Source organism: Perissodus microlepis, chromosome 6 (genome assembly GCF_051167445.1).
Source record: "Perissodus microlepis isolate ML-2025 ecotype Zambia chromosome 6, ASM5116744v1, whole genome shotgun sequence".
In the NCBI taxonomy this organism is placed as follows: Eukaryota; Metazoa; Chordata; class Actinopteri; order Cichliformes; family Cichlidae; genus Perissodus; species Perissodus microlepis.
This window is the reverse complement of record NC_140466.1, coordinates 38,121,773-38,263,461: the sequence shown is the minus strand read 5'-3', so window position 1 is coordinate 38,263,461 and position 141,689 is coordinate 38,121,773. Positions and strand designations below refer to the sequence as shown.

Below are 141,689 nucleotides of genomic sequence, written 5' to 3'. Positions count from 1 at the left end.
ATTTTGGTTGCTTCTTAACAAGCAACAGGAACAAAAACAGAATTTTGACATGAATTGCTTCGAGGATTTATGTCATTTCAAAAATCTGTTACTGTTCATCAGAGGTGTGGTATATGTGGTATAAGACTGTCAGCTCCAAAAACGGTTACTGTTTAAACATTTCATCGTAGAAAGCTTTCTGATCCTGGCTATACTTTCAGTCTGAGTGAATCTCCTTTTATTGGTCTTCACACATGACACAGATGCAATGGAGACAAATGAGTCAAATAATGTTCATGAAGCTGGCAACAATGCATTATTTTACTACAAGTTCAGTCATATTGAGTTCAATTCAGTTTTATTCATATAGCGCCAAATCACAACGACACGCTTACTGTAAGGTAAAGACCCTTAATTGGTGTATTTGTCCGACCCTACTATCCCTGTCTCTATGTCTATATCTATCTCTATATATGTATCATAAATTAGCTGTGTGGAGCAGGCAGGATCAGACCCAAATGCAGACTCGTTAGGCAGGACTTAACACAAGAACACAGCTTTATTGCTGGAATGTCAAAGAAATACAAAACTAACCTAAACTGGGAATACTGGGAATAATCTAAGCACACACAGAAACACAAAGCCAGGAATGAGGAAGATCGCAAAAACGGACAGAGGGAAACAGAGGGCTTAAACACACAAGGAATCACGAGGGAACGAGAAACAGGAGGGAAACACAGCGGAGCTAATCAGACAGGATGAGACAGAGGAAGCAAAACTGAACATAAAACACATGAGACGAGGTACCTGTAAAGTAAGACAGGAAATTACCCAGAACCATGACAAATATGTGTGTAACAAACCTGCATGTATGCATATTGCCCTGGATAAAAGAGAGGCATTAAAAATGCAACAATGTAGCATTTTCATTCTGCAACTTAGCACGCCGGAAGCCTGATCCATGCTTGGTTGTTACCATGGTATTAGTGGTAGTATTAGGGGGTTAGGGGTGGGGTGTAGGGTGCTGTATTGAACAACTGATCACGGAAATGTGGCCAAACTTGGTCTTGTAAAATCGTTTGTACAAATTGTTTCGGTAAAAAAAAAAGGGGGGGGGGGTTGTTTCTTTGGGTTTGTTTTTTTTACAGAACTCACATTCTATTTTTTATTGCAATGTGGGACTTTACAGTACTGCTTCTTTTTTTTCTTTGTTTTTTGTATTTCAAATCGGCCATGCTAAGAGATTTAATTAGTGCATTGGTCCAAACTTTTTGGCTTTTAACCTTAAATGTTTTAGGACAGCGGTCTCCAACCTTTTTTGCGCCACGGACCGGTTTATGCCCGACAATATTTTCACGGACCGGCCTTTAAGGTGTCGCGGATAAATACAACAAAATAAAACTATTACCGGTACCGAAAAAAGGAAGATTTATTCATAACACACATGAAAAAACCAAGGAAAACCGAGTTAACGATAAAAACGATAACAAAATAACGCTGAAAACCGATAAAAACCCTGAAAACCATACATTTCACACCTGAGCCTCAACTCTCGCGGCCCGGTACCAAACTACTCACGGACCGGTACCGGTCCAAGGCCCGGGGGTTGGGGACCGCTGTTTTAGGATATTCATGTTAAAACATTGTCTCCCAAAAATTGTCTCCCAAAAAGTAGGTGAATGGGCCTTTTTAAAAATAAAAAATATCAAGAGAAGTATTTTAATATGTGAAGCTAAAATTTCACAGAAATCAAAATGTTCCACCTCTGACTTCTTTGAACAGAAAATGTTCTAAAGATTTGAGGTGATTTGATTTGAGATGAAATGACACAGAAAGAAAGAGCATTGTCATCTTTACAGCCTTTTAGTCATCAGAGTTTGTAGTCAAATTAAAGTTACTGCAAACTATCAAAAGAAAAGCCCTGTGTAACTATAGTGAAATATCTCAAAACCACTGTACTTTGCTGTTGGTTTCCTCTAATTCCTTTGTGCACCAGTGCTCTATACAATCAATTAAATATTATTTATATAGCACCAAATCAGAACAACAGTTTCCTCAAGGTTCTTTACATTATAATGTCAAGACCCTACCCACAGAGTCCTGACCTTAACACAACAGAACACCTTTTGGACGAATTGGAGGAGAGACTACAAGCCAGGCTTGTCAATTAACAGTGTCTTACCTCACAAATGTGCATCTGGAAAAATGGTCAAAAATTCCCATAAACACACTTCTAAACCTTATGGAAAACTTTCCAGACGAAGTAAAGGGTGTGCCGACATGGCATGTCACTCAGGTTCACATGCGTGTGAAGGCAGATGAGCAAAAACTTTTGGCAACATAGCATACAACTGCTGACCTGCTCCAAGGTAAACATACTGAATGGATGAGCTGTAGCTTGGTTTGTTACCACCAAACATCCTATCCAACTATCAGACTGGGGCATCTCTAGCTTTAAGGATGTGGTCTGTATTTGTCTCAGTGTTATGCAGGTTTCAGAGGCATTCCCTTTCGTCAGTGGTATCCTCAATGAGGATGTTCTGGTTCGTTCTTCCTGTCAGAATGACAGCAGTCTTGAGAAGTTCAGATATTTTGTGGTGGAAAGCTCCACGATCCTAGCCTTTTTGGAGCAAACACTGGGACGTGAACAGGGTAAGTCCTGATACAACTAATTCTGAAACTGATAAAAAGGAATCTGGGATGTGTACACAAAAGAATAGAAGCTAATGTTTTTCTATTTACATTATTAAGGAAAACTGTACAGGATATTAGGAAATAAATATATTGCACAGCAACAATAGCAGCAGAAAACCAGTGTACATTCATCATTCCAGACATGAAACTGAACTGCCCTAAAGATACAGTCATGGAACAGAAAGATGGAGATCCTGTTACCTACTCCCACTGACTGCAGTCTGTTGATGGGGGTGTAAGTGGCTGTGGGAGATGGTCATTTTGAATGCTGAGCTGACAAACAACATTCTGGGAGTACCTGTCTCAAAATGTTGTTGCAGCCTGCTGCCTTCTTTATTTTCACTCTCCTCAGGTTTTTACAGCCATCAGCCACGGTGAGATTTACTACTTTCTCATCAAAGTGAAGGATGGCTTTTATTACAGGGGTGCTCATTAAGAATGTTCATTAAGAAGGTGTTGTTGTCACACAGCCTTATAATCTGTTACTGCCTGAATTCCCTGCCACATGTGTCTGGTATTACTAGAGTCACAGTAGAAACCTTTAATCTTTCCAGCATTCACAGGCTTATCACATCACATACTCACACTGATCCTGGCACAACAGGAACGCAGGTAGTACTCGACACATACTGTAATATTTAATAGATATTTTAGATTTCAGCTTCTACTGTTCCACATAAAACTAATCTTTGGGAGGTTCAAAGCTGCCCGTTGATAGTTTTGATTGTGTTTTTGCTTTTCAATGGTGAATGTAGCACAGTATCCATCACTCATCATGGTGATCAGGGGACCGTCAGGACGCCACACCTGGAGTCTAGAGCTTTGTCCAAAGCCTCACGAGGGACAAGCTGACACACAGGTGGCCACTTCCAAGCTGATGCAGTATGATTCAGTATATGTTGTGCATTCCTTCAGAGGACTTTATCATAGCTTACAATAGATTATACAAAAGATGTACGCAGCCACTTAGATGTCTTCCATTAGTTTGTGAAGTCATATTTTGTAGTACTTTTTTCAGGTTAGGTCAGTCATTTCTTCTCTCTCTTACCTGATGATTGTTTTCAGGAACCCCTGATACCAGAACAGCACAGCATGGCCCAGGAAGATGCCAGAATACAAACTGTTATCAAACAGCAGCTGCTTTCTGAAAGTTTTGATACAGTTCCATCAGTTAAAGCAGATCATAGTATTCCAGCTCTGCATGAGACCATTACTGAGGAGGTAAGACCCAAGTTGGATGAAACCCAGTATATTAGTATATGCTCCTTCTTCAAACCGAATTATCAGTTATAGATGATGACAGTCTTTTTTTTCCCGCTGTTTATGACCCGGGAAGCTCCTCAGTAATTAATTTTTTCTCTCCTTAAAACTTGGTATGTTCTTCTAAACACGTTGATTGAATGGTTACTTGATATGGTGATGCAGTCATATAGAGACTGAGAAAATCTGGACTGATGATTGTGGTTGTTAGGTATAGTTAAGCCAATTACTGAAACTATTTCCTGAGTACATTGAACTGGTTAGGTGTGACAGGTGTGTGACAGTTGTAATTACAGTGTAATTCCAGGTGTAACCTTTTACTGGCCAGGTGCAGCAGCAACTAGAACATCTGCGAACAGCTTTAAAGAGACAGCAGCAAGTCGAGGCTCGACCACAAGCGAGCAGTTGTTCGGCTGTCCCGATGACCTGTAAACCTCCTCCACCTGTCACCCATTTCCAGGCGGCAAGACTGTTCCTGTCCCACTTGGGCCTGCTGACACCTGAGAGTGTAAAGGTAAAGAGGTGCTCATAGGCGGTCGCCTGGTTGTTGGGGTCTTCACTGCCTTACTGTGGGCCTTTACCTTACAATATAAAGCGTCTTGAGGCAACTGTTGTTGCAATTTGGCACTATATAAATAAAATGTACCTTAAGTAAAATTACCTTTGAGCCTCTTGTAACACTGGTGGTGCAATACTAGTAATGGGCATGTAAGACCTGTTAGTGCTACTTCTTGCCTTCTTTGCCTGTAGTACGGGCAGTATAGTTACTTTTAACCACAGTACGAGGACAGAAGGGAAATATGGACCAGATCAGACAGGTTCTACATTCGTAGGAGCCAAGGGTGTATGACAACAGAGGACTTGTACACAGTAGGTGTAGAAAACACAATTGCATTTATTAGCAATTATTAAAGTTGTGCACATTTAACAAAAGTAGAGCGCGCTTCTTGAAAACAAAATAAAATAAAATAAACCCCACAAATGGTCGACCCAAGGATATATTGTCTTTTGTGTCTTTTTTAAAGTCAATTTCAGTCTTTCAATGTTCACTAGTCACTCAGTGTGTTTGTAACCAGTCGGGTTACAATCTACCAGTTCATCCGGCTCTTTGGGCTGGGCTCGCCATCCAGTACTGGAAAAGGGATCCTCGATTCTTCTCAGGTCCTCAAAACCAATCCAATCCAAATAAGCAAAGGGAAAAAACCTGACCATGTGAAGCAACAAATGCTACACGGGGCTTCACAGTGCTCACGTTGGCTCACGGCCTCTGGAATACAGTATCACTCTTATTATTCTCGCCGAGAAAAGGACTTTCACTCTCCAGCTAGCTTCTTCGCCGCACGGGTAAACTGATCTTTCACCGTCTGTGTCTCTGGCGTATCTGACTGGCACACGAAGGCACACACAGGTGTCTGAGCAGCGCACAGACTGGGGGAGGGTCAGACCGGCCAATGATTGGTCGCTCAGTGGATCTGACAAACACACTCTACAGGACTAAGTCCTGCCCCCACACCATTTATATATTACATATACATATGTACATATTAATAAAACTTATGTTTACATGCTTTTTATCAGTATTTATTATAATTAACTTTGTTTTTATCAATATTTATTCCCATTGTGAGAGCATGAATATTTATACTTTTAATCCTGTTTTTAACACTGGGTTACACTCTAATGATATGATGTATAAAAATGGCTGTAATTGCTAAACAGTTGATGTAATACTTTTGACTTAAAGCTGAATGTCTGCACTTCAATACCATGTTAATTGTTTGATTTAAAATCAAAATCAGGTGGTGGTATACAGAGGCATAATTGGCAAAATGTCGTCACTGTCCAAAAACTTATGTACCCGATTGTATTTACAAGTGTAAGTGTGCTTATCTGTGTGTCTCTCTCTGTAGGATCCAGGTATCAGTGGTGTTCCAGCTCCGCTTGTGGTGCTCGACTCATCTCTTCCAGGTTTCTTTGACAGCCTGAGAAATTTGGACCAGCAGCCATCAAGAATCTACGATTCCACCTTTATCTTCTACATGGGAGCAGGACAGAGGACAGAGGCTGAGGCAACCTAAATAGAGTTTTAAATGAGCAGCTGACTGTGTTCAACATTTGTTTCAATTAAATATATTTTGTATATAGTTTTAGATTGGTTAAGGTTGTTTTCTTCTCTTTCAGTGTCATTTTGTGTGGAAAATGACACACTGTCAGATCTAGATACAATTATTTGCAAATTGTTGTAATGTTTTTTGAAAATGTTGCTCTTGTTGTGTTAATTTTATTATCTGTTTGTGTATAGATCCTGAAGAATGTGGAGTCGGCCTGCAATGTCCATTCACACTTCCTTGACTTCCTGTCATCTCTTGGTTGGCCGGTGGAGGTGGGACAGGTGGGCAGGGTCAGCACTAGCAGATCCGGTATGTGTTGCTGATTGGGCCATTCACAGAACACTCTTAAGGCTTTTCTTGCTGATGCAGATTGGTTATTTTCTTTCTACCAGAATTTTCTTCTGTGCTGGGTGACAGCGGAGGGAGTGTGTTTGACGGGAAGCGGTTCATCCTGATGTTCACAGACAGTCTGACAGAGCTCACCTTCATTGTCCCATCACTGTTACACAGTCATGGTAACACATAATGTACACTAGTGAAACACTTAATCCAAGCTTCTGACCCAGAGGGTTTGTGTGGTATGTGACTTGAGGAATGTTAGTGTTTGAGATGTTTTATGTCTTCATTTTGGTTTTTGGTTTTTTGTATTCAAATCAACACTCCTGTAATTACTCATGTAATAATGAAACCACATTAAGCAAAGTGGTTAAAAATAAGATGATTCAAAGAACATGAAACACTGAAACATGGCTAAACCTGATGTGATCTAGTTGGGAACAAGAAAGAGCTTCACCTATGACTCGCCCAATCTTCAAATCTGAGTGTCAATAAAACAGAAAATCATTCATAAGTGAAACTTTTGAATTAATATTTACATTAAATATTGAATATTTCTGCTAAAACATAATAGTGTGAAATCTAACATTTACTATGATTTTAAGAATACATGTCGCCATATGAGGTTGTGAGTAATTGATAAATTTTGTATGAATACATTTTATTTGACCCATTTTGTTTTCTTTGAACTAGATGGCTCGTCAAAGAGTTCACAGGTGTTGTTCCCACCTGCTGAGTCACCACTCAACCTACCATGTCACTCTAAATCCAATGTATGGACTTTCAAAATAAAATACTTTTTTCCTTGTTCCTCTAATTTGTATCTTACGTACTCGTTTCTTACTTGTCTCTCGATCTTTCATGTCTGTGCAGAGTTATCCAGCAATGATGCCATGTAACAGCTCTGAATGCAACTTGATGATAGTCTGGGTGGAACGGTTCGAGGACATTGGTAACTATGATTCATTTTTCTGAAAACAGAAGTTCATGCTTGCTCTGTGCAAATTTAAAGTCCATGGTCACATTACAGATCACATAGACAAAGAGACTACCAGTGAGAGATGTCTTAAATTCAGAAGAGTTTCCTGAAGAGACTGAGACACATAGAGTGATCAACACACTTAGGCCAGCTCAAAGACAAAGTGTTATACTACTCACACAGTTCACTACATGTTTAAACACAGGAACACAGGCTCTGGAATCTTAATGGCCTGGCCTGTGGCAGATTAACTATTAATGTAGGTGATCTTGATCTAATCTGTCTATGCCGTGAATGGAGGATAAATGTGCTTTTGTGTTTCAGAGAATTTCCCTGTGTCTGGTCTCCTGTCAAATACCAGGTCACAAACAGAGATGAGGTAAAACTCTCATTCATTCTCACGCTTTAAGACTATGAAAAATCTTAAAATGTGCAAACACACTTTTGTCCATCAATCTGTTAGTATATCCACAATCCAGCTGATTTTTATACATCCTCTGAAAACTGGACTCTACCGAATCCATGTCAGTGAAAACACCACCAGCAAGTTTGGTTTGGTAGTCCCATTGGTCAGCGGGAGTGTGGTCAGCAAGAGGTCACTGGGTACGTGTCTCCTTGTCTTCATGTCTGCATCTGTGACTGCCTTTTTTCCTGTCTGACCGTCTCGCTGTCTCCAGGTTTTTTGGTTAGGGAGATGGTGATAAACTGGTGCCACCGAAGATTGTTAGAAAGTGACTCTACTCCACCACCTCACATTAGAAGAAAGCACATGATCAATGACATCACCCTTCGCTACCGCAGCCGCCACTCTGAACCTGCCTTTTACTCTTCCCTTTTCTATGAACCGTAATCTGCTAGCCCTGCAATTGCGTGTGTGTGTGTGTGTGTGTGTGTGTGTGTGCATTGTGCACCTTTGCAATGGGAGTCAAAGGTTTGATTCCCGATTCCAGTAAGGGTCCTAGGATAGACCCCCATGCTAACCAAGCCTACCTCAGACATGAGCAACAGACTCATGTCTGAGCCGGCATGGCTTCATATTTATATATGAAGCCATGCCGGCTCAGACGTTGCCTGAATTAACAAGGTCTTTGATAGGTGTTGAGGAACCAGGACACCCTGATGAGAAGTGGGCTACTGAAACAAGACATCATCAGTGGGCAACAGATGAAAATAGGGCGTTGTTGGCATGGTACTACGCAAGTAAACTCGGCGGAAGGGGTTACATGAATAGTAAACGGAGCACTAGGTGCAGTTACCCCCAAGCTAGGCAAGTGGCTCCAGCAGATCCCAAGAACAACACCAGAGATCTCTGTCCAGATGAGCGCAGTCCTAGGAACAGCTAAGATACTGCACAGGACCCTCAAGCTCCCAGGCCTCTGGTAGAGGACCCGAGCTTGAAGGATAGACCGCCCGCAGGGGCGAGGGGGAAATTATATCTGTGTGTGTGTGTGTGTGTGTGTGTGTGTGTGTGTGTGTGTGTGTGTGTGTGTGTGTGTGTGTGTGTGTGTGTGTGTGTGAGAGAGAGAGAGAGAGAGAGAGAGAGAGAGTATGAAAGGGTTGTTAAGTTAGCCAATCAGACAAAAAAGGTTCTGTTTCAACCTAAAGACTAGACTAAAAATTGAAATTAAAGATAATATATACAGATATTGTATGTTTTTTTGTTTTAAAAAGGAAAGCAAAAACCTGTGTACTTTAAGAGTCTTATGTTCATCCCATCAGCCAACTAATTGGTCCTCTGTTGAATTACATTGACCATTTTACTAACAGCAAAATACCTTTACAATGCAAACTACAGAGCATATGCAATGACACATCTATGTTTATTTTTGTTTTTTGTTTTTTTGTTTTTTTGGGGGGGGGGGGTTAATATAACTGATTAAACTCATTGACTGATGCAATCATTTTTGGTCAATTGCTGATCCATGACCAGTCGGTAAGCAGTAAGCCAGTGTGTCCTGGGTCTACACCAGGCCCTCCTCCAAGCAGGACATGCTTTGTTTGTTTATGAGAAGCAAACTAGTTTTCCAGGTCATGTGAAGGTTGGTAAGACTCAATTTACATTCCAGCTTTCAAGTTATCTGGTCTGAGGCATGTGTTTTTGTGATACACCAGAGTGTCAAAGTAATCTGATTTCTTGCTTGTGAAAGTCACTGAACAATCAGAATCAAACTGCATGAGGGTGGTCTGAGAGCCCAAGTCCTCTAGTGGGCCCTGTGCCCACTGCCCACCACCATGATGTCTAATTGACATTTGCCATAGAATACCAGAATTGGCAGGTCAGCCACTGGCGCCCTGTGCTTTTCATTGTTCGCCATGTCACAGAAGATCAAAGGGTCTGGAGAAGTCATGGACAATGTTATGCAATTTAGGGGGACATATTTATAGAGGCATGCATACACCTATAAATGCTGAACAATGGCACCCTGACTGCTATAAGGTGTCTGGATTAAATCCTTGGACCCATTGTCAGACACATCACTGCTGCAGAGGGTCCTGGGTTCCTCCTGTTACACATCAATGCCTGCGGCAAGAGTATGCAGGGAGCTTCTGGATAATGAAGGAATTAATACCTGACCTACAGCCAACAAAACACCTCTGGGATATTATGTTTCAGTTCACCCAGCACTGTGAACTTGCCCCTCAGACTGTCCAGGTTTTCAACCCAGCAGTAGGACCATTATTTGCTGCTTTGTGCAAGGAAGAATAGGAGTACCACTAGACCCCGACAAAATGACCTCCAACAGTCATGCATGTTTCTGACCAAACATGCTCCATGAGGGTTGCCTGAGATTAACTAGTGGAGCCTGTGCTTACAGCCAAGCGGCTTTAGCATTTCACTGATAACGTCAGAACTGGGAGATCTGCCACTGGTGGTTCTCTTCACAGATGATGGTGCCACAAAGTTTCCAGACTCAATCATTCTAGGTCTAAGGGATGAGAGGGTAATGTATACTTTGCAAATAAATAAATAAATAAATAACAGGATTCGAAGAAGGAGTCAGAATTCAGAGTTAACATAAACAGATAACGGTGGTTATTATAACAGTATCAACTAATTATAACTAGAACACAACAATCTTCAACCTGAAGATAAAATCCTTTCTGAGAGGAAGGAAAAAGTATAAAGGAGATTAACAGTAACAAGAAAAAGCTAATCCTACTGGTACCAAATTCAGTGCCAGTAGCCAAATTCTGTCGCTACACAACACACACAAGTCACCCTTCCCAGTAAGAGTCATAACGCCCTCTCTCTCAGTCACACACAGTGCAAACAATGGCTGAAATGGCCCAACAACCCTGTTTGCCCCCATCTTCTTCCTGTTTATACACCGTGACCCTGATTATGAGTGGAAACACCTGCTGTCAGAGGGAGAAGGACAGACAGACAAGTAGACACAGACACACACACACATACAACCACTCCATTTTGTTTTCTTCTTCTGCCCTCTTCCCTGTTTTGAGCGCCATGTCGGCTCCATTTTGTTTAGAGGATTTTTTAAAAGCTCCATCTGTTGTGCTCCTAGAGAGCTGCCGCAAATGCGAATTGCTGCAAATTGCAGAACACCTTAAGCTACAGGTCTCTAAAACACTCCATAAGAGTGACCTGAAAAAGCGGGTAGTAGACGAGTTGGTGGAGGCTGGTCTAATGCAAGTCCCTGATCTGCCTGAAGTGCCTGTGGTCTCTGGTGAGCCTAGTCAAACTTCCTCATTTGAGGGGGACCATAAAGATGGTACGGGTCATGACAGTGTGGGAGATGAGCGGGGGAAGACGCCGCGCACGCTCCCTCGCTATGATCCCCTTTCCTCTGGAAGTTCAGAAGCACGGGGCAGGGCCCGGCTGAAGGTGCAGCTGGCACGTCTCCAATTGGAGGCTGAGGAGAAGGCCCAGAACAGGCGGGTTCAGCTCGAAATAAGAAGGCTGGAGATAGAGGCAGATAAAGCCGTTAGGCTGCGAAAGCTTGAGCTGGAGGCTCAGTCTCAAGCCTCATCTGTCTCTGCTGACAATTCCGGTTCCACCTCCTCGTCCGCTTCTCCTTTTGACATTAGTAAGTGCATTTCTTTAGTGCCTGCTTTTAAAGAGGCTGAGGTGGATTCTTATTTTGCAGCATTTGAGCGCATTGCTGGTGCTTTGCAGTGGCCTAGTGAGATCTGGCCCCTTTTATTACAGTGTAAACTAACTGGAAAAGCCCAAGAGGTGGTAGCTGCGCTTCCCTTAAAAGACAGTTTGGAGTATTCTTGTGTTAAATCAGCTGTGTTGCAAGCATATGAATTGGTTCCAGAAGCATACAGGCAGAAATTTCGGCTACAGAGGAAACGTCCCTCCCAAACGTATGTGGAGTTTGCCAGGGAAAAAGGTATCCTCTTTGACAACAAAAGCCAGTGATTATGATTCATTGCGTGAATTGATGTTGCTGGAAGACTTTAAAAAGTGTCTTCCAGAGAGTATAGTGTTATACCTTAATGAGCAGAAAGTAACCACTTTAGCGACTGCAGGAGTTCTCGCAGACGAGTATGTGCTCACCCATAAGTCCTCTTTTCTGGTTAAAGAGAAGTCACAGTTTAGTGTTGCGCAGCAGGCTCGCACTGTTAAACCCTTAGGCTCTAAAGAGAGTCGAGAGTGTTTCTACTGTCATAAACCGGGACATGTCATTGCGGACTGTTTGGCCCTGAAACGCAAAACAGTGAATTCTCAGCAACCCAAAGGTGTTGCCTTTGTGAAAGCAGCGTTCCATCCTGAGGTGCTTGATTGTGGTGGTAAGGTGCCAGACCCTTGTTTTGATCCATTTATCTTTGATGGTTTTGTATCGCTAACTGATAAATTCTAAAATCGGTGCGCATACTGAGAGACACCGGAGGGTCTCAGACCTTAATCCTTTCTAGTGCTTTACCTTTCTCAGCAGACAGTGCATGTGGATTTAATGTTGTGCTGCGTGGAATAGAGATGGGTTATGCTCCCAGACCCGTTCACCAGGATCTATATCAAGTCAGAACTCGTTACGGGATTTTTCCCCGTCACAGTATGCCCAACCTTACCCATAGAGGGGGTGGCCATGTTGCTAGGAAATTATATTGCGGGCGGATTAGTGCGTCCTAGTCTGGAGGTGCTGGATAAGCCCCTCAGTTGTGATGCCCCAGATGTTTCTGTGACCCTAAAGCTGTACCCAGCCTGTGTGGTTACTCGTGCCCAAGCCTGTAAAGATGGTGACGTTACCCGCGCTGATTCTGTGTTGATGACCTCATTTTCTGAGGAGGGTGCCGCGTTACCTGACGACAACAATGTTTTGTCTTCCCCAGACTTGGTGAACCCTGAGGAGCCTGGTCCATCTGTAAAAGATATTCCACTGCTTTTGACCAGAGAAAACCTGTCGACAGCTCAGATAGCTGGCGAATCATTAAAGCCATGTTTTAAGCGTGTGGTAAGTGCTGAGCAAGCCAACCATGAGCAACAAGCCTATTCCATAGAGCAAAATGTGCTAATGTGTCAATAGTACCCACCTGGTGCAGGAAGTGTGGACTGGGGTCAGGCCAATGCTCTGGCTAAGCAGCTCATTGCCGTTTCACAAAGAAAAATGAAACACACTTATGATAAGGCTTCTCTAAAAAGACACCTCAGAGTAAGTGATAAAGTATTTGTCTTACTTATTTTACTCACTTACTTATTTTTACTTGGTTACCTTAAAAGTACAAAATCCCTCCTATGCCACACTTCTGTGTTGACTGCACCCGACTTGATGCAACCATGCAAGTTAGAAATTGACGCCAATGCTGTTGGGGCTGGAACAGTACTGTTGCAAAAAGACTTGCAGGGATTGGACTACACCATTTGTTATTTCCACTGCACATTTAATCAGCATCTGTTAAGTTACTCCACCATTGAAAAGGAGACATTGGCCCTGTTGCTAGCTCTTCAGCACTTCCATGTGTACTTGGGGTCTGGCACATTACCCATTGTAGTGTACACTGATCATAATCCACTTGTATTTCTTGCCCGAATGTTTAACCACAATCAAAGACTCATGCGATGGGCCTTGCTGCCACAAGAGTACAATTTGGAGATTCGGCATATATAAGGATCAGAAACTGTACTAGCTGATGGCCTCTCCCGGTTGTGAGTATCACTTGTTTTGTTGTCTGTCACGAATATTGAAATTTGTGTATACAAAACGTAGTCTTGTATTTAAGGGGAGGGGTGTTACGGCCCTGGGCCTTGGAGAGAGTGAGACTACCCTTTTGTGCTTATGCAAATCTAAATGTGCCAGGACTCATGGATGACTGGCTGGTGGGAGTCCTGTGCCAGCCTTCTTTTATGCAGATCACAGTGTGCCAGACCTCATGGACGATTGGCTGCCTGGAGATCCCATGAACACTCCATGACCAATTGACTGGCTGATTGTCTGCACCTGGGAGTATAAAAGGCTGAAGATCCTTCACACTAGGGGGGAAACGGCTGCTCTGAAGTGGACATGCAGTGTCCTCCTCGTCTGCGTTGCATGTGAAGCTTGTTTGTTAAACCTGTTTGCTGTGTTGCTCTTTGTTTAAACCTGATATACAGCTGAACTTAGTTTCATTAGAGTTTTGTGATGCTGGCTTGCCTTAGTTACCCTTAGCTTTTATTTTGTGTGCTGCCAGCCTGCTTTAGTTAACCCTTAGCTTTTATGCCTGACTGTTTCGTTTGTTCTTTATGTAATAATTATATGCCCAGTGGTCTGTTGAACAGCCCTGTCAGTTTTCTGTTTAAAGTTTGACATTAAAACCTTTTACTTTACTCATTTTTGTGTGGGGGGGCTTGTGTATGTTACTCCTCCCCTGACGCCTAGCAGAGGGGGTCGTAGCACAGTACTCTTGCTGCATTAGAAAAAAGAGGCTTTCTCTTTGCATGACGTACTTGTTGCATGGGGCTTGTTCAGTATTTTTCCAACTGTGCTGTCATGATAACTGATGCCTGCAGAGTCTGAGATCTAGCTCTTCTTCATTGCCTCTGATTCTCTGTGATTATCAACCTTTGGGCATTCCATCTTGGGTCTTCCTCCTTCTCCTGCTGAGGTGGAGACAGTTTTTGTCAAGATGTGTGGCCTCAGGTCTTTGGTACTCTTGGGGGATGCGGATGGCCCAGATCTCATACATACACATCATCTCTCTCACTCACTCACACACAAAACACAAGGAGATTGTTGATTTGTATATTTGTATTTCTATTTGTACTCTATCCATTATTATATTTTCTTCTTTTTTCCTATTTGTCTTCAATTTCTTTGTGCTTGTTACTTGTGCGTGTTAAGAGAGGGTGTGAATAAAGTAAGGCAGTAAGACAAAGCAATGATTGTTATGCCTGAGCAGTATATTTAGCTATGCTCAGCAGAGGACCAGAGCCAGGAGGCACACCACAGTGCTCCAGACCTCTCAGCTCATTTTGTTCAGAGCACAGAGAGAGGGGATGAAATTGAAAGTTTGGATGACCTGGAGTTTAAACGCTTTAATCAGACACCAGCAACAGATCACAGGATAAAGGGAAGTACAGGAAAAACTATGAACGCTCAAGAAAAGGCGAGTGATAAGGAAAGAACCCCACTAAATGGCATGGACACTGTTTTTGTTCATCACCACAATGAATCCACTGCTAGAGGTGGAGGGACGCAGTGCAGAGGTGACATCAGATGACAGCACAAGACATCCTGCCTACTGAGAATTCATGGACGATGTAATCATGATGAGTTCATCAATCCAATTGATGAATCTGACAAAAAAACACCTTCAGCATCCAAAGGTCAGAGATTCTAACCCAAGAACAAGGGATCCGATGTTTTGGGAAGAATTATGAGAGCTCTCTGAAGGACACTGCTAATCTCGGGGACACCAAAGCTCAGCTAAGCACCTGGCTCATGGCAACAGCTTGGATGGTTCAGCTTCAATGTTTGTCTCACCGTGTACAATGAAGTCCAGAACTCCCCATCTTTAAAACCCCATCCAGCACCTTATTGGGTTTATCCTGAACAGTAACAAAGATGGTGCTTGTATACAAACACCCAGAGAGACAAGTAACTCAAAACTCAAAAGATTTATTGTATTAATTGTAAAATCAGTAAAAGAATCACAGTGAAAACAAGACGTGAAAATCCAAATCAGAAGTGAAAATTTAAATACAATTTTTCAGCTTACTAGAGTAAAAATATCAGTGCTTGAAAACAAAAAACAAACAGCAGAAATAGTTAAATGTATCACTCAGTTCAGGTCATTCAATAATTCTGACCAATATCCATACAGTTTGTACTGTGATGAACAATTTAGGAAAGAGAAGCATTAAAGAGAAAATCATTTAAATCTCACACAATGTTAACTCAAATTAAATATTTATGACAGTGAACAGTTACATCAATATTGATGATTTAGAAATGAAATACATCCAATGTATATATGAGAAAGCCAAATAACCCAAATAAAAACCGAAGCAGTCAGCTCTGATAACTTCTCTTGTACAGCCACAGCTAAAGTGAACATCTATCTTCTTTTAAACAAAATATTAATGATAATTTTTCCAAATCAATGATTTGATTTTAATGATTTTCTTTTATTTAAAACTGATATTTGTCATATTTTAATTTATGTTCTAAATGTGTGTGGTGTGTATTAATTTTTAAAGTGTTCTTTATAGGTAAAGAAAAAAATCAGACCAGTAATCATAGATAATGGCATTTACTCAAACCAGCCACAAATAAAATATAACGCTTGTAGATAAATCCGGTTTGTCACTTAGCCCTTTACCAAATAAATTATGTCCTGTCAACACAAAATAATATAAATAAGACATTTTGTGCTTTCTAATATTTCAGTCCTTAATGAATTGCTAACATTCACTCAAATTTAGAAAAACAAAAAATGAAGATTAAAATAAGGCAAATTTGTGATGTATGTGATGTGTACATTTGGCGAATTTCTAATTTTCCCGTTTCTGGCCAAGATTCACTTTGATTCTCTAACGAGCTTGCAGCCAGTCAGTAAAACAGAATTTCAGTGTTTTAAGGAATAGCAGGCGGTTTTTGTTTCAGAATCAGCAGAAAGGAGTGTTTGCTCAACCAGCTCGGCATTGGATTACAAAACAGAAGGCGTTTCTGTCTACTGAATGAACTCATGGGCAGTGTGTCAACAAGTACTGTGCACTTCAGTGATAAATGTGCTCTTATCAGTGTAAGCTTTATAGGAGTCACATGCAAAAGGTTAATAGCGTTAACTAAGAAATCCGATGCTGACGGGGATCAAGGAGACCAGCGAACGCAGGCCCAGATGTACTAATTCGGCTGTCTCTCACCCTTTACCCACCCCTGTTGCTTGTCATGTGTTTCTTTGGTGTATTAAGAGTTTTTTCATGTGCTATGTGCAGAGGTGTTTTTTTTCTGTTCTCAAACTGATCTCCCTGTTGGAGCTCAGTCTGGGGGGAGTTATTTTTTTCTCCTTATCTTTCCTCATGTGGTGCATTTTCCATTGTTATACCTCTCTGACCTGTCTTCCCCATGTGATGTTTGTGTAATGTATGTATGGTCGGAGGGTAAGATGGCGCCGCCATTGCGTGCAATAGGTCGGCAGCCTTATGAAATTTCCCCTTGTGGGACTAATAAAGGTATATCAAATCAAATCAAATCAAAGAGCAGGCCTGAGCTGAAACCAAAATTTTAGACTGTTCATTGTGAGTGAACAGCCACTGGTGTACATTCTGTTACATCACTAAACCTGTTAAATTAAAACAAAGAAATCCACACCCAAACCAGGAATGGTGTCCTCAGACATTAGTCTTTCATGAGCCAGGGCTCATGTTTCATCACCACATGCAAATACACACACAGGCATAACTAGAGAAAGAAAGCAAGTGTGAGACAACTGAAAAGAAAATCTGCAGCAAACAGCAATTAGAGTTGACTTCTGAATGCTCGTACCATTTTGGAGGAAAATCCCAGGTGGCAGAATACGTGGATATGTTAAGCTTTTATACAATATTAAAACCTATTTCAATCTAAGAGTACAACAGCCAATGGCTCTACCCACTTTCATATTTGCAAAAGGTTAATGTAAATATGTAAACACGACAGGCGACTAAATCAGCTGTCGCTCTCACACACCAGTTCCACTGTAACTTAATTTTAGAAACTTTAGGCATAGTCTGGTGAATTGGTCTCTCCTTACTCTAAGGAGTTACATTTTATTTTACTGTGATTATTCTATATAAAAAAAGAATAAATCCTTTAACAGTCAAAGGACAGACAAAGGACAAACAATGAGGCATTCTGGCAGCATTTGGCTTCTTTTTTAAAAGGTAAACAAAGAAGAGAACCGTTTACATTTTTTTTCCCAGAAGGGTCCCACACAGCTCAGTGAGAGTGGGTTAGATGATTTGGCAATAAAGAAGTGGCAGAGGCTTTCAAGGTATGGGTCAAAAGTAACATTTTCTGCCATCTAACATTTCTATATAAAATAATTTAGGACATGCTATTTTCCTGCATTGGTTTGTGTGGTTTTCAACCTCTTCTGAAGAAAACCATCACCACCTTTTACACAATTTGTGCAGGGTGGATTAAAATAAATGTATATCAGAGAGATGGAGAACTAAAAACACATGTGCGTCTACAAGCTGGAACGTAGACATCTACTAATATATCGATCTAATCCCTTGATAGTTTTCAATGCAAATCACCAAACCAACATTCACTGAGTAATTTGTTAAGATTTCTAAAGAGTCTAGAAGATGGTAAAAAAGCAAAACCCAGGAAGGAGAAACCAGATTAAAGTGAACCTTGCAGTCAGAAGTTCTTCTTCTTCTTCTGTTAGAGGAGCTTGGGCCTGGATGGGTTCGCTCTGACTGAGGAATAAGCCCCAATGTGACTGATGAGGTTGGGTTCTACACTATGGGACCTCTGCCCAGGGACTGTCCTGGCCATTTGATACAGAACAATGTCTTTAGCATGCCCTTTGTAGCAGAATGAACTGTCTAGATACTCAGCCACCCTTAATGAGGCATTGCCAGGGAACATCATGGCTGGGGTGCAGCACTCGGTAGCTGGCGAGACGGCATACAGCTGTGGGGAAATTCTTCGGACTTCTAGAAGGTAATGCCGCCCCAACAACTCTGCAACGGTCATAAAGTATAGAGTGAAAAAGAGGAGATGGGTAGCGGACAGGGTGAACGAGAAAGAACAAGGGTTCCAGTAAGGAAAGCTGAGGAGGAGAGCCGTTGCGCCAACCAATCCGAGCCCCACCCACTCGAGAATGCGGTATGGCTCAGGGTTCCAGTAGCGTTGTAGCCTTTCAGGATGATATAGCTTGATGTAAAGAGTGTGAAGAGCAAACCTACGTGACAACAAATCCTTTATAACAATGAAAAAGTCATTTCTTGGCAAAGCATCATCTTCTAGAACGACAATATTTTTAGGCTTCACCAGCTCCCAGCCTCTGCGGAGACAAAAGACATAATCCCTCTTCTCCTTTTCAAAGGTATTAATTCGCTCCTGTATGCTCTGCTGCTCCTGAGGTGAGCGCCGGACCACCCTGAAGTGGCTCTCCAGCACCTTGGCATCTTGGTTTTCCTGCGGGCCACTCTCCACATCACAGACCAGCACCTCCGCGCACTTCTGCTCCCCACAGCTTCCCACAATGTTACTCAGCTGCAGCATTACCTGGAGCAGGTAGTGGTAGTCCCGTGCCTCCTTCCGCCTGGCTGTTACCACAGTGACCAGCAGTTCAGGATGTTGAGTGAAGTTGTTGAATCTGGACGTTGCTGTAGTTGAAGAGCTCTGCCAGAAGTGCAGAGCCTCCTGACCTCGATCTAGGCTTTCCCGCAGCACCACTTCACTCATAGAATCGAGGTACATGGACTTAATGAAGTAGTAAGAGTACAGCAGACGATGGCAGCACAGAGGAAATATGACACAAAATGTGATGATGGACAGGGCGAAGGCTTGAGTGACTGTGCTGGACCATCGCAGGTACTGGCTCAAGAACACTTTCCATCGAGGCATTGGGGAATTTGTCATGTGATGACAAAAAAAAGTCAAAAAGAATCTGCCCTGGAGGATTTAGGTCAACATTTACAGTGTCCCAATATGATATAGCAGTCCACTAGCACTTACCACAGCAGTGAAACGTAATGACTGTGGCTGAATAAAAGGCTGTGATCTGATAGCCTTGTGGAAAATGAGTCAGCTATTGGCTCTTCTTCTTGTCAACAGAGTGGTAAGAGTTTCAGCTCAGTCCTTGTGGTCTGTTTCTCCACTGATGTCTGTAGAGAGAGACAAGGTATTTCTCAGTTATAGTTTTCAGCTATCCTTTAGATCCTACATTAGAAAACTACTTGCTAGTGGTAGTTCATGTGGAAAGTTTGACACAAACTGGAAATGGAGCACAATAACATTCAAAGTACAAATTTGAAACCTTTTCAAATGTATTGCAGTGGTAAGCACAACATTTTATTTTGAAGGCAAACATTCTCTTTTTGTAGTTTGTACCAGATTTTTGTTAAATCTTTTCTTTGCATATTTAATGATATAATACAAATAATGAACATGAATTTTCAAGGATAAAATTACGTTATCGGATTATTCCATGATAAATCAGTGAGTGCATGCCATGTGAACTGCTTGGAATCAGCAATTTGTTTTTTTATGTTCGCTTATACAGTGAAGGCAAATGGTAAATAGCCTGTATTTGTATAGCGCTTTACTAGTCCCTAAGGACCCCAAAGCGCTTTACACATCCGGTCATCCACCCATTCACACACACATTCACACACTGGTGATGGCAAGCTACAATGTAGCCACAGCCACCCTGGGGCGCACTTGCAGAGGCGAGGCTGCTGGACACTGGCGCCACCGGGCCCTCTGACCACCACCAGTAGACCACCACCAGTCTTGTCCAAGGACCGAGACTGTCCGAGCCAGGGCTTGAACCGGCAACCTTCCGATTACAAGGCGAACTCCCAACTCTTGAGCCACGATCGCCCACAAGGCATGCAAAATTTTACCATCATATCATTACTGTATGATGTATAACTATAGACAGTATAACTGAGTTACAGGCCCTAAAACTTACATGGGGCTGGTTGAAATATAGCATGCTTAACCCTTGTGTTTTCCTCGGATCAAAAATGACCCCAGGTTTATGGCAAAGAAGTGACTGAAGTGATTGTTTGTGAAACCTTCAAATTTTTGTTTTGTCAGTTTGTAATGCTGGCCCATTTTTACTCCCTCCTTGCACTTTCTTAATCAAGCATTAGCAAACATGAATTTGAAAAAGATTTTATCCTTAAGGAATCACACCTAGATGTTGAGCCTGGTATAAAATATAGATAGAAAGGACATCTTTTAGACTGTTCTGACCACTTGGTGATATGACCCATTAAGTCTACCCCAAAAGCGCTTTCGAAGATTTCTGAGCTGTCAGAAAACAAAGAAAACATCCACGAAATCAATGCTTATTTCTGTTACTTCACACATACCTGGTATTACGTTCTTATACAAATAAATAAACAAATAACAGTCTTCTCAGATTTAGCTTATGTTATATGGAATGACCCTTAAAAATAACCCTAAATGCCAGAATGTTGACATTGCTCACACACACCTAAGTAAAGTGAGAGAGGTATTGATTATACTGAACTCCTCCTTCACTGTGGTGGTGGATACAAAACCATTAGTTAATTTAAACATGTTAAAAATGTGAGTACCAAAATCACAGGTGGGAAGTAACAAAGTACAAATACTTACATAGAATTTTCAGGTATCTGTACATTACTTAAGTATTTATTTTTCTGACTTTTAAAACTTGTAAAACTTTTTACTTTTACTCCCAATATTTTTAAACAAATATCTGTACTTTTTACTCTGTACATTTTCAAAACAGGCTCATTACTTTTGGTTTGATGTATTTGAGAGGAGTTATTATTTCACGTCAATACGGGCCTTCAAACATCAAACCGATTTGAGTCTAGACAGTGACAAATGAGTTCAAGTATTAATGGCCTGAGGATGTTGCATAAAAAGAAATGACGTGTGCCATAGTCTGGGGCTAAAGTGGGCCGTTTTTTGTTATTTTTCTTGTTGTTGTTGTTTTGTTTTTTTCAGCACAACTCCGGAAAGACTGCCGGTACCCACAAGTTGCTGTTGTGCTACTTCAGCATCTAGCTAGCCATACAGAAGAGGAGCAACAATAAAGGTGTAACATGTTGTGGCAGGTTATTTCAAAAGCAACTATAAGCTCAACAAACATTAGCAAATGCACAAACTGTTTGTAGCACAGTGTGTTGCTAGCTAAAGGTCCAACTGTTGTATTTCACAGAGAAAGAAAAGAGCTAACTTCACTCAGAGATGGGGAAAGATAAGAAAGGCAGGAGAAGAAGAAGAGAGGTTAGATTTAAAGATAAGGACTGCTCAGTTCAGCTGGATAAACTGGAAATTTGAAACTAACATGCAAGTCCTCATGTTTTTAAATCAGATAGGGTCTGTACATGTGGCATTGCTTTTTTTTTTAAATTGTGAAACATGCTGCACAACAAACTGAGGCAGACTAACTTGCATTTACATGATTTTTAATAAGTTGCGTTTCTCTGAGTGTCATGGGTCCCTGTGTAGCTTCAGCATTGTCTTTGACGTCTTTGAAGTGTCTTTGGGTGTTTCCCTACCCCAAAGCCCGCTTTTTCCTACAGTCATGTGTTCGGGTGATTTTCACCCGGCAATAGTGATAAAGGGTTAAGTAGGTTTGGGGTGGATTTCACCCAGTGATAGTGTTAGTGTATAAAATCAGGCGATCTTGATTTTTAGCGATAATATTCTTGTTTACTCTAATAAGGTCGCTCTGCAGGTTAGTGCTGGATAAACAGGTTAGCTTGCTGTACTGTGATGGATTTAAAGTAAAGAACAGTGTGTGACTGGTGCACAGTGGCTGCCTAGTAAAAAGTGAGTACAAGCAGTGTCCTGTCAGTGTTGAGGATGGAAATCAGACAAGACAACTTATGAAACGTCTGCTGACATCTGGCTGAATTCAAGTGTGTACATCCACAAAGAGCAGCTGGTAGCTGATAACAGCCTGTACATTAAGAACATCTGCTGGAGCTCTCAACAGAAATTATTGTGAGTTGTGATTCTTGTCCCCACACTGAGCGATTACATCTGACTTTAGGAAATTATGATTCTAGAAATACTCCACGCATCTACGTGTTGCGATAACCCCCGTGACAAGACGGTAGCCCGAGTAAACGTTTGCTAACAGTAAGGAGCCAGCAATCAGGGAAACACTGAAATCTTCCGTAAAGGAAGTGTGGCTCACATAATATGCGCGTTAATGTCGTTATGTCGCTATTTTTAGATAATAAACTATATCGCGGTTTAGTATTTACAAACTCCGCGCGTGTGCCAACAAAGCGGTGGACGCCAGCCGTATAATAGTAAAGTAAAAATAAACTCAAGAAATGTTACTGTGCTTTTTTTCGCTGTGGTAGCTTTATTTTTTAAAAGTGAATAACAGATGACACCATACGGCAAGAAACACGGTCTGTGTTTAAACAACACTCTCTCTAAGCTCTGGGTAACACCATGGATCAGTCAAAGTTAGTAAAAACACCCAACACATGATTGTTTGCGCTTAACGTGCCAGATTAAATTCTGTTGCTCGCGCCGTCCCAGCGCTGTGAAATACGGATCAAAGATCACCGTTACGCCGCGTGAACCATCCGAGAATGAGGAGGGCCACAATTCAGACATTCTGAGAGAAAACACGGCAGACAAATAAATAAATAAATAACACTTACACTTACGATTTCCGTTCCTCGCTAACATGACCGAACATCACAGCAACCTCCCCTAAGATACGGCAAGTGACCCGCAGTAAAATACCGTATTCCTGAGAACACAGTCGCAGAGGTGCATGCTGCTCCTGATCAGCAGGTGGCGCCACCTGACACAAGAAATGCATACAGGAGGGGTCTTTTTTTCTGTGTTCTCACTAATGAAAGCTACCTTCCGCTTCTCCCTTGTTCACAACAGCAGAAAACTCTCAAAAACATTTTAAACACTTATCAGGGACACAGAGTTGAGTGTCATAATCATAATACTGCACACAATAAACACTGCAAAAGGAACAGCTTAGCCACAAGTGACACACACACACATACAAACAAACAAACAAAAATATTTCATCCACTATTCAATGATTTAACAACATAAACTGAATCAGATTAAAACATACATGAACATCTTCACTTTTCTGCACTCCGTCCTGTTAAAGAGTAAACAAATTTCTTCTATACTACCAAAAGTTATTTATCATCTATTATCAAAGATTCCTTTATTGTCACCGTACAGGGAAACTGGCACAAGGTTTACATTTCAGAAGACTATTAGCTGAGTCTTCTGAAATGACAAGTGGTGGAAGAACTTTTAAAAACCCTTACTTTAAGAAAAGTTGCAATGAAACAGTAATAAAACACCCTGCTATGCAAAAAGTATAAAAAGTAAGAATATTTTTTCTGCAGAGAAATGTTTGCCATCAGTGTTAAATTGATTAATAGTATTGATGCATGTGTTTAAGGTTGAGCTCATTTAAAAACTTTATATTCTGTTTAATAAATATATATATATTTATATATATATAAAGTATCATATTCTATAAATGGTGTATTTTTAGTGGTTGCCCTGTGAGAACCACAAGTCTAAAGAAAAATAATTTTTTGAAAACCCCTAAAAACAGTTATTCATGAGCTCAGAAACACGAGCCTTGAGTGTGTGACATGGTTAACTGTCAATCTGCAGGGGATTAAAAATATTAATGAATAATAAAGATCGACTGTTGGCAAACAACTGTTACATCTGCACTTGGTCAACTTAGTAAATGGACTGTTTCTTATATCGCAGTTTTTTTACTCCACCTGAGTACTCTAAGCATTGCCTCAATCATGCCTCAACCACATGCCTCACTCATCCATTCATGCAAGCACATTTTTCTATGCTTAAGTGTTTTCTATCTAACATTCACACATTTATACTCTGATGGATGCGTTAGAGACAACTTTGGTCCAGCATCTTGCCGATGGATATTTGGCATCTACACTGGAGCAGCGTGGGACTGAACCACCAAGTTTCCAATTAGTTCTTACCTACCTAATGAGCTACAGGTAGCCACTTACAAGTTTTGTTAGCCTGGGCATGAGAAGAGCTGCCATCTCATCAAGACTTGCTAGTGTAGTGTTAGTAGCAATTTTCTTCACACTTCCATCCTCTTTACACTACACATGTTGCCCAAGGTGGTTAGTAAGAAATTATTTTAATTTATGTCTACCTACAGATTTGGCAAGTGCTGCTAGGTTATTTGTCAAGAAGCAGTTAAGGTAAACAGTAGGTAAATGATTTGTTAACAGTTTGTTAACCTTTAATGTTTATTCCTATGTGTTCAGTGACAGATTCTGTATGTAAGTCTCAGCTGACAGAGATCCACCAGCTTACAGGAAGAAGAGTGGGGTAACACCAGCATAGTGACGCTTTGCTCATCATGCCATGGCATGCTAGACACTGCCAAGCCTAGCCTAGGAAAGAAAAAGACTATTAGTTTTCATTCCCTTAATGACTCCACACCTGTAAGACACATGCTGGGCTGCTTTACTGGTTTTTAACAGCCTGGAAATGAAAACCTACTGTTTAAACGCAATATTGCAAAAGAGCTTTCAAGGAAGGAGGAGGTCCAAGTCACTGACTCACAAAACAATGAGGTTTACAGACTAAAAACTGTGATCTCATTTCTTTTGGGAAGGGCCAATCCCTGATTGTGATCAAATGTGCCACTCCTTAAATCCAGTTAAACTACATAAAGATGAAGGGATCAAGGAACGCAAAAAACTATTTTTTCAAACGGTGTTGCAGTTAATCTCAGCAAGGAATGAAATCCTGCTAACTACTATGACCTCCACAAATAGTGACTGAATTTTCATTTAAAATCAGCAAGAAAAAGAATCATTGAGAGATGCAAGAATCTTAGAAAGAGAACGGTCTTTCACTGCAGAAGGATGGACTCCAGTTTAAAGGCAGTTTCATGTTCATTCTGTTCAAACACTGCCAATTCTACCAAACTTAATGTAGACATAGGGATTGCCTATTGTTTAAGTATTTACTGGATTTTATTATTTATCTCCTGCATCGTGACAGACAAACAAACTATCCTCAGTGGATTCTGCATCTCGATGACTGGACTATGCAAGAATTTTAGTTTAATTACAAATTTTCTAACTACATGTTGAATATGAATAGAGAAAGACAGTCAGCTGTCAGGCCACAGGTCTACCTGGGGGTAGACTGGGTGTTTTGGTTGCTGGCCTGCTTCTGTGGGGGTTGTGGTCTGGGGTGGCTCGGGCCTCTCAGTTGCATGGTGGGTACTCCGCTGGCTGTGAGGCAGTTCTTGGGGCTGGGGGTCTGGGGCCCCATCCTTGGCTTGTGCTGGGGTTGCCAGCCTGTCTGCTGCCTCTGGTTCCCTGGCACTCCTGCCCTTGGCTGTGGGAGCTCTGTCCAGCTTCCCTCTCCCCCTGCTGGGGTGGACGCACATGTGTCATTGGGATGTGTGGCCTCGGGTTTTCAATGCTTTTATGGGGTGGTGGATGCTGGGGCCTCCAAGGGATGCTGCTATGACTTAGAAAGTAGCTGCTTATTTTTATTATTTCTTTCTAACTAGCATAAAAAACATTAGCTAATGTAGATTAGATCACAAAAATTTCAGAGATTTTCAGAACTTTCAGAGATACAAGTCTGGTGTTATATTGGTAATTGCCAGCCAAGAAGCTGATGCACTTTATTATGTTTATTGGGTAAAGATTTTTATTGATATTCTGGTCTTCATTGTTAGTTTACAGTCCAGCTTCAGTAAAAGCAAGTCAAATTAACATTTACTGTCAATGGCCAACATTGACAGGTAAGAGTAGACCATATTCACCTTTAATATTGCTATGGATCAGTTTATGCTTTTTATTAGGTTGCAAATTCTATTTCTTTGTTACATTTAACTTTTGAGTGACAGCACAAACACAGAGAGAGGAGGATGGGGTGGGGGGGGAGAAAGGGAGAGAGTAGTATGAAGAAAGCAAAGAGAGAGAAAGTTAAAAGAAACAGGTAAGATAGGACATGTAGCCAAAGTCAACAAAACGTTATAAAGCTTCTGTCTTCCCTGCATTCATTGATGATGATTTCACAAAACGAATGTAGATCCCCAACCTGCTGTTAAAGTAATTACTGTAAGATTATATTTTTCTTCATTTCTAGCTGAGTATGTTTATGTGTGATTGTCAGTACAAAGGTTTGAGGAGAATGAATAAGAGTGGACAAAGAAATTGTATGATAGCAGGAAGAGCCAGGTGAGCAAATTTCCAGATAGTTAAATGGAAAAACAATTATTTTTCACATAATTCACATAGATTTTATGGATGCTTTGTGTGATTTCCAATAGCATATGATAGAAATGGTAGCACTTAACATTTAAAAGTTTGGACTTAGAATCTCCCCTGGTTTCTGTGTTCACCAGCTTTGAATATCCAAAATGGTACTCTGGTAATTTGGGGGATTTTATATTTTTGGAAGCAGAATTCAATCTTGTACACAAGCTTCAACTGACAGAGGTCCATTAATTTACAGGAGGAAGAGTCAGGTAACACCCCTGTGGTGACACTTATTATGTTATGACATGCCATGACAAACCCAGCCAACCCTAGCCTCCACAACTGTAAGACACCCGCTGGGCTGGGGGCTGGTTTACTGGTTATTACAAAAACTCGGTTCTCATATTGTGGCTCAGACTACTGTACAGTGTATCAACTGTGCTGACAAAGAAAACTTTGAAAAATCTCTTTGGATTGGTCACCCTTGATTATTGTAAAATCAGCTACATTCATCACCGCCCCATTATCCTCCACCCCAGATCATTTTGGAGGCTAAAACAGTTATCCTGGATCTTTCTTTAGTACCTGGTGGAATTGCAACTAGGTTTTCAAAAGGTTGTTGGTCCCCAGGGAAGTTTCTTTGCTGAACTCTAAATACTAGAAATAATAGCTAATTATTGGTCATTTGTACTTCTGGAGAGAAAACTGATAAATTTGCCAGCAGCTCAGATGTTTGTGGAAATGGAATCCTACTTAGCACTCAGTATTTAAAAAAACAAAACGGAAGGTTGTTGTGTATTAATTTGAGTATAAATCAGAAGAAATATTGGACATTAATTAAGCTCACTTCTGTGGGGTGATGAATTTGTTTTGGGTTGTTAGACATAACTACTGATGTTATTCATTTCACTGCTTGCCACGTTACATTCTTTTAAACTGGGAGGTTAAATGGAAAATCCATTGTGTTTTGATGGCTGTTATGGTAACCCAACACTAAAGCTAAAAAAACAGATTTTAACATTTATAATGATTGCTATGAAATTTTACCTTCAAATATCAAATATCTTTGTGGGGGGCATTTGTGGAATGGTACATCTGGCAACTTTCAAACAGGCAAGGAAACCACACCAAAACATGTCCAGAAGTAGTAGTATTATCCACATGCAATGTCCAATGGGAAGTGGTAGGAAGGGGCAATCCACCCTCCATGAACATGTCCCACTGAGCCAAGGGTCAGCAAACCCCAGACCCAAGCCCAGGCATACATACCACCTAACTCCTTATTACAATCCCGGGCATTAGGTACAGCTTTTTTGTGTGACTAATATACTTTATTTAAATTTTTTGTATTAGTATATATTCTTTACCTTCTTAAATATCCTTTTATAGATTCTCTCTTCCTTTCCTTTTCATATTTATCTTTGTTCTTCTCAGTACCACAGGGACAGCACCTAATTTCATTGTACTCATTACAGGGACAATAAAGCTATTCTGATTCTGACATACCTTCAGAAACTAGTCACTAGCCACTTTTCAAATTTGAAGTGTTTTATTAGTGCTCAAATATGGGACTTTTTTACATATATTCTTATTCATATATTTCAAAAATATATATATATTGAAAAATTGAAAAACTTGATATATAAATGTTCATGTTTTTAACATTTTTTATGCATATCAGTGTTAAGTGTTAAGTTGATTTAAGATGGAATGATATATATGGGTTAGTGAAAGCATTTCACTGCAACAGAATGCTTGGTATTACACTATGAACTATATAGAAGGTTGTGTTTCCTGGCTTAATTTTAATTGTTCTCTTTCTGCCAACAAATTATTTCAAAATGCTTTGACCTGTATTGCAATTTTATAGAATCAGGAACAGCTGCAAGGTTCTGTCACGGTGACTACAAGTTCAAAGGAACTTCATTTGGAGAATCATTAAAGAATTTCGGTTTCTGCTTGACCAATTATTTTCTGTTTGTTTTGTTGTTGTTGTTGTTTCTTTTCTTGGGTTTCTTGGCTTTACTTACGAAGAGTGTTGTCTCCACCAGGAGTAGGTTAGATAGTGTGACAGGTGCAGGAAACCAGATCCAGCACGTCAATTATCAGAGGTGTTTGCACAACAGCTCACTTACCCAAATGACCAAGCTTGCCACCTTTATGTTTCCATGGAACTGTTGTTTACAGTGGGTAGTGTGAAAAGCTGCAAGCTCACAAACAGAACTGAGTTCAGCTGGCAGCACATAAAAAATGTCTTCATATGTCTTTATTTCCATTCATGCAAACTGCTGCTGGAGACCTCTGCATTACTCTGCCAAATCGAGCCCTGCACTCACAAATTTTAATGTGGCCCACTTATCAGTTTAGGTTCCATAAATTTTGTCCCACCTAGTTGTTGCTGAGGTCTGCACGCGTGGTGCACATGCTAAAATCAACAATCTGAAGCAAACGTATTCTGAGAATGAAGGGGAAGTGAAGTACTCCTTTATTATGTTAAGAGACGTTCATGCATCCTTCTGCCAAGTTTATGACGTTCTGTAACTAGGAACTGAATTTGCGTTAAAAAAAAAAAATTAATAATAATAATAATAATAATAATAAAAATTGAACAGGAAAATGTAAATAAATAAAAAGTCCAGCAGAGCTATTGCTATTGTCGCTCTTGAGTTTTTTGTTGTTTCATGTTCTTGAAAGCGGAGCTGCTGCCCGTTGTCATGGTGATAAATGAGCCAGTGTCCAAACACTGACGTCTGTCCCACACTGATGCTCCATCAAAGGCATCTCCATATTCGTTAAATTCGCTCTGACTACGCCCCAATTGTCTGCACTGTGCTGATGGAGATTCCGGTTTTTTTGCAGCCTGCTCCACCTGCTTTTCAACCGTAGCGGGTTTGAATCCGATTTAGTCTAACAGCAGCAGCAGCAACAGCAGGATGGCCTCCAACACTAGGACTATGGCAAACCTTCCCAGCGGGGTCGGAATATGTACCACCCTCCCCGACATCCTGTACCTCCCAGAACTGGTAAGAAACGGCGATTGTAGGAACTTTTCTCTGTCACACAGTTTTTACTCACAAAACATGCAGAAACTTTCTTATCCAGAGATGTTCAGATTGAAAGCCCTTAAAAAATAATTAAAAAAAAAAAAGAAAAGAAAGAAAATAACTTTTAACCATTTTCTACTTTTTATTTCAGTGACGGTTTTTGTTTTCTGAAACAGAAGGACAAAATTGTTTCATTTCTGGTTAACCTGTGGTTCAAAATATATTTATATAGTAGGTATAGTATAAAAGTAAGTTACAAATAAGGTTAACCTTCTCACTTTCTGTTCACAGCAGTAGTAAGAGGAGCTGATTTACAGCCACTTTGCAGAGAATGTGGTTCCAAACGTTTTTGTGCTCTCCTGTGCCTAATTTTAAGTTGGCTTCACCCTACTGATAACTGAAATTTATAGGATGCTGACTGAGGGTTAATGATGTGGGTGTGTTAGGAGTAGGATAATCTTCCTACATGAGCAATATTACAATTAATTATATTCCAGTGAATATGTCATGAGCCAAACATCACAATAGGCGGAGGACAGACCGAGCAGGTTGGATTCCTATGATGACTCTGTGCAGTGGAGGAAAACAGATATGAAAAGAAAAAATGTTTTCATAAGCCACATTTAACTTAAGGAAATGTCAGCAGTGGAGGAATGTCACAGGTGTTTTCACATGAATGTGTGCGAACAGGTGGAGTTCAGACAGTGATGACATACGGTGGAGGAGGGTCAGGCTCCCTGAATAATGCAGTCTGTCAATCATTAAAGGTGTAGAGTAAACGAAGGCAGTCACGCCTGTGCTGCATGCCCAAGTAGAAGTACAGGTTCTACAAATAACTGCAACACACGTTGTGGAAACATATAATTTCCTTAAACTAAAGCATTATGATAGTCCCAGATCTAACTAAGGCTGTCATTTAGGGGCTTCTAAGCCCTTGTGGAGATTTTTCACATGTTCCAGCTCTTCTCATGTATACATGATGTATACATCATGTATACATGATGTATACATCATGTATACATCATGTATACATGATGTATACATCATGTATACATGATGTATACATGTTGTTGCAGGTTTTTGGTGGTCTGGTGTGGATCTTGGTGGCATGCACACTGGTAGTGCCAGAAAATCCTCAGGGCTGGGTCATGTTTGTCTCTGTCTTCTGCTTTGTGATGACTTTTATCTGGATGGTGGTGTTCGCCTGTGGGAGACATCATAATAAAGCCAGCTGGGCAGCAGCAGTAAGTCCTCCACAAATCATATCGCACACACTTTCACTTGTCCTTGCTGCTTGGCAGCTGTCTGATTGTTGAACTTTTATCTCTATTTTTGTTATAAAAGTAGTTATAAAGCATCTTGAGGCTATTGTTCTTGATTTGGTGCTATATAAATAAAACTGACTTGAAGTGTGTTTGCTGACATTATAATGATACATTCATTCCTGTTTATGTAGCTCTATCATACCTTTCTTGACTCCAGTAGCAGGAAGTACCCCTGGCAGATAGAGGATCCAACTTATACGCAATAGAAATTGACCAGCCTGAAGTCCTACCTCGTTGTTTTGTCTGTTATAAACTGTAGTATAATACAGCGAACAATATTAATATGGTTGCTTCAGAGAAACACGGATAGTTCTAATTGCAAATAAATGCAGTTAAATGATGGTAGATATACAGCATCTACCTTCATCATCAACCCTGACACATGCCTCACTTTAGAGGTAAAAAAGAGACGGGAAACAGAGATTTTGGCAGAGTTTTAAGGAAAACGCAACCTTCCTTATAATTCTATATAATATACATATAGTACATATAATTATATATAAACCACAATTAAATGTTACAATTTAATCCAATTTACTTTTCCTTCTTGAGCTTGTGTCCATTATATGTCATTGTTCTGAACTTTTCTTCTGCAGTGGTTAAATGACAAGCATCAGTGCAAGATTGCTTTGACAATCTTCTTCGGTTGCTTTCCGTGGTGCTCTGACACCTGATATTTAAGAATTTGCAGCTACAAAACAAGCTTTTCGATGCAAACACACACAACACAATAGCTTTACATGCCAGTGTTTGACAGGATTTTGCAACTATATGTGTGTTTTGACTCTATGCCAATGCAGGCAGTCACCATTTTGAAGACATCACCACATAACAATGAATGTCTTGTCTCGCTCTTTTTCTTCCTACTCTGTCAGGACTTTTTGTATCATGGCATTGCTGCATTCTTCTACCTCAGTGCTTCAGTGGCGTTGGCCAAAGTGACGCTGGATCTGAGCGGAAAACAGGGCAACAACACAACTACAGAACTACGCAACTACAAGTTGGACGTCTCTGCAGTGGTGAGTCAGGCTGTTCACCGAGTTGTTACTTGCTGTTACTTGGGTGACACAAAGAAATGAATGATTATAAAGCTAATTAAATAAAGCCCACAGAGAATTACACACTGGTTGCAGTTTTCTTTCAGAGTTGGCTCTCAGTGAGTTGAAATAGTGATACAAGAGGTAGTCGTATATCAGTGAGGCAAACATAAAAATACCAAATAGTTTATATTGCATTACCTCTTTCAGGCATCATTTTTAATTTTACTTTAAATGTACTGATTTTTTTTTTACTTTACTTTCCGTTTTTGTTTTGAGGTATTTAACCTATTTTAGATCATGTTCTGATTAGTTGTTTTCTTTGAATCTTTTAATAAGAAAAAATAGGAAGAATCAGAAGAAATCAAGTCAGTAGAATATTTGCACAGATCTTCATGAATTTCTGTCTGTCATGGATGTAATATTTGATCAACTCCATAGCCCTAACTTAAAAAAAAAAAACATAGGAGGCTATCATTACCTAGTAAAATGATCCCCAAATACTAAAAATAACTTTGAAATCTCACCTGCTTTACTTCTGCAGTCTTCTGCTGTGTAAGTATCGACTCGCTTAGTAGACATTTTTGTCGCTAGTGGTTTTCTATCCATTTGTAATTGTTTTGTGTCTATTTGCATTAATGTTCTATGTCTTTGTAGTCATTATATTCTATTATTTCTTGTTAATTAACGTGTTTTTTGTCTTTATACTAAGCTAGGCTAAAGTGGTTTTAATCTAGATGTTAAGTCTCAACAAAAAAGAGAATGTTTGGCACATTGTCAAACAACGGCTTTGAAACTGAAGCCAGCCTATTTTTTAAAATATGAAACTACTTAAGAATAAACTTTTAGTGCACTCAAGGTGGTGAAGTGGAGACTATTCTAAAAACCTCTTTCTCCAGGGCAAAAATTTCATTGCATTGCAGCAGCACCAGCAGATCTGCTTTAACATTTAGCTCTATCATACAAGATTTACTCTCAACAAATGACTTCTAATCAAAGATGGATATTATGAACAATTTAGCTTCAGTAATACCTGGAGGAAATGTTATATGTTGCTGTTAACAATGCTTAAAATCTGATACTGTGTTGGTTTGGATTTTTTTAAGGCTTTAAGTTTCAGTGGTTCAAAGATCGTTTAAGCTGTTGATGACCTTCTGACCTCCTGATGTTCTCTGTCTTTGCAGGTTTTCTCATATGTAGCCACTCTTCTCTACTTCGTCCACACAATCCTGTCTGCCATCCGATGGAAATCTTTCTAGAAGCTTTCTCCCTATAAACCTCATGAGCAGCACCATAACTGAACTGAATTTCTTTTTGTACATACAGAACACACTGCCTCATGTCTACTGTTAACTTCCAGAATACCATACCACAGTATCACTACTTACAGCCACAAGATTAAAACCAGGGGCCACACAGTGTGTAGGAACTGGATATTTGTGAATGTGCTGGGATGCCAAGCACTGGAATGCAAAAGGTGGATCCTTTGCACTCCTTATCCCAGGAATAATGGGGTCTGAGATTAACACCTTAGATTAGTTTGAGATTTCATTTGCCATTTTAAATAGTTCTCATTTTGCAAACATTTTTAAGTTGACAAAGTGTTCCAATAAAACCCTGCTTTGTAGTAAAATAATCAATGCTACGTATATGTCAGTAGTTTTAATGTTGTGGCTGTTTTGGTAAATGGTAAATGGCCTGTATTTGTATAGCGCTTTACTTAGTCCCTAAGGACCCCAAAGCGTTCACAATCACTACTCAAGCTCTCATTATATAGAAATGTCAGAGCGCCAAAATAAAGAATAACCAGGATAGGAACAGAATGATTGTATAGCCAGACATAAAAAGATTTATCACTGCCCTGCAAAACTGAGCAAGCCAGCTTACTTAGAAAGACTGAGGGACTAGAGAGACAAGCTACATTTTAACTTAGCGTCACTTTTATTTGCTGATATCAGAACACTTGATATCATTTGGCGAGGAGTGAACTTATCACTTGAATGATCATTCTGCTACACTCCATGAAAATAATATTTGACGTATTTAGTTTAAATTAATGTGATAATTAATTTATCAGTGATTAATTTCAGGTTCCCATGGGTCCTTTACTCCTTTTCTTCTCATCATTATTATTTGGATAACTTGGATAACCTTTAATGAAAACCTTTCGATTAATATTATTGTTCTGTTCTCAGCTGACTAGAGAAAGGATCGGGTGGGGAAACATTTATATTTTTGTAGGTTTATTCACATTGTCAATAAGAAAAAAAGAAATTCAATTGCTGAACACTACAGGAAAACAGATTATATTTTTTCTTTTTTATTATAAGCCTTTTTAACTTTCAGCTTAACTTTTGTAATTTCTGAACAACAAACTAATTTCTTTGAAATTAAATACATTTGGGGATTTTTCATGAAATATGTGAAGTGTTTCTGTATGCTGTATTACCAGATTTTGTAAGGTGAATACAGTACATTCAGACAGAGATTGTGGTTTGTTGAATAGTTATGCTGCGTGTTGAGTGCTTACAAATTTTATGCCAAGGAGTCCAGACCAAGTCTGCTGTGACACACACAAAAGGTGATTTTGAGCACTTGTTTTTGTAACAGATTTTTTTCAACATAATGCAGTTCATGAAGTGTGAATATGTGGTATATAGAAACAGTATCCATTACATCACCAACTTTGAGCTTTGAAACTTTGAACTAGGACTGTAGTCGCGATTTTAATGTAAACATGGGGAACCAACCTTAAGAAGGGTCAAAAATTAGTTCCAGAGAAGAAGTTTAGCTAAATACAAAATAATTTGTCAATAATTTATTAATGAATAAAGAAAATCTGTTCCGTTCAATCAAATTTCATTTATATAGTGCAAAATGATAACAACAGTTGTCTCAAGGTGATTTATATTTTAGGGTAAAAACTCTACAATAATATAGAGAAAACAGAAACCCCCAAAATCAGATGACCCCCTACGACAGGGGTGGGGAACCTTTTTTTATATGAAGGGCCATTTAAATGTTTATATATTTCTCAGAGGGACATACTATTATGAACACCTAGGGATCCGAAAAGAAAGACCAAAAAAGCTACATGAGGTTTCAGCTCGCCAACACACCTCACAGCAGCCGGAGGTGAGTGCGACAACACAAGCTTGACACAGGGGTCGAGGGGACACGGGAGAGAGGGAGACAAAGACATGACTAAGACACACAAAGGACAAGGGAGACTTAAACACAAGTTAGAACATAATACAAAAAAGGCACAAAACTCAAAATGCTGGTTCAAGATGAACCAGAACTATGACATAACCAACTGCAAAAAAATAATGATGAGATTAATTTAAGATAAGATAAGATAAGATAACCTTTATTAGTCCCACGTGTGGGAAATTTTGTTACAGCAGTGGACAATCCAAAGTTACATGGAAAAAAGAAAAACACTGGAATAAGATATCAATAGATACTGTACACAACTGTACACAATAGAATAGAATAGAATAAAATAATATATACAATCGAATAAAATAGAATAAAATAGAATACAAATGCTATATACAATTGAGTATAATACAACGATGCTAGAAAAGAGTATTGCACTTCATTTGCACTTCATTTGAGATTACAGAGCACAAAAACTGCTACTGTTCTGAAGTGCATTACTATTTAACTATTGATTACTGAATTGGCCAAATGGTTACATTCTTGGGGGCCCTTGGGATTTACATGTAAACAGAACAGCTAGAAAGAGACACAACACAAGATAGAAATGGATAGCAGCCATGAATATTTCACGTAGCAGAAGCTTGTGGCTTTTCTTTTCTGTTTTTAACCACAATAGCATTTTACTGCTAGAGCAGCAGAACAGCATGAAGCAGAAGCATTAATGATTTATATCAGTTAAATATCAACAACAGCATTTGTCCTGAAAAGCAGCTGATAACTATATTTTAATCACTCGAGCAATTTCTTCTGACATAAACACATAAACAACAAGATCCTTATAGCGTTATTTCCCGCCGTTATAAAGCGTTGAATTCATTTGAGAGCTGTACAAACTTAATCAAATTTTTTTGATAGTGTGGATGAGTCATGTCCAGATATAATGTCCAGGTTTGATCTTTTTATTCTGACCAGCAGTTAAGAGTTTAAATCAAAGAGAACATGAAAGCAGGTTTTATCGAAGTACAGCAGAGAGCAAATACAGAGCACGGTGCCTCATACACAAACAAGATGTGTTTCCATCACTTCAGAGATGCACGTTTACATTGGCATATTAATTTCATGGAAAACTCCCATGATCATAACCAGTACTTATTTAAAACTTACCATAATCCTAAACGTCACAAGTTCATCCTCGTGGGGACTTGCTTCATGTCAAGAAAATATAAGTACACATGGAGCCATACTGGCAGTGTGGCAGGTCAGTGAACTGTAGCTGTGATGGATAATTGATGAGAGAAGGCAGGAGGTGATAATAGCAGAGTATTTCCATGAAACTGAAGACGAGAGAAGCCCTGGGATGATGCAGTCTGTCTAAATGACTATGACATCCTAATCTCAGACAACAAACAGTTGATAAGCATTATGGACAAAGATACTTCATGTCTGTGCCTCTTTTGTGGATAGTCTTGATGTTTTAGACAGCAGTGATCTTCCAAGGATTTTGATTGACATAGATAACAAGAACATATAATAAAAATTTGACATTTGACTTTATAAATGGAACACAACAACCCCTCATGCTCAAAGCTCTATAAAGATAGAGGGAACCTCTTCTGTTGTGTTTTGTGTGCTTTTGCAGTGTTTTTCTTATTGCTGGTGTTTTCTTAAGTTGCAGTCCATTTGGCCTCTCAGGGCCACCGTAGCTCTCTTTATCCAACACCATATTATAACAGCGCACCGTTCACAAACTGTTTGCTCCTCCTGAACATCAACACCTGGCATTAATTACTTGTGCCTACCTTAAATAGATTCACCGTACCAGGAAACAACACACACACAAAAGGTGACCCCTGGCGGCAGCTATAACAACCCCCAAAATGGTCCCTACAGTGGTTAAAATGCACATTAGTTTAGGCACAAAGAAAACTTCTTGTCCTTCTGTGCTTGATACTGTTGACCATAATATTCTATTAGAGCGATTAGCACATGCTGTAGGTATTACAGGTACTGTGCTGCAGTGGTTCTATCATATCTATCTAACAGACTCCAATTTGTTCATGAAAATTTAGAGTCCTCCTCACACACAAAGGTTAATTATGAAGTTCCTCAGGGTTCAGTGCTAGGACCAATTCTGTTAACATTATACATGCTTCCCTTAGGCAGTATCATCAGAAGGCATAGCATACATTTTCTTTGCACGTCAGATGATATCTAACTTAATCTATCCATGAAGCCAGATAATACACACCAACTAGTTATGAAGCAGGAATGTCTTAAAGACATAAAGACCTGGATGACCTCTATCTTTCTGTTTCTAAATTCAGATAAAACAGAGGTTATTTTCCTCGGCCCTAAAAACCTTAGAAATACGGTCGTAACCAGATACGCGCTCTGGATGGCATTTCTTTGGCCTCCAGTAACACTGTGAGGACTCTTGGAGTCATTTTTGACCAGGACTGCTTTCTTCCATTTTACAATATCTCTAAAATTAGAAATATCCTGTCTTAGAGTGATGCTGAAAAATTTGTTCATGCTTTCATTACTTCCAGTCTGGACTACTGTAATTCATTTTTTTAGGATGTCCTAAAAACTCCCTGAAAAGCCTTTCAGTTGATCCAAAATGCTGCAGCAAAAATACCAACAGGTACATTGTAATGTTTTTTCTTTCTGTTTATCCAACTTTTTATTGCTTTGTTTTGTTATATCCTCCTGAGAACCAAGGAAAAAGATTCTTCCGATTTAACTTTTTTTTTTGTAATTTCCTGTGTCTTTGGGGTCACCCAAACACATGAGATATCATTGGAAAGCCCAGGGTGTCCTTTATTTACTACATTGGGCTGGTTCTCAGGAGGATTTATCATTTCATGTTAACCTGTACCGTTGCCTCATGTATACCAATATCCTCTGCAGCCACCTTATGGTGAAACTGCTGTACTACAGGTAAGGCATACACTTATTCACATTGGCGTCAATAAAAGCAAAACTGATAACAGCCCTAAAATGCGAATACACACAATGCACCTGATTCTATTGTTAGCTTAAAAAATAAAAGATAAAGATAAAAAATAAAAGAACAATAAAAGTCAGTCATTAATTGTTACTATCTTACAGTTAACTTTAAGATTTAATAAAAGGCAATAACGTATACATTTTAAATATTTATTAACCAGTTTAAGAAATATATATTGTAATCTAATAATCTACAAACAGAAGATTTTCAAAAGTGCTCAAGTTATAAGTATTGATAAATGCATTAATTACCAAAAAATACAAAAATTTAACAAAAGCAAAAGTATTTTTGTAGCAAGTAAAATTCCAGCTAGGACAAACAGGTATTTATATAATAAAGCCTCCACTTACAGACTGTTAATACATACACTGATACACTGAACTAGAAACTGATGTTGTGATATATGTTGATGAAAAGAGACCCATAACTCTACAGTCCATTCATGTGGAATCTGAATTTATTAAAGTTTTAACTTTCATTTAAACTAATATTTGTTTGTAGAACGCACAATGCATTTCTGAACATCAGAAACTATTAATCACACACTAATATGGACATTTGTAAATCTTGTTTTGTTGTACCAGCATCATCTGGTACCAGAACGCCTGGAGTGAATACACACAGTGCAAATAAAACTGAAATCCGAGACCTCCAAAAGGGCTGGTGAGCACTGCTGAGCAGGGACACTGCTTAACCCAGTTTGGAGATAATGATGCTACCTTTGATCCATAAGGTATCAATGTCTTTGAGTGATGTCACTCTGTGGTGAAAATAAAACAGCTGCTGGCCATCCACAAACACACGAAATCTGCTTTGTTCACACCGAATCTCAATCTGTGAGGACAGAGGGAATGTTTAGTTAATTTTACATTCTTTTTCTTTCAGGAGAGGTGTGCATTGAGTAGTTGCCATTCATTCATGTACTCCTTGTTATTGCCGATCATTTCATGACACCCAAAATCACTCGGTAACAATAACATATCCATGGAATGTACTCTATTTTGCGCTAACATATTCTACACATGTAATTTATATGTATAGCATAAACTCATAAATGCCATTACAGTATCAACAAGTTTATGGTACCTTGAAGGGCTGGTCTCTGATGAAGGGGAAAAAAGGAACAGCTCTGTCAACATCTCCCCAGGATCCAGACATGCAGGCTCTTCGTAGCACTTGTCTGTCCTTGAATCGAACACACATCTCCAGAGCCACATCAGGTGGAGGCTCCCTGGATGTGCCACAGCCACATGTCAGGGCAATGTAGAACCTAACAGGGGGATGGATATACAGTATGAATCTGGCCACACCTTTCCTTAGATTATCACATAATAAATGAATTTTATATGCAGTGGTTTCTCAAAAGGGAATCCTACAATCAGGCATCGTTTTGGACTTGAATAATGGAGAAATCTCTGTAGGAGAGGCGATTACCATACTGATGTCACTGACTTTAAGCCCATCTTACTGGAGGTCCCTCTTTACCCCTCAAAGTCACAGAGACCTGTTTTAAATTCTGTCTAGATAACATTTCTTCAGCATTCACTTCAAAAGTCTTTAAGGCAGCTGTCTCAAACTCAGAGCTGCTAGGGGCCACTGCTGGCACTGTCATCTCATTGGAGGGCCACTTAAGTATTCAATCAGAACAAAAAAGAAAACATTCACAAATATTTCCAAAAATGTAGTTTTTTTATTTTAAATATTGTATAATAAGACAAAACTGCAAATGTAAGCACAATTGTTTTTCTCATGCTTAACTAACTCATCGGGCACTCTGCACTGGCTGCAGTGGTTATTATTATATTTACATGCTTTCATTTTCCGTTTCTCATCAGTAGCAACTCGTAATTTTTGACCCTCCTTTTTCTCCCTCCCTCGCCCTCACACGCACACAACGGGAGGGGCTGTCCCACACGTTCCCCCTGCAGCACAGACTACACTGTCCATGATGCAACATTCTTAAAGGGCCTGTAACACTCTGCTCATGCTGCCTTCATATTAAATAATTTTAAAGGAATAGGTATGGAGGGAAGAAGGATCTCGTATATAGTGTGGTAATACTGTGGGAAGGATGGAAAGTCAGTAATTACACAAAACATTTCTACCTATCAGGATGGGGATTCACAGTACCAATCACTATGATCCTTTTTCCCAGCTGCATTCCTCCTGGGATATGACCTCTGAAAGGAACTGCCTGCACACACAAGCATTTGCATAGAGCAACAAAATGCTGAAAAACCACAGTTGATTAAATTTGATTTAAATAATAAAGTTAAAAACTAAAAAATCAAAAGGCAAGCAAGTGGTGAGCCTAAATAATTTTGGATGAATCTAATGGAAATATATGGTACAATAAAATTACAAAAATTACTGAGAATTCAAGAATAAAGCTGAAAATTTTTAAGACAAAACGGAAAGAATACAAATGTGCTTTTTTGTTGAAAAAATTAAATTCACTTCTGTAGCACCAAATCACAACAACAGTCACCTCCAGGCACTATATATTGTAGGGCAGTCACTGTATAAATGGTAGCATAATCTGACCAGAAAAGGCTAAAGTGTTACTTTATTTCCAAAATGTTTTCTAAGTAAAGTGTAAATTGGATAAAAATAAAAATTTTACAAGATCCACTGCAAAATAAATATTGTGACACTAAAATAGCACCAGTTATTATTATTATGGATGGAAAATATATGTAATCATATTTTGTTTGTTCTTTTTTGCTTGTGTATTAACAGCAACACAAAAGTCAGGCAGTACTTAAAGTATTTATGCTTTGTATTGTCATAATAATACTTTTTTTTTATCTTTATGCACTCAAAGAGCGACTAGCACATGCTGTAGGTATTACAGGTACTGTGCTGCAGTGGTTTGTATCATATCAAGATAACAAGATAACAACCCCAAAAATGGCCCCTAAGATGGTTAAAATGCACATTAGTTTAGGCACAAAGAAAACTTGTGTCCTTCTGTGCTTGATACTGTTGACCATAATATTCTTTTAGAGTGATTAGAACACGCTGTAGGTATTACAGGTACTGTGCTGCAGTGGTTTGTAACATATCTATCTAATAGTCTCCAATTTGTTCATGTAAATTTATAGTCCTCTTCACACACAAAGGTTAATTATGAAGTTCCTTAGGGTTCAGTGCTAGGACCAATTCTGTTAACATCATACATGCTTCCCTTAGGCAGTATCATCAGAAGGCATAGCATACATTTTCACTGCTGTGCGGATGACACCCAACTCTATCTATCCATGAAGTCAGAAAACACACACCAATTAGTTAAACTGCAGGAATGTCTTAAAGACATAAAGACCTCTAACTTTCTGCTTCTAAATTCAGATTAAATTGGGGTTATTTGTACTCGGCCCTGACAATCTTAGAAATATGGTATCTAACCAGATTCAGTGCACATATTGAACATTTTCCATTTGCGCAACATCTCTAAAGTTAGAAATATCCTGTCTCGGAGTGATGCTGAAAAACTAGTTCATGCATTTATTACTTCCAGGCTGGACTACTGTAATTCATTATTATCAGGATGTCCTGAAAACTCAGTGAAAAGCCTTCAGCTAATCCAAAATGCTGCAGCAAGAGTCCTGACAGGGACTAGAAAGAGAGAGCAGATTTCTCCTGTTTTGGCTTCCCTTCATTGGCTTCCTGTTAAATCCAGAATTGAATTCAAAATCCTGCTCCTCACATACAAGGTCTTAAATAATCAGGCCCCATCTTATCTTAATGACCTTGTAGTACCATATCACCCCATTAGAGCACTTCACTATTGTATTGTAGGCTTACTTGTTGTTCCTAGAGTATTTAAAAGTAGAATGGGAGGGAGAGCCTTCAGTTTTCAGGCCCCTCTTCTGTGGAACCAGCTTCCAGTTTGGATTTGGAAGACAGACACTATCTCTACTTTTAAGATTTGGCTTAAGATTTTCCTTTTTGCTAAAGCATATAGTTAGGGCTGGATCAGGTGACCCTGAATCCTGCCTTAGTTATGCTGCAATAGGTGTAGGCTGCCGGGGGATTCCCATGATGCACTGAGTATTTCTTCTTCAGTCACCTTTGTCACTCACTATGTGTTAATAGACCTCTCTGCATTGAATCGTACTTGTTATTAACCTCTGTCTCTCTTCCACAGCATGTCTTTTATCCTGTCTTCCTTCTCTCACCCCAACCGGTCGCAGCAGATGGCCCCGCCCCTCCCTGAGCTTGGTTCTGCCGGAGGTTTCTTCCTGTTAAAAGGGAGTTTTTCCTTCCCACTGTCGCCAAAGTGCTTGCTCATAGGGGGTCATATGATTGTTGGGTTTTTCACTGTATGTATTATTGTAGGGTCTACCTTACAATATGAAGCACTTTGAGGCGACTGTTGTTGTGATGTGGCGCTGTATAAATAGAATTGATTTGAACTGACATGAAATGACATGAAATTCAAATATATTGTGTTTATTTATTACACTGAAACTGATTAATAAGCTATTAATAATGTAACTGTTTTTGACATGATGCACAGCCTATTTGTGATTAAAATAACAAACTTTAAATTTTAAATTTCCATCAAAGATGAAATAGTGTTTTGTTTTATTTTGTTACTTGCAGCCTTCACATCAAAGTGTGTTTGCTTGATATTCATGTGACATTACCAGTTTTCTCTCAGTGTCTCTGTCAGGAGGGTCAGTATTTGCTTTTCTAGGCTCAGTCCCACCTCTCTGTGGTAAATTCCATTTCTGAAGGGAAACAAAAAAATGATTGCAACTTCACCGGAAGTGTAGATAGATAGATAGATAGATAGATAGATAGATAGATAGATAGATAGCGTGACAATAAATACATCACAATTACATAGACAATTATTTAGGTTTACAATAGAAAGCTTGGTATTTACTTCACTCCTGCTGGCCGAATAAAGTCAAAGCATGGGTCACAGTTTGATCACGTGCCCTCAAAGCGTGAACAAGGCAGGAAGCTATTTGAGTTGAAGCTGACCTTCAAAATATAAGCTTCAGATTTGAACTCGTGCTACAAACTTTGTAATAACAAATCAGAAGCTCACTTACGAGCAATTTACATGTTCAGTTGATTTAGGTGAAATTCACAGACTTGAAAGGCAGCGGATGAATTTATTTTTCATGTTATAAGCCAGCGCGGTTTATCATTTACCAGAAAAGAATGAAGTCAGTATTTTTACAGACCGGAGCTGAATAATAGTTTGATTCTTCTATCACGACCATCAACCCTTCTACGCGTATTGTTAAACCAATTATTAATTTGCTCAAGAACTGATATTGGAAAAGTAAAGTTGGAATATGGGATAACCATAATATAATTTAGATATAAGACTTAAGTTGATTGTATTAGTTTTATTTTTCTTTCTTTGTGCGCGTGTGTTTATTTTTATTTAAAAAACAAACAAACATTGGGCCTTTATTTTGGTGGCTCTAAGCGGAAGAGTCGCTTTACTTACTTCTGCCATTTTAAAACTACCTGTACTAGAACAGGTTGATAGTTTTCAAAACCAAGAAAGCTTAGGTTGTGTCTAAACAGCCACCTGAGAAATAGATCGAAATCAGAAACGGAAAGTAATGAAGTAGTTTGTCAGCCTGCTTCGTCTCTGTGTCCCCTCTCTGCTTCATCGTTGTGGTCACTTACCTTCCTGCCCTGCGCTGCTGTCAAACTGTGTGTTTCAGCCATGTTAACCTGAAGGGAACAAAAAGCAAAGAAATAAGCTGCAGATCCAGTTTGTCTGCCTCTCCTGTCAGCTGAATGAACGGTGACGCAAAGCTTAATCTCAGCACACACACACACATATTTTTGATAATCAGCTGCCCTGCATGCCTTCCTGTTTCTAGTCAATAACAAGTGCGCTCATTGTGAGACTACAACTTAAGGCAAAATAAAATAAATCCGCTTCAAGCACAGCAAATTAAATACAATATGTCTTATTTACTTCAAAAGCTTCAAGTTTACAAGTCTCACATTTTTCATACTGCCAAGACTTCTCGAAAAAAGTGCCTGAAAGAATGCAGTCAATTTATTTACCTTCATGTCTGAGGATAAAGTGCAGAGTTCACGCAAAAGCTCAGCGGGAGAAGATACATTTGTTCGATGGTGTGCCGTGTCAGCTGTCCACTGAATATTTATATTACCAGAAATGTTTCTTAAACCAGGTAATCAAACTTGGTCTGCATTTATTAATACAATGCAGAATATAGATATGCAGAGTAAAACAACTCAAGTGCACAGAAGAAATCACGATTTAAAAAAAACAATAAAACTGATTTGACTTGAGCTAGCTATAAATCTATTCGTTCATCACTCAGTAATTCTCAAATTGAGAGCACCAATCATTAAAAATAAAGACAAACAACAAATATTTTTACTGTTTTTCAAGGGGAATATATTTTTGAAGCTCTACAGTAGGACAGTGCACGAGGCCAAATACAAACAGAACCACTAGACTTATCTTAATTGTTACTGCCTTTAGATACACAATAGTTTTTAATCGGATACAATCAGTGTTCCTATCCCATTTGAGATATCAGGATATAAAGAATAGACTCAATCCATAAATACTCACAGTGTCTGCAGCTGAGCTGTGGAGCTTATTTTTACCTGTCTGTGGGCCTGAAATTGCATTTCTAATGTGGTTTAGAGAATACTGAAACACTTCTTGTTGTGACTTTTCTGAAGTCACAAATGAAGAATCAAAGAATGGGAGGAAGCAGAGGACATGGAGTCACAGGAATGGGCTGAGCTGCAGGAAACGGGAAATGCAAGCAGCCTTAGAACAAGAGGCTACAGTGCACTCGCTGCATACCGTTACCGTGTTCTACATGCTGTGCACCACATGAAAGCATCTGTTGGTAGCTACAGTTTCTTCTGATTACACTAAACAGATACTTATCAGTGATTTCCTGTAATAACAGAAACAAAGCTGGCAGGGATAGTCACATGTGAAGAAGCTCCACCCCTTCTAACCAGAATGAAAATGTGATACTGTGCATATGTTAGTGTGAGGATACCTGTATGAATTGAAGGAATGACATACAACCAGAACAGTACAAAGCAACAGCAGGAAAAGCTACAACCTAAATAAAATGTGCGTTTATGAGATTTTCAAATCAGTACATGCTGTTTTGACTGACATATTTTATGCAGCATCCAAACTGTTTTGGAAAATGACAAAAGGGCTACAGTGACGTTTAAAACTACAGATAATGAATGCAACAACATTTCAGACATCTTCAAAGAAACAAAATGACTAAAGAGATGAAAAATGCGTACAAGTTATTAAAACGCAGAGAGAAAATCGGTACAAAGAGAAACAAAATAATATCCAGCACTGGAGGACACAGTCTATAAGGTAATTTGGTAAAGTGAATGCTATCAAGTGGATTTTCCTTCAGCACATATCAGTGTTTGTTGTTGCAGTATTCTAGAACCTTAGCATCCACCAGGTCTCTAGAAATCCATCTAGTGTTAGGGTTCAGTTAACACAGTAAATGGGCCTTTCTACTACAAGGCTCATTCCCCAGTCACACACACTTTCATACAGTGCTTTCATCTATGCATAAGCACTTTTTCCCCACACACACACTCAAACCCTGATGGATGCATGAGGCGCAGAGAAGGTTATGTATCTTGCATACACATGGACTGTAGGAGCTGGGGATTGATTGGTTGTGGCTCTAGAATTTGAGAGTTAACATACATCCCATCATCCATCTTGTTCCACTTAATGAATTCAGGGTAGTCAGGGTATTCACAGGGAGAACATCCAAACTTCAGAGGGTGCAGTTTTCTGTGAAGCAACAGTGCTAACCACCTCACCACCGTGGTTCCCTACGCCAGTACGTTTTTAATAGAATTTCCCTATTTAAAAAATTCCACCCATCCATCCATTTAGACAGGTTGGATAACATAAGTTGGATGAGGCCTGTAATCAGAGTAATTGACAGAGTAATGCCCCAATTATGACTAATACCACTAAGGCAGGATGGGATGTACTGAACTGCCAGGTCATGCAAATATACAAAAACTGGACTCACTGATACTTTGACATTTTGATACAAAGGCAAATATATCAATTTGTAAAAACTGTGACATAAAGCAAGAATGGGATGCCATTTTGAACAAGCCTTTATTAAAAGTTTGAATATACATAAAAAAAAAACATTTATTGCAACGTATAAAAATTACAAAAACAGAAATAAGCAGTGAAAAAGTTTATAGTTAATTTAATTTAAGTATTTTTTTTAAACTGTCTTCAGGTAAAAAACATTAATATTTTTAAAAAACACTCAAAAACAGCAAAAATCCAGATAACTGAGAGATAAATACCGTCGTGTAAAGCAAAGATATAAAAGGTCCTATTAATTTATATTTAAAAAAAACAACAAGAGAGAAATGATTTATTTTAGCTGCATTGATCAATGTCTCTCAAATGAATTGCCCTTTCCAATGAAGTATTCAACGTGACACAAATCACGTAAAATAATGCTCGCACCTACCTGAGACTGAAATACTTACTCTGTCTTACAAAGAGTAAAACATTCATTTAGAAATCCTGCATGACTTACTTTAAAATGCCAGTGCAACAAATGGACAGCTCAGTACTTTATATAGAGTTGTCGTTGTGTCTCATATAAGATATAACATATAACTAAGAACAGGATAAGCTTCAAGTGCTTTTACACTTTTCATAACAATATGTCATCAAATGTCAGATATACAGTTTTCCTACTACCTTCTAAACCAGTTTTCCTAGTAGGAATGAGAGCGATGCTCCCACAGCCAAACCCAGGACCAAGAAGAAGGTCATCAAAGAGCCAGCTGTCTCACAATCCTTACACCGCACCAACCTGAAGGAGACGAAAACATACAGTTACAACACTATCCAGTACAGTGAACACAACACACAGAGAGGTCGATTCATCTTTTTCCTTTATTCTTCAACAAATACACATGAAAGTTTTTCACAAACCATCAGTACAAGTGAAGTGCTTGCGTCTTCATGTTGCCTGTATTACTTTGGTTTACTTCCTGTTTTATTTTGAAGGTTTAAAACCTCGTGTGGCTTTCTGTTTCCCCCCTGTTGCCTTTCTCTTCCCTCTCTTGTTAATGCCTGATCAAGTTCAGTGTTAGTCTCCTTTTTTTGCCTGTGTTTAGTCTGTTTTTGTTGTCTTCATTGTCGAAAATTTTTTGTCATTTGGGATGTGTTTTCTCTCAATTATTGTGCAGCAGTTTGTTATTTTTTAGTTATTAGTTAAAGTACCTTATTTACTTCCTATAAATGCATCCTAGTTTGCTTTTTGTTCTGCAGTAGGGCTGGTGGAGGGTTTCAGGGACCCCTGACCAATGTTCCCTCTAATTTTTCATGTGTCTGAGCGAACACACAAACTCCCTGAGCGGACACTTGGACCACTGTGAGCAACAGCAGACGTGTGCACTGTGGTCACGCCAGCATCGAATCCATCCAAGTTACATGGTTTATTAAAATAATCAAATTACAGCATTTACATTCATGTTAGACTACTTTTAATTAACTGCTTTAGCCCCACTTACAATGAAAATTAAAAAAAAATCTTGTTCATGACCTGTGTAGTATGTTGACACAATTGGAAGTAAAAATAACTTGAACTCCAACTTTGAAAACACAACTTTATATTAAAAAAAAAAAGAAAAAAAAAAAAGCTTTGACTTGTATTATGAGTATGAGTCTGTGGTCTGGGAGAGAGTCCTGTAACTCTGTCTGCAAAATACAGCATATAATGACCAATGTTGGGCAATTAATTATATAGTAAATTATATAAGTAAAAGTAACTGAGTTTTGCAAACAAAGTTTTTTGCAGCTGTTTATCTAAAAATGCAGCCAAGGCGGTTTTTTAAATAAACATTTCAAACTTTCTACAGAACAATCAGCTGTTCTGCATCAAATTTGATGCCACACAAATTATTTGTGCCACTCCAAAAAATAATTTCTGTCCACTGTGAGATAAAGGAGAACAACAGCCTGATACCTGCAGGCCTGACAACAGGAGATGTATCACTGCTGTAACACCTGTAACATTCAGCAGTCGCCTCATTGTTCTGACACACACAACAAAACTATTGACTACACTACACACTAACTACACAAGATTTGCGCTAAATGTCTCAATACACCGCCGTCACCCCTAAAACTTCCCCCTTCCTAAACAACTAAATGCCATGTTGCCATATAATTTTTTGATTGGTTGACATGGTACATTTTTCGACCAATAGGAAAGGGCGGGGTTTTTTGGTTTTGTTTTTGCTCACAGGCGGAGAGCGTTTTCCTTATAAAACGCCGTTTTTACTGTTTCTTCCTGCAGTAAATATAAACAACGATAGTATTCAGGAAGAAAACCAAACATTGCAGATATTTTTATCATAACTCTGGTTTTACGTGGCCGATCAACACAATTTAAAAACTGGTATAAAGTCCACACTTTTTCCATCAATTGTTCCGTCTGTCCTGCTCACATCTCCAATGGTTGTACACGTTGTCATTAACGTGGCTTCACTCCACATCAGCCATGCCGCTTTGCTAGCCGGTGTCAGCACATAAGGACGCTGTCATAGCCTGTCAACCACGTTGATTAAGCTGCGTATATACCAATGTGAATCACATTATTGGCTGGACTATGGGATAAGGTGGCATCGTTCTAATCCCATACTCTGTCAGTGTGCTGCAGGGCAGCTGTGGCTACAATGTAGCTTGACATCACCAGTGTGTGAATGTGTGTGTGAATAGGTGGATGACTGAATGTAGTGTAAAGCGCTTTGGGGGTACTTAGGGACTAAGTAAAGCGTTATACAAATACAGGCCATTTACCATTTACCATATGGGAGCAGCCAGTCACTTACTAACACTGCAAAACAGAATCGTTAAAGTTTTAATTTTAATTTCAATTCAGGTTAGATTATTTTCTTTTTTTGTGCACAATGCAGATTTTCTGTGCGCAGAGACCGTGTCAGCAGTGCACAATTGCGCACGTGCGCAGCTTAGAGGGAACTTTGCCCCTGACCCTGTTCAAAATTCACGCCAAAAGATTTTTCAGTTGCACCATCCAGCCACTAGGTGCCACAAGACATTCTTCTTCTTCTTGGGTTTTGTTCATCCAGAAAATTGTGCTGAATGTCTTTGTTTTGTTCCACTGAAGTTTGTGACTTGAATGACGTGTTTCACAAGAAACACAGGAATGGTGTGCATGTGTCACTGGGTGTAGTGTTCTCAGTCAGTGGTAACATACATATAAGGTGCCATATAAAATAGGCGGTCTTCACCTTTGGCAGATTTATTTCTTTATTTCGGCTGAAATAAATCCTATGTTACATTTTATGTGTAGCTCATGTGCCCAACATGTGGGGACTCAGAGCTGTGACTGGCTTCTTGTGTCTGTAATTCTTGAGTTTGTTAAAGTGAAGCAAGGATTCAGTTTTCACCTACTTTCAGGTACAAACAGTTAATTTAATTTAAATATTCAAAGAAATCAAATAAAACTCCAATGGAAATTTTCTCATTCTTATTTTTTATTTTAGATTACTGTTTTATAGAGAGATTTTCTTCTCACTCTCACACAGTAAAAGTCCCTCACTATGCACCTGTGGCACTTTGACCTTATCCTGCTGCTGTAACACAATCATGTTCCTCGTGGGATCAGTAAAGTATTGATTTATCTTGTGCTTCAGGCTCCATCACATCTGCCTCATTGTAATCAAGTTGTGGAAGTTTTCACGTGTTAGCACACAAACTAAGTCACATCATTAAAGAGCAGTTTATATCCTATAGAGGGATTTTTTTTTAAATTGGGGTCTGTTGAGGACTCACTGTGGAGCGTAGGCCATGCAGAGGCTTGCCAGGTATCCATTTGAGAAGGCGAACAGAGCCATGATGACGACAAAGGCGCAGTCGTGGCGGAAGACGGCGGTGAGTTTAGAGTCCTGGACATTACATAACATGACCAGAGGGATGAAGACCAGGCGAGAAAACACAACGGCAGGAAACCAACGACTCTCCTTCGACGGCTGCACAAAAACATACAGCAATCAGTCACTGAAGTTATCTGTAACATCGCAACTTCAAAGTCAGATTAAGTATAACATAATGACTCAATGAGTGCTGTGTGGATTTCAGCTATCAGTCCTCTGGAGTCAGTAGACACGCCTGCATTTCCAAATCACATGACTGATTTAAGATGATCTAGCAGCAAGACACAGCCTCACTGAGTCTCAGTTTCAACTTGTGTCAAAAGTCTGGACTTTAAACTATAAAGTTTGTGGATTTTATCTGTTATTGTTTCACATCACAATAACAGATAACCATGCAACAAAATAACCATGCTTATATTGTCTATAATGTGGACACATGTAACTGTAAATAACTAGAAGCTTTTTAGATATTTTATGATGTAATAACGATGCTATCAAACTATTTAAATAATATATTTAGACTTGGAGACTGTAAAAATTCCAATACTAAAACAACTTTTTTTTTTTATTGTTTTCATAATCAAAATGGTATTTATTGAAATCCTTCAGTAAAGGCCGTTTTCCACAGGAATCCTTTGAAGTGGAAAAAAACACCTCCAGTCCTCACGAAACAATATTCAATTGGTTTGTTGATTTCTATCTTAGAAACAAAAATGTTTGAAGAAGGCAGGCTGCAGACTTACCCACTGGACGATATATGGGGTTGTGCGACCGGCCAAGTCCATGACATTGAAAACAATGAAACAGCAGACACAGGTGAACACATTGCCTGTTAGGAAGAGAAAGCAGAGGGTGGACTATAAGGAAGAATTCATTGGTGAGCGAGGAATTTTTGCAGAAAGTTTTCAATGGCCTGAGGGTTTCTCTTTCTCTTTAACTTGGTTAGACCATTACACAAACTTGTGCTGAACACATAACCTGCTCTGGAGTCATATGGCCAACCAGATGCTTCTGTAGTCTGCTGTAATGATGTCTTACCCCATTCAGCATTGTCGTAGACAGTCCTTACTCGCACTGTGATGACAGGAAACACCGACAGGGTAACAGCAAAGACACACGTCACGCACAGAGCCATCAGCCAGATCTGAGAAACACAGGAAGGTGTTAGTCAGTGATTCCAGTAAGGAGGCATTTGGGGAAAGACCAAGAGCCTAGTGCGTGAAGATAAGCTCCAGGAATACACGAGGAACATTTTTCATCTGAGGTTAGCAAAAGTTTATCAGCTCTTTGATAGAAGACTTTGTACAGCCTCTCAGAGCCAGTTTCCACTATTACATTAGAATGCGCCATCATAACAATTTTGGGTTGTTAGATTTGGAGCCACGGACCAGTATGTCTCTATGTAGGCAAAAGTCTAAACAGTTTAAAACATGTTATTGTGATCAACAGAGGAGGTTTGAGGGATTTAGTCAATGCTAGCAGAAGAAGTTTAAAAAATGGACACCAAAGCTAACGTTCACCTTCTTAAAGACAGCCAGGACTGAGGAATGTTCCTGATTCTCCTCTTGCTTACTGAGCTTCCCGTTTGCCTCCAGGTCCTTTTTATTTTTTTCTTTGAAAGGAAAAATCAAAAGAATCAGTTGTAAGCCTCATTAACACTGAACGTAGCTCGGCTAACATGTCAGCTATCTAACATAACGCTGAAGAAAATCATATTTTTAGTCATTATACTTAATAAGAACCAACCTGTGCTCTCAAGGAAGACCTCCTCCACTTTATCAGGCTGATGTCTGTTCAGATAGAAATCAGCAAACTTCTGCAGAGGAGTCAACATTTTCAGAAGACTGGAATGTGGCTTTTCTTCCACTGACATGATTCAATAAATTTTTTTAGTTAATATATGACACAGATTTTTCAGTTCAGTTCAAAACAGTCATTTTCATGTCCTTTTGTGATAGTGATTTTATGTGGTGTCTCCATACCAGGCGTGGCAGCAGCAGGTAGCATACCAGAGTCCCCAGAGTAGCCACACAGGGTGTTATGAAGTATCCCAGTGCAGCTGAGCTTTGATCTGATTTACCTGCAGGCAAAAAGCTTCATTTACACCTCCAAACTCCAATAATTTTACATTTTTTACAGTGTGATACTGGTATATTTAGATAACTAACGATGAAATACAAAAATAAATACATTTTGCCTGTGAGGAGGATCAATGCTTACCTAAAATAGAGAAGAGCATGGCTAAGGCGGCAAAGATCCCAGCGAGGCCCTGACCACTCATGAACAGAGTGCTGTAACGAGAAGGAAAGAGGCCCACCATGCCGAAGAGACTGCCCTGCAGCACTGCTCCGCACACTGCACTCACACAAGTTACATGATTAGTTAGACTATAATTATAATTATAGTCTATATATATGTGTATATATATATATATATATATATATATATATATATATATATATATATATATATATATATATATAATTAGACTAGAATTCTTGTCATATTTTTGGTAAAGACAATAAGCCTGAAAAGTATTTACAATTTAATGTTTGAACTACGTTGTGATTTGCCAGTGCCAAATGTAACATTTAGGGATCTGATACAAACATTTTACAGCTGCTACATAGTTCATCTGTAGCTATAAAAATGTTAGTGCAGTCATGTGATCGTTTGAGTGAACCTACTGTTAATGAACCAGATGGTTGCCATAGTAATGGCAAAGAAGTTGTCCGGCTCCATGGGGACCTTGACCAAAGCAGCAGTGAGAGAGAAAAGGAGGAAGATGCCGACCAGGCTGAAGGGCACACGAACACGCTCCCTCACACTGCACAGAGACATGTCTTCATTACCATCAGATAACAGCGGAGATAATCAGACTCTTTAGTTTTCAGGTAAACCTGGTCCTGTCCTGTCCACTAAGGACAGCTTGGTTCAACTTTTATTAACAATGACATCATATTTCTGTCAGTACCAGCCAGCTATGCTTACAGACTATTGCAGTAATTCCTAACAACATTACAGAGATTTGGAGCAAATGTGCTCGTTCATTCAGTCAGTTTAAAGAAAAAAACATTAACATTACTACTACTGCTACTGCTTAAAGCAAAAAAAAAAAAATACAAATAAATACATTAATCATATAATTAACTCTAATTCAAAAACTCAATGAATGTAAATTCTTTGTTGTTACTATCCCACCCATCTGCAACAGCGCAGCTGGAACGCTAACATCATGGAGGGAGGGTCAAGGGTCAAGTCTGGAAGAATTTGCGGCAGCATCTATTCTATGTTTGTAATAGTCCACTGTGAAAAAGTTCAATGAAAAATCTGAAAAGCTGATGACCAAAATGCTTTCCCTCTTGCCCTCACTGTGTCTTGGATTTCACTGTAGTTATAGTCAGTGTAATACTTGCTGGAAAGCATTTATTAAAATGAACATGTTATGTTGCCATTGCATGAGAAACTAGGGTCACTCATAACATTTCAGTAAATTTATGTTTCTGAATCTATTTATTTGTTATCTTAATCCTTTTACAAAGTTAGGAAAGTAGATTGCATCTTTGTATTATGGTTATGATGTTGTCTTACACATAAAGAATGATACATGGCCTCTTCTTCCTAGTAATAACTGCAGCTTATTTATTTCACTTTGGTATCAGAGGATACCTGAAGCCAAAGTGTCAGCAGTGGAACTGCGGAAAATGGAATTTTGGCGTCCTAGAGATTTAAAAACTTTAAAGGTCTTGTTCTTGTGACTCAAACTTAATCTAGAAGAGCCATTCAAGCAGTTTTAGTGCTCTTAACACTCACCGCTGATACAGGAAAGAGTTGAGAAGGGTAAACAGCAGCTGTGGCAGTTGGGAAAGCAAAGCCATCCAGCTGTCATAGCTATAGTCTTTGGAAGAAGTTCCTGATGTGCCAGTTGAGTTGAGACGTTCATTGAAATACTTAAAGAGGAAGATTAAAAAAAAAGCAATTTACTATAAAAGGACATACTGTACATGCTATAAGATTCAAGTAACAGCATAAACACAGAAAGAACAAGAATGATTTGAATCCCTGTGCAAAATTGCAGACATGTTTTTTTTAACTTATTTTCTTCATTTATCTTCTCAGTAGTGTATCATGAAAATCATAAATAAGAATAAAATACAAGCAGTTTTTAATTAAAATCATCATTATTTCATTATTTTAATAATAAAATCATTTAATTAAAATGTATACATTGAAACATCATCTATAAATAAAAAAAATCTATTATAAACCAATAGTAGCTAATCTTGTAACAAAACATGCGGAAACTGACCTGCCTACATACACAATTTATTTTCAAATTTAACAGTGCTAACATGTGATACAGGGATAGACGATAGTCATGATGGTCTCAATTTAGAATAAAGAATCTGCTGCTAAAAATGTGGAAAATGACGTGAACATGAAACCTTAGATGCTGTGATGAAAAAATTCCAGGGCAGCAGAGTTCCTAGACCGAGCACAAAGATAATCAGGGCCACAGCCTGTCCGCTGTGAAAACAAAATACAAGTGAGAAGTGCCAACCAGTATAAAAGAATCCTCCAATGTAAAGGAGGATTCTTTTAGATGTGTGTATATCTCTAGAAATCAGACTCACCGGTCAACAGGTGCACTCTTTTCATTCGACATCCTGATAGTTTGTCACGTCTCTGCGGATGTCAATAGAAGACCCTTAATAATGATTAAAATTATGTGTTTCCATCACATGTTTTGACCGAGTACATGCTCTGTTGATTGCAGGAACAGAAACTTTTTTTTTGTTCTTGTTTTTTTTGTACAACCATTTAAAAATACTAGTATAACTAAAATGAGAGAACAGTCAGGTGTCACAATAAGTTGCCCCACAAATTATTTGTGACTGTAAAAATTTGTTTGTCTGCCACAAGACAGAGGAGAACACCACAGGGATAAAAGTGATCGCCTGCCAAAAACTGATTTCCCGTATTTGACAAAAACGGATTGCTTGTATTTAAAATGCTATAAATAAGTTGTTGGTCTATAATATGTAAAACATATGTCAAAATTAACCCTCATGAATGACATCAAGTAATCATGGGCCACAAACAACATCCCTGTAACAATCAGTTTAAGTGGACAAAAAGGACCGGATTGGTTATAATGTAAGTACAATAACACAGAGTTATAAGGATACTTGACAAACAGGTAATTTATACATTTTATATATAACCCTGTTGTAAACCTTGTTCACCGAAGTCTATTTACCAACATACGTAAAGATATTACACATAAAAAACACACGGAAACATTGGAAATCAGTTTTTGGCAGGCGAACACTTTTTGGCACAACACCTGTCCGCGCTATAGGGGCTGAACCATGTGTTAATGATGGAGGGGTGGGGGATAACGCTATGCAATATGTTCAGTTTTAGAATTTATATTTCGTGTTAACTGTAGTTAAAGGTGTTAATGCTATCTTATTTTAATAAACAACACTGTCATATGCAAAACTAGGGTGGCAAGACATCATTTTAGGGTGGCACATGCCACCCCATGCCGCAGGGTTTGTCCTCTACCATCCGAGACTGGCTGTGAGTCATCGACTTGTGTCATTAATATGGATGACTGAGAACCTTCACAGACAATATGGATTAACGTCACATCTCCACATGTTGTCTTATCACATTATTCTACTTTATTTCTTAATCTACTGAAAGGAACATAATACATGTTCAACGGATTAAAGCATATTGCTGTTTTTTTAATATCGGTAACAACTGCCTGACTAAAGAAACTTTAGAGGATGGATCATTGAAGTGATATTAACTTTGAATAACTATATGTGTCTCGTTATTCTAGCGACGGAAGCTGCGTTTGAGTTTAATTAACCCCAACTTTAATTGTTTTGATGAATTTAAATTTACCCAGCAAGTTAAACGACGAGTAACCGATACATTAAGTAGTAACAAGTACACGTGATCCGATTCTTTATGCGATATAAACCAAACCGACAATTAACATCCAAAAGCCAAACGCTGTGTTGAAGCAAGCTAATAAAAACAAAGCACTCGAGTCGGAGCTGACCTGCGAGTCGAACAACGTCTTCTTCTGGGTATCCCTGGATGAATGAATGAAAACGCGGTCAAGAAGATGGTTGTGGGGAAACATGTGCCGCCAAAAGCGTTAGAACAAGGAAATGCGGAAACATGATGCGTCGGAACTGACTATTGTCGCATTATGACTTGAAACTTCGAATTAGTTCGAGTGCTTCCCCCGCTAGCAAGGATTGTGCTAATTACTCTAAGGATTGTAACATACAGTCCAATTAAGCATTCAAATTAAGTTCTTCTTCTTTTAACTAGAACTTGGCAGAGATGATGAGCCCCTTAGATTTGTGAGAAACCAGAAGAGAAAAATATGGAATGACATTTATGTTACAACAAATGCACGAGCAAATAATAATAATGATAATCTGAGCAAATAATTTCATTTCACTGGCGGAATTAAATTCCTCGCGCGTAAATTCAATAACCCGCGCGCGTATGAAGTTATGTGGAGGCGGAGCCCAAAGTAGGACGGGGTCCTTATATGATTGCTGGACACTTTAGGTTACTTGGTTAATCTGAGTTACTCTTATGCAGCTATGAAGTGCTGTTTTAAACCGTACTTGTTTACAGTTTGAAAAATAAAGTTTGCAAAATTAATTATTAACAGTTATTGCTTGCTGTACAGCAGTGGAAATACGCATAACTGTCACTGGATTACTTTAATGTTGAAGAACAAGAGGATTCTATGGCAGGTTTTAAAGCATCTGCAGTGCTGTCCCATTAATCTGCTGTACAGTATTGCACAGCTTCTAAAAAAAACTCATAACAAGGACCAGGAAAGGAAGTGGATCAGAATCTGGCAATTATACATTTGGCCAAAATCCAGACAGTTAAACCAGCCAGCAGAAAGTTGCCCAGTCTGCATCAACAGTGAATTTTGGAGGTGGGAACATGATGGTGTCTGTTTTTCAGTATTTCAGCAGCAGTAGGCTACAGCCACACTTCAAATAATTAAAGGATGAATGAAAAAACATACCAAGACATTCTTGATAAAACTCTGCTGCCAGATGATGCCATGGTGCCTTTCTTTCAAGTTCATCCCAAAATGTGTTATATTTTTAAAGAAAGTGCTGTCAAGAGAAATTGAACTGCACAGTTGAGTTGGTTAGAAATATGCTGTATAATATTATATAATAAGCTAAAGTCATTGATATCCAGTTATTTAAAAAGCAATAGCTATTATTCATTTACTACTCCTGCATGAGGTTTGTGTAATCAAAGAAAACATCAGTCATGCTATCCTTATGTGATTTTCACAGCACCACAATGTTCTTAAAGGATGCTTAAAAAGAACAAATTGTCTGTCAGTTGTTTAAATAGAATTGGAAAAGGCAGAAGAAGATGAAAGTAAAGATCAAAGCTGCTGATGACACCCATCACACTCATGTCATCGGTGAACTTGATGATGTGTCTCTAACTGTGCATTGCTGCACAGTCGTGAGTCAGCAGAGTGAACAGCAGTGGGCTGAGCACACAGCCCTGAGGGGCTCCAGTGCTCAGTGTAGTGGTGTTGAGATGCTGTTACCGATCCGAACTGTCTGGTCTCTCTGTCAGAAAGTCCAGGAGTGGGGTTCGACTTTCTCACCAACACATCATTCTGAGCGTCAAACCGTGCAGAAGTTGTTCAGTGCATCTGGTAGGGAGGCGTCACCATGGCAGGCAGGTGTCGTCTTCCTGTAGTTAGTGATGGCATGGATGCCGTGCCACATGCGCTTTGTGTTGCAGGGTTGACTTGAGCATATAGCTATATATGCTATAAAAATTTATAGCATATAAAATTCATATCTGAAGATTATCAGCGTTGTCTTCAATCAGATGATTTAGACCTTGACAGGTTGAACTGTGACATCAGAGTTTAATCTTCCTGCATATAAGAAACGTTGAATTCAGTCTCCTGCAATTCAGTGTTTAGTCTACACAGTGAGTAATTAGGCACACTGCAGTTAGTAATGTCTGACATGACTGTTAGTGTATGCTATTATTCCTGTTGTTTAGGAAACCTTGGGATCCTAAATACAAAATAGGCTGTAAAAATCAGATCCAATACTCTCAGTAAAGGAACATGGCTCATTTTCCAGGAACTAAGATCACTTCAAAGTTGGACAGTGCTCTTCTTCCATTACAAGCACAGCACAGCGTTTTACCTTAACCAACCTTGTTACAGCTGTTCTGTTTATCCAGCACTTGTTATTTTTATCTGTTGTCTGTCTCTATGTGTTAACCTGCCTCAAACTGGTATAAGAAAATAGACGGGTCGATGTTTTAGGTATAATATCTGATTTAAATTGTGTTGTGACATGACTGGAAAAAATACTAATAAAAAAAATCAACACTATTTACATTTAAAAAAAAACCCAAACAACAACTACCAAGATAACTTTTTTAAGTAAATTTAGGAACAGGATGAAGCTTGTAGGAACTATACATCTTTGGGGACGGTTAATCAAAATAAACCAGTTGGTAACTCACTCCTGTCTTCCAAAAGTTTACGCAGCAGCCTAACGTACCAAAACGTATAACTGACACGACACGTTTAAACAGAGATTATTAACATTTTAAATACATATTATCCCAGCTTACTCATTTCCGGCGATTAAGGACCCTGGAATGTACTTGACACGTATTTTGCTCACTACCGACTTCTTGGCTTTAAATATATTATTTCATGCGCAGGAGGTTTTATGCTTGTGTGCTGTCATCTGTGCTGTGTGGTTTACATTCTTCTTACAGTTACAGTTACAGTTACATTTCCTGTCTTTCATATATATATTTTAATTGATTGTTACCAAACCATTGCCCTCAGGATTAATAAGTATTCAGATTCAGATTCAGAGTTTGATTTTAATTTAGCTGAATGACCTAATGTGAGGAAACATTTGACTAATTTGAGAGGATGTCTTATTGGGGTAACAGCTGCAGTAAGTCATAAACCTAAAATCATAGTTGTTTGTTCACGGCTACACACGCAGACCGCAGAGAAAACTGGAAGTACAGGTTTTGTATTTTCATAATAAAACAAGTGTTAATGGTGCAACCATCTCAAATAACCAGGTTCTCTTAATTAACTATGAGTAAACTAAAAACTAAAAGTAGACGTTCAAGTTTATAAGACAAACTACTGGCATTTACTTCAGCTTGAAAACAATTTGGCATTTGAGTAAGTATTGAGTATTTTGGTATTCAAGTAAGTTAAGTTGTTTTACTCTGAAATGTTAACCGGAAATCAGTAGCCTTGATAGCTAAGAGGCGCAGTTGAGTTTGAAAACGGTTAAGCCAGCATTCGCTCAGTGTGGTTTTGTTAGGAACAATATCGATAAAAAGTCGCCGAACTCCTGCTAAACATTTAAGTAACTGTGACATTTTATGGTCTAAAACGGCTAACAGCGTTTGTTCCTGGAACAAAGACATCCGGGACGTGAGACTGCTTTAAGACGAACAGTAACTTCGGTGAGTTAATTGTCTAAGGAGTTGATTCTTTTCGTCATTGTTAGCGCCACTAACTCGGCCTTAGTCCTCTGCAGTTAGTGGTAACCTTATGCTAAATAAGTACCTAATGAACTAACACATTCTCTGCTTTTTCTCAAGTTTTACGATCGAAAAATGCTAACTAGCTACGAGTTACCGTAATGACGTTATATAGGGCAACAACAGTATACCCAATCTCTTAAACAATTCAAGATTTAGGTTGAAAGCGCCATAGGTTTAGGTTGATAAGCGTTTTTTTTTCACTGACAAAATTCCAAACACAAGTTTTTTTTGGGGGGGGGATGTGTGAGTTTTGGGAAACGTAAATCAAATTTTATCGACGCTTTTATGGTCGTATATGGTATTAAATTTCGTAATAAATTACGGTGACACGTCCTTTTCGTAGTAACTTGTAAAGTGGAGTTGGTGTCCTGTGTGTATGTGTGTCATAAACGGCTCTGAAGTGTCTGCTGACTCCACTAACATAGCTTCTTTTCTGTAATAGTGTGTCGTACTGATTTGTCCACAATAGAGTGGCCACAAGTAGAGCTCCAGATATTTAATTAAAATGTACACACAGCATTGCTATATTCTGCAGCTCATTGAATTCAGGATTTGAAGTTATTATTCATATTAGGTAAAACATATAGTGTGTTTATATTTAGTGTCTTAAACAGGGCTCTGTCCGTGGTGGTACTCCGTCCTGTCCTGTAGCCCAGCTGGCCTTCTTTGTCCTGGCCACACAGACTCATTAGCATTCACCATCCTACCAGAGCATCTGTCTCCACAGACGATGCTTTTGTTCCCCATTTTAATGTTAAAACTTTGCCCTTTTTGTCCAACTGTCCCCTCATATTAAAAGCCTACAGATGTGTCAGCCCATCTTCAAAGACGAATGTTGATCTAAAGCCTGGAAAGTTTGGAGTTCTAGGTGAGAGTTGCACCAGAGGATAAACAGAAGTGATGCTTACAGTTTACGTAAATTGAGATATTTCATTGTCAGAATATCACAATTTATAGCTGATTTACATACTTTAACGTTTCTGTGGCTGTTGTTCAAACTGGTATTCACAAACAAAAGGGCAGAAAAATTATGATATTAATCCTGAGGGCGAATCTGTGGGAGAACTCTGAAATGCTAAAGATGGTAGTTGTCCCAACTTTGTCACCAGAGAGCCAATTAACACCCAGATAGTGAAACAGAAAGTTTTTGACTTTTTACCACTGGAGTGAGGAGATCTCTGAAAATGTTGACTTTTTTTTGGCCGGTCCCCGCTTTTTCACACCCCTCTTAGGTATCTGCAGAACATGCCTGCTCGTGTTCTGCAGGCACATCTGCGGTATGTGTGTGGAGTGGGAGGTATTTCTTCTTCAGAGGTTATGTGGAATCATCAAAGAATGGTATAGGTCTTGTACCTTGTAGCTGGTCTGGTTTGGTAAACATCCAACACCTCCGCCCCCACCCCCCTGTTATTTCTTTAATATTACTGTACATGAGAGCTTATCCTGTTGTGTCCATCTTTTGCTAACTAACTTGTATAGTACCCACAACTCTTGGCTGACATTTCCTTTGAGCTTTAGATTAGAATAACTTAATCTTTTATTTCAACTCAATAATAGTTACAGATCACAGAGTTTTAGAAATACTGGTTGGATGTTCCAAGTAAACTCATAATTTTCTAGCATAGTTCATAAATTTAAAATAGATTTCTTTTAAGAGTTTCATCATGTACATCTAAGCCATAGAAGGGCTCCAACTCTCATAGCCATGATAGTTCTTTGCACTTTAGGATTGTCTTAATCCTAATAATGGTTTTATCCCATGCTGGCGTTCTGGCTTGGCTAAATAAGTGTGAGCCATCCTGATTGGTATTCCAGTGAATATTCTGCAGTTTTGTGTACTGTAAACACCTTACTTTCACAGTAATGAAACAATATAGTGGACAGATAGAGGTACCCGTTTGTGTCAGGTGTTATTCTGTTGTCTTTATAGTCTGTTTTTTTTTTTTTTTTTCATAGTGGATAAAGAAAAAAAGTGACCAACAGCTCAATGTACAGTGCTGTGGAAAAGTATTTTCCCTGTTTCTGATGTCTTTCTTTTTTTTTTATTTTTGGAACATCATTTATTATATGATGTAAAGTAATATTAAACATAGATGGCATGAGAATTACAAATTGCAATTTTTAAATCATGATTTTATTTATTAATGGGGAAAAAGGCTATTTAGACATACCTGGCCCGATCTGAAAGTGAATTTCCCCCTGAACCTGCTGGTGTGGCACTTTTGACACCAAGAACTGCAAATGTTTGCAAGGGTGTTTCACATCACTGTAGAGGAAGTGTTGTTAGTTCATACCCATATGAAATGGAATGTTAACTTTCCAAAAAGTTCACCTTTTGCCTCCTCAGTCTACGGGCTATTTTCCGAAAAGCTTTGGTTATCATTAAGATGTTTTTTTTGGCAAATGTGACATTACCCTTTTGTACTTGTACTCTCCTATGGATTTTATTAGTTCTTTAGATGATGTTTCTTCTTTGACCTCCTGGGATGAGTTGTCAATGAATTTTTTTGTGTTTTTGGTAGGCCTGGTACTCCTGGGAAGGTTCCCCACTGTTGGAAGTTTTTGTTTGTTTGTGGGAAATGGCTTACACCATGGATCAATGGAGTCTCAAAGCCTTAGAAATGGTTGGTAAACCTTTTCTGGCTGGTGGATGTCAGTGACTGTGTTTGTTTCTTTAGACTGTGAGATGTGTTGCGTTTTGAAGTCTTTTTAGTCTACTCCACTTTGTAGGACAGATTCTATTTAAGTGATATCTTGATTTAACAGATCTGGCAGTAATCTGGCCCACGTGTGGCTAGTGAAATTGAGCTTGACTTTCCAAAAAAGTGTGTTTAAAAATTAAGAAGGCAGCAGACAATGTAGTTTGCAGTCAGGTATTCAGCTGATACCCATCCGCTTAAGTTAACTAATTATGGTACACTAAAAATTTGTACTCTTTTATAAGAGGCTGATGTTGATAACCTAAAGTAACAGCGCTTCCATCAAATGACATCAAGGCTGAATCGTCACCATGCCAGTGGTGAGAAACGGCAGCCCAAACTAGGTCGCGTGAGGAGCCGTGACTCCATTTGAGCTTTGCGTTGTTGAGGCTGATTACAAATTGAGAGATGGGTCACAAAGGCGGGATACAATCAGCTCTGAGTTGCAGTATGAACATAGCATCTATGTCAGAATCTACATTGCTTTCACAAGAGGGAAAAGACGCACAAGAGACGCACACGAGAAAGAGGAGTGAAGTCACTTTCGAACTCAACCTTGTTATCTGGTGTCAATTTACAGATAGTGACTGTGTCTCTGCAACCCTGCAGTTCACTGAAATAAACTTTGGCCATTTTTGAGGGCATTGGATAGTCATGGGGACATCGCTTTGTTGTAAATGCACTGAAATCACATTACCTCTTAAGCTTTCCACTCAGCTGCAAGGAGATCCTACAAGGTTTATCTTTAATTTTAGCCATAGGATGTTTTTAAAATGAAGTCAGAAATTGAAAGCTGTGTGTCTATATAATTCTTATAGCAATGAACTTGGAAACATTGTGTAATGTAAAATAATTATTACAATGTTACAGATTTGTTCAGAATAATTTTTATGTTGATAATTTTTCTGCTTCACAACATAATTCCTTTTGCAAGTGTGGCATTTTGAAGAAGTGACATATTTTGATGTACTTGTAGGAAGCAACAGATTAATTCAGTTCATTTAATGCATTTTCCTTTTAATGTAAACCTGAGATAGATCCATACAGTAGGACATTTAGTCATAGTATGCAGAAAATCAGTTATTCTAAGTGATTAACCTTATGTGGCCAGACAGGAATGGCCTGTGATGAAGATGATGTGAATCACACGCTATGAATTGAGGCTACGTCCACACGTACACGGGTATTTTTGAAAACGGAGATTTTCCGTTTTCGTTTTAAAAAATAATCCCGTCCACACGTAAACGCAGAAATGAAGGAAAACGCTGCTAGGAACATGCCAAAGCAACAGGTGGCGATATATTCCTAACCGTGTAGAAATGTTGACCAATCAGAAGTCTAGAAGCCTCGGTGGGAAATAGTAAACAAAGCTGGGGCATAGAAGCAGAACCGAGTCGTATGTGTGGAGGGACAGTAACTGTGTGTGTATATGTAAGCATTTAAACACTGCAGAGAGTACAATTAACAGTAACAGTATTGTAGAAATTCATTTCACCAAAACAATAACGTGGCGCACAGTGTGACGTCAAAAAAGGCGCACACCTTTGACGCTGCATTTTCTGCGTTTTCTCAGTTTTTCTCGTCCACACGTAAATGCAAAAACTGAGTTTTCGAAAATATCCACCCTGGCAAGCGTTTTTAGAAATCTCCGTTTTCAGTGACCGAAAACGCAGTTTACGTGTGGACGAAAGGTGCAAACGCATAGAAAAATCTGCGTTTTCAAAAATACCCGGGTACGTGTGGACGTAGCCTCAGTCAGCAGATGCAGCAGGTGTTACAGATCTATAGTTTATAGGGGTGGGGGAAAAAATCGATTCTGTGTAGTATCGTGATATTTTGTTTGCTAATAATGTATCGATACAGGGACAGCAGAAATCGATACTTTGTTACAAAAAAGGTTTTTGTGCTCTGACTTCAGAGCATGTTGATCCTTTTTCTGAGCAAGAATCCTGACACTGTCCAAATGTGTTTAACTTTTTTTTGGCAGCAATAAACATGACAGTTTACTTATTTTAATTTAAGACATGTTTTATTTTAATTACGTTTAAAACTTTTTTTATTTAATGTAAAATTATATTTTGTTTTAATTTACTTTCAAATTCTTCAGTTGCTGAATGCGCTGCATAGTTTTCATAAATTGCATAGTTCATAATAGCTATAATTGTACCAGATGGTTGCATTCAGCTAAGTTGGACTAGACTGTAATACAAACCGTTCAGTTTGTCAACAATAAAACTGACTGAAATGAGAGAAAGACTGAGTGCGAGACTTTGATATTAGATAAAATGAATATTGATAAAGTTTACCTTTATGTACAGAATCTGAATATCGCAAAATATTTTAAAAAATTGCAATAATATCGTATCGTGCGTTAAGTATTGTGATCATATCGTATCGTGGGATGTATGGTGATTCCCACCTCTAATAGTTTAAGGGTCAGAATTTTTTATTCAACATTTTTATTCAATATAAAACACAAGTTACGGCTGCATCATTAAATATACTGGTCTGTGGTATCTTCAGTTGACCCTGTCCTTGTCCACAACTGAGATTCAGCCATAGCTAGTGTCAGCCTTCAGCAGTGTATTTAAAGATAGGCAGGTGGCGTACTACACATTCATCATTATCACTATCATTAAAGCTCTTGTTGATAATTAATTGTAGATGTAGAAACGTACAGGTGCATGTGTTTATCCTGGATTAGCAGGTACTGGCCCTGTTGAATGATATTTGCAAATAAGAATCAGTAAATAACACCATTTATGGATGTATATATTTTTTAATATTTTTGTTTAATTATTATTATTATTAATAATACTTTATTATTTATTTATGCAAAATTGTTTTAGATGATCTTACCTAACAGTATTTAAAGTAGGTTGATTATTAAAATTTGCTTTAGTGAAAATGCATAAGGTAACTGTTTTGTTTTAAAGTTCATGCATTCTTAAATTGTAAAGTTGAAGAGCATGAGGACACCTGAGTGGGGGAAAACAACTCAAAAAGCTCTGATACTGCAGAAAACACATGAAAGGCTTCTGGGTGTGAAGTATGTGCTAAAATGAAAGACTGATGGGAAGCAAGAAATGGCACAGCTTTTCAGTGCACGCTAACGCAGAATAGCGCTTATCACCATCAGCATATCTTCATCTAGAAGCGAAATGCCACATCCTAACAGCTTTTAATACATTTTCTGCTAAGTTGCTTTGATACCAGCTTATCTTGATAGTGTCTTGATATACTCCTTGTTTCCCGTCACTTAGCTGTATCATGCTTTTATCTGTGGTATTAAGAGGAAACATGCCGTAAAGGCTTCAGTTTGTCCTGCCTGGAATAATGATTATGTTGGATGATGTTTGCGAAACTTAACTGTTACTCCTTCTACCTTCTTTCTTCTTGTGCTCTGAGGCCTGATCTGAACTTATTGGCTGTAGACAATTCTGCTTTGTAATGGACTTCTAAATATAAATATTGGTGAACGTTACTGAAATTTTAGTGTTTTGTTCATAAGCTTAAAAGGTCAAGAACAGTCTTCTCCACTAAACATTTAGTTAATCATTTTAGTCTATACCACAAATATGTAACCAGTTTCCCCCACAACCAAAAGATCAGGGTTTAACAGCCATTTGTATGCTTTACTGGGTGCAGAGAGAACAATCATGGAAGAGGAGCAGCTTCAGCTTCACTATAAGCTATGGTGTCACCTACACTACTACTGTATTGTCAACCTTTGTATTGTGGGAAAAATGAAAGCTGAATCTTCTAAAACCTTTAATCTGCACACTCACGTGTATTTTTTACATTCTCCACTCATTCAATATTCGTATTAGGGCTGCCACAAACGATTATTTTGATAGTCGACTAGTCACCGATTAATTTTGCGATTAGTCGACTAATCAGATCATCATCCATTGGACGTAAAACGTACAGCTTATTGCACCAGCAGCATCTGCTCTTATATAACTATCATTAGCTTACAGCTTTAAGTGTTTCAGGTATGTGCTAACTAAAAATAAAGACAAGATGATAGTTTGTTAAATTTTAATGAAATTTGCAGATTGTTTCGGTGAAGTTTAATAAACTCCTTGCTATCTAAAATATAACAGGACACCGGAGTATATTCTCCAGCATCTCACACTTCTGATAATCAGCTGTCTGCTTGACGTTTATTCAGCTGTGTAAAAACTATAACTTTAATCTCAGCCAAACCGATTTACTCAGGAACAAATAAAATATTAAAAAAGCCAAACAATAAAATTTTTAAGTTATCTAAAGGACTTATATATCATGTTTAACCTGAGTAGCGAAAGACGGCGGTGGGTTTGAAAACGATTTGCCGGGAGTCCGGTGTTCTCACGGCTCTAGTGAGCATTGCCACCGGCTAACTATCGAGCTAGTGGGTAACAGACGTCTCTGAAAACGTCGGAGCGCTTTTGAAAATATGTGGTGTCTATTAAAACTAACTAACTAGCTGCCGCCGTTGCTGGAAACTGAGCTGGGCTGCCCTATGAATTCTGGGACAGAGCTTCTTCTTCTTCGGGGTTTAACGGCAACTGGCATCCCTGTACATGCAGTGCTGCCATCTTCTGTTTCAGTCCGTTATTACACTCTTAAATCCTACTACTTATTCCTGCGTCTTTTGGGATCTTACAAAGCTGCAAACGACGCGTCGACTATTAAATCAGTCGTCGACGATTTTGATAGTCGACGTAATCGTGACTAGTCGACTACTCGTGGCAGCCCTAATTCGTATTGTTACTTTTGTGGAGAAAACTGTTCAATGCAGTGAGACAGAGATGTCAGTTCTGGATGGGGTGTAACAAAGATGCATCATAAATTAGTGTCTTAATAACTGAGCTGGTCAGGTAAAATGTCAAAGATGAGTTTAATGTAGCAGGATTATACTTATTTTCTCAACACTGAGTTGTTTTTTCCCTGTTCTGAAAAATGTGATTATAGGAAAACACTGTCATGGCCAGTCGGCTTGCATAGCACAACGTTTACTGGTCCATCAGCTATGCTGAACGTGTCCTTCTTAGCCTGTTACTATAGCCAACACTCATTGATAGTTTTTCTTCTTGCAATCCTTAAAAGTTGAGTGAAGAAATATTTTTTTTAAAAACAGCCCTTTTAAAAAAATGCATTTTTTTTTAAGCGTTGCTTAAAATGGTATTTTCAGAATATTAGCAATGCCGAACAAAGAGCGGAATAATACCTGAACCTGTGACGGTGATCTGCCACACTTTTTCCATAAGCTAGAATATTAACTCTAGGGATTGCGCTCAAAGAAAAAAATTGGGGGTCCTTCAACATACCCACATCTGTGTGACAACCAGTCGAGATCAGTGCAGTATTTGTCATAATCGTGTAACACGCAGATTTAGATAATCATGATGTGTCCTCTTTGGCCTTTTGACATCAGAGCTGGGATTCTGAATACAGGCTCAGCTTGTTAAGTGTTTTCTGTTCTTCTGTTTTTTGTTTATTTCATAGTACAAAAGAACATAACATCAGTCCTGGCGTGTTTCTAAGTGAGTCAGCCTTCACAGATAAAATGGACCCTGCATTACCCCAACAACACTCAGTAGATTTGAATGGATACATTGTGCGCCACTGTTGCTCCCAGTACAAAGACACTGGGTGTATTGTAGCAATGAATAGGATTGTGTTGAAGCCTTTGTGTGTTTATATGAATGCCTAAAGGTTTTTAAAGTGAATATTCAGTGATGTATGTTTTTCATTATTTTTCTTTAAAACCGAATCATGAAAACTTTTGAAGATTTTATATGCAAGAATATAAACCTTGGTCTGATTGTGTCTGCAGGTGGTGGGCTGTGTGCCTCTTTCAGTAGAGAATCTCTGATGGTACTCAGCCTGCCTTTTTCAGAATCCTGCACAGATGTTTTCGCTGGGTCAGGAAAACATCTCCACCCACCTTATGTCTACCAAAGGACCTGTCAAATATGGGGAGCTCATCGTTCTGGGGTAAGCGGTTAATTACTGAGTTCACATACATTCATAAGTCATCAAAGCAGAACTTCTTCAGACCATTTTTTTTCTTTAAAATCCTTTTTAAAACTGTTGAATGTGTAGGAAATAAGCAGTTTTTGATCAATGTTGTGCCTTCCAGGAAGGAGGGAAAAAAATCCGATTATTTTACCCACAGGCACACATGAAACCTCCTTCAGGCAAGAAATCAACGATGGTGAAAACACAAAGTGTTTGGCTTAACAAGAGGAAACCCTTTCTTACATTTTTTTAACAGGGGGATTTAGCTGTAAGAAGGGATTCCATTTGAGTTCTGTTGTCTCAATATCAAACTTAAAAGGCATACAGTAACCAAACATGCATAATAAATATGAATTTCTTCCGCCAGTGGAGATGGTTAATACAGCAGTCCCAGTCATGGTAAGATAAAGAACAACTGACATGGCAGGAATCAACATCTGCGTATTTGCTTTTTGTCAAAGGGAAAAGTGGTTAATGCAGACACTGTGTACGCTCACTCATTATAAACCCACAGACCACAGAGGCAAATTCGCTCTAAACCCACAGAGTAAAAGCCCTTCAGGTGGAAAGATGGGGTACTGTCATCACCCTGCCAGGCGGGTGGTGTGGGCACCTAAGTTTGTGAATGCGATAACTCGAGATCAAAGCAGCATAGGAGCTTCAAATTGATACCAGAGGCACATCTACAAAAAATCTGGGACAAGTTTGAATCTCTGTGATCTCAATCTCAAGGTCAGAGTAAGCTTTCTGAAAATGTTGTGAATATGATAACTTGAGAACAAGGCGACGTAGGTTTTTGAAATTGATACTAGAAAGTTGTTCTATACAGTGGATGTAGAAAAAGGAGTTGAAAATTCATAACTGATAGGGGACTTTAATATGGTCTAAAACTAAATGTTTTAATAAATGTCACAACCACTCATTTACATGTAAAGGACTCTGGCCTCCTCCCGCAAGCCAAAGACATCTAATGTTAGCTTAATGTTTTATTTTTAATTGGGTTTAGGCATGAATGTGATTGTCATTAATGACAGTAAAATCCTGGAAAAGGAAGACGGGATACATCCTTAATTTTGTTTGCACTTATAAAAAAAGTTTAGTGCTTGCAAGCTGCAATCACTTATACAACTTTCTTCAATATTTTATCTATATTTTTTTTATAAATATCATAATCACAAACTTCCATGATATATCATGATAAACTTTTGAGGCTATCTGAACCATTTCTAGACTGTATCTTATAGATATGTTCCTGGAAACTTGTGTGCTTGGGGTGGCTAGTGTTTGGTAAAAGTCTCTTTAAAATCCCTTTTAATTTCTAAAATGTACGTAGTAATTCTAAACCAAACGATAAAACAGCTGGATATTGCAGACATATTTTTGATGTCATCAAAACCATTTTTGGAGTTTGATAACCGATCCGATCTGGTTGTAACATTCAACTTCTTTAGCTGTAGTATAAAGTACACAATATTTTGCCATTGTGCTGTTGTTGATCTAAAAGGGCCTGGCAGTCTTTGTTTGTGTGCCTTGAAGTTTATAAGCGTCACTGTTTTAGGTAAGAAATTGACTAAACTTGGGTAGGTTTAAGCAAGTCTCTTTATTTTAATGTGCCTTGTAGTGTGAGAAATTCAGTTGGGTGCTGCATAACTAAAGCTTAAATCCAGTCCAGTGTGTTGGGAAACTCAACCGCAGCCTTTAAATGCTGCCGACTTCCTGACTAAAGGCCATTCACTGTGCACACAAGAGTGAGCCTGCGGTTCAGGGAGGTCGGGTCAGGAACGTGGTGGCTGCTGTGGTTTTAGCCCTTTTGTTTGCTTTTGTATTATTGTGACCACACGTGGAATTAAACAGTCTGGATTGCCCTGAGGCTGGCAATTACACTAGTCATAAGATTTAATTAGAAAGATCCACATAGTTTGTGAAAACATACATTGTAGCGTGGTTCATAGAGTGGAGCCACAGCGGAACTGGGGTGGCTAGTGTTTGTCTAAGAAAAAGGTGGCTGGTACTTCATCTCAAACGCAGGAAGTTTGCATTAACCAGTGAAAGAATGGCTTGTCTCAACTGTTTACTTGACCTGCAGCTAACAGCAGCCTGACTCTGAAGATAACTTCAGTTAAACTGACTCTTATTGGAGCCCCCATAACATTCAGGATTGTGTTTTCAAATGTTAAACACATCAGGACGACAGCAGTGCTGTCATTGTTTTGTATTTTTTGTTTTTTGTTAATTTTCAAAACATGATAGTTTGCTTTTAAAAAACAGACACATTTAATGGTATCCTAATGGCTCAGTTGGATAACCTATAAATCTCTTAACCGCAGCATCCTGCTTTTAATTCTGGACTGAAACCGTAGTTACTTTTTGCTCCCTCCCTCAAAGCTTCCTGTCTGCAGTGAAAGCTGTGGAAGGAATGTTTGGGCAATATCTCTTTGTCTTTTTACCTACACTACAGAGAAACGGCCTCGGTGTGTTTAGCCAACACAAACTAGCAGAGAAAACTGAAAGTGAAGCTGCTAGGGTTGTCAGGCATAAATTTCTGTTAGGTGGTTCCTTGTTGTTGGTGAGGCTGCAACAGTTTGTCTGGGAAATTCAGAGAAGTTTCGTTTTATTTGTTTTTCTATTGGATGCAGACCTGGGACCTGCAGGTTTAGCTAACGGCTCTGAGTTTGTTAACCATGAGTTGAGGGACGCTTTGGGTCTTCTTTTCCAAAAAGTGAGTTAACTTCAACTCCAACTCACTTTACTGAGCGCTTTCACACTCATAAATAAGGTTGAAACAGCAGTTGCGTTACAGATGTATATCAGCTCAGAATAAAAACTATAGTCTTCATCTTTCTAACTCTGTGACTCTGGCTGACCGTCTAAGAGGAGCATTTTTGTCCACAATTTCCTCGTACTGCAGACCTGTGTGTCACTTTATCAAACGCTGTTTAAATAAAGCTTTAGCCATAGAACACACCAATCAATGAATCAATTGTCATGTTGTAATCGGTCACACGGAAAGATAGCTGTCATCTTGGAGATGATGTGAAGAGTCTGAAATTTAAGACTTAAACTGTATAAAATGTATTTCAAAGAGAGCTTTAATTGCAGCTGCAGAGTCCGTCTTCTGAATATGTCATGTTAAAATTTGTTCATAGATTAAGATTTAGTCAAATTATGTCAAACAATATTTTGTGCGGTCAGTGTCTGAAATTCAGATGCTGAATCTCACATTTTTTTTCACTTAAAAGTGGGACATGGTGGGCCAATTCAGATCCACCCGAGGGTATCATAATGAAGAGAGTGGAGTTCACTTGCAAGGCAGGATGGATCCAAAACTGATCACTGATTTAGACCACGTCAGCCCCAGTTCCAGGCAGGCTAAGATTGGATCAGATTAGACATGGTTACATTGGCGAACATTAAAGCAGAGATTTTAAGAAATTGGAGTAAATGTTTTTTTGGATTACGTTTTTACTGAATACGTCTGTGTAGGTCTTCAATCATCCTGGTCAAGATGGGGGTTGAGGTGCCTGACAAGGGATTTTTAAAAAACGCGTTATAGGTGGCAGACAGTTGGTGTTGTAAGCCACCTGGTCTGTTCATCTGTCTTCTCAGTCTAAAATGTGAACATCGGTGTCCTCGAAGGAGTGACCTTTTATCTAATAGATGCGAATGTACAGCTGAGTCTCGTCCTGTCGAGGTGGCGCTTCTATGTTGTGCTGTGTGTTTATGGAGGAGCTGTTTGGTTTCTCCAGTGTAGAGGTCTGAGCACTCCTCACTGCACTACACAGCATACATTACATTGTTTAGTTTGTGTGTGGGAGTCTCATCCTTGGGATGAACCAGTTTTTGTCTGAGGGTGTGGTGGGGTTTGAAGTCATGCTTGGAGAAAATTCTCTGATAAACCTGCTACATAAGGGATGGCAATGTTGTTCTGTTTGTCATTCGGTTTCTCCCTAGTTGGTGTCTGACCTTCTTTCCTGTGTATCTTTGACTGATTTAATGAAGGCTCAGTTGGGATAACCATGTTTAAATCTTTAAAGCTTTCTTTAAATCTGTGTTTTCCTAAAAATAAATAATTTAAAAAGTTAATTACAACTGCTCGTTTCTTCCTTCCTATGATTAGCACTGACACGTTACTGAAGCTCAGCAGGTCGAGCAGGTCCTCTACTAGTCTGAAGGGGTGTGGTTTGATCCCTGGTTGCGCCAGTCTGCATACCAGATATCCTAACTAACCCCAAGCTGCTCTTTGATACATCCATCAGAGTGTAAATGTTAGAAAGCACTGAAGCATACAAAAAAGTGCTTGTGCAAATGAGTGAACAAGGCATGTTGAATAAAGCACTTCGAGTGCTCAGGTAGAGTTGAAATATCCTCAGTCTAGTGGATTAAAATGGAGGCACTGCTCTCTCCATTCCCAGGTTGATTCCTAATATTTGGAGCACCACTGACACTTTGTTTCCTTACTCACTGCTTAACTCTAGATGAACATACTCTAAGTTGATTTAAATGCTGAGCTGCCAGGAGATGATTTTCTGATTTGCCATTGTCTTTGGTTCATTCATTCATAATAATGTATTATTAAAATTAAAATGCCTTTTGAAATGCAGCTGAACATAAAGCAGTTTTGCTCATCGTTATCCTCTGTGTTCAGGTGTAATGGGTCTCTACCCTGTGGAGACAAGGGGAGGCGGAAAAGCCGCTTCGCTTTGTGTCGCAGAAATAAGGCCAACGGTGTGAAACCGAGCACTGTCCACATGTCATGCACACCTCAAGCTGCCAAGGTGAGAGCTCAACACAAATTAAAGTGGCACATTTCTGGTGTATTCTAATCTAAATATGACCGAGTGTGAGGAAACTACAATGAATATGGAACGCATACTTAACTCTTTTAATCAGTTCTATCTTAAAGGTCTGCAGGTTAAATATGATGCTCTACATGGAACATGCCCTTAATAGGATTTAACTAAAACATCTTGAATTTGTTACCGGTTTCAAAATACTCTTCCTGACATGCTTCCTCCATCAGTATTAACATCCCCGCGATTGCTGTAGAAGAAATTCTTTCATGTCTTAAACACACTAACAGAGCTTCTTGTTTCATGTTTGTTTTGTTAAGGCCGTCAGCAACAAGGAGCAGCACAGTATTTCATACACACTGTCTCGCGCACAGACAGTGGTGGTGGAGTACACTCATGACAGCAACACAGACATGTTCCAGGTGTGTAGTTTGAAAAGCATACACCCTACATGGATATTAAACCTTGTGATTTTCAGTATTATCTTTTTAGGTCAAAGTGAACACTGGATGAATGACATTGTTACATGTCAGCTTTCTTTATTAAAGTGGTGTCTACCACAAAATATGTTCTGTAGGTAGCATAATGAACACCACTGAAAACAAGCAAGACATGAGCACTTGTTTCTGTGTAATTACAGATTGGCCGTTCTACAGAGAGTCCCATTGACTTTGTGGTTACGGATACTGTGCCTGGAGGTCAGAACCAAGCTGACAGTCAGACACTTCAGAGCACCATCTCCCGCTTTGCCTGCCGCATCATCTGCCAAAGAAACCCACCTTACTCTGCACGGATTTACGCCGCAGGCTTTGACACGTCTAAAAACATCTTCCTTGGGGTAGAATGCACAAACTGCTCATTTCCTGTGATAACATTTCTTCAGTTTGAATGTGCTAAACATACATTTGACCTCTTCATAGGAGAAGGCAGCCAAGTGGAGAATGCAGGATGGGCAGATGGATGCACTGACGACAAATGGAGTTCTCGTGATGCATCCTCGCCACGGCTTCTGCCAGGACTCCAAACCTGGTCAATGGAGGGAAATCTCCGTTTGTGGGAATGTTTTTACACTGCGGGAGACCAGATCAGCTCAGCAGAGGGGGAATATGGTGAGCGACTCCTGTTTTCTCTCACACACCACACAAACACACACAGTTGTGTTTTCATATTCTCGTGGGGACATCTAATTGATATGCTTTCCCTAGCTGCTTACCCTAATCCTAACCTAATTGTAACCCTGACACTAAAACCACATTTTGAGACTCAAAAATGTCTTCAAACACGTGGGGGAGGGGAATTTGTCCCCATAAGGGCTGTTGGTCCCCACAAGTATAGTAAACTTACAATCTTTGGTCCCCACAAAGACATGCAAACCTGTTACACACAGACATGCGCAAGGCCCAGGTCATTAATCCCAGGTCATTAATCCCCCCTCCAAGGTGGAATCTGAGTCCAACGAGCTGGTGGATGGGTCTCTTATCGACCTGTGTGGTGCCACCCTGCTGTGGCGCACGGCCGAAGGACTGTCCCTCACTCCCACAGTCAAACACCTGGAGGCCCTGCGGCAGGAGCTGAATGCCGGGCGGCCACAGTGTCCCGTGGGCTTCAACACACTGGCCTTCCCCAGCCTGCGTCGCAAGGACGTCCTGGATGAGAAGCAGCCATGGGCATACCTGCGCTGCGGCCATGTGCATGGCTACCATGGCTGGGGAGGGCGCTGTGATCCTGAGGTTGAAGCAGAGTGTCAGGAGCGGGAGTGCCCCATGTGCCGGGCGAGGGGCCCTTATGTGCCACTGTGGCTTGGCTGCGAGCCGGGGTTCTACGTAGATGCGGAGTCCCCTACCCACGCCTTTGTCCCCTGTGGCCATGTTTGTTCAGAAAAAACAACTGTGTACTGGAGCCAGATCCCACTGCCACATGGCACACATGCCTTCCATGCCGCCTGCCCATTCTGCATCCAGCCGCTGAGCAGGGAGACCAGCTGTGTCAAACTGATCTTCCAAAGCCCGCTGGATTAGGAACGACTCTTGACTCTTTATCTGAAGCCTTAATCAACAAAAGAGGGATGCAACTATTTACAGTTTGGGAATTTTCATAACTTAATTTAACTTAATTTAGTGTTTTTTTTTAAAGTGCATTTATTGGGTTGATTCTTACCTTTTATACGGTTATATGGTTCAGGCACCAAAAAGGTGAAGGTTCTTCCCCAGATACAGCTGTCTGGAAAAGCTGTGATGATCTTTAACTTACTTACACTTAATTTATTCTTTTACCTTTTTAATGTAATTTTGTCCTATGAGTCAGTGCAACATTTCCCTGCATCTCTCTATAGCTGATTACCGTCTCATACTGCATTAATGAGCTGATAACAAGATCGAGTTAAGAGTTGTGTGCAGATGTTGGTCTGGAAGCTTATTCAGGGGAAACACTGGATTTTAGATTTTTTTTTTTTTAATATTTTTTTCTTACTTGGAGTGTAAGAATAAATTTTGTTTTTTTGGGGGGGGGGGGGATTGTTTTTTAAACTTCAAAATCAAGTGACCTCTTTTTTTGAATGCAAACTCTGAACCCAAGCTAGCAAAACTGTATCTGGGAAACTTTTTAAGCTGCTCTCCTGTGACTTGAAACATCTATAAGTTTATACATTTTTCAACTAAAGAGATGAATGACTTCAAATCAGCGATCATTGTTTTAACAATTTTTTTTACAAGCAATAAATATAGACTTACTTACAGACCTGGGTCTGTAAGTAAGTAGTTATAACTATTCCCTTATAAATAGTATAAATATATTTCCTTACAGACCCAGGTAGCTCAGCAGCTCTGTATTCAGCATTTGTCCAATATCTTGAGGCCAAACCTGTCACTTTAAATTCATCATGTACTTCATATTTTCTTAATTATGTTTTATTCTGATTGTAAAGATTCTTGGACCTCTTTCTTGTACCTTTCTCTAAACTTTATTTTTGTCCCTGATGAGTTTTAAGAAATATTATCCAAGTATCTTTATTGTTATTTTTTTGTTTTGACTCATCGTGCAAGAAATTAACAGCATCATCAACCAAAACCCTGATGAGAGGGAATGTTAGTCTGAAAGCATCAAAGCAGATGCTGATACGTTCGCTCTGACTCATTTCCTGTGAACCAGGTATTCATTATATTTTGTCACGTCAAGTGTGTCACCTTCTTGGTTATGCAGTCATGCTGTACACTTTTCTTTTCCTTTTTTTTTTTTTCTTTTTTTGTACCGATAGCGAACAATAAAAACAAGGCTCCAATTTATGTGACTGTTTGTTTACTGTACACATACAACCAGAGTATTCATATAAGAGTAGTGGAAGTTAGATTTTAAATGACTATCTATATATCAAGATATAGATATATACACACAAAAAAAATTGAGAACATTGAAAATGAATCAGGCTGAGTACTGTACTGATATGGACTGGATAATGTGTTTGGAGCAAAAGGGACGTCATTTAGCCCAAACTGGAAAAGTACAGCTGATGGAAAGCCAGCTGGATCAAGATTGGTAAATGTGCATAAACTCATTTTCAAGTACAAGTCACATCTTTGGATTCATACTGAATGTTTACACTTTGTATTTTGAATGTGATCTGACTCCACTGGTCTTTACTGATTTAGTGAATTCAAGAAGATATAACCAGTTGTTCAATAAGCTATATGGCTCATTTCCAACCTCTACACACTATAAAGCTGCTATAAAAGGTAAAATTCATTGACTACATCTAATCAGCATCAGTACCTTGAATTAATGTCCGCTACCCTTGTAACCTCACATTGAGCATGATTATCACACCTTGTCCTGCACCAGTCCAGTGCATTACTGTGAACTTTACCACAGTTTAGCCTGCACTAAGGTGTACTGAAGCGTCTAGTATTTTCATTCAACCTCTGAATAACATAAAATTATTATAATTAGTTTTTTCTAAAACATTTCGCAATATGAAAAAAATAAATTTAGCAACATATCTGGTCCTATTTCCCTCACGGCAGATGATCGCCCCTCCCTGAGCCTAGTTCTGCTGGAGGTTTCTTCTTGTTAAAAGGGAGTTTAGTTTTTTTTCCTCCCCACTGTTGCCAAAGCTTTGTTCAAATGGGGTCACATGATTGTGGGGGTTTTATCTGTTGTATTATTGTAAAGTATGCCTTACAATATAAAGCGCCTTGAGGCGACAGCTGTTGTGATTGGCGCTGTATAATAAAATTGAATTGAATCTTAGGTAGATCCAGCATCCTAAAATGAATGAGGGCATTACCAGCGAGAAATAAATTAGTTAGCATTGTTGTATCACAGCAGGAAGGTTCTGAGTTCAATTCCACAATCATGCTATGCATGTTCTCCCCGTGTTTGCGTGGGTTCTGTCCGCGTACTCCGGCTTCCTCCCACAGTCCAAAGACATGCAGTTAATGGGGTTAGGCTAAATTGCCCATAGGTGACATGGTGAGGTTGTCTATCTCTCTTCGTTAACCCTGTTAGCCTGGTGACCTGTCTCTCGACAGCTGGGATAGGCACTACCGTAACACCGTTTAATATATCGTGTTCAGTAAACCTATTTGAAATTATTTTAGCTTTGCGGCATGGCGAGTTATCCTGCTGGAAGTAGCCATCGAAAGACCGGGGACACAGTGGCCATAAGAAGACGGAAAGTTCAATAGCACTACTCTCGTAGGTTATTCCATTAAAATTCTGCAGTTGTTACTGTAAGTATGCCCGGTCAGCGTTTTTCTGATTTTCTGTTGTGCAGTTAAGTTAAACCCTGCTTCACAATCACTTATCACCTTTCGTTGCCCGTTCTGATACTCAATTTGAACAGCAGTTCGTCTTGACAATGTCTACATGACAAAATGCTGAGTTGCTGCTATATTAGATATGCTGTAAACTGTTTCTATAACAGTTTAACAGCTGTATCTAGTGGGCGGTGAGTGCGCACTTTGTCTACTGTATACGGACCAATGACATTGATATGGACCGATTCAGCTTTAGTTAGCAGGGGGCAGCAGCGAGCTTTGAAGACTGAAACTTGCAAACAGGCAAATAAAGAACCTGACGTTGATGTTCCTCTTTCCAGCAGTGCATGATGGTCCGTATACCGGTATTAACTGCTGTGAGTCCTGTTGTTTTCCCCTCGTTTCCTTTAGTGCTACTGTGATTATGAAGAAAAGACACACCGTCCGCTTTATTTTACATGACAGGTAGGTGTCCAAATGAAGCCTCTCGGTCCCCTGTCATTCCTGGCTTTCTTTGGTGTTTTTATGTTGCCTGTTGGGGTAGCTTATCCGGCTAACTTGCTACCATTGGCTAGTCTACGTGTAACTGCCGTTGACAACATTAGCTGTAGCGTTAGCTCTAGCATGTAGCTAATAAGGCCGCGAATATTCTGCAGCACATCAGCCCCTGACAACAAAACTGCAATTAGTTTTGTGTGTTTCATGTTGCTGTTAGGCATTGACTTCACTGTCAGCGTGAACGGTTGTAATGAAAACACCTGCCAGCAATGCGTGCACTGTAGCTAGGCTAAGGCTAGCTGCCTAGCTTCTGTTACATCTACTTGTCCCGATGGGAGGCACAGCAACGATGACAGCCGAAAGCATAAACATTTTAATATCAAACATTAAATGAGTACAAGTGACACCTGTTTTTTCTCCCCTCAGAAATAATCACGATATGTTTTATTCGGCGAGGAAATTTATAGTATAATTTATTAATGGTGCTAATTACTAAAAAAATGCCATTAAGGCCATGTTTATTTCTTGGCACAATTTCCGGAATATATTAGGGTTTCAGATTTACATTATAAGGCAACGTTTATGTCTGAAAATAATCAGTTCTCGCTGAGTAGACCATAATGTGATTGAAACAAGTAGAATCGAGTTCAATACAGCGGCTCCCCTTGGTATTGTGCTTTCACTTTTGTTGATACCGAGAAAAGGATTAAAAGCTTGATTAATTAATAAGATCCTAATATAGGATGGTGCACACTGTTTTTTTTAAACAAGTATTCTTTGTCCACACATGTCGTCCAAAACTATTCCTGAATAATTTGGATTTCTAAGAATCGGTAAATAATTTTTCTTTGGACTTAACATGTCAACATAGAAATATAACCGAGCTTTTATGATCTCAGCAAGAATATCTCTGTGCAGTTATGCTCTTGTTTTACTGTAATTTGCTGATGATTTATTGTTTTTGAGTATTTTACAACGGTTTTCTAGGGGCAGATGAAAATAAATGAGGAAGGTGTTATAAGCTGCTCCTGCTTGTTTTTTTTTCTTTTATGGTTGGGATTCAGTGTTACTGCTTGACATATCTTATATGTCATATAGTGAAGAACTAGCCAGTTATATACCTGATGTACCTGCATAAATAAATTCAAATAATACTTATTTTAATCTCTGGCAATCACCATATTACTGCCATTCCTTCCTATTCCTTCAAAGCAGTCTGTCTTCAAAAAGATGAATCGGGCAATCATTCCTATTTTTAGCTCCATGCAGTTGCAGTGGGTGATAGACGGGCCAAGGATCCAAGATGGTTGTGAGAGCTTGAATCTGTGACAAGTCTGAAGTTTTATGTGTTAAGATGGTTCTTAATATTTTGAAAACATTTTTTTAAAATGTAAAAGCAATATGAAGGCGCTAAAAACGGTTCAAATAATAATGGGGAGCGCGTAGATCTATAATCCTCTCATTTGTGTGATGGGATTAACAGCAGAGGGTCATACACCTCCACAGTTTGAGCAGTCAGATTACAACTGACTGTTAGCACAGCAACATATCATTGGTTTACAGCTGTCATTTAACCAGCAGTTTTCTTTCAGTTGTTAACCACCAGGGCTGTGAAATGGAGCCAATGTAAAACTAAAAAATGCAGTTCTTCCATGGCCAAGGCAGCTTTGGTCCAAATTTTACAGGGTGGTACACAAAACTGACCCTATAGGTAGTTTCTCCTTGTATAACAATTGTAAGACGGCCGAAAAGCAGCACAGGTCTGTTGACCCAGGCAGGTGGAGCTGGGTACCTTTTCCAGTTGAATCAGCAGAGCATCAAATATGAAACATGTGGTCAAAGTTTAGATGCATTTTGTGTTTGATCAGGTGTTGCTGCCTTGGTCAGCTTTTTGTCAGCTTGCATGTCAGCTACAGCTACAGATGCTGCAGAAAATGTCTGCATTAAGTTTTAAAGAATTTAAGCACACCTGAGAGCACTTTCAACACGTTGCAGATGTATGTAAGCTTACTGACTGGAGGTTGATAGGCCTTAAATTTGTCACTTAACCAAAGGACTTTTCCATATTTGTGTTTTTTGTGTATTTGGAGCATTTTTAATGAAATGATAAATGATACTGTTCGATATGTTATACAGTACATCAGAGAGCTACAAAAAGTCTTTTACTTTTTATTTAATAGCACATATGTATGTGTGTGTTGTATCAGTCAGTTTTTGGATGTAGTTTGCCAACATTAGCTGATAACCTCGCTCTTCACCTACTCATCCAGTTATGGTATCTTATATTTCAGGGTTGTGGGGGGCTGCAGTCTATCCCAGCTCTCTTAGGGCATAAGCAAGGTACTCCCTGGACAGGTCACCAGCCTCATGCAAGTGTTAACTGAACCTTCAAATGTAGTTTCCAAAATGAATGCATGTTATTATCTCAGTTGTTACATGCATCTTTTATAAACAGTCCATGTTTTCTCTGGTTTTTGGAGAACTGAGATGAATTTAGTGTTAACTTGTTAATCTAAAAAAGCTAAATAAATATTTCAAACCTCTTTTTAGATTTAATGCAGCACTGTTGAAAGCTGTACCAGCCCCCCCCCCCCCATAAAACCACTGTGTACATTACCACACAGAAAGAGCTGGAGACTTGCTTGCACCAGTGGATGAACCAGGGCACGTTTCTGTGTCAGTTTGATGTAGAACTTGTATTGAAATTGAGGCCCTTCACAAATTTTGATGTAACTTTAGTCTGCCTTGTACATGGCAAGCTGAACACATAGTCGCTCTCTACTGCAGCTAACAAGTTACACTAAAAGCTACCTTTCATTTGTCTGTTATATACAAGGGTTCGCTATAGCAGGTAGCTCAACACATTGTATTGAATTTTTTTGTACTGGATGTTCTTTCTGATGCAACCATTAAGAGGTTTGTGTCTTGTCCCATGATCAAACTTTGGATCTTTTGCTGGTTAGATGAATGTGTAAGACTTTATGGCAAAACTAAAGGAACACCAACACATTACAAGTACAAGAGCTGCTCAGCCATTGAAACCCATGCTACTCAGCATTTACTGAGTCAGCAGAAGATTGGCAACTTTTACACATTATGCACTTCAACACTTAGCAATCACAGTATAACTTTGTACAGTCTGCCACTTTGAGGCTGAGTTGCTGTGATTCCTAAGCGCTTCCACTTTGCAATAACATCCCTTACAGTACCCCCACAGTTGATCATATCTAGGAGGGAAGACTTGGACTAGGATGCCTTCTCTTGCAGTACCACACTTGAATTTTCTGAGCTTGTTAGAATGATTCATTCTTTCACAAAACTTTGTAAAGGCAGACTGCATGGTCATGTGCTTGATTTCAGACTGTGGCAATGGGTCTAAAAACACTCAAATTTAAAGGTTAATTAGATTCAGCCACCAATCGTTTTTTTTAATGTAGTGTTGCTATCACTAATGGTGTACAACAGAAGGGGAAGACGTGATACTAAAAGCTGCCAATTTCAAGAAATCATCATTTTGAAACCACAAACCTGCAGAGATGTGGAATGAGACGGGGAGAAGAGACTTCAGAAAGTCCCCTAGTCATCCACTACAAAAAATGGTTCCCAAAGACTCACTATTACTATGTATTTAAAAAAACAAACAAAAAAAAACAATGCCCAGTGACTTTATGAAATTATTGAGGCTTTAACATCTTACAAGATCAATCTTCTGAAAACATCTGTGACTCTTTACAGATTGGGCAAAGTATTAAGAGAGATGGACCACATAACTCGTTTGGAACTTTGCTGATTTGGAGTTGATAGTGCTGATTATGATTTCTCTATCTAATGCTAGCCCTGTTTTCATCTTTTTTTTTCCAGCTAGCCTGCTGGGAGGCACGTCCCAATGACATGGCCTCCAGTCACAGCTCCTCCCCAGTGCCTCGTCCCAGCAGCGGAGGCCGAGATGGGATCTATCACAAGGAGAGAGATCCTTCCCCACCTCGCTACCGGCATATCCGCTCTTTGCCTGACGTCTGCCCGAAGGAGCCGACTGGTAGGAAGAATGACTGACTTCAGTGTAATGGCATGCATAGGCATCATTTTTAGCAGTAGAACATAACCAGAAAGTGTACATATTTTGCAGTTAGACAGTGAAAATAGTCTATAAAAGGTGGTGAAAATCTAGATGTTCATCTATACATCTGCGCTAAGGGTCATCAGTCATTTAAAGTTTACATACAAACATAAACAGTGATGCTAATATTTTTCTAAGTATACATTTTTATTTACATACTGGCTATCTAAAGCCCACTCTTTCTTTCACATTGTCATATTGAACACAAATTAATTTTAAATAGACAAATTTGTGACACTGCAGGAAAACACAGCGTCTTGCAGTTTTTATCTGAATATGTTGTGCATTGATTTACTGCTGTGCTTGTGATGTTGCTGTTTGTTGCATTCACCTGGGCCACGGTTGTGATTTAAGTTCAGGAACATGGAAACAAAACCAAGAAACCATGGCAGGCCAGATGCTTAAATTATGAGTTGTTGTTCTCCGCAGAAAATGAAAGCACTGACTTTATTTCTATGTGGTCCTCCAGGTGAGGGGCAGGGCCTGTGTAATGGCCCATCTGTGGTGGCGGAGCACGACCGATGGACAGTTTATAGCTCGAAGGTCAACCTCCCAGCTGCACTGAATGACCCTCGGCTCGCCAAAAGGGAATCTGACTTTTTCACTAAAACATGGGGGCTGGACTTCACCGAGATGGAGGTGATGCCCTCATTTTGCCTCCCCAACATCACCAAGGAGCACTTTGGGCCCTACCTGCAAGAGATGACTCAGGTAATACCTAGAGCGAATTATTAAGAGCATTTATGATTTGTTGACAAGTCGGTATCACTGCAGCTCAGATCTGTGTGGAGTCAATGTTAAAGATACTATTAGGATATTTTTGTTCTTGAGAAAGTCTTGATTGGGGAAACCTGCAGTCAGCTGAGACTGAAGAAGTCACTTAGATGAGTGACGAAACGTTTCTCCCAGTGAAAACCCTACAATCAACCTTTTGGGGTTCCTGAGAAAGATTCTACATTTCTCTTGTTTTGGGTGTGTCAAGAATCTGAGGCAGTTTCACTTTGTAGCCTTTTTTTGCTCAGGACATGTAAAGTAGAAGTCTTGAAATGCATCTGTTAACTAAGAGCTTTAGTTTAAGAAATCTTGTGCATGGATCTTGTGCAAACAATGCAACTGTCTCCCGCTGATGAGCAGCTGCTGTATTTTCCCCACCATTTAGAACAAAGGTGGCATTATAGAAGAAGAAAAGATGAAAATGTCTGAATAAAGCTGGACCTGATCTGCTTTTTTTTTTTTAAATCTCAGGAATTCAAACAGCCTGAATACTGGAGGCATTTGCATTTCCTAGAGGAGTTTACTAAATTAAAAAGCAATAGAAGTACTGATGCCAAAACTGTTGTGATGGAAAGATGTGTCTAAGTCTGTATGTTAAATATGTGATTTTCACTTTAACCAGTCAGGGGTTTTCATGTTGATTTTTCTTTTTTTTTCTTGTACATGCACTCATTTGTTACTCTGGCATTTGGCTGAGATTTGCTGTTCTTGTTTTGCCTCACAGTTAAGCTACATTAGTTCTAACTGATAGCTTCTACTGGAGGAAACATGACAACTGCAGTTATGTATAGATATGAACAATAACATACATGGTTACTGATAGTAATTTATTGTTTAATAGTAAAGTAGGGTTTGATTTACAGAAGTTAACTGGTAACCAAGCCAAATCCAGAGCGCTGTGGGTAGGATGACTAGTGTGCTTAAACAATTATGGAAGTGACGTGAGTAAAAATGGCGTATTGAGATAGTCTTACGTTCATCATTAACCCAGCCCCAGTGAGGAATGTCTTTGTGTTTAAGAGACAGCAGCTGTACGTTTGTATTCAAGATTCAAAGTTTTAAAGGGAATCCAGTCTCGATACAGTACAAACACACCTTAATGTGTTGGATAAAACCTTCCTTTACTGGCTGTCATGTTTCAAGTAGAATAGATGTCTTGAAATGCAGCTGATGCTTTAATGTTGTCAACAAACATTCTACAAACAATTAAAATAATGAAAATAAAATACAATAGGTTTTAAAGTTCTTATGTGTTTTTAAATTCTTAAATTGTCTTGGCCTGTGCTACTTCATTTTTATAATGCCTCAAGTGGCAAAAAAAAGTTCTTACAGAAGGTTTCTGTTCCTCATTTAGTCTTTTATTACTTTTATTACCAGCTGAGTGTGGTGAGATTGAGGTGTAACATCTCTTGCACTTCTGACAGTGCATTTCTGTTCTTGTAAGAGTCATCTAGTTTTTAGAAATGTTATTGTAGCTTTGTTTTCACTTCCTCCTACGGGTTTCATGCATCTGATTTCTTGTTCAGTGTGTTGCTTTGTTCTTCTCTAATGACCCACAGCTGTAACCTTTGTTAGTTTGTATCATCAAACTTGACTTCTGTGATTCACTCAAGCCTTTTTTTCCTGGTGCGTAACGATCATGTTAGCTTTACAGAGAGCGGGCTGGGCCAAAAATCCTGAACTTCCTTTTTGGATTTCATGATTTCATTTTTAGAGGGAACGAATCCATGAACGTTGCAAGACGATCTGCCCCAACAAAGATGATGTCGACGCTGTCTCTAGTATCACCACCAACCAAGGTATGAATTATTAACCAGCTGCTGCAGGACTCTCTGACTGCCTGTATCCTCTTTTCTTGATAAGATTGGCAGCACACAATGACTTCAGATGCAAATATGCAGGCTACAGTGTATACATATACACTGTCACATCTGACTATACCACACATTAAGAGTATGTGAGCGCAGTTTGGTCCTGAACCTTGGCTCTTTAATAGATTTAAGGGTTTTTACAGTTTAACACACGGGTTTTATTATCTTTCTTTTGATTTGCTTCCAAAACAATATTTTATGCGTTTAATGCACATTTCAGAACTTGATCTGATAAACACATTTCTCTGCTTGCTGCACTTTTCACAAGTTTCCTGTCTTTTTTATTTTTATTGTTTAGTTTGTACAGAGCACACTCTAGTGTCAGTCTTAGAAACTAAACTTTATTAATCTGACCATATTTTATCTAATTAGTAATAATTGTGACAAATGCATACCTTTTAATTAGCTGAGCAATACAAAAGGATATTCTGACTTTTAAACATAACTACTGTAACCGATAGTGATTTAGAGCTTTTGTTGCTTATTCCAGACAAATCCAGAACTGAGCTGGAGCAAGTCCCGAAGGTAATTATGCAAACATGCATAATATTCTTTCTGATTCTTTTTGGATTTCTCTTTCCCTTTAACTTTGACAGTGTGGCCAATGCTCTAATGCACTTCCGTTGTATTATTTTAGCTGTGGACTCAAACACATTGTGACTCTTTTGACACTTGCAACTAAGCATGTCTCATTTATTAGCTTAGACATGATAGTGACACTATTGTGACAACAGGCTGTCTCCAGAGTGACCTTGCTGCTTCACTGTCTCACTGTGCTTTATATTGTCAGATTTTCATGAAGCCCGACTTTGCTCTTGAGGACCCGGCTACCTTCAACATGGTCCTTCCCTGGTCACACTTTAACAATGCTGGGGGGAAGAGCAGCAGAGACGTGGCTTCTTCCAAACTGCTCCAGGAAAAGGTAAATTCTCATCAACACATACAGATCACCCAGGGAGGGCGATCTGTAGCTCGAGAGTTAACCTGCACTGATGTGTTTTCAAAGTGTTCCTTTCAAACCATCTTGGTAACACCCCAAGGCAGTTATATAGAATGTTCCTTTGAAAACACATCAGATCACAATGGAGAAAAGCATCATGCTGAGTATCTGTACTGATATGGACTGGGAAATGTAGGGAATAAAGGATGCCATTGTTTGATGGGAATGAAAATGATCAACCTGCAGAGGGCTGAATTCAGGGTGCTCCTGCCCCCCCTGCTGTTTGTGTTGAATTTTACACATCCACAAACACAGTGGTTTTGGCTCTGACACTGGCATGTTTATCTGTCTAAACAGCTAATCGCAACCTAAACAAGAAGCAACCACTGACCAGTAAGAGGTAGTTTGGTGTTGGGGCCTTGTAGCATAACAAAAGAACAAAAGGAACTTAAAAATAATAATACTAATAAGTTTTAATAGCAATTTTGTTAAATACTTGTTTAAATTCCTTTAGCTTCTACATCTGTGAGTATTTTCTGCTTTTCTCAGTTTTACAAGAAAGACAGGTGGCACTCCAGGAAATTTTGTAATAGCACAGGTGATACAAACAGAACATCCAGGGAGCAAAATATCGTTGAATCTTTATTTTAGGGAAAGCTAGCAGGAGTTGTAGACTCACCGGTCCAGTCACTTTTGATGAGGAGTGAAATTAAAGTTACTGTAGATACATTCTATAAGTTAACTACCTTGAGGTGTTACCAAGATGATTTCTAAAAGGTCACTGGTTGGTGTTGACTGGAGAGGTTAAGAAAAATGATGGATAATTGTAATTTATTTATAATTGTATTTGATGGACGTGATCTAAACACAGAAATTAGACGTCTGTTGTTATATATTTAAGGATGAAATGCATATTGTTATTGTTCAGTTAATTTACCTGAAGATATTTAAAACTTATGACAAGTAGAATATAACCGCAGTGGAGGTTTAGTATCGATCATGTGTCATGTGATTAACTGCTTACAGTTAACAGGATCCTAATCAAACAGGATAGTTGTTGATTTGCACTTTTGTGCTCATCAGTCATTAGTTTAGATCAGTTAAACCAGCGACCTTCATATGTAGAAGTTAATCAAATGATGTTCTTTTTCCTCCAGCTCAGCCACTACCTAGATGTGGTGGAGGTGAGCATTGCTCGACAGATCTCGCTGCGTTCCGAAGCGTTTTTCCATGCTATGTCGTCGCAGCATGAGCTGCAGGACCAGCTGCAGGAGACGCAGCATGCCGTGGCCGTCCTTCGGGGCCGTACAGCTGCCATGGACCAGGTCATGTGCCAAGGACCTCTCCAGGCTCTCTGCACCGCCCTGACTCGCAACAACTGCGTGAAGCTGCACAACAAGCTGAAGCTGATGGCCGCAGTGCATCAGACACAGCCCACTGTACAGCTGCTGCTCTCCACCTCTGAGTTTGTTGGAGCACTGGAACTTATCGCCACCACTAAGGAGGTGCTCCAGCAAGAGCTGCAGGGAATCCACAGCTTCAGGTGAGAGTGTGTTTACTGGATCAGTTTTACTAGGATAGTTTTTGTTGTGATGTCTGAAATTGATGTTCTACAAGCTGCCAACAGAGCAGCTGTATCCTATTAGATAGATGTACAATGCTGTGTTTGCATCTCTCAGACATCTGGGCTCCCAGCTGTGCGAGCTAGAGAAGCTAATTGATAAGATGATGGTGGAGGACTTCAGTATGTACGCTCACAGTGACCTGAACCGCAGCCTGAGAGATGAGCCGCAGGTTCTGGAGAAGGTCTGAACAATCACCTTCAACACAAAGGGTCTAATAGATTTCAGGATGGTCATGTTTAGAAGATGACTGATAACGACAACTGTTGGGGAATGTGCGGTTGCCATTTACATTTGCATACATCTCTGTATACATGATAAATATAAGTATTCATGCTACATCTACACACACAAAACATCAACGTTTCTGTTCCTGTCATCAGTGTGATGCTTAATATTGAAAGACTAAATTATATTTCTTTGTCATTTTGAATGTGCTTTTGCTTTTAGTTTCACTTACATCAAACAAAATGTAGAATCTGATTCTAAGTAATGAAACTGGTGGCAGCAAGTCATTATTATAGTCTGACAGAAACAATTATATACAGCTGTGTAGCTCTGCTCATGCTGAGTATCAGTATTAGTTTTTAATCTTTGAATGTGATTACGTAATTGAATTCTTCGGTGTCATATTAAATTCATCTCAGCTTTCTGAAACCCTGCTGCCCGGTCATGTCAGTGTTTTAGGACTCTGTATTTTCTGGTGCGTTTGTCTGTGGATTTTAGGAGCGTCTGGAGTCGCTGGTGTTCGGCCTGCTGCGGCAGCGGAAGCTGGATTTTCTGGATATTTACAGTGATGAGATGATCGTAGCGGCCAAGGCAATCGTCTCTCAGGTGTGACTTCTGACTCCTCCTGACACAGTCCAGTCTTTATCTGTTTCTAAGCGCTGCATTAAATAACAGCGATCCAGCTGCGATTTATCATGTAATAGAAACCTTTTTGTGTTTGCAGTGTGTGGCAGATAGTGTTGTGCAGATAGAAGAAATTGATGCTGAAGTCGTTGTTAAGTAAGTTGGAACAATGTGATTAATACCACTGGTTGTATTAATGTTTAATGAGCACATTGACTTTGTAAACAAAGAAAATATCAGTCCAAGTTGAACCTCATGGAGACTCGCTGTACATGTGTGCATTTGTGTTTCTCAAGGCTTGCTGACCAAATGCGTCTGATGACATTCCCTCAGTGGTTTGACCTGCTGAAAAATGTCTTTGAGAGCTTCCTTTTCTTCCTGCAGAGAATCAAGGTTAGTCAAAACAGCTCCTGGTACAGAGCTCCTATTTTTAGTCTGCTAGACTTCAGAAGATGGTTCACACATCACAAACATTATCCAACATTTGATGCAGGTAAAAATATTCTTTGTGTGAATTCAACAAACTGAATCTAATTGCACCCCTTATTACCCAACTGCCTGTTTGCTAGGCCACTATGAATGTGATCAGGAATGTGGTTCTAGAGGTTCTGGAGTCAAACCAGAAAACCCGTCTCCTGGAGGACTCCTGTTCAGAACCATCCGGCCAAGAGGCTTCTCAGGTCCCGTCACTCCTGCAGGGAGAGGCTGAGCTGGCCTACCTCACCCATGAAGGCCTGTTCATCAGTGATGCTTTAAATGATGCCCAGCAGAAACAGCAGGAGCAGAAACAACAGCGAGTAGTGCCGGCAGCCCAGGATCAGTGCTCTGCAGCAGGATTCAGGAGCCAGCAGGGCCGGGTGGAGACTGCCAGTAGTGACTCTGGGGCTACAGAAATGTCTGCCAGCAGAGAGCAGAGCTTCATGTATGTCACTCTTAAGTTTTTCTTCTTCTTCTTTTTTCTTTTTCTTTTTGAAAACAAAAATATCATGGTAATTGCAGTCCCGTTGCACCATAGCCACTAACTGACATCTGGTTTTTAAAAAGCTGTTGCATTTTCCTTTTTTTGCAATTCAGGTCTTCTTATTTACTGAAAACAGCATCAAACCGTAAAGTGACAGTTTTGTTCAAAAGTCTTGAGCCTTCCAACAAGACAGATTTTCTTGTAATTAAAGTTGTCTTGAGCAGCAGTTCTCCAGGCTTTCTGAAGGAGCTTTTCTTTAGACATTGGGTGCTTTTTCTCTCTTTTTCAGTTCGGCTCCTGTATCAGAACACTTTGCGAAAAACACTTTTTGTTTGTGATGCTACTTAACATTGACCCGTGAATTATTCAAGCATAAAAAAAGGGATGAACCAGTGTTATGACTGCATTTTAGATACTTTGTTACTGGTCGCCTCTCACTAAAACACAGGATGCTCTCATTTCTTTAGTTGATTCTACGAAAATGGCAAACACGCATAACTTACACGAGAACTGGACTTGAAAATCAGTGGCAGCAGATCTTACAGAGTGATGTGGACTGTAGTGGCTTATAATCTCCTGTAGTTCTCTATTAAATGTAGAGACTGGCTCTCTTAAAACAAAAATGGAAGTGTTGTTGCCCAAGATAAAGAACAAAAATGATTTAACCAAAAGTGAAAATGACTGAGAGGGATTAAAGCTGTGAAACCTTTGACTTGTTTCTTCAGCCTGTTAACAGTGAGTGTGTTTGTGTTCAGGCCTGGTGAGAACATGATGCCCACTGACTTTGAGCTGAACCTTGTGATAAACAACCTCCAGGAGCTCATGTACACGGCTTCCGACATCAGCCATGACCGCTGCGTCAAAGTGCTCACAGCCCGAGCCAAGGTATGGTGTACATGTGTCTGTATTTGAGGTTTTCTATGGAAAAGGATAAACCTGAAAATGTAATTGAAGTGTTTGTGTTTACGTTTAACAGGATGGATCTCTGGAGCGTCTGACCTCAGCGGAGTTCGTTTGTCTTTCACAGGCAGTGGAGGGATTTGTCAGGGACACAGAGGAGCTCTGTGGCAGGCGAAGCGTTTCCCTGAGGGGCGCGTTGCAGAGCCAGGCCAACCGCTTCGTCCACCGCTTCCACGAAGAACGCAAGACCAAACTCAGGTAACCTGCAGTACCATTGTTTTCAGGATGAGAAGGTTTGCTTTTAAATATGATAACTGTTTGTGTGAGTGAGTGAAGGTTTAGTTTCATGGTTGAATTTGAGTGTGTATCTGGTCTTACTCCTGTAATGTAGCAGTGTAGGTGCTGAAGTTTGTTTTTGTGCCCCTGCAGCCTGCTGTTGGATAATGAGCGCTGGAAGCAGGCTGAGGTTCCTGCTGAGTTTCAGGATCTGGTGAACTCCATTGCTAATGGTAGAATATCACTACCAGAGCGCAAAATCCCAGGTATCAGACTCCACTGTCCGAAAATCCTCATTAACCTGGTTTTATTTGTAATTTCTGTAGTTTTAGTTATACAGTTCTGAAATGTTTTGACTACTTACAGAGTAACCTACGCACACATTGCATATATATGCTGACTTTGATGTAAAATAAGAAAATGGGTAAAGAAGTAAAGGTTCACAGTTCAGTCCAGTCAAGGAGTTTATAAGACCCCCAAACATTAGAGAGAAAATCCCAACAATTAGACAGTCCCCTATAAGTAGCACTTGGCAGCAGTGGGGAAAAAAGAACTCCCTGAGAGGCAGTTATCTGATGAGACCTGTTGGGTGAGGGTCGGGCAATTAATTTCCCTAACGGACCACATGAAGCAGAATTTATGTTAAAGTGCAGTCGTGTGTCTGCTTGGTGTTGCTTGTGCTGTTCTTGGTCTGTCAGCAGGCGCAGAGAAGAGCGAACTTGTAACATACAAAGAGTTGTAGTGAAACAGAGTGTTAAAACCAATGAAACCTGTTCACTGCAGCAGCAGTCTCCCCCTCCTCCAGTTTGAACAGAAACATGTATGCAGACAGACTTAAATTACACTTAAGAAGCTGGGTTGTTGTTAGAGGCTCCAGGTGCTTGGAGATTTCTAGTGATGCACTGAGGCTTGGTTCCACAGCTTGCATACAGTGTAACAGAGAAACATCACAGCACAAGAAGAACAGCTTTATTATTTGTAACATTCGTTTTCCCATTCCAGGTCCCGATGACAGGAAACCCACAGAGTTTCTGCTTGTCAACGGGCAGAAATATGCAGTTGTTGGGTAGGTGAAATCACATATTTCATGATTTTAAATATTGTTCTGTCCTCACATTGAAAACAACTGTCATTAAAGTTGGAAGTTAGACAGCGCAAATGCTTTTAAATGTGAACATTTAATTTTAAAAGATTTTCTGAGTAGCCTTTGTGTTCCTTCAGGACGGTTCTGCTGCTGATCCGGATCTTTTTAGAATACTGCCAGTGTGTCAATGACATCCCATCCATCTCTACAGACATGCTGACGCGTCTGGCAGACCTCCTCAAGGTCAGAAACTCAACAGCACTCAAATCACACGATCCTACGTTAGTTCATCCTCTTGTAGTTAGTAAACAGGAAAAGACTTTGTTGCCTAGAGACAATTTGATCACAACACTGAAATGTTTACATTTGACACAGCTCTGACATGCTGGTATGCTAGCCTTAGGTTTAGAGTTGTGGTGTTTACTGAATTTTCTTGGATTGTCTTTCTGCAGCACTTCAACTCTCGGAGCTGCCAGCTGGTTCTGGGAGCCGGAGCTTTGCAGATCGTCGGCCTCAAGACCATCACCACCAAAAACCTTGGTATATAACACCTGCTACACACACTGCTTACAAGTAGACCTGTTTTTTCAGTATGTGAAGCAACTTTTAATGGTTGAGAATGCTGATTTTTACTGTTAACTGTGTGTGTTGTAGCATTAGCTTCACGCTGTCTGCAGCTGGTGGTTCACTACATTCCCATCATCAGAGCTCATTTTGAGACCAAACTGCAGCCCAAACAATTCAGTGTTCTCAGACACTTTGATCACATCACCAAGGTAACACTCAGCATCAGCACTTTAAGTGTGGCCTCTTGACTTCCTGGCTAAATAAAAGTTTGAGAGAAGAGTTAAAAAAAAATAAAATGTCATGACAAAATCTCCAAAGATTTCAGCTCGATGTGAGTTGTGTTGCTGAGGCTGTTTGTTGTGTTGCAGGACTACAACGATCACATAGCAGAGATCTCTGCTAAGCTGGTGGCCATCATGGACAGTCTGTTTGAGAAGGTTCTATCAAAGGTAAGATGAGGGCAGGGAACACGAGAACACTTTATGAATGGTTTTAAATTTTATGCAAGCATAAAAATAATCTCTATTTACAGAGGACTTTCAGTTGTAATGAGATTCAGGCAGTTGCCCACTGTGTAGGCCTAATATTTCCACAGTTAGTTGCAGAGATGGGCAGTAACGCGTTACTTGTAACTTTTTTCAAGTAACGAGTAAAGTAAGGGATTACTATTGCAAAAACGGTAATTAGATTACCGTTACTTTCCCGTAGGAACGCTGCGTTACTGCGTTACTAAAACCGTGATTTTTTTGCAAGAATGTGACGTAAGCGAGTGCGACGTTCGTGACAACAGCTGTGTGCAGATCAACAATGGATAATATATCGAGTGCAGGAGAGAGTATGAGCGTGCAGCGTTTAAAGCGTGGAAGTACTGACCTTACTTTGAGTTTGATTCCATAAAAAGTGACAAAAACATTAGCGTCCGTTGTGCGTGGGAAGAAAACTTCTTTTTACAGCGAAAAAACCCCCAAGCTTCCAAGCAAGCACCGAGTGCGCTACCACGTAATGGGAAATTCACAGAGAAACTCGCGGATTCTTCCACTGACCGCTGCGGCACACCTGCACCAGGGTAAACCTCCGCCTACCCTGCTCCTGTTTTACAGGTGAAAATAGAGCAACAGGACCGCTAGTCTGTGACTTTATTTATTTTCTGCTGTGTTTTACTTGCATCTATTTGAAAGAGTGAGTATAAACACAAAAAAAATATATTTTATGTGCTGGAATGTGCAGAAAATAGGTTTAAATGTTAAACTAATTTATTCAAGTCAGAGAATGTTGCATATAATTAAATTTTTGGCTTGATGCATAAAGTTAAGATTAAAACTAATAAAACAAGTTTTAAAAAGGGACTTTTCCATTTGATTCCATTTTGTGATGGATTATGCAGAAAAAGTAGAATTGGCCTGACAGATCTATCACTTTATTACCTATTCAGGTTGTAAATCGTGTTTTTAAAAAGTAACTAAGCAACTAAGTAATTAATTACTCTTGAGAATAAGTAATCAGTAAAGTAACGGGATTACTTTTTTGGGTAAGTAATCAGTAATTAGTTACTGATTACTTTTTTCAAGTAACTTGACCAACACTGGTTAGTTGTGTTAATCCTTTTTTTTTTACTTTATAGTATTGAATGAATGTAGACTTAATAGAATCATTGCTATTAGATAATAGAACAAACAAATAACCAATAATCTAACCTACTAAATTATACTTGCAGTGTATACCTGATGGCCAGGTATCGATTTCTGTCCTTTATTAGTACAGAATTTATGACTTTTTGACATGTGTAATGCACTTTCTCAGAATATTTCAGCTCTGTGTATTTTAAATTGTTGTATTCCAAATGTGCACAGAATCACATGATCTCAGCCGTATCCTTTTATGTCCTCAGTATGAAGTGAAGGCTCCGATGCCCTCAGCCTGCTTCAGAAACATCTGTAAGCAGATGGCAAAGATGCACGAAGCCATTTATGAACTTTTACCTGAAGAACAGACACAGGTGAGATCTCTTTTTGTTTTCTCTACACTGTGTCTGTGACAGCTTGTTGATGAGAGACTTGAGAGTTGTGTATCCATATACAGATGCTGTTTCTGAGGATCAATGCCAGTTTCAAAATGCATCTGAAGAGGCAGCTGGCTCGGCTTGGAGTCATTAATGATGGAGGACCGCAGCATGGGTAAGTGTGCAGCACTGCCCTGAAAACCAGCTAATGATTGGAGTATGTTGATATGACAGAGCAGCACTTCCTGCTTCGCTCTGAAGAGAAGTAACACCTCTTTTCCTGTTGGTGTTCCCCGTTGTTTCACATTTTATTGAAAGAGAATTTTGAACATTACATGAATACTTGACATGTCTTTATATCTGCTATATTAAGGTACTAGAATTGTACTTAACAAACCTGACACACAAATTTAGAGTTCCACTTCTGTGAGTTAGTTTTGGAATTAACGGAGGTGATTGGTGTGTGTGTCAGTGACAGCTGCCACGGTGCCAAAATCATTGCTGCCAATTTTAAAAGAATATCCTCATATGTGGCTCTCATTTTTCTTAAAAACAAAAATAAGGTAAAAAAAAAATCTGGTAATTCTTTGTTTTTACATTCATCGGGCCCCAATGTGACCAAATATCAAAGAGAAATTAAAAATGCATGCTGTGGAAGAGTTCAGGTCTTAGGAGGTTATAAACTGCTTTTTGTCAGAGCATAGCTGTTCCCCATCTTTCATGTCTTTGACACTTTCAAAGCTGTAAGCTGTGGCTCGTGTTTGCAGGCTGGTGGTGGTAGACGTGGCGTTCTACACCGAGAACATCCAGGGGCTGAAGAGCCTCGAGAGGCTCGACCTGAACATGGTTGAGGTCTGGGAGCAGAAGAGGTGATGGAGGATGGAATCCGGATCTCCAGAACTGACCTTACCTCAGCAGTTATGGGAGCCTGACCCCCGGGGGCCGATGGTGGGCTGGCTGAGGCTGGAAGAGGCCCAAAGGGACCAAAAATGCAAGTATGGGAGAAGAGCAGCAGCATACCGGTGCTTCAGAGACTGTTCAGAAACGCACAGCGCCTGGTGAAAAACTGTTGCCACCTCATCGCAGTGTGTGCAATTCAATAGAAAATAAAAAAATAAATTATTACTGTTTTAGTGGGAGGGCAGGATGTGGATTATTCTTATGAAATTTGGGGGTAATTTATTTTTCTTTCTCCGGAAACATTCTATACTGTGTTAGGCTTTTTCCTCCAGCAGTCTGCAATGCTGGAGCTGACAGGATTTTTATCAACACCGCATGCTCGGCAGATTACCCTTTTGCATACTTGGAGAGCTTGGGAGGGGTCATTCTTATCGCTTAAAAAAATCAACAGGGTTCCTGTTCCATGTTAACACTATTCCAATCCTCTTTGATCAGCTGCTTTTGGGTTTATTTGCTTACTTTTTTGTACTCCAAAAAAATAATAACAACAGTAGCTGAGAGAAAGGTTTAATTTCAGTATGTGGACATAGTGACAAGATTCACTTCAAAAGGTTTAACTTCCACCTTAAAACAGTTTGGTCATGCAGTTTCTTCAGCCCAGTCAGATCCTGGTCATTGTGATGCTTGACAGTGGCGCAGAACTCGCTAAACTGATGCAGAGAGTTTGCAGGATGTGAAGCATGAATATCAGCTGTTAACTTTTGCATCTTCCAGTCTGTGTGAGCTGTTAGTTAGTTTTCTGCGAAGATGGAAGAGAAAATCTGATTAAACCTGTCATCCAGAATACCTTCTTCTGATGCTGCAATATTGTATCACAACTCCCCACAGGGGTAAAAGTAACAAGTGCTTACAGCTCTCCCCTCCTTCTGCTAGCGGAGTTTTCTTCTTGACATCAGATTTGATCAGATTTTCTCTTCCTCACTGTTCAGCTACCGAGAGCTCCTGTCACACGAAGCAAGCGACCTGTCCAGATGCAGTCACAGATCAGTCTCTGCAGCAGTAAGAACACTACAGGCTGACAGGCTGCTGTTTGGAACCATTCGACTCCCAAATGCAAATATTCATCTACTCTCCTAGTCTGTGTGATGGCTTTTGTAAGCAGCTTGTTTCCAAGATAAATCTCCTGGTATGAAACTAATGAGCTGGCATTGCAATAATTTGCCCTTCTGAAATGATTGATTAATCTAACATGTGCAGCCATAGTCATTCTTAACTCCCACACTAATCAGAAGGCATAAATGGTGTACATATGGTGACAAGCACAGTTGGATTAATGTGATGTGACTGCAGCGGTCAGCGTCAGGCTCGCCAGAGAACAGAAGCATTAACGATCATCACTGTCTGCTTCAGAAGTGCCTACTTTGGATCGACTATCAGAGACGACACATCTGAGCTCTCCACTACAGTGTGCCTACCATACCACTGTGTGTGTGTGTGTGTGTGTGTGTGTGAGAGAGAGAGAGAGACTTTTTGGGGTTTTGATGAGCATGTGTGTATGAGTCCAAATGAATTTGTTTCCTTCAAACCTGCTGTGAATAAAACAGGATGATGGAGCGACCTATTGTCAGTCTGTTCATCTGTTGCACATTGTCATCTTCAGAGCTAGCATACTTCCTGTCTGAGCCTCACAAAACATGTTAAGGCAAATGTAAGTGTTATTATTTCCAGTTAGCCAATGTTACTACATCGGTCTATTCTGCACAGTTCTAGCTGTATTCATTTTCTTAAAACTCACATCAAACACTTCCTGTGAGATCTTTGGCTTGAAACCACTTAAGTTTTTTAAAAATTTGATTTTTGACCCTTTCTATCACTTTCTAAATCGATATGAAAGATTTTACATGAAGTATTTGATTCAAGCGGAGTTACTGAAGTAAGGATAGAGAACACTTAAAAGAGATCGTTTGACATTGATGGATGTACTAGATCTTTCTCACATCGGCTTTTTGGATCATGTATCGCTTGCTTTCACTGAAGTAAGCTTTAAGTTACTCTAGACAGTGAGAATGACAATGGCTAAAAAGAGATATGAAAGGTTTGTCATATCTATGGTTGATGGAACAGCCAAAAACTTTACAAGGATATTACTTGAAATATTACTATTACTTGATAACTAAAAAAAAAAAAAAAACAGCATGAAGAACTACCAATGAGCTAGAACAGGCCAGCCTAAACAACAGCACAAAACTCTAGTCGTGGCAGCACAAGGACCAGAGGCAGGGGTCAACCACAGCCAACAAGACTGAGACTCTCCAACTGTGACTCATACACTGAAAGGCACAATCAAGTGACTAAGATGGTGTACAGGAGCATCTATGGACTGGAAGTCCCAAGCCCTGATGGGAGACAGCACCAAAGGTGCATGAGAACAGCAGGGTTATGGTCCTGTGACAATTTGAGTTCCAAGCAGCTTTTCGCCAGCCAACTAGAGATGGTGGTGGCTGACAGGGAGGAGAAGATTGCTGAGATTGCCACATGTATCACAAATGCAGACAGCAACATCAAGAAGAAAGAAAATGAAAAAAAGATGAGTGCCAGGAGCTGAAGAGGCAGCTGGAGCAGATGAAGTGAGCCCAGTGGGTAGGAAACTGGAGGAGCAGCTCAAGCAGATTCCAGCGAGGGGGACTGGTGTATATTTATTTATTAGAACAGAAATGGTAAAATGGGCTGTATTTGTATAGCGTTTTACACATCCAGTCACCCACCCATTCACACACTGGTGATGGCAAGCTACATTGTAGCCACAGCCACCCTGGGGCGCACTGACAGAGGCGAGGCTGCTGGACACTGGCGCCACCGGGCCCTCTGACCACCACCAGTAGGCAACGGGTGAAGTGTCTCGCCCAAGGACACAACGACCGAGACTGTCCAAGCCAGGGCTCGAACCGGCAACCTTCCGATTACAAGGCGAACAGAACACAGCTGCCCCAAATTAACAGTATAAATAATGACCAAAATCACTAGTTATGTGCAAGCTCTGAATGACAAAGACAAAGATGTAGACCAAAAAAAGCACTTTATTTATTCTAGTTACTTTTTGATTTGGGTATAAAAACCTGAATTCTAGTATATATGAATCTCTCTTCTGACCATTTAACACTGTGTGCTCTGTGATGAAATTATCATTTGTGAGTTTTGTGTGGAGGATCATCAGTAGTGATCCAATCTGAGTCTGCAACTAAGATCAAACAGGTTTTAAGTCTCCAAAGGCTGAGTGTCAGGTGACGAGCAAGACCAGGAGCATAATTTTTCACTGATCTTTTATCGTTGGGTGCAATAAGGAATTGACAGGTTTAATCACTTTATATGCTAATGGGGTTACAGCTCTTAATGCTCCTATCTACCTATAAGATCCAAATGACTTTGTATGTTTTTGAGCAAACCCAGCACATTGATGCAGGAGTAAAGGGATACAGCAGTGATTAGAAGTAGCAGCAACTCTGAGAATAGCACAGAGGTGCTGTGAGATCAGCCATCATTTTCATTTTTCTGGGCCTGTTCACAGAACTTTCTGATCTCACCTTGTATACAAAAAAACATAAAATAAATAAAGAATGAGTCCGACGTTTCCACAAAACACAGGAAGCTCTGCTGACCCGTACACTTTTTTATTGACACAAGAAAAAAGATGACCACAGTGAGCCAGACTTTACAGTGATTGTCTTGCAGTAACAGCAAATTTCTTCTACACAGTGCTGGAGAAATTTGGAGGCACGATGAATTTGACCTCTGACCTTTTCAGGCTGACTTTACACTGACACAACTGTTTAAAACAAAAGCTGTAACAACCTTGCTGTTCATCAGAAGAACAGAATCTCTTAAAAGTCATCTTTAAGATCCAAATGGCTTTGAGCATTTTTCCCAGAAGGCCTCAGTGGTCAAGGATCCGCAGATTTCCTGAAACAATCTTGTTCTCCAGCATGGCTCCAGCAGGAATATCTATCCGGTCACCATGATTAGCTATGATGATGACAGTACCCTGATGAATAAAAAGATTAACGAGTGAAAAACTGAGAGAAATGTCACGTATTCTTGCAACCTCTGTTCGAAATCAAAGGTTATTGTTAAAAATTATAGTTGAGTAGCCCTGACAGGCTGGTGACCTGTCCAGGGTGTATCCCGCCTCCCGCCCTGTGGCAGCTGGGATAAGCTCCATGAAAATTGTTGAGTCTGGCTAAAAATCTTTAAGCTGGTCTTTCTTTGAGCAAACATGTTAAAAGGTGAACTAAACATTCTGTGTATGCACTACCTATTTGCTCTGAATTTCAATCAATATGTTCACAATGGTTAGTCAAGTTAGAAAGTGAAGGAGCTGCTCGTTATTATGTCTAACATGGGACATAAATGAAATGTTTAATCTGGTCTGCATAGTAATAATCCTCAAAATCGGGTGGGGCCGTTTCCCCCCCATTTCCTTGGAGAGTCGCAGTGTTTTAAAATTTAACTCTGAGTTTCTTTCCCTGCAAAATACATCTTGAAATGATCTCATTCAAATCAGAAAATAGTTGCAATGGAATTTCTCTTGGGAGTGGCTGGAATAAACAGAGGTATCAAGGAAAGATTTACATTTTATACCGTAAATTCTATCCAAGGACATTTCTTTTGGCAAATATATTCCTAAATATCTCACAAAGTTCAGTTAAGGTGGAATTCCTTTCTAATTTCTGGAACAGTACTGTAGGCCCGAATAAGGCTCGACGTTAATTCAATTCAGAGAGCTGAAATAATGCTCTGTAGAAGTATTTGATTTAAGCCTATAGGTGGCGCTGTTCAACTGTGCCTCAGTTATTGGAGCTGTTGCTTACTTTGAGAGAGACGTTCTTCCCGAAGGTGACATCTCCAGACACAGTGAGGTGATCAAGCTCCAACATGTCAGGGATGTTTTCAAACCTTGCCAGAAACTCCTGAACCTGTGGAGCAACAAAACAAAAAACAACCAAACACTGATTTTATTATTTAGGCTCTCTAACATTATAACATAAAACACCTTAGGATGACTGTTCAGACTTGGCACTATTTAAATAAAATTTCATTTAAACTGAAATGTTTGAAGAATTGCAACATGGTCCTACTTTCTCACTACGCTGAGCAGCAAGCAGGTCTGGCAGATCATGATGTTGTAGCTGAAAACATTATCTTTCCATTTCCTGAGAATTGATTTTTTTTTCCTTTAGTTAACTTTAATTAGAAATATAAAGTGATTAAACCTGTCAATTCCTTATTGCACCCAATGATAAAGTACAGAAGCTGAGAGAGGCTTGGATTGAGAGTAGAGATGATGCTTTCTGGGTGGCAGCTGACCTTTGTGAAGGAGCTGCCCAGTTTGACATGAGGCGTGGTCGGGAACTCTCTCTTCTTGCTCATGGTGAGAGAGCCGGCATCCAGGGTGTACAGATTGGACATCACCAGCAGCAGGTCAGATGATGTCTTCACGGGCAGGAAGCGGCTACGGGGTACGTTCACACCCATGGCATTGTTAAAGCTTTTGATGGCAGCACCCACAGCTGTCTCTAGCTGGATGACATTCAGCCCACCATCCAGGGTCTACAGAGAGATGGAGCGCTTCAGTCAATAGGAGGAAAAACTTGACAGTTCCAACAGGCTCATAATCAAATATGTTCATTCGACTCCTTATTGTTCACTCATCTTAGTGGGGTACTAATACACTTAGTTTCTATCTAATTGACAAAATGTGCAGAAAAAACTGCTATGAGCTAATGTCAAAAATATCTATTGTGTAAGATAAGGCCTGGGATGTATGATAACACCAATTTGTATCCTAAGACAACATATTAACAGTATTCATCTGAGAAAAGATAAAAGCCTCTTGAGAAAATGGAAGCAGGGTTAAAAAGAAAAAGTAAAAGACAAGCAGCACACACCCAAAACATTTTAATACTGCCCCCAAAACTTTTCAGAGCCTCATTACTTGAAGTACCTTTAAAATATCGCTTCATATCACAACACCAGAGAACACAAAAGCTCAAGACTGTGATTATAAGGTTTTTAAAGGTACATTCCTTTAGTATTTTGTGGTACTTTGATTCTTAAATATCAGTTTTCTGATAAAGATTTGACATTACAAGTTACAAACTTTGCAGCCTCTAGGAGCAACGTATATGTTCTACATGCAGTTCTGAGTTTGACATCCAACTCTTTTTCCTCCCAACACCAAGTGGCACCTCTTTGTTGGATGGTCGTATTTAAGAAGGATCTGAGAATTGTTGCTTAGTCATGAGGCAGGTGTTTTTTTTAAGTTATCCATGAAAAGGGAATCACAGTGTCACTCATGTCAGGCACACTGGATTCCTTTGGCTGAGGTTAGTGGTAATGTTTTTGCAGTGGTAGCTCCTGTGCTTCTTAAACAGCCTCACTCCTACAAACAAGTCTAACAGCAAAATGTTAAACAAAAAGATTTCCGCAGGATTACCTTTGGATTGACGATGATCTCCAGGTCCATGGAGTTCTTCTCTTGCAACCTCTTGATGGCAGGCAGAGAGATCCACAAATTGTTGGTGTTGAAGATCTTGAACTTGGTAACAGACTTAAATTCGTCAACATGGGCCTTGGGGACCTGTGCGATCTCCAGCAGCCTCAGACGATCCTCATACTGGATCAGAGTACCACCCTGGACAGAAGGGACACAGGCTGCACAAACCGAGCCACACTTTCTTCAGCCGGGACCAGATCGCCATGAGGGAGATACTAAACATACCTTGACGTCGGCTCTGGTCTTGTCTGTGACCTCCATGATGAACTCGCAGCGTTTGTCGGCCGGCTGGCTCATCAGATGGTTGAGGATGAACAGGTCAACTGTGGCTCCCAGGTTGTCGATGTTGGAAACAAAGATGTACTCTTTCCCTTCAGCAATGAGTTTGTCCAGGAGCCCGGAGTTTTGGAAGCTGGCATAGATGTCTCCGTGCCCTGGTGGGTACCAGGCCTCAGCATTTTCGCCACTGGTACCCATGCTCTTAGCAATTGGCAGGAGGGACTCCTTGTTGATCCTCGGATACCTATTAAGAAAATGAAGAGTCCCTCATTTAGACTATAAAGAACTGAAGAGCTCTCTATTCCAAGAGAAGTGAAGGAAAATCAGATGGTGGACAAAACAAATTTACCCTCAAAGCAACTTTGACAATTTTATTTTTGGACAGCAGATGTAAACGATGGCCCTTATTTACCAACAGTTTTTACACACAAATCTGTGTGCACAAATGTTTAATGCTCAAATCACTGACTTATAAATTATATTTTTCTATATTTTGTGTACTTTTGTACTTGTCTGTTTACTACCAAATCAGAGAAGACAGCATAGCTCTATATATCTTCAGAATCTTGAATCTGGAAATGTTTTTTAACATCATCATAAAAATGAGTAGTGAATGCTGATGCATACATGCCTGTTCTTCTTTATAGCTCATGTAGTGTGCTTCAAATCAAGAGACATTTCAAGTCTTCTAAAAACTTGCTTTTCTTATTTTTTCTTATAGTCGTTGTCCTAAAGCCCAATCTGACGGTTTCGCTCTGGAGTCAAATCACTGGATTGTACTTTTTGATGAGTCCTCTGTGTTTGCTCTCATGAAGTTTTCTTTTCAGTGCAGACCTGAATAATAACATCAGGTCTGATGGACAGTGATCTTGTCTTTACTTGTCTGGATGTTCTGAATGGCTCCAGCAATCATCCAGCATTGTCTTCCTTCCAGGTTTTGTTTTTTTAAGAATGCACCAAAGATTATTTGTCCACTGCTAATGCTCCAGGTTTCCTTTTAATGGACTTGTTATAGTTTTACTGCTTACCACTTTAACAATGACATATTTAACTTCCATCTGTCTCTGTTTCCATCCAACAAAAAAAAAATGAACCATTTCTTTAATCACCTCTGGCTTTTTACACTTATTTCATACTTAACAGATTTTGTTCACAGACTCTCTGTATGTGTGTGTGTGCGCGCGCACTGCACCTGCTCTGATTGAAAGTGTGGATTTTGACTTGGTGGTGTTTGTATTTCTGCAGGATCTTCTTTGTATCCTCGTCGGTGTTGAAGGAGTTCATGAGTACAAGCGGCACGTCAGCATTAAAGGTTTTGTTTAGATGCTGAAAACACACAATTATATAGCACCATGTTAGAACAACAATTGCCTCAAGTTAGTTCACCAGAGGCAAAAACATGACCCTGGACTCATCCTGATCATCAGAGGTTAAGATGTGCAGTGTTTTTCTGCATTCTTACCTCAATTTGTTTCACTGTCAAGTCCAAGAAGGTGTTCTCATTACGGACACTGATCAGACTCTTTGGGCCCTTGCAGCCCATGCTGGTTCCTAGACCGCCATTCAGTTTGACCACAGCAAGTTTGTTGAGACTGACAGCGATGTTGTCGGGTAGTCCCCTCGCCTTGATCCTGTCATAGGGCTGGATCTGAGCAAAAACCCACAAATGAGTAAGATAGGAGTTAAAAGTCTACGAAGAGTAGAGCTTTTTTTTTAATACTGTAAAACAAAACAGTGAAGAGGCTCAAGTTAAGGTCAAGGTGAGATTGAACAAACAGTTCAGTTTGTTTTACATGCAAGTCATCAGGATATTATGCAACAATACAACCAGGCTTTAGTCTGATAAGGACAGACAGCCCGACTCAACATAGCTAACAGCTCTGCAAGTTACACAGTGAAACCCATCAGTGCTATATGTCTGTGAAGGTTCTCAGTCATCCAGGTCATCGTAGTCAAAGGAGCGTGCAAAGAAAAGCGTCTGGACTTCTTTAAGTTTACTTGAAGACGTTTCACCTCTCATCCGAGAAGCTTCTTCAGTTCTAAGGTCAAATGGTGGAGAGTCCCAGATATAAACCTAGTGGGAGTATCCCCCCACAGAGGGACAAAAGGACCCCCTGGTGATCCTCTAATCGCCTGAGCCAAGGTGTGAAACTGGGTGTGGGTCCCAATCAGCCAGAGTTTCGGGTGTGTTCATTGTGAAACCTGGCCCCACCTTATCATGCGAATTCCTGAGGTCAGATGGCCCAGGATGTGAGTGGGCGTTAAGGCGTCTGGGAAGGGATCTCAAAACTGGATTATAGATGGCAGAGAGTTGGTGTCGTAAACCCCCGCCTCTGTTCAAAGATGGTCGCTCACAGTGGACATAGATGGCTTCTTTCACTCCTCTTTCAAACCATCTGTCCTCTCTGTCCAAAATGTGAACATTGGCATCCTCGAAAGAGTGTCCTTTATCCTTAAGATGCAGATGGACTGCTGAGTCTTGTCCTGTGGAGGTGGCTCTTCTGTGTTGTGCCATGCGCTTGTGAAGTGGCTGTTTGGTCTCTCCAATGTCTGGGCATTCCTCGCTGCACTGTACAGCATACACCACATTGTTAAGTCTGTGTTTTGGCGTTTTGTCTTTCGGGTGAACCAGTTTTTGTCTGAGCGTGTTGCTGGGTCTGAAATGCACCGGGATGTCATGCTTGGAGAAAACTCTCCTAAGTTTTTCTGATACACCGGCTACATAGGGGATGACAATGTTGTTGCGTCTGTCCTTCTTATCCTCCCTCGCTGGTGTCTGGTCTTCTTTTCTGTGCCTCTTTGCTGACTTGCTATATTTGTTTGTTCATTACAAAGCTGCTATGTCACCACCAGAAACAAGGAGTAACGCATGATCACAGATTACAGTGCATTACTGTAATCTGATTACTTTTCTTAAGTAACGACTAAAGTAAGGGATTACTATTGCAAAAAGTAATTCGATTACTGTACTTTCCCGTATGCACGCTGCGTTACTGCACCGTGATTTTGTTTGTGAGAGTGTCTCATGACAATGACGTACGAGCGTGCGACGTCCGTGGCAACAACAGACGTGTGTAGATTAACAATGGATAATATGAGTAATATATTATGAGATATATATTATAATATGAGAGAGTATGATCGTGCAGCATTTAAAGCTCGGAAGTACTGACATTACTTTGAGTTTGATTCCGTAAAAAGTAACAAAAACATTAGCGTCCGCTGTTCACTCTGTGAGGGAAGAAAACTTCTTTCTACAAAAATTAAAGTTCAAATTGAGCGAGCACCGAGCACGCTGCCATGGGAATGTGAACTTCACAGAGAAACCCCCGGATCCCCCCGCTGACATGGCCACTGCAGCACCGGGCAAACCTCCACCCGCCCCACTCCTGCTAAACAGGTGAAAATAGATTTAAGAGCGACAGGACTCAGTGCCGATGAGTATTTGATTTTATTTATTTTTTGCTGTGTTTTACTTGCATGTATTTGAAAGAGTGAGTGTGAACACAAAAATTATTTTATTTTATATGCTGGAATATGAAGAAAATAGGTTTAAATGTTAAACAAATTTCTTCAAGTCAAACACTGTTGCATATAATTTAATTTTTGCTTGATGCAATGTGCAGAAAGTTGAAAGATTAAACCTAAAAAATGTTTTAAAAAAAACTTTTTCATTTGATTCAATTTTATATGATGGATTATGCAGAAAAAAAAATAGAATTGGCCTGAAAGGTCTGTTGCTTTATTACGTATTCAGGTTGTGTATCATGTTTTTAAAAAGTAACTAAGCAATAAAGTAATTAATTACTTTTGAAAATAAGTAATCAGTAAAGGAACAGGATTCCTTTCTTGGAGAAGTAATCAGTAACTAATTACTATTTTAAAGTAACTTGACCAACACTGCTGACCACTGCAGACTGGGAGATATTTTGACCTAGTTGTCCAGCTATCACAATTTGCCCCTCTTTAAACTTTCTCAAATCCTCACGCTTGCCCATTTTTCCTGCTTCGACCAGATCAACTTTGGGGACACAATTTTCACTTGTTCCCAATATATCAAATCCATATTAGGAACATCTGCTTGCAGATATTACACAGAACCAAGAGTAATAAAAGACTGTCTGGCGCTTGAACTTTTAGCTCACAGGTATTACCTCATTATTTGAAACATTGACCATGTTTGTAACAGCATAAATATCCATTACAGATAATAAGGAAAAACATAACACTTCCACATTTGTGATATAATGTTAATGTATATTTTTATAGAGAGATGTTTCTGTGGTACAAATGTCTACAGTAAGACCATTACCTTTACTTGAACCCTTTTTATATTCAGACAAATATGCACACAAATATGCATACCCAGATACAAATATATGTGTAGCTGGGTATTAGTAAGTCGAAATGGGAACATGGACAAGTAAACTAAATGTGTATATATGTATATTCATATCATTTCTAGTAAGAATTAAATAAAAAAATGTGTAGGGAAACCAATTTGGGTCCTTTTAATTAATCTCTTCTCCTGTGAGTCAATGATTAATTTGGAATGAGTGGTGTGTTTTTTTAGCTTCCAAGTGGTGCATGCCGAATAAAGCCTGCTAGATCTACACTGAGTGAAACTGTAGTCTACAGTTATGGGCAGGAGGAGTTTTCTATTTTAAGGTTTTACTTGGATATTTGTGGTTCCATTATTAAACAGTAACTTTTTCCAAAACAGATAACCTCCCGTAACTGGAATGAACAGAGTTACTTTTGGAAGTGCAGCCTTCTGACTTTTCAAACCTCATGACACAGTGTGACACAGTGTGACACACAGAAAGGACACATGTATTTATGGTCACACTACACACCATATCAAAGCTGTATTTCTGCCCGTGCTTCTATAAACAGCTATCCAACAACAGAGCAACTGTTAAATATATAGCAAGTCACACTGTAACAAACACTGGGACATCTTGTATTGCTTTTCTCTTCATGCTTTGTGACGTTCTGAGAGTCAGAATGAAAAAAGTATTTCAGCAGCATTACAATAGGTTTTTAAAGATCTACTGGAATGGTGTGAGCTTGGAGGCCGACCAAAGACGGTCAGCTGCAGGTGATCAGTTATAGAGGAATCTATGACCTTTGCTCTATGACCTCAGTAAAGTCTTGCCTCACATGTTTGTGGATGTATTGGAGAGCAAATTGGGTTTAGTGTCTTGCTCAAGGATATTTGGCATGCAGACTGCAGCAGCCGGGAACTGACCAACAAACCTTCTGATTAATAGAGAACCTGCTCTGCCTGTTGAGCTACAGGAGGCCAAAACTTGAGAAAACAAGTGGACAGCTCCACGGCCACCAGTGCATTTTGGTTTTTAACAGCAAAAATGAATTATATCCATTATTCCTGTAATATTCCTTTGAGATATCCACAGCTCATCATGACTGTAAATATATTAGTGTATGTTTCAACTCTGGAAAATATTCAGTCGAAGACATTCAGAGACTCTCTTTATGAAATAAAGATAGAGGGGCGACCGTGGCTCAGGGGGTTGGGAAGCGCATCTGTAACCGGAAGGTCGCCGGTTCGATCCCCGGGCTCTCTGTTCTGGTCGTTGTGTCCTACCGCCTACTGGTGTTGGCCAGAGGGGCCGATGGCGCGATATGGCAGCCTCGCTTCTGTCAGTCTGACCCAGGGCAGCTGTGGCTACAACCGTAGCTGCCTCCACCAGTGTGTGAATGTGAGAGTGAATGAATAGTGGCATTGTAAAGCGCGTTGGGTGCCTTGAAAAGCGCTATATAAATCCAATCCATTATTATTATTATTATTGATGCATGCTCAATCACCAAGGTAAATCCCACAAAGTCGATGCTGTAAATAAAAAGGCGAGTGTTGTCTTGCACCAGTAAACTTAGAATACAGTGTCTCATTTTCTCTGAACTACCCTCATGACGACAGCGGTGTTTTGAGGGACAGGGTGATTAAGGTTAGAAGGGGAGTGCGAGTGGAAGATGTGTGGGTGCTCAGCAGTGTTCAGACAAACGCCAGTGTTTCCCCACTCTCACTGTCCTAAAACGACACTCTGAAATGCTCCAGCAGTCAGGCTAATCTTAGTCCTAACCTTCACTTGGCTGATATTTTTGGGAACACCGTAGGCAGGAACTGAACATGTCTGAAATGTCACCATGCTGACAAATAGTTGGCTTTGGCCTGAGTGTTCACTATCCTCAGATCTGGTTGCAGTAGCTTGTTTTTGAAGTTTGACACCCGTCGCCACAGTGGTGTAGGACAGTCAGGAGAGTGCATGTTAACCTTAGCATAAAGACTGGAGTTAGGTAAGTAAGTGCTAGCCTCACTCAGTTACAAGTTAATAAGTAAACATTGTACTCTAATAATATGATTACTCATCTTTAAAATGTTCATTTTTGAATTCACCTTTCTAAAATGTTGCCTGTTGATTTCTTTGAACTTTTAATATAATTAATCTGAAGGATAAATGTGTTTGGAATAAAGCACAGTGTAGATGGTGTTTGCAGCCATGAAGCCCATCACCACACTGGCTGCAAACTCTTGGGACAGGACATCTCTACATGAATTGAATTGAATTAATGATTAAGCTGAACTATGCAGTAAGTTTTTTTAGGGGCATATAAAAGTGCATTGCTTAATTTAATTAAACACTGAACAATGAAAATTAGAAGTCTTAAAAAATGTTTAATTCTTAATTTAAAAGCTTCAGCTTCAGAATGTCTTTTCAAAGAGTTGGAGTTGATCTAAGAATGGATGCTGCTCCTGCACATACTGTATAACATGTATACAGCTTTAAGATATAAACTGAAGCAGTTAGAAAATATTTTGAAAAATACATTTGCTCATCTGTAGATTATGTAATTATTCCCTTACAATTTAAGCAGCTGTGGATTGTTAGCAGGTCCCAACTGTGAGGTTTTTCTTACATATTTCTGTTGCTCTCAGATGGGTTATATTCTAGCTTACTTTTATTTAGCTTACTTCTAGAATAATTTATTAATCCCTGAGGAAATTATGTGGTCGCAGTTATTCCAAGACAGTAAGAACTGTAACCAACTAAACTAAAAAGTGTAGATGATGCGCAGAGAGTGAGGGTGTGCAACTATCACACTGTGTACTTGCGCTTTAGATGGAACATTTAAAGCACATATGACAATATGAGCACCAGCACAGAGCACTGCAATGTAAAAACTCAAGCCGTGTTAACCAGAAACATCTTGTGCTCACCAACTCCTCCGGTGGCCGGCTGATCTTGGCCCAGTCCACTGAAGGCCCTTTGACTTGCAGGAATCTGTGGAAGAGCTTCTTGAAACCATCAAAATCTTTTCTGGAGATCTGAAACAAAAGAAGTCAAATATCAAAACTCACTGATTAGGAATCTATGTTTAACGTCTATATTTTGCATTTATCTAGAGTGATTTTTCACTGGCTTTCAAACTACCCTTCCTACATTAAATAAATCAATACAAAATAAGCTTTATTAGAAACAGTTAGTCAGTCGGACGCCAGAAAGGTTGGCTATACATCAATAAAAGCTTCAAACTAAAAATACAAAGGTGATTTTATTTACAAACATTTTGTTTTTGTCAGCTAATCATATTAAAGCTCTAATCTGCAGGTTGGTTTACATGTCTACCCTGGTTTCTTAAAGTGCACCCCTAATAATATTTTATGTAGCCCACGAGCATAACAAGGACAAAGTGGACTTCATTCACAGTGCATACTGTGGTATATTAGTGCAGAACAAGACCAAGGGGATGTCTTTAGAATTTCAACTTCTTATGTGATCATAGCAGATGAAACCTTCATAACTTGGATGAAGACAGCTGGTTTCAAGAAGTGAAATGGCTATTTCACTTTAAACCAGCACAAAAACATAATCGACCATGAACAACCACCTCATTAAAAGACAAACTGAAAACATTTCACACAAGCGCAGTGTCCCTGAACTTTGAGACCTCACACACAAACACAAAGTTCATCTGTGAAAATAGGTTAGAAGTGTCTAAAGTGTGCTTTCTCACTTACTCATATATGCTTGCTTCATAAATTAGCACCTCAGGTTCCCCCGTCAGGCCAAATTTCTGCCAACAAAATCTACGTGCTCAGATGAACGTAATGGACTCTCTGTACACAACAATGTACAAACATTTGTTCTACATATATAACAGATCAATGAGTCCATGGCATCTGTCACCTCGTGTGTCCCCCAAAAACTACAAGAATGTAACAGAAAATTACAAATTTAACAAAAGTAGCGAATCAGATGCTGTCTTATGCTACAGTGCAAACGCTGCATCCTTCAAAAACCACATCGCTTCAGAGCTAAATCTGACAAAATGAAAATTACTAGTAAAAACCAAACAGTTAATGGCAAAAAAGCTGATGGCGCTTTGTGTCATTACAACCTACGCACCAACTCTGTGACGACCCTGTGATAGTGTGCGTACAGTAAAAGTATTGGGTATGTGTTACCTTATTTGACATATGCATGTTTCCTCTCACATATTAACTACAATTAGGTGAATGAAACCTCAATTAACAAAACTGTAGGGGGAACAACAAATAGTATTAAATTACGAAAAAGCTTTTCTGGGGCTGCACGAGATAATCCTATGCAGAAAAATCCCACGTTTACTCCTGTCCTGTGATGTTTGAGAGGATTTTTCAGAGTTTCAGAGCATTTGTGGGGATGTTTGGAGGGAGCAGCAGAGCCAAAGGCGTTCCCACCTCTGCTTCAGCTTTGTTGGTTGTGGTGAGCAGAGCCTCCAGCTCGCGGTGCATCGAATCCTCATGTTGCTGACGGAGCTTCTCCTCAAACTCTGTCATTGCTCTCCGAGTCAGATCTGTAAGCATACGCATGGATCGTCTTCATTTAATTTAACTGTAGATGTGTTGCTCAAAGATTAAATACACAGGCTGTTACTGGTTTCCAAATATATTTTAGAAAAAGAGCCACAGTTAAAGGAACAATTTTAATCTGTGAATTGGAATTTATTCTTTACTGCATTCTTAGGTGCCAGCTGCAACTTTTAATATATTTTAATATTCATTTAGCTAATTTCTCTGTTCTTTTATTTCTCTGTCAGCTACATAAATTTAAAAAGTGCTTTAAAAAAATAAAACTTTAAAGCTCAGGTTTGACAGGAATTGTAATTCTGGAATTAAATGCTTGTACTTTATCCTTAACACATCAAATATTAGGTCACACATTAAGCTTGGGAACAAATAATTACATAAGAAAAAAAAAGTTAGTGCACCGCAAACCAATCAGCAGAAGCTCACTTTTAAAACAGTACGAGGTCCTTTTATTTCAGTGTTTGTGTCAATACTAAAGTCTGACTTTCAGGATGTCTGAGGACGTGCTGGAGTCTTCAAGTCGCTTTTTTACCCCTCTGGTAATCTTGGTGACTAGGAGTTTAAGGAAAAACCAGAAAATCTATTGACACTAACAACACTAATGTCTGAGAGAACAGACTTGCACTCAGAAAGTCCATCCTGTCAACCAAGATGCAAACTTACCAGCTACAGTCAGAGTCATTTTAACAGTGGGGGCGAGATCAGCAGAAACGAAGCAGCTGGCAGCTTTTGGTGGCAGGTATGTCAGCTCACAGTGAAAAATGGTCCCAAAGAAAAACAGAGTGAGCAGCTGTCAGAGAACAACACACATACTCCTCATCCTCAGCTCAGAGGAAGCTCACAGAGCCGCTGCTCTGACCCCAAGCTTAATTCAAGGCCTGCCCCCAACCCCACACACCAATCACAAGCTGCCAGGGGGTTTGTCACAAGGCGCTGTGTACCGTTGAAACATTCAGTTAATCAGTTCTTTAAGAAACAGAATACAGATTGGCTTTTTATGTCTTGCATTACAGTAAAAATCTGATTTCTAGATTTCGGGACTGGCATTAGAAGTAAACAAAATATATGACAGAAACTGGACCTATTAAGGTTTTTTTTTAAAATGTCAACTTTATATTAAAAAATAAAAACTATCCAAAGTCCTTAAAGCCTTGAGGTATATCTGGCTGACAAGCCAAGGTCAGGATTGCTCATACTATAACAACTTCCTCAGTCACAGAGTAGGTCCACCCTAAAACTGTTTATTCGTCTATTTTACCTTTTGCAGTTGCCCACAGTTGGGGGTTGCCCACTCATTTCTTCATATCTACCTCCTAAGGATTCCCACCCCATCATTCTACTTTGACGAGTCTCTCGAAGCTTCTGTAGATTTGAATGGCCACAGCCTCTTCAGTGAAATGTGTCAGGGGTCTGTCATTGGAAGGAATCAAGAAGGCTTTAGACTTTGAAGAACTCATGTAGTTCTTCAGCCAGAGATGATGTATTCTATGGGTTGTTGTTTTGAAAGACACAGCGATAACCTAGATCTAATTTTGCTGCTGAACACTTGAGGTTTCTTTCAAATTTCTTCACGTCCTTTCTTTATGATTCCTTTCACAATACGCCCAACACAGTGTTTCACTGAGAGGATGGTGTTCTTTGGGTTTCTTTTTCTAAACATAAGAAGAGCTTCAGTTTAATGTCATCTGACCAAAGGATGGCCTTCCAGTATGCATAATCTTTCTCCAGGTTGTCCTGAGCTTGAACATATCGCTTGTGCAGAAGTGGAGTTTTTCTTGGCATGTAAAAGGTTCTGGTATTGACCTTCTTTAAGACTACAATTTCTGACTGGGAAGTCAGTCATTGCTGTCTTCGTAGTGGTTCTGGAGTCTTAAGCCACTTCTCTCACTAGTTTTCTTTTCAGCATGTTTGAAATCATCCACTTTTCATCTCTGTCAGGCTTTTTCTATATGGTGTACAGAAAAAGTCTAAAATGTTTTTTTAGCATGTTTTTTCAAGTGACAAACCCTTGCTTAAGTTTTTATACTGTGTGTAAATTGGAAGTTATCCTTCACCTTAAACTCAATTTTGCTTTGAGCATTACAGAGATAAAGCATTTTCATTGCACAGCTGTACTTCATGCTAGTCCAGTTTTTCAGGGGGGTAATATTGTTGACAATTCTTTTTTTTCGTAAGTTATTCTATTTTATTGTGTGCAAACAGAAATAATTTATGCTTCTAAAGAAAACTGCTATGTGTAGAAACGCTATGCTGAAAATCAAATATTAATAAAAAAATCAATTCACCTTTTTAAATGTGAGGTTTTGCTATATTTCTTCCATTCAGATAATCCATTTAGTTGGTTTTCCAAGTTATCGGTGGTTTGTTGCTGAAATCACCTGCATGTAAATTAAGTTCTCAGAGAAGCTTTAATGGTGACCTTTACCCTGATCTTTACACTGCTGTTTAAAGGTCAAATGTTGAGATTCCACTCCAGCTGGCACAACGTAAAGGCACGTATCATTGCACCACAAAGAAAAAACTGCAACGTTTGCTTAAAATTCACTAAAGCTATCAGCTGCAGATTGTTGTGTGTCTATTTGGCTGTAGGGTGTGTGAAGACAGTGGTGAAACCTTTCTGTTTAGCGCGCACACACACGCACACAGGGCACAAGCAGTTTCGTGTTTGAGCGCTTTTCAATGTTCATTTACGCTTCTTCAAACACTTGTTTTGACCAACGCTTCGTGCAAAGCAGCCACAGCTCTTACTGAGCTCTTACTCACCTGAACACACTGTCAAAGTAACGGAAGGGCCTCAAAACACACCCGAGAACAACTTCAGACGGGGATCGAGTAGGGCTCAGACCGGGGAGTTAATTTTAATTTAAAAACAAATAACATTAAAAAGTGTCAACACGAAGTGTCGTCATCCTGCCTTTAGCTTGTAGCTGACAGCAGCCACCACCAGCTCCGCGCAGCGCGAGCCCACGGGATGGTAAGTGACGTAACGGTGCGCCATTTAGTGCCAAGTGGTGATTGGCTAAAAACGCCTGTCAATCGAAGCAGGGGGCCATAGTTTCATCTGCGATACTGCTCATACTGCTGGCCATTAACCCTTCTTCCATTTTCTACAGATAGAGTCACCAAACTGCAAAACTCTACAAAGAAAACCAAGAAAACCCTGTTAACACCTGTTTAACACGTCCCCAAGCCCCCAAAATTGCCACATCTAAAACTTTTATGCTGTTTGCTGCAGGTTTTAGCCCCATTTCTTTATATTATTTATTTATGGTTATAACGGGAGGAATGCATGTTTTTAAAAGGAGCTGGTGGATATTTAAATGTATCCATTTATCTGTCTCTCTGTCTTTTGTAGACCAGTGCTTAATTTTACAAAAACAAAACAAAAACAGCTTTAGTATAACTGCCATTTATTCTTTTGAAGTTAACAAGCTTTCATTACTGATCTCCTGTTTCCACATATCTTACTCTGGTTTTATTTGTATTGTATTCATTTCTATTAAAAAAAGAAAAAGAAATATTTTCTTGGTTCTATACTAATTATTTTTCAAGGTGAAGTCTGTCAGTCTTTCAGAATACTACAATTTTCAGTCTATTGTTGATAAAAAAAAAGGTTTCATTTATATAAACACTGGTAATACAACTGAAACCCTATAGTTACCTATTAATTTAGTTGCAAACAGGAAGAGTCTGATTATAAATTAATAACTGAACGCAACACACACAAAAAAGAAATCCTCAGCTGTTTATGTGCAGATTGATACTGCCCTCTTGTGGCTAATGGTCTTTTACTGCAACTGCCTGGAGGATTTAACAGAAATCATAAAGTAAAGGTATCATCACCACCCGGGTTGAGCTTTGTTCTGCCTTCTGAGGTTTTCAGAGTGGTAAAACACCACACTATGCAGTGTCTACCTTATAATGACACTATGCAGTGTCATTATAAGGTAGACACTGGCTAAAACTTTACAATATTGGTGCTCATTTCCCACACATCACTGCAAGTTGATTTACAAGATTGAGATATAGAAAAGATATCAATAATATTTTAAAATAAGACTTAAAAAGGTTGTGCTGCACATAATGTCCCCTATACTGCATTCATCTGTCTTTCAGACTGTATTCCGACAGTGGATCATCTATTATAACAGATCCAGTAGGGTATGATAGTTTAACCCCAGTCTTTAAAGAAAAGTTTAAAACCTGTATTGTATCCACTGCTGAGACTCCTAAACATGAAAGAAGCACAAGTGAGGCCTGATTTGGTCTGTCGGTTTCTTGCTTTATTGGTGACATGTTCCGTTACAGTTTCTGGACAGCTACTGCGTGTTATCTACCACCACAGACATTTTTCAGTGTCTTGCAGATGTAGGAGGCCAGGCTATGTTCATTAAACAGGTTTTCTGAAAACCTGAAGTGGCCAAGTGACACACACTCACTCACACACACGCATAAACACATACACACAGAGGTGACACGCGGGCGCCAGCTTGGACGGTTTATTATGGTGGAATCTCAGAGCCGAGAGCAGCGCGCCTTTGGGGGAACTAAATTCTGGACACCGGCGCGTGACAGTCACTGGGAGAGGAAATCCAGGGCAGTGTCTCGCTCCTCCACCAGCTCTGCCGCTGTGGCGTCCATCTTGGCTCGGGAGAAGTCATTGATGGGAAGGCCATCGACCACTTTCCAGGTCTTGTTCTGTGGATAGAGAGAGAAGAGTCAATGGTCGAGCTATGAGATTTATTGCATTTTGTCCAAACTCAACTTCAACTAAGCCTGTCAGCAAAAGAGCATTGTTGTTACACTGTTATTGTTACTGTGCGACAAACATCAACTAAGACCATGAAGTGACTTACATGTGACTAACCTACAGTTTTGGACACTAATGTATCTTATACATCATCTGGGAGACGGGTATATACACTTTATATACAAGTACCAGTTATAATGCCGACTAAATTTACATGAATGTGATGAGGGGCACACGTTCATTTTGCAGCGGTTAAGTAATTAGGCAAGCTAGCCAACCACAAAAACCAAAAGATCCGTTCAGTGAGATAAATGTTCTGTTGATGTCCACTGCAGTATTCTGCTGTTTGACAGGCTTTAATATTTACAGCGTGTTTTTTTTCTTCTTTTTAGCTGATATCAGCTAACATCAGCTTACTTGCTAACGCTGACAAACTGCTTGATGCCCAGGCAAAAAGAAATACACCCTCAACAACCTTAAAGAGTTTGGGCCATGTTCATTTTCTGAACCGATGGAGGCAGAAGAGTGCAGGTGGACATGCTGTTGAAAAGACAAATCGGTTTGCTACAGATTTACAAGCACTAACATTGTTTATTTAGCTTAACATAAGGTCCATAAAGCAGCAGGAGTGTGGGAATGATCTGCAGCAAAATAAATGAATGTTTATGTAGACAGATGTATATAAACCAGCCCAACACAAGAACCTGGACAGATTTTGAACAGTCACTTCCTAATCTGGACCTATTTTACGGTCCAGCATGTATTCACCTTGATTTGGACTGGGAAAGAATAGATCAGGTCCTCTGGGATGTTGTAGGAGTTTCCAGAAGCATAGACACCCATGGAGACAAATTCACCCTTGAAGACAGGTAACAGTTTCAATCAGTTTGCATCAATAACATGTAAGCAGAAATGTATAAAGAAAGACTACAAACTCAGCAACTTGTCTGGAAAAAAAGAAAAGAAAAAGCTTTTTTGATGTAATCTTACAGGTCTTAAGATGAGTACTTACTTTTCTGACCATCGGGATTCTTATTATTGTCAAACACTAAAAAAATAAAATAAAATTGAGCTGGCATTAATCTCTGTATCCACACTGACCTCCTTGGTGCCAAACCAGATGTCCCTCATGTGGTCACAGATGGCCTTGGCGGCAGACATGGCACTGGACAGCTTCCTGGCCTTGATGACAGCAGCACCACGCTGCTGCACTGTCTGCAAGATGAAGAGGAGAAGGTTTCACATTAGAACAAAGTTTCTGTCTGTTTGTTATGTTTGGCATGGAGTCAATAACTCACAGAGATGAAGTCTCCTCTGAGCCAGGCATCGTCCTTGATGGCTTGGTAGGCTTCCGTCTCGGCTCCCTGGAGGTTGACCTTAGCGTGGTGGACATCGGGGTACTGGGTGGAGGAGTGGTTGCCCCAGATGATGACGTTCTTCACTTGGTCAGAGGACACGCCACAGCGCATCGCCACCTTCAGGAGAGAATACAACAACAAAAACAGAAGTAGTATTTTAAAATAGTAACCATGATATGTCAACACTATAATTAATGGTGCGTTTTCCAGTTAGTGATTATTCGATATAAAATCTTTTATCAATATAAGCAAAAAACCCCAAAACAAACTGTTACTGGGGAACTTAAGTGTATTTTTCCATCTGACAGAACACAGAATCGAACCAAAGGAAAGTTTGAGCACCTGAAAAAACACTTTGTGCAACTAAATGTTCTGGGCACTTGTTTGTGCGTGATATTGTTCAGCTGTCTTTGCAAAGACAAATGTCAGTTTTAGATCTTAATGTACATCACAAATTATAATACGGTTCACTCATTGCCACCAAAAAACAAAACAAGTTTAAAGCATGTCCGGACATATTTAGGGCAGAGACGAACTACAGTCACGTCAGATAGGATTTTATGCATTACTATAGTTCAATGTAATTTTACAATTCAAAATAATTTCATGATGACAACTCTCGTCAGCTTGATTTAAGAGTTTCTCACAGAAACTGTCCCAACAGGATGAGTGTTTAATTGCCTCAGTGATGTGTGGTCAACAGCTGGTTGGAGATGTGAGCAGGTTGTCCTGTATTATACAAATGTATATTGTAAACAAAACAATAATAAATTGTAAACACATGTACCTGGGAGCAGGCTCTGTTGTGGTCCAGTCGGGTCAGGCAGGAGAAGTTCTCTTTAGGGATGGATGGAGCAGACTTGGAGGCGATCAGACAGTTGGTGTTTGCGGGGTTTCCAACCACCAAAACCTGTCAGGGTGAGATCCAAACATATCTATCAGACACAGAGTCTGAGACAATTTCCTGAATTTGCTTTGCCTGCAGCAAGCAAATGAACAACTGGCAAAACAGAGCCCTTCTTAAAGTCACAGGGTGAGCAGAATTTAGAAGATGCTCAAATATTCTGTTATCCTGAAAATACACATTTATTTAAAAAATTTTTTTTAAACTTTTAAACTAACGGAGTAATCAAAAACGTAATGTCGGTGTTTACAGTAAAGAACGGCACTAGCGATTTAGCTCTACGCTGGTAGTGACCTGAGTTTGTAGCTGCTCTGTTAAAAGTCATTTCTAAGCAGGGCGGGTTGTTATGGCCCACGGCGCTCTGTTGCATAAACAAACTCAGAAATGAATCACACAAATAAATTTAGCTCTCTTGACAAAAAGGACTTAAAACACAAATATTCTTCTCCCCTTTGTAAACAGAACTCTGGCATGAAAAAGAAAGATTTTTGAAGATAAAGCACTCGGGACTAATCCTCACTGAATTAGAGATTTTAAGATTAGTCACAGTACAAAATGCAAGTTCAACAAAACACACTTGGAACCTTTGGAGACCTGCAGTTCTTTTCTACATTTGAGCTTCTGCAGCAGCATGACGCTGCTGTGTGACGTTCAGCAGAGAAACAGATGGTTTTGACATGCAAAAGACTTTTTCTGGATAAGCACTTTCACTTCCTGTGTTCATCAGCTGCAACTGGCTTATTAAGTCACAGATTTTCAACCAAATATCTGAAAATAATATTATACTAATATAATAATATTCCCCCCCCCCCCAAAAAAAAGCGAATGAAATGAACGTAAATATGGATATAGTGAAAGTCGAGGGGTCACCTTGACAGTCTTCTTCGCATACTTGTCCAGGGCAGCTCCTTGCGTCTTGAAGATGGCCACGTTGGCCTTGAGCAGGTCCTTCCTCTCCATGCCCTCCTTCCTGGGCATTGAACCCACCAAAATGGCGGCATCAATGTCCTTGAAAGCCACTTCTACCTTGTCAGTGGGGATGACCTCTGTTGGAGACGAAGCACGTTAGCTGTCGCAATTGGGACTTAAATATTCCAATATTTTGACAACATTTTGATGAGCGAGATGAGAGATAGCCTTTATTTGTCAGTTGCCCACAGTTGTTTTAGTCTGCAAACCCCAAGCACAATCCTGTCAGGAGATTTTCTTTCTGTGTTTATCATTACACTGCACCATGAGCTATCTGAACAAAAGGGCCCCTGCAGGAACGTAATGATAAGAAAAAGTAAATGCATGGACTGATAAGACACACACTGATTTTTAAAACCAGCATCGGTACCCAGTGTACCCAGACACTCTCCCTGCAAGCGTAACTTTGTCTTTAAATATAAATTTGAGATTTATTTCCCCCAATTTAACTTTTTTTTTTTTTTTAAACACCCTTGTTGCCTTGACTCTGACTTTTAGGACATTTCAGGGCCTGGAGATTAGCTAACTGGGATATAATCATAATTCATGGAGTAAATCATGACTGTCCTTACACATTCTGTGATCACATGACCTGAAGACAAAGCCTGTCACTTCAACTCAAGACCAAAAGCCCAACTCAGACATTTTGATTTTTTTTTTTTAAAGTTCTGACTAAAAATAGCGACTACTTTAATGAAAGTTACAGAAGCTTGGCATCTCAAAGATACGTAGGATATAGCTGATTGGCATGCCTACTATGCGATTTTTTTTGTTCTTAGTTGTGTACAAACTTTGGACAGTAGTATTTATTTTTTAATGACAAAATCAGTGTGATAATTTATAAAAAATGATCATTTTCCAAGTGAAGATAGTCCTCGATAGGGTCACATTAACCTTCTCACAATTTTTACTGTAATAAAAGCTCATTGTTATTGAGCGACTGAGTCCACATGAATATCTGCAGCCTTGGCTGATTCTGCCTTTGCTGATAAGATGTGCTTGATGTCTGATGTTAGACGTAAGCTGGCTGCTATCAGCCTGGACTTCAGTCGGGGTTCATCTCTACTCCATTCATATTTGTCCCACCACTGCTCTGATTGGCTGCTGTGGTGCCTGAACCAGCAGCCAACCAGAAACTGTACTTCAGACACTCCTCCAAAGAGCAGCAGCAGTAGACAGAGAAGGCTTCTGCCCACAGTTTATGAAGGGCACTAGGGCTGCCACAAACGATTATTTTGATAGTCGACTAGTCACCGATTATTTTTGTGATTAGTCGACTAATCAAATCCATTGGACGTAAAAACGTACAGCTTATTGCACCAGCACGCATCTGCTCTCATATAACTATCATTAGTTTACAGCTTTAAGTGTTTAAGGTATGTGCTAACTAAAAATAAAGACAAAATGATAGTTTATTAAATTTTAATGAAATTTGCAGATTGTTTCGGTGAAGTTTAATAAACTCCTTGCTATCTAAAATATAACGGGACACCGGAGTATATTCTCGAGCATCTCACACTTCTGATCAGTTGTCTGCTTGACATTTATTCAGCTGTGTAAAAACTATAACTTTAATCTCAGCCAAACCGATTTACTCAGGAACAAATAAAATACTAAAAAAAGCCAAACAATAACATTTTGAAGTTATCTAAGTGACTTATATATCATGTTTAACCTGAGTAGCAAAAGACGGCGGTGGGTTTGAAAACGATTTGCCGGGTGTCCGGTGTTCTTACCGGCTCTAGTGAACCTTGCCCCCAGCTAGCTATCGAGCTAGTGGGTAACAGAAGTCTCCGAAAACGTCGGAGCGCTTTTGAAAATATGTGGTGTCTTGATAAACTGAGCAGATATTTCAGGTTTACACAGTTATATTCTCGCCTGAAAATATGTTAAACGTTTATTTTGTGACCCAGAAAGAATAATAAGAGTAATATTAAAACTAACTAGCTGCCGCCATTGTTGACAACTGTGCTGGGCTGCGTTATGAATTCTGGGACGCAGCTTCTTCTTCTTCGGGGTTTAACGGCAGCTGGCATACTTGTACATGCAGTGCTGCCATCTTCTGTTTCAGTCCGTTATTACACCCTTAAATCCTATTACTTATTCCTGCTTCTTTTGGGATCTTACAAAGCTTCAAACGAAGCGTCGACTATTAAATCAGTCGTCGACGATTTTAATAGTCGACGTAATCGTGACTAGTCGACTAATCGTGGCAGCCCTAAAGGGCACACACACACACACACACACACACACACACAGAAATGGTGTGTGTACTGCATTCCAGATGGAGCACAACAAGCATCTGTGGCTGTATCTGGCCGCTGACTTCTTAAAATCTCCATCCTTCTATCCACTTGAGCTTAAAATGAGCAATAGACAGCTTTTGAACAATGTATTGGATGCTAACATAATAGAGTGGTTTCTGATTCAAAATAATTTCACCATCATAGCAAAAGCTCTGCAGAATATTTGTCAACATCTTCAAAGGCAGGCAACACCTTTTAAGATTCCAGAAAATAAACAAGCAGTTATTTTTGTAATTAAAAGGCTAATTTAGATCCAACTGATTGAGAAGATTCACCATGCATTCTTGCCATGCACAGACACACGGTGTGGGCTTACCCTTCAGAATGGGGAGGGCGCAGTCCTGCAGCTCCATGACGACTCCATCAAGCACTGGCAGCATGGGGGGGATGTCCAGGAGGATCAAGATGATTGGCTGAGAACACAACATGGTGACATCACAGTAAGACGTAAGACAACTTGAATTATGGTGTTCAATGTGCATCATACAAGTTCAAACCAAACACTTTATTGTAAGTGATATAAAACAAACAAAAAACCCAAAAACTTTTGACTGATTTATTTGTAAGCAAAACAGGGTTTATCGAAGAAAAACACTGATGTGGCTTAAAATTAGATTTTGCTTGTGGCTAAATCTAGGGACAGATAGATACTTGGGGAAATCCATGGTTAACATCAGCCGGGCATCTACAGAATTATTTCGTACTTTGTCTTTCGTCTGGCTAACACTGGCTATTTCTAGCATGTCCTCTAATGTGTAAGCTCTTTCTAGTGAAAATGCTATCTTGAACAGACAGGATCAGTCATTTATCCAAACTCCCTGTGCTGTCCAGTATCCTGGCAGACAAAAGCAAGCAAACTTAAGTCACTTAATAATGCTTTGATAAGGTTATGCAGAGCTCATTTTATAAATGTCGGGAAAAATGTGCAAAACACTCAGTGCAGCATGTTTCAGTATAAGCAAGATTATTATTTTTTGTAATTAAGGTGAATATAGCATGAAAGTGAAAGGATTTGGGACAGATTAGCTCCTTTCTACACCTTGTACAAAGACCTTTCGATGCATTTCCCGGTGTCACCTCCCACATGGAGTGACTCATTAAGGTCATGTTTTAAACTGCAATACTGGCATGGAATCAGGTTTCAGATGCAATCACTAAAGTAGAACCTGTTGTTCCTAAAACTTGTTCTTCCAAACCTTAAAAAGTGTGGAAGTTTTCCCATGCTTTTCTCCAATGCCTTCCTAAATCCATATTAGTTATTAAAGCTCTGTTATTTTATTCTAATAGCATACCTTTGCATGATTACGAGTTTAATACTCTTACATTGGCTTCATCTTCTAAAACAAGCTGTTTTAGCCCCTCCCACTTAGAGACCACACTCCCTTTAAGTCAACTTTCTTCAAATGGCTGCACTCATCAAACATAAGAGTGAACAGCAAGTGGGAGGGGCTTTTGTGTTTACAGGCAGCACTGTGTACATGAGATGTCCATATCAGTGAAAGAGCGTTTAGAGCAGCCTGAGCTTTAGGCTCACAGAGACTACTTGTTCATAAAGAGGCCTTTTATTTGAAAACTTTGTTCACTTCTCCTTTTTCCCTACACTCTCTCGCAGATCAGAACTCCATTAACTATCCCTGAATTAAGGCATGTTCATTACTCGTGGTAATTCCATTATATAACAGTCCCAGTTAGAGATCGGGATCTGGGAGAAGGGGACTCTGCTGCTTCTGAACATTATGTAATCAAAGCTCAGAATAAATCTCACCTGGTCCTTCCCGAACACATCTCCCTTGGCGATGCTGTACAGCAGGGAGTAGGCAATCTGGCCAGCAGCGCCGGTCACCAGAACACGGATTGGTTCAGCCTGCGTAGACAGAAACATTAGCGTCACTGACCCAGTTAAACAACTGAGGCAGGAAATGAAGGAGCAGTAACTATCATTGTTGGCTCACTGGCTGTGACTTTTCTTTCTAGTTGAAAAGCACATATGTATAACAAACTAAATCTTTACATTGAGGACAGTGATGTCTTCCTCATAGACAAAACTTCACAACAAAGCCCGTTATGAAAATCAGGACAAACAGAATGATCTAATATTCTTGCATAATAGCAAGAGTAGCAAAATTGTTTATTTTCTGTGAGCACTTAGTATCTCTGTCTCATTGTCCATGCATGAAATTCATCAAGCAGTGGACAGACATACTTAAGTATATACAAGCATGAAAGGAATTCCTTTCATGCTTGTATAACTTCGTACTCACTTTAATGAGAAATAATCAATGAAATGGGCGAATTGCATACAGGGTTAACGTGCATTTTAAACACAAAATAAACTGCAGACACGTATGTTCAGAGCCCGCCTTGCATTATTTCTAACTGGGCGGTTTGTAAGAGAGATTTCAATCGGATGGAGCTCCTGTTGTGATTGGTTACCCCAACAGATTGAAAGAAAAGGCCGCTGATGTAATTTGATGCCGATGCCACGCCACCGCCTCTCCTTCATATTAAAATGGAGGTTTTGATGTACATTGAACCAGCGACTGTTAAACAGTACAGCGGTGCACTAACCCGCAACAGACCGTTGCTGTATTACATCTTCCGTATTTTCGATAACGCATCTCCTTCCTGCGCCACAGCCTGCGCGTGTCTGCTTTGCCCTTGGGTCTCGTACGAACACAAAGATAACCTTTATTAAAAACTCGTAACACCATCAGCATGAAGTGAGATGAAACAATTACTCTGCCGCCTTCTTGCCAATGTCAATGTTAACGATTAGTGCATCATTAAATAAACCTTTTTTTTAACCAAGATAAACGGTATTATGATATTCGACGTCTAATTTACATAGTTAATATCAGCCAACGAGGTCAAAATATTCCAGCTTACCATTTTAACTAGCGAATGTAGATAGGTTTGCTGTGCGGTGCCTGATTCCCCCTGTCAGAGTCGGACTGGACTGCGGGGTCACCTCTAGCCTTGAGCTGCAAGTCAGGCGGCGAACCGACTCTTCACACTCACCATGGGATTTGTAGTCCTTTTCAATATTAATTCAGATGTTTTGACACAGCCGAGAATACAGAAAAGAACCCATTCTCCCACAATGCATCACTCTGGTGAAACCGCGCCCCATTGTGCTGAATATGGTGGATGATTTTCTGAAAAGCGTCCTTTTTAACAGAGCATCTATAAACTGTATGTTGTCGACATCTTGTGGTCGGCAGCGGAACATCATCATTTGTTTCGCAAAATGACAGCTTTGAAACTCAAGAACGGCATTATTTACACTTAAAGAAGTATGTTTAAGGCCCTCTCTATGGAACGTTTTAAGAATGAGCAATCTAAGAAACGAAAACACTAATGGAATAACATAACACTGGGAATATGGGGACTCAACACTGACCTAATGAATGGAACCCCGTAAACTTTTCTGGCCCTAAAACTACCGAAATATATCAAGAAGTGGATGAATTCCCTTAAAATTCTTAGAACGCTTCAATAGTCAATTAAGTATTCACAGAACTGAGGTGAAACACACACACACACACACACACACACACACAAATTCCCCTCTTGCTCCTGCAGGCAGTCTTTATTCTTCAAGCTGGGTCCTCTACCAGAGCTGGCAGCTTGAGGGTCCTGCACAGTATCTTTGCTGTTCCTAGGACGGCGCTCCTCTGGACAGAGATCTCAGATGTTGTTCCTGGGATCTGCTGGAGCCACTCACCTAGCTTCAGGGTCACTGCACCTTGTGCTCTGATTACCACAGGGACCACTGTTACCTTCACCCTCCACACCTTCTCGAGCTCTTCTCTGAGCCCTTGGTACTTTTCCAGCTTCTTGTGTTCCTTCTTCCTGATGTTGCTGTCATTCGGTATCGCTACGTCTATCACTACGGCCGTCTTCCTGTGCTTGTCCACCATTACTAAGTCTGGTTGGTTAGCCATCACCATTTATGTCCATCTGTATCTGGATGTCCCACAGGATCTTAGCTCGGTCATTCTCGACCACCCTAGGGGGTGTCTCCCATTTTGACCTCCAGACATCCAGGCCATGCTTGGCACACACTATGCCGGCCACTTGGTTATGGCGTTCCATGTATGCCCTGCCTGCTAGAATCTTGCACTCTGCTGTGATGTACTGGAGCATCTTTACACAGCCTTCATCTGGGGCCTTGCTTGGTTGTGATAGACCCCAGCCTCTAAGGATCGTGTACTTAGAGCTTGTTCATGTGCTTCCATGATTAGAGCCTCTGTGCTGTCTTTCAATCCAGCTTTGTCAGCCTACTGGTAGGATTTATAGATGTCAGCCACTTCCTCTATCTGCCGGTGGTACATACCATGCAGAGGACTTCTCCTTCCATGATGGTTCCTCCTCTTGCTCTACTTTCTTGGGTTGCTGCTGCCTCAGGTATTCATTGAACACCTGGTCGGTTGTGGCCATCTTCCTGATATAACCAAGGATGTTCGTTGTCTCATCTTCGACTGTGGTACTGACACTCACTAGTCTCCGGCCTCCTTCCTTCCGCTAAGCGTACAGTTTCAGGGTGCTGGACTTGGGATGAAACCCTCCATGCATGGTCAGGAGCTTCATTGTATTGATGTCAGTGGCTTCTATCTTCTCCTTAGGCCAACTTATTATTGTAGCAGGGTACCTGATCGTGGGCAGGGCGTGGGTGTTGATAGCCCAGATCTTGTTCTCTTCATTCAGCTCACTCCTCAGGACTTGCCTGACCCTCTGCAGGAACTTAGTGGTTGCGGCTTTCCTAGCGGCCTCTGCATAGTTCCCATTTGCCTGTGGGATTCCCATGTACTTGTAGCTGTCTTCGATGTCTGCAATGTTGCCTATGCAGAACAGCGCATCTCCTTGGTAGATCCCACACTTGATGGTGACTTGTGCTATGGGCTTGAAGTCGACCTCTATTGTTGTACCCATTGACCCATTGAGTTTGTGATGAAAACTCTTAGAGTCCTAAAACATGGTGGAGGTAGAGACTGCATGTGTGGTTAAGAGTTTAAGTGAGTCACTAGTGTTTATTGATGATTTAACTGCTGATAGCGGTAGCAGGATCAATCTCAAGTGTACAGAATCTCTTCATTGTATCAGTGAGCCTTTTACATGAACCAAGCCTTTTGGACCCTTATCATCCATGGAAAGTACTTCTGGAACTTCCTCAAAGGACTTGACGATTTTTTCCATTAAATTCAAGATGAAGTTCATCATGCATTACATGACATTAAGTGTTTATAGATTAATGTCAAACCGTTTTCTTTTCCGATTAATGAGTGAACATTTTGCGACTGTGTGAGGTGTCAGAATTTCTTATAGTTTGCATTTTAGAATTCAAATTCTTAACAGTCTTTTCATTTCTTTTATTATTATTTTTTTGTTGAAAAACAATACAAATCAAATCAGGCCAGCAAACAGGTGTTATTGCACAGGGATTGGTGTAATACAGGTTTATACTTCCGAATTAATTTTTTTTATAGTACTTTCAAGCTCAGAATTGGATATGAATAATGGAGTCATTTCAATGATTTCATGTTTACTTATTATTATTATTATTATTATTATTATTATTAGTTTTTTTTATTTTTTTTTTTATAATTACAAAAATAAAAAAACAAAAACAAAATAATTTTTCAACTATGAGATGAAGTATTTCTCATTCTCTCTGTAAGTCAGAAGCATAGTAGATGACACCTTTTGGCTACCAACAATATTATAAATAGTAAATGCATTTTTGCTTTACTTATAATATCTCTGACTATTCACACCAAGCACATTTATTCTACATCTAAGTACTTGGAACCTGTGTATTTTTAAAAGACCAGGCTTTTCAGGCTCATCAGAACTCATGAGGTTCCCTTACTAACCTCCTCAAGAATCCCTGAAATCCTGTTAAATGTTTCCTCTGGGATTTTTTTTCCCCACTCCAAGACCCCTATAACATCATGTAGGCTTTTTTTATTTACCACAAATCTTTGCCTTTGAGACTTTTGTTTCAGTTGATTTGTATCCTCTTTAAAGCATCTAAAACTCTAAAGATTTCATTTCAAACTCTAAGCAGCAATATGTTTTCCTCAAAACATCGCCCCTGATGTAGATAGTAGAAAAAGTCAATCTGAAAAAGTCAGTCAGATTTACAGTAAGGTGTGAATTATTTTGATTGCTTTCAAGTCAGGGCCAAAAGTGAACAGTTACTTTTGGTGAGTTCACTTCATGCACTACAGGAAGCTAACATGATCAGCTGCTATCTTGTTAAGTTGCCAGTCAACCTAGCAGGGGGTAAAGTTGCACTGAGCTGAGCTATCTAATCTGCTGTTGTGTTGTGGCACAACCAAGGTCACAAACAAGAGTCAGGAGGCTGAAGTGACCTGATAGCTTAGCGGTTAGAATGCATTTCACATGGGGAAAATAAAATAACTTCGAGCTGTGAGTCCCCTGTTTTTCACAAGTCATTCCTCTGCCCTCTTTCCACTCTAACTATCCAATGATGCCAAAACTTCTTTCTTTTTAATGTACTTTCTCTATGCATCCTTTCCCATTGCTCGTTGATGCTTAACCTATAAAAGAAATCCAAATTTAACAACAAAATGTAGCCTTTTAAAAATATTTAACCACAGTTATACTGATAGTTACACTGATAAATATAGGATATAGTGGTAAGGTATGTTTTTAAAGAGAGTGTTTTTTTTTGGCTTTAAATGGGTGTCAATCCTAATCAGGGACTGCAAATATCCAATCTGAAAAAGAATTATAACACAATGCAGAAAGCCTGAATGGGAGAGTCAAGGCTGTAGCGGCACATTTTCATATTCAGCCATCACACATTTTTTGGCTGTGTAGTGTATTTTAGCAACTGATAACTGAAGGGAGGGAAGTGAAGGAATGCAGGGTCTGTTCTAGGAGAAACAAACAGAGGACCAAGTGAGTTTTTCAGTTACAGTCAGAATTCTTCTGCATATCATTCAGCTCAGCCATGTTGGATTTGTGTGGGCCCCGTTAAACTTTCCCGAAACAGGTCTGTGTTGGCGGTAGCTGGGCGGGAACTGACCGCGGTGCTGATAATCTGCAGCGTGGTGTACTGAATCAAAGCAGCGGGAACAACCACCGGTGTATGGCCTTCAAAATAAAAGGATGAAACGTGTATAATATTTGCTAAGCCTTCATTGGCAGACAAAACATCTATGTTACACGATTTATGTCCTTTTATTCTGTTTATATAGTTTTAAGGATGTTTTTCTTAGGTGCACTGTACATAGGTTCCTGTATGAGCTGGGAGAGACTCCAGCAAGCCAGGGAATTTTTTTGTGTGTTCATTTTTCATGCAGAACAAAGGTTTAGGGTGTTGATTTATTATTCATTCAAATGTTTTAAGTTTACTCTGTGTAATTATTCTTTTCAATTTTACTTAAAAAAAAACAACATGTTTTATCATAGTTTTAATTTGGACATTATCATAATATATTTACTATTGTACTTTCTGCCGTGCCAATGGTGTATCTTCATGCTGGAGTTAAAAAAACAAAAACAAAATCGGGGGGCTTTTCTTTTATTTTGAAGAAACCCTGCGGAAGTTGGTTTGCTTATTTTAGTTTGGTTGTCAGTGTAAGCTTTACCAAAGCTGCTAAGTGTGAAGGCGACGGCTGTTGTCAAATCAATGACAACGGGGTGAGAGAAAGACGCAACCTGCTGAGTTTCTTCATTCACATGAATGTAGCATAGGGTTTCCGGTAGCCAGTTTCATACCAGTAGTTAAACGCAAAAGGCCCAGGTGAAACACAACATAGGGCTGTATAAGTTAACCATCGGTTTACTACAACAGTTAGAACAAACGACAATGACATGCACCTGTCTAACGCAGACATGAATTATTAATATCAATTAGTTCGAAAGCTAAAGTGAATAGTGACCGTTTGCATCGGTCAAGTTTGACTTTACGATGCGTTCAAGGACGCGTCGTCAGCTCCGTCCCCGAGGTGGTAAAACTAACATCCTATGCTTTGCTGATGCTGATTTCCACTCACCCGCGATGAAACGGTCCGCATCACCAGATACATGGAAGTCAGCAGCGTTAACATGGTGCCGCTGGTGTTTAGTTGTCTTCTACTAAAAACAGACGTCCTCTGAAGCAGAAATGGCGCCTCAGTAACGAGGGAAAGACACACAGACACCCTCAGAAAGAGAATACGGCAGGCGAGGATCCCACCGCGACACCAAAAGCGACTGTACCCGCGGTGCAGTCACATTCACGGCTTCTTGTTTCTCGTATGCCCGAGTCACACCTCCACTCTCTACCTATACACACACATTAACACACAAACACACACGATTGCTGCAGTCCGTCTAGTCCCTTAATGAGATTTTGAGGACGCAAATAGCCTCTGACCAAACCGCTAAAGCTTTTCCTCTGCAACCATAGGTGTAAATTAATCGTCATAATGGGCGTAATATAGTAGTGCTTTTCTAATAAGAATATCTGTAGTAGGTGACGTCACTGCAGGGGAACGGGATATCATGGCTGCTCCAACCCAAAATGTATGTTTTTCAGGTCACATGAGGACTGCTGCAGAATCAGCGCTGTCTTGGAAGGAAAGCAAGGAGCAATAGTAATGCAGGTACTGATACAGAGATGTGCAAAGACATTCAGACAGGGCTCGATTTAAAGACAGAAAAACTCACAATGTTCAAATAAACTGTTTTGAGGTTAGGGGAGTTCAGGCACAATAAAGTTGGCCACAATTATATTTGATCATGTAATAATCAATCTATTGTTTCTTGATTAATTGATTTAACTACTCTTTTGATGATAAATGTTCAAATAGGAAGATGGAACCTAAAGTATATTTACATTTTAAGGAGACTAAGGTGAAATATAAGTTTGGACACACCTTCTCATTTAATGTTTTTTCTTTATTTTCACTTCTTTCTACATTGTAGATACATACTGAAGATGTCAAATATATGAAGCAAGATATATGGAATTATGTAGCAAAGAAAAAAAAAGATAAATAACTCTAAATATATTGCTTTGTTGACAGCACCGCAAACCTTTGGCCTTCTCTCACTGAGCTTCATGATGTAGTCACCTGAAATGGTTTTCACTTCACAGGTGTGCCTTGTCAGGGTTCATTTGTGGAATTTCTTGCCTTCTTAATGAGGTTGGGACGATCAGTTGTGTTGTGCAGAAGTCAGGTTGGTACAGAGCTGACAGCCCTATTTGACAACTGTTAGAATTCATATCATGGCAAGAACCAATCAGCTAAGTAAAGAGAAATGACAGTCCATCATTACTTTAAGAACTGAAGGTCAGTCAGTCCGGAAAATTGCTAAAACTTTGAATGTGTCCCCAAGTTCAGTTGCAAAAATCATCAAGCGGTATGACAAAACTGGCTCACATGAGGACCGCCGCAAGAAAGACAGAGTTAAATCTGTCAGTTTTTAAAAGCAAGGCTCCATTGTGTAAATTAGCATATTTATGCATAGTGTAGCAGTATTCATGTCTACTTTAAAATCACTTTAAAAAGCTAGTGTTCACAAAGAAAGATGCAGAGTTGCAGTAAGCTGCAATAAGTAAACATACCGATGCCAGTAGCTGTGCGTGCTGACATTGTTCACATAGGACATTTTACATGCTGGCAGGTTTCTGACTGGGGGACCTGTACCCATTCATTATTGTTCATTATTATTCTGTGGTTTTGGTTACCTTGGGTGTTTGTACTCTTCTGTTTCATGGTTCATGTTCCTATGTTCTGTGTCCCCCAGTCTGTGTTAAGTTGGTGTGTTATGTCATTACGTGTATGTGTTTCCTGTTTTACTTTGAAGGTCCGTGTTTGTTCTTAGTGTGTTCACTTTACTCTTCCCCTGTCTCGTCAGGTCGGATTACTCCCAGCTGTGCCCTCCTTTTGTGTCTCATTCCCTCGTTATCCTTCTGTGTATTTAAACCTTGTGTCTGCCTCTGTTAGTTGCTGGTTCGTCTGTGTTGTTCCCCTCGGTCTCTCCTCGTACCTCCCTGTATCTTGGTCTCTGGTTAGTTCTGTTAGTTTTTTCAAGTTTAGGTTTTCTTAGTTCATGCTCACCCTCACCATTTCTGTTTGTGTTCACTTTTGTTCAATAAATACTCACCTGCACCAGAGCTGCCGCATTTTGGGTCCTTTCTACAAACTCCACACGTCCGCTACACCAGACGTGACACTTATGCACAGATGCAGCACTGATTCATTCTGTGAGTTATATGCCTTTTGTATTCTTGTACTATTCTTAAGTCAGAATGAAGTCGTTTAACAAACTTTCCTATGAAAGTAGTCAGGTGGAGACTGACCAATAATAACTGAAAAAGTATCCAATACTCACTGAAGAAGTTGAGTTTTGCACAGTACTGTGTGTATTATCATTCTTGCTTTAAATACTGCAGCTATTTAGGGAAGGGAAACAGAAAAAGAACGGTAGACACAAAGTAACTCCTAAAAACTATACAATACTTTTCAAATGATTGTAAATGTGTTTCATACTGTTGCACCTGCTGACTCCTGTCAGTAGAGGTCACTATATGCATACAGGTGCAATATGGTGGCTTCTCTTTTGCAGTCAGAGGGGTCATGTTTCGAGAATATTTGGAGTAGAAAATAGTTAAGCACACGTGAATATGTATACAGAAATTAAAGAATGTTATTTCAAATAGTTAATAGTAATGTCAATAATTGTGTGAGTCTAAATGCTATATATTAATATTAACTCTCTCCAACCGCTCTGTGGAACAAGACATGGCTATTATTATTATTATTATTATTATTATTATTATTATTTTGCAAAGTGCTGGTCTTATGAATTAATCTTATGGTCTATGAGTTCTGTCTGGCACAGTGGTTAGCACTGCTGCCATATAGCAAGAAGGTCTTGGGTTTGAATCCACCATCTGGCTTCTGTGTAGAGTTTGTATGCTCTGTCTGTGTGTGATCTCACTGGGTACTCTGCGTTCCTCCCACAGTCCAAAGACATGGTGTTAGTGGGGTTAGGTTAATTAGTAATTCTAAATTGCCCATAGGTGTGAAAGGTAGTCTGTCTCTCTATGTAAACCCTGTGACAACTAAAGCATTTACTTTAGCATTATATAAACCTTTTTGCAAATTAACAAAAATAACAATTCTGGTGATGACAAATACTCACATAGCTGTGACCCCCACTGACCTGGCAGCCTGCCCCTGCTTCAATCTTGTGATAACTTATTGTGAGGTGAATTCTTCTTTCATGCTGATATTGGTAGCACAGATAGTCACGACTAGGCACACTTAAGTTATTTGAACAGCATGTCCAAACCTGGCAAATAACAGCCAGCCAGCTAATCAGTCAGTCAGTCATAGCACACATAATCTGAGTACGTATCAGTATAAGTAATATGGGGAGAGAAATCCTTACACTGGGGCTCTTAAAAAGACAGTTTGTTTGGTTTTAACATCATGTACAGACAGGGGTTAAAGTTAGATTTGGCAGATGGGAGGACTCTAAGATCAGGTGTACAGGTGCAGAGTGGGGAAAAGAATTATTTATAAATAATCAGTATAATTTGTGTTGTGAGCCCCAGTAGATTTTTCTCAGACATGCTGATGTTCCAATATTATCTTTCCAAACCCGGAACACTATAAAGTTAGAATAAAATATATAGTTGAGTGAATCTAATCAACATCATCACTTTAAATATAAAATGATTTCTGGTACTCGTGATGTAACCTAGTAACAGTACCTTAGATGTAACCAATCCAACATACTGCATCACTGTAAATTTGATCACAATAGTACAGATTAACTAATTTAGCCTGCCCTTAACTACCTGTATCATGGCAAAATGTGTAATAGAATAGCACAAAATTATCATACATTGTTTTTTTCCCCAAGATATAAAAAAATAAATTAGCAAAACATTGTGGTTAGATCTCATGCCGTATTTAAATTCTATAAAATAAACGAGGACATTAGATGTAAGAGTTAAAAGTCTCAAAATAATCATCCTTCCTCTCCTGTCCTTTCCTCTCCATAACCAGTGTGGCACATTAAAGTTTTTATTTTGTTTTCTTTTTTTTTGTTCTCCCTGGGAAATACAGCAACTACACATTTGAAAAGTTGAAATTAACAGGCACTTAAAACTGCTACGTGTCTTCGACATCTAGCTAGATGTTTAAGTATCAGCAACCACAATTTTACATCTGCATCATGAATGAGTTGAAGGTGTGAGTCGTGGGACGATATTTTGTTCTTATTATTGAGCAAGCATCTCAATGCTGTCAGTCTCTGTTTTGCAACCCTATTCCATGCTCACTTCTTATTTAATAGTTGATTCTGCTCTATTTCTATTAAACCGTTGCAGTCACTGTTTTAATTATGAAAATGTTCATGGTATCCAGTTGAAGACACTGTTTACAAAGCTTAATTCGGGAACAGTGAAGTTGACATTTTGACATTGTCTTTCACATACTGGAACATGTCCAACATCTAGCGTAAAGCTTCATGTTCTAGTTTATACTATAAATCATGTGTTCATTGTTGTTTAGTTAATTGAAATCATATAAATGTGAGAAACTGTCTACTCAGGGCCCTTGGTATACCAAGTGCTTGCAGTGAACTGAGGGTTTGGCCTAATATTCATTGGTTATTGAGCTAGTTTCATCACACAGACCTAGCAACCCTAAACAAAATAAAATTGAGTTCAGATCCTGGGCTTTTGCATTGCATTGTATTGTCTTACTTGTGGACCTATTACAAGTGTGCTTCACAATATAAATGTTTGTAATTGAGAATTGCTCTTTTGAAACTATTTCTGTTTTCTGCTACCTGCGGACAAATTCTCTGCTCTGTTTACTAACTTGTCTCTGTGTGATTAGATGCTAACCATGGATTCTACAGAAGCTTTTTGTTTCTCCCACTCTTTCTAAGCAGTACAGGTGACAGTTCTTGGGCTCTTTCTAGTGACCTTTGTGTCATTTTGAACACAGTTTTAGTGTCAACTAAGATATTATAGTTATGTCATAATTTTTCTTCATCTCTTTTTCTTCTTCTGAGTGGTTAAAACGTTCATATACACCAGGGCTCATTATTTAGTTTCAAACCGCGCAGACACATATCCTCTGTAATAATGATATCGGTTGTGGATCCTTTCTGGCCTTTGGATTGTATGGTTCGATCCTGGTACGCTGGACTTTTTATAATTCAGCTGCAGATGCCCAGTCAGGTTGGCATCTGATGTTATGGTGCAGCAGGAGACAATACTCTGCAATGGAAGGTAGCTGCTGTTGGGGAGTGTGATTGTCACGGGAGGGTGTGTTTGAGCTGCAACAATTTTCAAGTGGGTATAACGTGCCAAAGTAAAAAAGAATCTTAAATTCACTAGAGGAACCAAGTAATGAGATGATAAATATAATAACTTCAGCTGTCATTATATATAACAGTTGTAAAATCGTAGTATTACACTTCTGTGTACAGTACATTTGTGAGGAAGTATGGATTTTTTTCTTCTCATTCTGAAGCTTCAGGAGCTGGAGTTAGTGGGACCCAACATTTTTTGCTGGAAGCTTAGATTTTGCTCATGGTGAGCATTCACCATTCTGTATGTCTCCCATTGATATACATTCTTTATGTAGAATAAACACTTCTAATACAAATGATGTTTTTTCTGGGAGGTTAAAACTGCTTTTACATGCTGTTTTCTGTTGATTACTGAGCTACTGCAGCTCAAAACTACATCCAGTACCAGCTCTTACTCTAAAGTCTAAGACACCACATGCTTAAGAAGACTTAACCCTTTAAAACCTGAACCATGAAATAACTGCCAGAAATCTTTAATTTTATGATAATGGAGTGTTTGTTGAACCTTTAGACAAAATATATAAGTATATATCTAATTGTAATCTGCATATACCTGTATATGAGTTTTAATTTGTATCACATTTGCTACATAAGGCATTTTTTTTTTGCAATTTAGTCATTAAAAATGTGTCATGCAACATGTGTACACACACACACAAATGCAAATCAGGAAGCACAAAAAGTCTAGTGTGTGTTTTGCATGTGAGGGCTCGTCACATGAAACACCAACTGCCTGTTACAAATATTTATAATCAGCTGGTACTAATGAGCAACATTTTTTCTACTTTAAGTACCTCTTCAGGTTTGACAGCCGAAGCATAAACAAAGTGCTGTGGTGTGGAGCTGACATATCATGTTAGTTGCCTGACGGTAACAGAGGCATGGCTGAGCCTGTTTGCCACATCTCTCATTACTTTGTATTGTCTGTACTCCCTGCCCTCCACAGCTGTCAGTCTGTGACATATGCCTGTGGAAGGGGATGTTTCACACACACACACACACACACACACACACACACACACACACACACACACACACACTGTAATTGAACAGTTTATTTTCCTTAAATTTAATTTTATTAAATCACCATTATTTATTTTACTATGTTAAAATATCAATGAAATTACAAATTAGACTTTGAGTTAACATGTAAAAAAACATGAAAAACCTGTAACTGCGAGTAATCATATAATTTAAGTGAGAAGCCAGGCAGAGAGTGATTAAAACAACCATTATGAAGACAACCAAGGGAACAGTTTCCCCTGCCCAGGACAGGGTTCAAAAGGCTCCACCCCGGAGCCAGGCCTAGGAAGTGTGCCGGAGGGAGAGTCCATGAAATAGCGCAGCCTGAAGAGGAGATGTGGGCCTGTTCTCCTTTCGGCCCACTACCAAAAGGAGGCGCTGAAGGGGTTTGGTGCAGTGTGTGTTGGATGGCAGCCACGTGTGGAGTCCCTGGTGGATGGAGTCCCGACTATTGCAGCTGGTGTTGATGGGTCATGGAATGTGACCTATCTGGTGAGGAAGAGCGAGTTAGGTTGGGAGATGTTGGGTTCATCTCAACACACCTCTTAAACTCTGTTCCAGTCTGGAGTTGCCCTCAGTGAGGGCTTGTGGGCTAGGATGGTTGTCCATCTTCTTGGTTTGCTGCCTATACATTGGCGTTTTTACTGGTGGGCAAAAGGTTGTTTCCCTGCACCTTTGGGCCAGCGACCAGGTCCTGATGTTTTTTTTGCGCTTATGCAACAAACAACTGTTTAGAGTCGCTGGATGGGGTGCTCAGAGGTGATCCATCTGCTGACTCCATTGTTCTACTGGGAGACTTCAAAGCTCATGTGGGGAACTGCAATGAGACCTGGTGAGAGGGGTGTGATTAGGTTAAAAGGCCTGCCTGATCTGAACCCGAGTGGTGTTGTCATTGGACAAAATTTTGTCCATAAGAAACACCATGTTTGAACATAAGCACGTCCATAAGAGCATGTGTCACCAAGGTTAGAGGTGGATTTTTTTAATTGTATCATCAGAACTGTGACCATATGTTCTGGACACTTGAGTGAAGAGAGAAGCTGAGCTGTCAACTGATCACCACCTGGTGTTGTGCTGAATTAGGTAATGGGGAAGGATAGATCTGTCACACCTTAAGGTATAGTGAGAGTGTGCTAAGAATGCATGGCATCGGGCATTGGTCTGTAAGATCTTCAACTCTGCAAGAACCATTTTTAGTGAAATAAAACAGAGCTCTAGAAATTCGAGTCTGCTCTTGTGCTGTATTTTATGGAGATAAAATACAGCACAAGCCATGTGGTTGGTGTACTGAAAAAGGGTTGTTTTTCCCAAAAACACTAAATGCACTATGCTTAAAATTAGAGATGGTATCTGTTTCCCCAAACCAAACTAAGTGCTGGATCCAAAAGAGAGAGGCCTGAGAGCTGAGGGCTCTCCTTCTCCTTTTAATTTTAGAAACTCTAGGAACCACAAGTATGTCTGATGCTTGAGAGAAAAGTGGTCTATTGGGATAATATAATACTAAAAGGTATAATAGGGCTTCATTATTAAGGAATTAGTGAGAAAAGAAAAAGAAAGGAAAAGAAAACACAAGCAAAGTATGGGAAAATGATGACAAAAAGAATTATTGACATGCTGCAGTGATATCTAAATTTAGGGAGTAGGAATAGATGGAGAATAAGTAGTAAGTGTATTGCATGAAGTCCTGCAGCAGTCTGAGCATATAATAGAATAACTAAGGGATAGTTCACAGTCAGCCGATCCAGGCCTAACTATAAACTTTATCAGAAAGTTTTGAATCAAATTTTAAAACTAGAGAAGAGTTCCACCAGCATCCTACACAAACCTCGTGAACTCCAGTTTTATTTTGGAGGAAATAGTCACGCAGCTTCAGGAATACTACAAGAATGTTATAATACAAGAAACTGATTCAGGTTATTTTCCTTGGTGATTACATTTTGTCTACGCCCTGGCTCTTGGGATACACTGAGATAGCAGCACACACTGTTACTCAGATTTAGCAGAATCTTCAGAGTGAGCTGTTTGGCATAGGCAGTCCTATTAAGGAGTGTCCGTCTTCCACATTCCAGCAGTCCCTTGCCACATGGTCACCTCTCTATTGCTGTTGCTGGCAATTACTTATTGCCCCGCACTGCAGCAAGTTCTTTGCAAGAGGAAGTGTGGCTCCAGGTGACATTCTTCCCCTGCGCAGCCTCAGTTCAACCCTGTATCTCTTTTGGCATCTACCTACTGGTGTGTCCTGTGCAGAGAGAGTCTGGTGAGGATCTTCTGCCGGAACTTGAGAATGAGCTAGCGAGTCCTGTTCCACCTAAACCTGAGCTGGAGGAGTCTCAAACTGCCTCTGCATGACCTTCTCCACTTCCACCTCTTCCTCCACCTCCGCTGCAGACCGTTAGCCAACACACTTTGTTTGCGGTTTCTTTTTTTTCATTTAAAAAGGTTGCTGATAGAGTATTACTTGTGTCCCTTTTCATTTTTTTTAAATCTGAATTTGAGCTCCCTGTAGCCATAATGCTAAAATATTTACCATACAGCCCCCAGAAAGACAAGCTGCATAGCTCGACTTGGAAATAGTTTGTTGACAATAATATTTCTCATTACTGTGAGCTCTGGTTGCAATTATGAAGCTGTCTATCAGGTTGTCAGGATGGAGGAGGAATGTGGAGAATGCAGCTTTCTGTCTGTTCACCTGGATATTAGCGCCGTCTTTCACCAATCCTAACTGAACATATAGAGACAAAGAAATTAAATGTTCCTTCTTCTGAACCAGTTGTTGTCACTTTTGAATTGGCATCACTCCTGCAGCTTGTCACTTGTTTGTTATGACTCATGAACCAACAATATGGGGATTAGGAATATTTTCAGGAACTTTCAGGAACAACAACACAGACAAAGAGGAATGTGATTGTATCGGACTAACGGTTTTTGTTTGGTGCATGGTTGACACTTGAAATTAAGGGTAGTGAGAGCTTCTACTGACCTAAGGTTGAACTTACTGTAGATGATCTCATCTACGATGGGTGGCTGTCTCCTCAGTTGTGCGTGACTCAGATACATGAAGCTGCCGGCTTGGTGTCTCCATGCCGTCTTTGTCTTCATCTTCACCCCTATGAAGCCAACACCCATCCGCCTTTTTGTACCTGTGGTTTCCAATCTGGTGGTGGTTAGCTTTGTTCATCTGCTTCTTGAGGCCACTCTGCTGGCCGCTTGAGTAGATTCATATCTCAGCAAGAGCGACATGTACATGGTCACATTCCAATGGGGATTTGTAGAGTAGATCGGAGAAACTCATCTAAACCCAGGATTAAAACTCAGAGCCAGTTCAGATGTTCTGATAGCAAATGCTGCCGGCCTGCCTATATTCTTCTCTTGTATTTCATGGGAAAGACTATCAGCGTAGCTGTTGGCAGCAAACACAGGCTGTTTACCGAACCACATTAATGACTTACATTCTGGTATCAGAAACCTCCCCACTGCCCCCAAAATTATCAGTGGAGCTGGAAACCCATCACTCGGCTCTAAAGAACCTTGTCAGAGCATCAGCACTTGGCAAGCCTTTGGGATGATTAAGACTGGTCGTGCCCTGCACCCCTCCATTCTCTGCACACTCTTATCCCCCCTCCCAATGCTTGCTGGCAGCAGCCTCTGTTCTGTCTCTGCTTCTTCCACTTCTCCTGCCAATCACACTTACTCTGCCATCTGCCTGGAATGGCACTGATAGAAAACACCCTAAAGTGCTGGTTCAGGGCCAGAGACGATTCTCTAGACGCTGATCAATGGTTAATGGTGAAGACAGAAGAAGGAAAGTGTTGTGACTTCCTTTGCAGGCCAAAAGGATGCTTCCCCTCCCTAAAGACTGACAGAAAGGCTGTTTGGCCTCAGACGAACACAACAATTTGAGGAATTTTCAGGCTGTCAACTCACATTTCTGTTGTCAGTCTGGTTCAGAGCACTCTGCTTCAACATCTTAAACTTAAAGAACCTTCTTTTTGCTAATTTTTGTCATGCACTATTTTCTGTGCATGACAAAACGTACAAGTCTTTTTTCGAGCGTATGGCGTTATTTTTGTGCTACTATTCTGAGCTCATGTAAAAAAAATTTGAGCGCACGTAAAAAAAATTTGCAAGTGTTGCATTTTGAGGAGAAATTTATTTTGAGCAAAGAAAAGCTAAATTTGAGTGAACAAAATTCATTGCTGTGTGCAAAAAATGTATTTCAGTGTTTTCCATTATCCATACACACACACAACAGCAGCCCCTCTCACTCAGTTTTTTGCATTTGCGCTTGCTCGCAATGTGTTGCTTGCGCTCTCAGCATTTCTCTCTGTGCGCATTCAACTCTTTCTGTACACCGTTATATTTGTGCCACGAAACCAACCAATCGCAGACTTGGATGCAAAAAAATCTGATTGGCTGTTTTGGTCTCCAATCAGCTCGAAATGACGAAATGCAATATCCCAGAATCCATTTTGTCCAAAACTCAAACGAGGCAGTGACGGAGGAACACAGATTGGCGGAGTTTGAAATATTACTCTTTCTGGGTCACAAAATAAATTTTTAAGATATTTTCATGCGAGAATGGTACTGTGTAAACTTCTAATATCTGCTCGATTCATCAAGGCATCACATATTTGCATAAGTGCTCTAATGTTTTCGGAGATGACTGGGTGGTCACTCGGGTTAAACATAATATATAAGGCTGAACTGACAAAAAATCACCGACTACACCACCAGGTATTATAGGAAAAACCATAAAGCCTTTGAACTAAAACAAACGCTGTTGTGACAGTGATGTGCAATGTCTTGTTGGTATATATGTATGATTTGTATCACCTTTATGTTTCCCTCTCACCACATATCCAAACGGATATCATGACCAGCAACTTTTACAGCTGTGGCACCAGCAGACATCAGCTGATACTAGAAAGTAATATTGAATGAATTCTAACAAGCTTGAACGTGCTGCTGTTGTTTAGCGCAGCATCCGCTGGGAGGGGAGAGAATGAGAGAAGAACAGGTAGTTGTGCAGCAAAAACACAGAATAACTCCAGCTTTGTGTCTTTTTTTCATTCTAGCTGAAGTACGGGACGAATCGCGTTCCTTTTCCCTTCAATACGTATTGTAATTGGTCCAGCCCAGAGTTGATCATGACCAATCCACCACCTTTTAATTGTTTATACCGTTACAAAAACAAACAAACAAACAAACATAAAAATGAAAAATCACCATCGGCCCACCGGGCAAATGCCCGGTATGCCCAATGGCCAGTCCAGCTATGCGGTCAGCTGGTGGGTCACAGGCATCTCCGAAAACGTTAGAGCACTTTTGCAAATATGTGATGTCTTGATGAATCGAGTAGATATTTGAAGTTTACACAGCACCATTCTTGCATGAAAATATCTTAAAAATTTATTTTGTGACCCAGAAAGAGTAATATTTCAAACTCCGCCACTCTGTTCCTCCGTCACTGCCTCGTTTGAGTTTTGGACAAAATGGATTCTGGGATATTGCATTTCGTCATTTCGAGCTGATTGGAGACCAAAACAGCCAATCAGATTTTTTTGCATCCAAGTCTGCGTTGGTCAAGTTGGTTCTGTGGCACAAATGTAATGGTGTACAGAAAGAGTTGAACGTGCACGGGCAGAAATGTTGAGAGCGGGAGCAACACATTGCGAGCAAGCGCAAATGCAAAAAACTGAGTGAGAGGGGCTGCTATTGTGTGTGTGTGTGTGGATAATAGCAAACACTGAAATACATGTTCACTCAAATTTAGTTTTTCTTTGCTCAAAATAAA

The 141,689-nt window shown here is 39.7% G+C and overlaps 10 protein-coding genes across 17 annotated transcripts in view; 5 read left to right on the top strand and 5 right to left on the bottom strand.

Annotated features, from left to right (window-relative positions):
• The window catches only part of LOC146386212 (ral GTPase-activating protein subunit beta-like), a 23,792-nt gene extending 14,869 nt beyond the window's left edge, over positions 1-8,923 (top strand). The window contains exons 22-33 of the mRNA XM_084932297.1: positions 2,462-2,631; positions 3,429-3,532; positions 3,739-3,894; positions 4,262-4,447; positions 5,844-6,002; positions 6,236-6,353; positions 6,437-6,559; positions 7,074-7,153; positions 7,254-7,332; positions 7,684-7,738; positions 7,823-7,962; positions 8,037-8,923. Coding sequence (XP_084788423.1) covers positions 2,462-2,631; positions 3,429-3,532; positions 3,739-3,894; positions 4,262-4,447; positions 5,844-6,002; positions 6,236-6,353; positions 6,437-6,559; positions 7,074-7,153; positions 7,254-7,332; positions 7,684-7,738; positions 7,823-7,962; positions 8,037-8,209 — 1,543 coding nt within the window. The 3' untranslated portion in view covers positions 8,210-8,923. The remainder of the gene's footprint in view (positions 1-2,461; positions 2,632-3,428; positions 3,533-3,738; positions 3,895-4,261; positions 4,448-5,843; positions 6,003-6,235; positions 6,354-6,436; positions 6,560-7,073; positions 7,154-7,253; positions 7,333-7,683; positions 7,739-7,822; positions 7,963-8,036) is intronic.
• Positions 8,924-9,055: 132 nt separating this feature from the next.
• On the top strand, positions 9,056-12,288 carry LOC146386211 (uncharacterized). The gene has a single exon (XM_084932296.1). It carries the CDS (start codon positions 10,634-10,636, stop codon positions 11,741-11,743), a length of 1,110 nt encoding a protein of 369 aa, XP_084788422.1. The 5' UTR covers positions 9,056-10,633; the 3' UTR covers positions 11,744-12,288.
• A 3,108-nt stretch (positions 12,289-15,396) lies between these two features.
• On the bottom strand, positions 15,397-23,263 carry pgap4 (post-GPI attachment to proteins GalNAc transferase 4). Of its 2 annotated transcripts, none has more exons than XM_084932295.1 (2): positions 23,150-23,263; positions 15,397-19,621 (listed from the first exon to the last, which is right to left on the bottom strand). In XM_084932295.1, the coding sequence occupies exon 2, from the start codon at positions 19,374-19,376 to the stop codon at positions 18,171-18,173; it is 1,206 nt and encodes a 401-aa protein (XP_084788421.1). In that variant the 5' UTR covers positions 19,377-19,621; positions 23,150-23,263; the 3' UTR covers positions 15,397-18,170. The 2 variants fall into 2 exon arrangements, with proteins under 2 accessions (XP_084788421.1, XP_084788419.1); XM_084932293.1 differs by having other exon boundaries at positions 23,144-23,262.
• A 6,226-nt stretch (positions 23,264-29,489) lies between these two features.
• Positions 29,490-34,638, top strand: LOC146386209 (myelin and lymphocyte protein-like). 2 transcript variants are annotated; one of them, XM_084932291.1, is made up of 4 exons: positions 29,490-29,769; positions 30,867-31,034; positions 31,991-32,134; positions 33,337-34,638. In XM_084932291.1, the coding sequence occupies exons 1-4, from the start codon at positions 29,680-29,682 to the stop codon at positions 33,409-33,411; spliced, it is 477 nt and encodes a 158-aa protein (XP_084788417.1). In that variant the 5' UTR covers positions 29,490-29,679; the 3' UTR covers positions 33,412-34,638. The 2 variants fall into 2 exon arrangements, with proteins under 2 accessions (XP_084788417.1, XP_084788418.1); XM_084932292.1 differs by lacking the exon at positions 30,867-31,034.
• A 4,128-nt stretch (positions 34,639-38,766) lies between these two features.
• Positions 38,767-45,023, bottom strand: LOC146386208 (galectin-related protein-like). Of its 3 annotated transcripts, none has more exons than XM_084932288.1 (6): positions 44,946-45,023; positions 43,983-44,030; positions 42,977-43,060; positions 40,433-40,521; positions 39,414-39,597; positions 38,767-39,161 (listed from the first exon to the last, which is right to left on the bottom strand). In XM_084932288.1, the coding sequence occupies exons 1-6, from the start codon at positions 44,967-44,969 to the stop codon at positions 39,018-39,020; spliced, it is 573 nt and encodes a 190-aa protein (XP_084788414.1). In that variant the 5' UTR covers positions 44,970-45,023; the 3' UTR covers positions 38,767-39,017. The 3 variants fall into 3 exon arrangements, with proteins under 3 accessions (XP_084788414.1, XP_084788415.1, XP_084788416.1); XM_084932289.1 differs by having other exon boundaries at positions 44,373-45,007; XM_084932290.1 differs by having other exon boundaries at positions 44,911-45,003.
• A 1,475-nt stretch (positions 45,024-46,498) lies between these two features.
• LOC146386207 (equilibrative nucleoside transporter 2-like) lies at positions 46,499-56,777 on the bottom strand. Its single transcript, XM_084932287.1, has 13 exons — positions 56,365-56,777; positions 54,920-54,971; positions 54,731-54,812; positions 54,099-54,235; positions 52,973-53,112; positions 52,506-52,640; positions 52,268-52,365; positions 52,032-52,101; positions 51,806-51,897; positions 51,324-51,429; positions 51,029-51,114; positions 50,185-50,381; positions 46,499-47,194 (listed from the first exon to the last, which is right to left on the bottom strand). The coding sequence occupies exons 2-13, from the start codon at positions 54,949-54,951 to the stop codon at positions 47,083-47,085; spliced, it is 1,287 nt and encodes a 428-aa protein (XP_084788413.1). The 5' UTR covers positions 54,952-54,971; positions 56,365-56,777; the 3' UTR covers positions 46,499-47,082.
• A 2,852-nt stretch (positions 56,778-59,629) lies between these two features.
• On the top strand, positions 59,630-76,694 carry LOC146386206 (E3 ubiquitin-protein ligase pellino homolog 1-like). The gene is made up of 7 exons (XM_084932286.1): positions 59,630-59,834; positions 68,439-68,599; positions 73,269-73,398; positions 73,734-73,835; positions 74,054-74,251; positions 74,334-74,522; positions 74,853-76,694. Exons 2-7 carry the CDS (start codon positions 68,514-68,516, stop codon positions 75,429-75,431), a joined length of 1,284 nt encoding a protein of 427 aa, XP_084788412.1. The 5' UTR covers positions 59,630-59,834; positions 68,439-68,513; the 3' UTR covers positions 75,432-76,694.
• A 1,750-nt stretch (positions 76,695-78,444) lies between these two features.
• Positions 78,445-97,142, top strand: vps54 (VPS54 subunit of GARP complex). The gene is made up of 23 exons (XM_084932284.1): positions 78,445-78,629; positions 82,524-82,698; positions 83,249-83,490; positions 85,268-85,352; positions 85,915-85,949; positions 86,215-86,346; positions 87,522-87,907; positions 88,044-88,170; positions 88,713-88,820; positions 88,939-88,994; positions 89,135-89,231; positions 89,408-89,760; positions 90,555-90,684; positions 90,776-90,957; positions 91,129-91,241; positions 91,978-92,041; positions 92,197-92,302; positions 92,512-92,599; positions 92,714-92,835; positions 92,995-93,075; positions 94,515-94,622; positions 94,706-94,800; positions 95,393-97,142. Exons 2-23 carry the CDS (start codon positions 82,554-82,556, stop codon positions 95,496-95,498), a joined length of 2,961 nt encoding a protein of 986 aa, XP_084788410.1. The 5' UTR covers positions 78,445-78,629; positions 82,524-82,553; the 3' UTR covers positions 95,499-97,142.
• A 2,035-nt stretch (positions 97,143-99,177) lies between these two features.
• Positions 99,178-114,195, bottom strand: LOC146386204 (UTP--glucose-1-phosphate uridylyltransferase-like). Of its 3 annotated transcripts, XM_084932281.1 has the most exons (11): positions 111,893-112,116; positions 111,656-111,781; positions 111,101-111,216; positions 109,598-109,705; positions 103,817-104,002; positions 103,547-103,680; positions 102,301-102,598; positions 102,016-102,213; positions 100,887-101,129; positions 100,391-100,495; positions 99,178-99,564 (listed from the first exon to the last, which is right to left on the bottom strand). In XM_084932281.1, exons 3-11 carry the CDS (start codon positions 111,197-111,199, stop codon positions 99,457-99,459), a joined length of 1,479 nt encoding a protein of 492 aa, XP_084788407.1. In that variant the 5' UTR covers positions 111,200-111,216; positions 111,656-111,781; positions 111,893-112,116; the 3' UTR covers positions 99,178-99,456. The 3 variants fall into 3 exon arrangements, with proteins under 3 accessions (XP_084788407.1, XP_084788406.1, XP_084788405.1); XM_084932280.1 differs by lacking the exons at positions 111,656-111,781; positions 111,893-112,116 and adding an exon at positions 113,993-114,195; XM_084932279.1 differs by lacking the exon at positions 111,656-111,781 and having other exon boundaries at positions 111,893-112,113.
• Positions 114,196-115,490: 1,295 nt separating this feature from the next.
• Positions 115,491-129,961, bottom strand: LOC146386203 (malate dehydrogenase, cytoplasmic-like). Of its 2 annotated transcripts, none has more exons than XM_084932282.1 (9): positions 129,544-129,961; positions 123,282-123,380; positions 121,833-121,929; positions 119,112-119,287; positions 118,125-118,247; positions 117,278-117,454; positions 117,081-117,194; positions 116,748-116,837; positions 115,491-115,927 (listed from the first exon to the last, which is right to left on the bottom strand). In XM_084932282.1, the coding sequence occupies exons 1-9, from the start codon at positions 129,595-129,597 to the stop codon at positions 115,805-115,807; spliced, it is 1,053 nt and encodes a 350-aa protein (XP_084788408.1). In that variant the 5' UTR covers positions 129,598-129,961; the 3' UTR covers positions 115,491-115,804. The 2 variants fall into 2 exon arrangements, with proteins under 2 accessions (XP_084788408.1, XP_084788409.1); XM_084932283.1 differs by lacking the exon at positions 129,544-129,961 and adding an exon at positions 124,403-124,525.
• Positions 129,962-141,689: the final 11,728 nt, after the last annotated feature.

What these genes read in the sequence shown, in the direction of transcription:
- LOC146386208 (XM_084932288.1), bottom strand. Translation starts at nt 44,969, where the DNA reads ATGCAATTTCAGGCCCACAGACAG. An exon ending in GAGACACTGAGAGAAAACTG is followed by an intron (nt 40,522 to 42,976) that starts GTAATGTCACAT and finishes TTGTGTGTGCAG; the next exon opens with GCAGTTCCTTTCAGAGGTCA. An exon ending in TCAGAGACCAGCCCTTCAAG is followed by an intron (nt 39,162 to 39,413) that starts GTACCATAAACT and finishes CTGTCCTCACAG; the next exon opens with ATTGAGATTCGGTGTGAACA.
- LOC146386203 (XM_084932282.1), bottom strand. Translation starts at nt 129,597, where the DNA reads ATGTTAACGCTGCTGACTTCCATGTATCTGGTGATGCGGACCGTTTCA. An exon ending in TCAGAGGAGACTTCATCTCT is followed by an intron (nt 117,195 to 117,277) that starts GTGAGTTATTGA and finishes TTCATCTTGCAG; the next exon opens with ACAGTGCAGCAGCGTGGTGC. An exon ending in TCTGGTTTGGCACCAAGGAG is followed by an intron (nt 116,838 to 117,080) that starts GTCAGTGTGGAT and finishes CCTGTCTTCAAG; the next exon opens with GGTGAATTTGTCTCCATGGG.
- LOC146386211 (XM_084932296.1), top strand. Translation starts at nt 10,634, where the DNA reads ATGGCTGAAATGGCCCAACAACCCTGTTTGCCCCCATCTTCTTCCTGT.
- pgap4 (XM_084932295.1), bottom strand. Translation starts at nt 19,376, where the DNA reads ATGACAAATTCCCCAATGCCTCGATGGAAAGTGTTCTTGAGCCAGTAC.
- vps54 (XM_084932284.1), top strand. Translation starts at nt 82,554, where the DNA reads ATGGCCTCCAGTCACAGCTCCTCCCCAGTGCCTCGTCCCAGCAGCGGA. An exon ending in CTGCCCGAAGGAGCCGACTG is followed by an intron (nt 82,699 to 83,248) that starts GTAGGAAGAATG and finishes GTGGTCCTCCAG; the next exon opens with GTGAGGGGCAGGGCCTGTGT. An exon ending in AGCAGAGAGCAGAGCTTCAT is followed by an intron (nt 89,761 to 90,554) that starts GTATGTCACTCT and finishes GTTTGTGTTCAG; the next exon opens with GCCTGGTGAGAACATGATGC.
- LOC146386206 (XM_084932286.1), top strand. Translation starts at nt 68,514, where the DNA reads ATGTTTTCGCTGGGTCAGGAAAACATCTCCACCCACCTTATGTCTACC. An exon ending in GGGGAGCTCATCGTTCTGGG is followed by an intron (nt 68,600 to 73,268) that starts GTAAGCGGTTAA and finishes CTCTGTGTTCAG; the next exon opens with GTGTAATGGGTCTCTACCCT. An exon ending in GCAACACAGACATGTTCCAG is followed by an intron (nt 73,836 to 74,053) that starts GTGTGTAGTTTG and finishes GTGTAATTACAG; the next exon opens with ATTGGCCGTTCTACAGAGAG.
- LOC146386209 (XM_084932291.1), top strand. Translation starts at nt 29,680, where the DNA reads ATGGCCTCCAACACTAGGACTATGGCAAACCTTCCCAGCGGGGTCGGA. An exon ending in TCCTGTACCTCCCAGAACTG is followed by an intron (nt 29,770 to 30,866) that starts GTAAGAAACGGC and finishes ATGTTGTTGCAG; the next exon opens with GTTTTTGGTGGTCTGGTGTG. An exon ending in AGTTGGACGTCTCTGCAGTG is followed by an intron (nt 32,135 to 33,336) that starts GTGAGTCAGGCT and finishes CTGTCTTTGCAG; the next exon opens with GTTTTCTCATATGTAGCCAC.
- LOC146386204 (XM_084932279.1), bottom strand. An exon ending in AGACCAGAGCCGACGTCAAG is followed by an intron (nt 102,214 to 102,300) that starts GTATGTTTAGTA and finishes CCTTCTGTCCAG; the next exon opens with GGTGGTACTCTGATCCAGTA. An exon ending in AGATCATCGTCAATCCAAAG is followed by an intron (nt 101,130 to 102,015) that starts GTAATCCTGCGG and finishes ATCTCTCTGTAG; the next exon opens with ACCCTGGATGGTGGGCTGAA.
- LOC146386207 (XM_084932287.1), bottom strand. Translation starts at nt 54,951, where the DNA reads ATGTCGAATGAAAAGAGTGCACCTGTTGACCG. An exon ending in ACCTGCTGCTGCCACGCCTG is followed by an intron (nt 52,102 to 52,267) that starts GTATGGAGACAC and finishes ACTCCTCTGCAG; the next exon opens with AAGTTTGCTGATTTCTATCT. An exon ending in CCCCATATATCGTCCAGTGG is followed by an intron (nt 50,382 to 51,028) that starts GTAAGTCTGCAG and finishes GTTTTTGTGCAG; the next exon opens with CCGTCGAAGGAGAGTCGTTG.